At 35.1% G+C, this 132,078-nt stretch overlaps 1 protein-coding gene across 1 annotated transcript; it reads left to right on the top strand.

Annotated features, from left to right (window-relative positions):
• The first annotated feature begins 10,708 nt into the window (after nucleotides 1-10,708).
• Nucleotides 10,709-78,366, top strand: LOC136040024 (DNA topoisomerase 3-beta-1-like). The gene is made up of 15 exons (XM_065724092.1): nucleotides 10,709-10,834; nucleotides 18,253-18,395; nucleotides 26,618-26,815; nucleotides 29,146-29,313; nucleotides 32,607-32,735; nucleotides 36,497-36,615; nucleotides 39,205-39,405; nucleotides 44,843-45,047; nucleotides 47,938-48,120; nucleotides 49,715-49,924; nucleotides 56,459-56,676; nucleotides 63,880-64,101; nucleotides 67,527-67,682; nucleotides 75,441-75,546; nucleotides 78,065-78,366. Exons 1-15 carry the CDS (start codon nucleotides 10,744-10,746, stop codon nucleotides 78,284-78,286), a joined length of 2,571 nt encoding a protein of 856 aa, XP_065580164.1. The 5' UTR covers nucleotides 10,709-10,743; the 3' UTR covers nucleotides 78,287-78,366.
• The last annotated feature ends 53,712 nt before the right edge of the window (nucleotides 78,367-132,078 follow it).

Raw genomic sequence — 132,078 nt, 5'->3', positions numbered from 1 at the left:
CATGATGGGGAACTCATACTCCTAACAACAACTCACCGTGACACCAAGCTGCTCGACTCCAACGCAGCTCCATACGCTCCTCCTCCACCCCAGTCTATTCAAAGGTTTAATCTTTATCCCCTCCTATTGGGTTCCGGTTTTTCAATATTTTCTTATGACCTTTTCTCATCCTTTAGGCGTATGATCTTCTTTTTCTTTGGTCCCAGATAGATGCTAAAACGTTCAATCTTTGGCTATCCGTCATGCATGATCTACGAAATGTGATCTAGCTATCATAACCTTTCTTTCATTACTTTTTCAGAAAATGCGGAATGGCATTTTTTGTTGAGCTCACTGTTTGATACATGGTTAGTGAAACGAGTGCTTAACACTATCTTTTGACAATTTCTTTGGAAAATGTTTAGGAAATCTTCCTTGCCCTTTCAAAGCGCTCCTGTTTTAGAGCCAAACTTGACCACTGTAATGACCATGAAATGTCCCATTAATGCCCTTCGACATAAGAGGGCAGGGAAGTATGTAGGACATGTCTTTGGGAAATTAGAGTCATTCATAGCTTAGCAAACGCGATGCAATTAAACCATTTTGATACGATTTAGAGGTCCTGGTACAATGTGGTAGACAAGAAGATTCTACAGCAAAGTCCGTTTTTTCTCGTATATTCTGGTTTTATTCGGCTCTTTTTGACTCTTACATCTGGTCAAGATTTAAGTTTCCAAAATTTTCTTCCCTTCTTTTGATTTAGAAATGTCAGCAGAAGAGAAGAGTTTTTTGCTGAATATCAGCCCGACGCAAATATAAATCTCTCTAGATTTAAAACTGATTTTCACATGAGAAAATGCTTCTTTAAATTGATATCTCAGGGCGGAGAATATGATTTACACGTCTTACGGTCACTAAAAAAAATAAAAATAAATAACCAACCTGTCTCGCTTTTTTTTCACCTTTGCACATTTGGACTGCGAATATTTGAAAAGCTGTACCAAACATACCATGATTAGAATAAACGGTCCCATAAATTCTGATTTTATGGGTAAATATGGTTTCTTTTTCTTACTTTTCTCTTAAATCCCTTATATTTTGCAATGGGGTTACATGATTTAGGTAAAATTAAATCTTAATTTTTATATATATTAAATAAAAAACAAGTTTTTATAACTGAAAGTAAGGAGCGACATTAAAATTCAATACGAAAAGAAATTACTCCGTATATGAAAGGGGCTATCCCCTCCTCAACGCCCCACTCTTTACGCTAAAGTTTGATTTTTTCTCACAACTGTACACTATAAAATAATAAGAAAACTTTAGTGTAAAGAGCAGGGCGTTGAGGGGGGGCAGCTCTTTTCATATGCAGAATAATTTCTGTATGTTTTAAGTTTTATTGTCGCTCCTTGTTTTCAGTTTTAAAAAATTTGTTTTTTATTTAATTCCTGAACGTTTTTTAAATAATGCAGGTTTTGAATTTGGTTCAGTGAACATGAATAATTAAAACGAAATTTGCATATTGATTTTACTTTTTTTAAAACTAATAATAACCTTATAATAACCTAAGTTTGATTTTTGTTCCAGTTGTTTAAGAATGATTCCTGAATCGCAAAAGCTGTTTAGTTAGAATAATAACCTCTTTTAAAAGATAAAAAAGAAACTTCAGCGGAAGAGCGAGCTATTGAGGACAGGCATCCCTTCTCATATACGTAATATTTTCTGCTTGTTTTAAGTTTTAAGTTTCTTTTGCTTCTTACTTTCAGTTGAAAAAACTTTAATTGCTAATTGTTTTTTAAATAGCTTCGAGAAATCCAGCCCCCCCCCCCCCCCCAATGGAAAATTCCCTTCCCCCGCGAGAAATTTCTCCATAGAAAGATTCTCCCACGCAACTTAAATTAGCGATATTTGTGGAACTAATTTTGTATGGCATAGTAACAAAGAGGTCAAAACTATTTTTATGAAAATAAAAGTCGCAAATTGAGCAATTTTCAAATGACTGAAATGAATGATTGAAAAGATCTTTAAAGATATGCGTAATAATGTACGGTCGTTTAAGTTTTAATGTTATTCCTAACTTTCAGTTGCAAAAAATTGTATCTAATAACAACCACAAGCCGAAGAAATACAATAACTTCAGTTTATTATCGCATAAAAATCATAGTCATGAAGCTGCTTAAGGTAAAATTAAATGCTAAGATTGGCTGGAAAATAACACAAATATATTGGCCATTATTTAACAGAATTCAAACCTTAGCGTAAAGAGCAAGGGATAAAGGAGGGGGCGAATTTCCTTATATACGTAATATGAGGTGATTCAAACCTCGTCACTATCTCGCTCTTTACCCTAAAGTTTGAATTTTGTTCCAATTCTTTAATAATGACCCCTGAATCATGAAGGCCGTTTAATTTGAATAAATAGCTCTTTTGTAATTACTAAAAATACTTTAGAGTCAAGAGCGAGGCATTGACGAGGGGGCGAACCCACTCATATACGTAATAATCTCTGTTCGTTTTAAGTTTTAATTTCTGATTGTTTTTAAATAACGCTGGGAAATCCAGCCCCCCTTAATTGAAATTATCTTCCCCCATGGAACATTCCTCCATGGAAAGATTCTCCCACGTAACCATCTCCCCGACCCCCAACCAGAAAAAATCTCCCCTGAAAACGTCTGTATATTTTCCAATAACCATTACTAGGCTATATATAAACAATGGGCAAAGTTCATAACTTGCAGCCCTTCCTCCATAACATTTTCTATGAGCATTGGAAGATCACAATAATTAAAATCATGGTTACCATCCTTAGTTGTTTATTTTCCAAAGGAAACAGTTTTTGGTGAAATAAAAATGGAAAAGTTTACAATTATATAGTGTGTAAGAGTAACTAAATTGAGAGGGATTAAGGTGTTTATGTGATATTTATTACTCAACATGTGCATAGATAATTGTTTGAAAGTTTGAATTTTCAATAAGCTTTTAATGAAAAATTAATCTAAAACTAATAGAAAACCAATAGAATTAGCAAATTTCTCGGCATAAACTGGAGTACTGGGATACAGGTCAGGTAGAAGTGCGTGAAAGAAGAAACTTTTATTAAAAATCAATAAAAAAAAGTTTTTACATTTAAAGAAGAAAGAAGTGTGTTGCTATAGGCCTTTGTTTAGTTCAGGGGTCTTTGTATAGTTAAGGTAGAAGTAAATGAAAGAAGGGAGTTTTATTAAAAATTAATAAAAAGAAAAAAATTTCTACATTTAAAGCAGTTAAAAAAAACTGTTGTTATAGGCCTTTGTTTAGTTCAGAAAGGAGACAAATTAAACTTTGCTAGGCTGTTACATGTAGCAGAAATTACAAAAATACTCATGGTCACGATGAATAAATAGAAAAAGTAGCACAAAACCACAATAAAGGCATAAATTTGTGTCATAACCACTAAAGATAAATTGGTAAATATATATTGTGGTTACTTTTAGTACGAAGCTGACAAGAAGTCCTGTTCTATGTATTTTTGCTCTACTTGGATGAAAAGGTATGATGACATCCTGAAATAGGCTGAATATTTTTTTTTTTTGATGGCTGTAAATAGTCTTAGCCATTTTAAATCATAGGCAGTGCAATAGTACTGTCTAAGTAAAGCGCCATTTGGGCACAATTTATTATTATTTTTTTTTACCTGGGCACTTCGTATAGAAGGAGTTGTCGTAGAAACTTTGAAAGGGGCTCATTCGATTGGAAATTGAAAGGTTAAAGTTATTGGAAGGCAACTAACCTCCTCCCCACGCCCATCATTTTCCCAAACACATCCAATCAAAATTTGAGATTGCCATTTTGTTCAGTATAGTTGAAAGGTCAAGAAACTATGTCTTTGAGGATGACAGCCCCCACCCCCACAGCCCTGAGAGCAAGGGTTGTAAGCTATGCACTGAGGGCATATATGGTTTTTATATAAAGGTTGCTCGTATAAACTTCGAAGGGGGCTCATTGGATTGGAAATCAGAAGTTCCAGTGCCCTTATTAAGATTCAAAGTGATCAGAGGTCAGCCATCCCCCCCGAGCCGAATTTCCCCAATGCATCAGATAGAAATTTTGAGATAGTCATTTGCTCAAAAATAGTCCAAAGATCATACAGTAAGGCCTTTGGGGCTTTCAAAATCCCATAGAGTCTGAGGGTTAGGGTTGTAACTTATACCTCAGGGGTATAAAAGGTTTTTATTGAAGGGGTAATCGTTTGAACTTTAGAAGAGGCTCATTTGATTGGAAATGTATAGTTCCAACTTTCTTTTAAGAGTCAAACGTGATGGAGAGCAACTAGCCCCCCCCCCTCTAACATACTCTTTCCCGAAGCGCATTCAAATGAAATTCTGAGATAGCCATTTTAGTACCAATAGTTCAAAAATCATATAGCATTGAATAGGGTGGACACAACCCCTTGGAGCCCATGGACAAGGGCTGTAAGTTGTGCCCCGGGACATAGAAGATTTTCATGCAACGGATAGTCATATAAACTTTGCATCCGATGGTGTTCATTTGATTGGAATTCGGAAGTTTTACTACCTTTTTAAGATTCAAAAGTGAATGGAGGACAATCAGCCCCCTCCCCCCAGGCCTATTATTCTCCAAAACACTTCCGGTACAAATTTTAAGGAAGCTATTTTGTTCAGTATTTCTAAAAGGTCCAGTAAGAATGTCTTTGAGGATGTCAAATTTTCTACAGTCCTCGGGACTGTATGCTATTGAGAAAGGTATGCATGTTTGAGTAGGGAGTTCGGGTGAGCCTTTCAGGGAATGTTGAGGAAGTTAACAGGAAGGGGATGACAACCCCCCCCCCAAAAAAAAAAAAACTCAGTGCAAGGGTCGCAAACTATGCACCAAGGGCATATATGTTTTTTCATAGAAAGAGTGATCGTATAAACTTCGAAGGGGCGTCATTGGATTGGAAATTATGTAGCATATGTTATTGAGAAATAATAATAATAATAATTTATTTATAACTCACAAAATAAATTAAACTGTGGAGTAAACACACAAAAAAAGAAAAAAACAAGAAAAAAACATAAACAACATAAATAACATAACAGCATAACAACATACAACATAAGTAAATTACCTCAATTCAAAAAATGGCCAGAGTGGGTCAAAAACAGCAATCATTTGCCCAGTTTTAAGAGATATATCTTTAGATAAATGTTTCAGTCGCGAGGTTGCATCAACGATGTCAAATTTAAAAACGGCTGTATGATTCCGATACCACCGAGGCAGACGCAGCAAATACTTGCAATACTTAAAATATCCTGAGCCTTTTTCTTTGTATCCTTCTTGCGAAGGAGGAAAGCAAAACCAGAAAGATAAAAAATAGCAGGGGCACAAAAACTAGAATAAAGACGGCATAGTCCTTTTCGGTTATACCGACCACGATTTGGTAAAATTTTCGCGTAACCAACCCGCATACTTTTCAGCACCCTGGACGTAATAGTGGAGCAAGTAGACGAAAGTGACGTGGAAAAAGAGATACCCAACCATTTAATACTTGCTCCACATGGTATAGTTGAAGAACCCAAGCAAAGAGGTGATGCTGGTGGAGGACTCACAAAACACAAAAACTCACATTTGGAGGCATTAACTGAAAGGCCTACTGTGGATAGTGCGGCTGAAAGCCGGTAAAATTTGGTAATTAGACTATGTTTTGTCCGGCTAAGAAGCAGAACATCATCAGCACATGCAACGTGACTAATGCCTAAATTATCATTGTAAAAAATTGACGGTTGAAGACGTTGGAGACACGAAGCTAAAACACATTTAAATATTCTCAGGGATAACACGGCCCCTTGCCTAACGCCTTTTTTAACAGGAATATACTCCCCTACAGAATTATCCTAACTGCTAACTACTTCATCCTAACTGAAGAATTAGCATACCAATACTTAAGCACGGTAACAATAGAAAGGTTAACACCTGAGGCTGATAGAGAAAACAAAGCATTTGAATGAATTACATTGTCAAAAGCACTAGATATGTCAGCAGTCAAACTATGCAGGGGACTTTTTTGAGCAACAGCTTGTTTCATTAGCCGACCCACAATATGGTGAGCTTGAATGCATCCCATACCTTTTCTAAAACCAGGCTTGAAGGGCGTAAAATTGAAAAAAAAAAAAAAGAGAAAAGTATGCATATTTGTATTGCGAGAGAAACAATTTGGTTTTGTTGTTTTTTTTTCTATTACCCAGATTACAGCTTATTCCTAGAAAGTGGTAAGGGTCTAACCTTTGCCGTTTTTACGGAAAGTGTGGAACTTAGGCTGGATTGATGAATAGACTTCGCATTTTGGAAAGCTTCGTAGAGCTCTTGCCTCGGGTGAAAATGGATGGTTTTTGCTTGTCCTTGAGCCAGAGCCTACAGTGTGTGAAGTGACTTGGAGTTTTATAGCCTATGTCAGAGAGAATTAAGTGGGTATCTGGCCCCTTCCATTAGTACCCCCACGCTTCCACAGCTAAATTTTATTCGTCAGTACAGAAGTGCTCGAATCAACCTAAAACTTAGGGAACAAATATATTAGACAAAAGGCACAAAGGAACGGGCAGATTGTAACAAACGTATGGCACTTTTTAGGCCAGCAAGTGTTTTGGTCTTCCACATACCCTAGTACAAGTTTTTTTTTTTTTTTTTATCAGAAAAGTAGCCAAGTATCTGTTTGAACCAAGAGGGTTCAATGACTTTCAATCTCTATGACTAAAGGCGGAAAATGGACCCGTGGGCTCCTTTAAAACCAGGCCGTACAACAAAATTTTCAGTAGAGAGGCAGATAGATTTTATTCTTTTTTCTTTTACGGAAGTACCTTTGCGATAAAATATCCTGATCTGCCAGGATATTATGGGACAAGCACCTCAGACCCACGAAACAAATTTTCACAGCCGTATACTACTTCCAGGGCTTGCTTGCTCACATAGGTAGGTAGTCATATATATTTTCTTTTCGTTTTAAGCTAAATTATCTTGACCAACTTTTATTTGGCAAATATTTGTTTTTAATATTATTAATCCGAGCGGAAAACAATTTTTTGCCTTCTAGTACTGTCAATTGGGGGGTGGTGCTTTACCTAGATTATTCATCTCCCCGTCCCTGACATATTTTAAAAAATACTTTTTTTGGGAGGTGTTTTCATTGATAATTTTTTTTTTTTTTTTTTTTTTTTTTTTTTTTTTTTTTTTTTTTTTTTTTTTTTTGTACTTCCATAGAAACAAGAGCTAAGAGCTCATATGGCACTTGTGACGAGGCGAGAAGAGCTAAGAGCCAAGAGATCATATGGTATGAGCTCTAATAAAATTCTATGAATCAATAGATTGATTTAAAAAGGAAAATAAGAGGCTTATGCCGGTCAGGATTTAAAATAAGAGCTCTGAGTCACGATGTCCTTCTAAATATCAAAATTCATTAAGATCCGATCACCCACTGGTAAGTTATAAATACCTAATTATTTCTAATTTTTCCTCTCCCTTTAGCCCCCCAGATGGTCGAAGCTGGGAAAACGACTTTATCAAGTCAAATTGTGCAGCTCCCTGACACGCCTACCAATTTTCATCGTCCTAGCACGTCCAGAAGCACCAAACTCGCCAAATCACTGAACCCCTCCCCCCAACTCCCCCAAAGAGAGCGAATCCTGTACGATTCTGTCAATCACGTATCAAGGACATTTGTTTATTCTATCCACCAAGCTTCATCCCGATTCCTCCACTCCAAGTGTTTGATTTCCCCCTTCAATTCCCCCCAATGTCAAGAGATCTGGTCGGGATTTGAAATAAGAGCTTTGAGACATGAATTCCTTCTAAAAATCAAATTTCATTAAGATCCGATCATCAATTCGTAAGATAAAAATACCCCAATTTTCACGTTTTCCAAGAATTCCGGTTTCCCCCTCCAGCTCTCCCAATGTCACAGGATCTGGTCGGAATTTAAAATTAGAACTTTAAAGCACAAGATCCTTCTAAATATCAAATTTCATTAACATCTGGTCACCCTTTCGTAAGTTACAAATACCTCAATTTTCAAAATTACCCCCTCCCCCAATTCCACCAAAGAGAGCAGATCCGGTCCGATTATGTCAGTCACGTATCTTAGACAAGTTTCTATTCTTCCCATCCAGTTTCATCCTGATCTCACCGCTTTAAGTATTTTCTAAGGTTTCCGGTCCCCCCAACTGCCCCCTCCAATTACGCTTGATCCGGTTGAGGTTTAAAATAATAGATCTGAGTTACGAGGTCCTTCTAAATATGAAGTTTCATGAAGATCCGATCACTCCTTCGTAAATTAAAAATACGTCATTTTTTTCTTATTTTTTAGAATTAAACCCCCCCCCAATAGAGAGGATCCGTTCCAATTATGTAAATCACGTATGTAAGACTTTTGCTTATTTTTACCACCAAGTTTAATCCCGATTCCTCCAATCTAAGCGTTTTCCATGATTTTAGGTTCCCCCACCCCAAAATTCCCCCAATGTCACCAGATCCGGTCAGGATTTAAAATAAGAGCTTTGAGACACGATATCCTTCTAAATATCAAATTTCATTAAGATCCGATCACCCGTTCGTAAGTTAAAAATACCTCATTTTTTCTAATTTTTCAGAATTAACCCCTCCCCCAACTGCCCCAAAGAGAGCGGATCCGTTCCGGTTATGTCAATCATGTATCTAGGACTCGTGATTATTTTTCCCACCAAGTTTCATCCCGATCCCTCCACTCTAAGTATTTTCCAAGTTAGGTTTCCCCCTCCCAACTCCCCCCCCCAATGTCATCAAATCCGGTCGGGTTTAAAATAAGAACTCTGAGACACGATATCCATCTAAATATCAAATTTCATCGAGATCCAATCACCCGTTCGTAAGTTAAAAATACCTCATTTTTTCTAATTTTTCAGAAATACCCCCCCCCCCAACTACCCCAAAGAGAGTGAATCCGTTCCGTTTATGTCAATCATCTATCTAGGACTTGTGTTTATTTTCCCCACCAAGTTTCATCCCGATCCCTCCACTCTAAGTGTTTTCCAAGTTTCAGGTTTCCCCCTCCCAACTCCCCCCAAATGTCACCAGATCCGGTCGGGATTTAAAATGAGAGCTCTAAGACACGATATCCTTCTAAACGTAATATTTCATTGAGATCCGATCACCCGTTCGTAAATTAAAAATACCTCATTTTTTCTAATTTTTCAGAATTACCCCCCCCCCCCCCAACTCCCCCAAAGAGAGCGGATCCGTTCCGATTATGTCAATCATGTATCTGGGACTTGTGCTTATTTTTACCATTAAGTTTCATCCCGATCCCTCCACTCTAAGTGTTTTCCAAGATTTTAGGTCCCCCCTCCAAATCCCCCCAATGTCATCAGATCCGGTTGGGATTTAAAATAAGAGCTTTGAGACACAATATCATTCCAAACATCAAATTTCATTAAGATCCCATCACCCGCTCATAAGTTAAAAATACTTCATTTTTTCTTTTTTTTCCGAATTAACCGGCCCCCCACTCCCTCCCCCCCAGATGGTCAAATCGGGAAAACGACTATTTCTGATTTAATCTGGTCCGGTCCCTGATACGCTTGCCCAATTGCATCGTCCTAGCTTACCTGGAAGTGCCTAAAGTAGCAAATCCGGGACCGACCGACAGACAGACCGACAGACCGACAGAATTTGCGATTGCTATATGTCACTTGTTTAATACCATGTGCCATAAAAATGACAAACTAGTCCTCTAACCTAAATTTTGATAAATACATTTTGGCCCTTTCCTCTAAATTTTTGTGAGTTGAAGCCAGTATATAGTTTTGTTTTTGGTTCTCCAAAAGATCTGCTCGGCTCTTTCCAAGCCTGGAAGAAGAAAAAATTATGATCCGCTATATCCAAGTAGAATGGAGCCCTTGTTTTTCTCATCTTCTTTTTTATTGGGCGAGTCCTCCTAGTTAGATAATTTGTTTCAGAATCATTAGCCTCATTATTTTCCGACCATCACCCGTAACAGTTGACTTTGCCTAATGAGAAGAACCGTTGCTTGTTAGTGATTGATGTAATCCCAAAGAAAAAACTATATTTAAGTAGGGAAACTAGTACTTAGGCATAGTACTATACTTAGGCAAGGAAAACTAGTGGATCTTCTAAAAAGCTCGAAGTACTGAGGTAAGCCTCATTTTGGACTATAGCTTAATAGTAGAAGATTTTCTCATTAGACGAAACAGCTGTTTGGGATGGCAAATTAAAAATAGTATAGCTTCTTTACCTTTTATCATTGAATGATGTAACACGTCTCATCCTCTTAAAAGCCTTTTACACTGGAATTTGGGGGCTAATCCTCTTTTCGCAATTCTGGTCAAAGAAATTCATTAGTGTAGAGTAAATTTATTACCGAGCTAGTGTGTCTGAATCGTTCATTCTATTTCCTCTGCCTGAGGTACTTTACAATGATTATCAAATCTTAAAAAGAGTATCGCAACAAATATTTGTTTTGGTTGCCCATGGCACAATTCACCTCAAGTGTTGGGACGATTAGTCATTCGTAGTGACAATGGAATAAGGTAAGAGTGAAAAGAATTTTCCATAGAGGTAAAGGAATGAGATCCAAGTTGGAATAGTTATGTTTGCTTCTTTCTGTGTGCATCGTCTCAATTTTTACTTTCAATCTCTTTGAGCCAAAAAAAATCCTTTTATCGGCTATTTTTTAACTGTACGGAGCTTTGGCGTGTTGGCAGCTTTGTTAAGTACCGCCAAAAATTTAAACCAACCAACATGAGGGTTGTTTTTATGGTGGCAGAAAAACCGTCCTTGGCTCTTTCTCTTGCTCAAATATTGAGTCACAAGACTTGTACATCAAGAAAAGGTATGAAAATATTTCAAGAAAATTTTTAGATTTGATATAAAACAAAAGCCCTTGGGTAGAACCCCAGCTCTCTGACAGTAGCCAACCTGATCTTACATGGAATATTTGAATTAGAATGTATGTTTCGTAAACACGGATTGCTAGGAAAGTTATCTTGAACATAATATAGATAGTTTTACTAAGACAAGGTGGTAAATTTGCACTGGGTCATATAATTTAGCTAGGATGAAAGTGAAAATGTCATTTGAGACATTTTTTCTATGCTCTTTCATAATTCTATTTCTGAGGCTGATTGCATTTTAGTCCTTATAGAGGCCACAATGGTATTTATTTTTGTCAAACATCAAATTTGTTGGAAACTGTCTGAATTTGAGTTATTATAGAGTTTAGTGTTTAACCTCTAGCAACAGTCAAAGGTAGGCTATGTTTTTCCTTAAAAAAATGCATATGCTTTTGCTTCATACCTAATGTCAGATTACTTAGATATTTATTACTATTTTTTTGTGCTGAAATACCTAAAAACTTATAGCCTATTGACTTAGAACTGACAGGCCAAAAATCTTGATAGTCCCATTGCAATTTAAGTAGGCAAAGCTTATATAATAAGAAGAATATTAGGGTAAAATTCTAGTTAATTGACTTCTTGCTATCTCAGAAAGAGTTTAGGTTAGGAAAATGAAACTTTCAGGGATGGGTCTACAGGCTAAAGTATGTCCCAGGAAGGTATTTTAGAATACCCACCTCTACTCCTTCTCCCTCTAGAGGGCTGTCAAATTTGCCTACATGACAGGTCTATACCTATTGAAATTTTGACAAAACAACATTTTACCTTAATTTTCAGTTACTAGCCTAGTTGCTTTTTCTCTGCCTTTAGTTCTGAAAATGAAATTCCTGTTTTGAGCCATATCAATGTTTTTTTTTTGTCAAAATTTAGTAAATGTATTTGCATATCTTTAAAACCTTATAAAATGGAATTGAGCAAAGCTATGAAGCTGAAAACAATGTTGTTGTGCTTCAATTAAGCAGAAGGTCTATTTTGCAAGGTTTCACTTTTGTAACACGCATAGTTTTAAAGGTCAGGACCCTCTACAGGGAGAAGGAGTAGAGGTAGCTGCTTCAAAATACTTTCTGGGACATACTTTAGTCTGTAGATTCATCCCTGAAAGTTTCATTTTCATAACCTAAACCCTTTCTGAGATAGCAAGAAGTCAATTAACTAGAATCTTACCAAATATTAGTTGCCCAATTGTCTTCAAAGTCCTATGGACATGATCAGTTATAAATCTTTGAAAACCTTTTATTTAGGATTTTCAGCTAGGCTACCTCCAGTTCCAAAAATTGTAGGGAGGTATATGGACTAACAACAAGTCCTTTCACTTCTTTGACTTCTTCTCCAGAAAAACTAGCTACTGGAAGCACTATTCTCCTCCAGTCTGCAAACAATGGATATATACAATTATGAACAATAATACACTGTTATTGATTGTGGGAAGTGCAAGTACCTGAGCTAGCTGTCCCCAGCAGTTTAAGGCACTAGGCTGGCTGGTACCAATATGGCTCTTCCTACTCATTCCTGCTCTCTTCTGCACAATCAAAAACTATGGATAAATTGCGTCCCTTTAAAAATAGACTTCTTCAAGCATTAATCTTTATTAAACAATATTTCTCTTCTTTAAGGTATCAATTGCTGCCTTAAATATCTTACAATCAATTTCCCATGGCAGGTTAGAATCCAGGATAGCTGTATAAGTATTTGGAATCTTAGCCAAGAAGCAGAAACGCTTAAGAGCAACAGTCTCCTCACTCTGAGCCTGACACTCAAATAAAATATGCTGGATTGTTTCCTCTGCTGAAAAGCAGATTCAGCATAAAGGGGAATGATGTAGCTTCCAATTAAATAACAAGCTATTTAGAAGTAGGGCACCTGATTTCAGCTGGTAATATAGCACTGTATTTAATCTTGTATGAAATGGAGATAACATTAATTTACTGTGATTTACTTTGGATCTTTGCCTGATAATATCTTGTGAATTGAGGTCAGAGGAAGGACTAGGAAATAACATGGAAGCCTTTGCTGCTAGAGAATCAGCCATGTCATTATATTTTATGCCTTTATGACTAGGAACATGTTGAAAATAAACTTCATTTTCTTTGATCTTAAGATTAAGAAGCTGTCTTCTAATATTATATAAATCTTGTCATTAGCAATTCTATTAATATTTTGGATCAGTAGTAATGCTGATTTAGAGTTGGAGAGACAGAGTATATTTTCAGATTCCATGTTATAATTTATAAGTGCATCCAAGGCCAGGCAGATGGCACATAATTCAGCAGACAAGATAGAAGATCCCAGTGGGAGAGGAGAATAAATATTCAAATTCAGGGATGGGATACATGCTCCTGCTCCAGCTCTTTCCCTCTGGACAGATCCATCTGTATATATTTTTCTATAGTTGGGGTAAGCCTTTGAGATGTGTTCAGCCAAAATAGTCGGGATCTTGTAATTAGGAATCAAATCTTTACTAATAGAGATAAGTTCTACTTGACAGCTTGGAGGACTCAGTAAAGGGATATGCATAAAGCAAATGTTGATTCCAGTTTGGGACCTCCAGTTGAAACTGATTCCATGAAGAATGGGCATTGGGACAGGCTGACTTCTCAGCAAAGGTATGTGCATATACAGCATGCTTGGCTCCATAAGCCTGGATTTGCGAGAAATATTTTATCCTTAGACTAGATGCTCTTTTGCTTAGGGACACCAATCCTGACAGTATTCTTAACTTTGACAGAGGAGTATGCTTATGCACACCCAAAGCTATTCAAATAGCAGAATTTTGTAAAAATTCAAGGATTTTCAATGAGGATGGAGGACGAGCTGAAAAAATTTGAATCCCATATTCTATATTTGAACGAATATATAATTTGTAAAAATCCATAATAATTTTTGGGTGACATCCCCACTTACTTCCAGCAAGTCTTTTTAGAATACAAAGTCTCTGAATAATCAGAGATTTCAAAGAATTAATATGTTTATGCCACTGCATTTCAGAATCCATTAATAAACCAAGTAACTTCACTGAATTGCAATATGGGATCTCCCTTGAGAAAATTGTCAGTGGATTAGGAGAATCTAGAGTACCATTAGTAAATATAATGGCTTTAGTTTTACTGATTGAGATTGGGAAGCCAAATGCTAAAGAGAATCTCTGGACTAAACTTATATCCTGTTGAATAAGGCTTTGAAGAAGGCTAATATCCCTTCCCGACTTCCAAATGATAAAATCATCTGCATAAAGGCCAAATGATGCATGAGATACTTGACATTCAGAAACATACAAGTTGAATTAGTTGAATTAGCTACCTTGAAATAGCTTGTAGAAATTCAAAGACAGTTTGAATTACCCTTGTTCCATGACCATCTGGATAGATGATACATCTATCAACAAGTGAAATTACATCTCTCTTACACAAATCTGAAAAGGCCTATACCAGCTTTTGGCTTTTCATAAATCTGAATTTTTTATTTATTTAGGATCTCCAATTGCTTTCAAATTGCACATAGAAACCAAGTGACCTTAGAAACCTTCTGGGGAAGCCATCTGAAATTGCAATGGGGATGATCAAGATTTTTGGGTTGTCAGTTCCAAGTCAAGATCAGTTTTTGGGTATTTCAGCTAACAAAAATATTAGAAACCTCCAGGTAATCTGGCATTAGGCATGAAGTAAAAGCAAAAGTGTTTTCAACAAAAATCAAACCTTTGTCTATTGCAAGATATTAATAAGTTTGACATCACAAGTTTCAGCACTATTTATGGTCAATGGCATTCCAAAAATGGCTACTTAAATTGAAACAGTATGAAAATGGTTTATATGTGAGGGGCCTAAAAAATGAGGTTTCTATTGTTATAAATAAGTATCTTTGAAATATATTACTATTGAACAACTTATTTATAAACTAGTTATGTACTTTTAACCACTTTTCAATACCGTAATTAATATTGATAACTTCTTTGTTTGGTTACAAAAATAAAATACTTTTAGGGCCCCTTTGATGGCTCAAGATGCAATTAGCCCCAGAAGCAATTTTTGAATTGTGAAAGAGTATAAAAAAAGGCATCAAATGACTTTTTCATTTTCATCCTAGCTAAATTATATGACCCACTGCAAAGTATGAACAAGGCTAGTAGTGATTGGTTGACAAAAGTCTCGGAAAACTTCCTTTTTTCAATATTTAAGCTTAAGCAAAAGTTAAACTCATAAATTAGGTCTTGTCTATCTATATCAGTGCTTTTATGACAGTAAATATAAAATCTATTGTTGTTGGTCAAAAATTCTGAAAGTATCTTGGTGTTAGGCCTACTGTAAAAAATTGAACATTTTCCCTGGCATATATTTTTTCAGCATTTTAACCTTCCAAAAAATCCTGTAATCAGATTCAGATGAGCCTAGCTGACTGATTTTTTCTATATTCTAATGACAGGAAAAATTAAAAATCAGTAATTCTTTTTGGCAGAATAAATTATATGAACAGCAGGTACTTATGAAAAATGAATTTAAAAACTCATAAAAAAATAGTCTTCACATTAATCAGCTGCAACTAATAACCCAGCTCTTTAGCGCTGTGATCTTACTTCTATGATTTTACATCTTTCTGCAGAGGTTAATATTCTTTAGTTCATCACTGTTCAAGATCTTGTACCTTTTGGTTTACCTCTGCCCTTCCTCAAGGTCAAGATTCAAGACCATGTAACACGCAGGGTCTTTTGATTGATGCTGCTACTATATTGGGTTGGAGATACAATACTTTTATTTGGTCCTAAACATAAACTTTAATGTACCTTCACCTCCATAGCACCTAAAATTTTCAACTTTATCCCCAAGGACATTCCACACATATTATAGATATGTTGTTTCAGACTGGATGCCAATGGTGTTTTTTAGTCTACCTCATCCCCCCCCCAAATCATAATTTGAGATTTACTTGATGTCCTTCCACAACAACTCCTGAAAGTTTTAAATCAGCTCCCAAGCCATTCCTAAAACATTGCAGATAATTTGAAAACTGTGGTGCACATAACATATTTTGATTTACTTAGTTATGGCTGTTGTTTCTAGAGTAGCCTATGCTCTTGGGAAACTCTTGGAATCTTGGTCTTGCAAATGATCCCTAAGAGGTCCCAGTAGATCAGACAACCAAGATCAAACATATTTGCCTTTTCTACTAAAACCTGTCTATGAACAATTGGTAATTTAGGTAATTAAGAGCCATTATTCTTTGGGCTCTTTGGATGATTCAGAGCCCAGAGGCAACTCTGGCATTTCTGAGTAAAATTAGCCTACTATAAAAATTTTGGTCAAAGATCATGGGGCTATGGGACCACATAGCCAAAAAGGCTATGAGAAAGAGGGTGGCTGTCCTCAAATTACTTTTGCCCTAAAAAGGGCATTAACAGTTTAAATTTCCAATCGAAATGACCCCTTCCAAGTTTTAAAATAAGCCTTCCCTTGCAAGGACGATAGGGGAAAGTTTTTGGCCCTTTTTGCTCCCCATTTTTTTGTGGGGGGGGGAGGAGGATCTTGTCCTAGAACAGTTTTTACATTAGGTTCCTCTTGCCTCCAGAACTGACAGACTGAAGTTTCAAGTTGCTGTGGGAAAAACAGTTTGTTGGACCATTTCCAGGTCTCCTACCCCTTTTTAGACAACTTATCATCTACTTCAATCTTCTCAGATAACTTGACATCTATTTCCTGGATATCTAATGATATCCTGGAAATAACAGAAAAGAAAGATGTATTTTGTTCTTTACCATATGTTCCAGGACTGAGTGAAAAACTTAAAAGAATTTTACAAATTAATGGTTTAAAGGTAGCTTTAAGAGGTAGGAATACTTTGGCTAGTTTTTTTTTTTATTCCGGAAAGGGTCAAACTTCCATAGAGCAACAAAGTGGGGTATATAAAATCCCATGTACTTGTGGAAGCTCTTATGTGGGATGTACTAATCAGAATTTGAAAATAAGATTACTATAACATCATAATTCTATTTCATCATCCTTAAAGCAAAATCCCAAACCTGAAGATTTCAATCTTCAGGAGCCCAAACCAAATCATTTTATTTTTTTTGAGAATGTTTTTTTTTCATTTCTAGGGACCAAGGTTTAAAGCAAATTTTCAGGGAAACAATCGAAATTAAAAAAAATATTCAAGAATAATTCCATAAACAGAGATACAGGTGAATTTGGATTGAATTTGATTTATGATAATTTACTGAGAGTAAATCTCATTTCACCTAAGAGCTTTGACCTCTGTCCACCTGATATGTCAGATAAATCCAATGAACTGGAATCAAAATGGCCAAGGAGATTTGCTTCCACTGTTGCATTGAAAAAAAAGACCAATAAAATATATGTAATAAGTTTACTGGGTATAAATTTTGTTTGTTTTTATTAATGTCTTTTAGTTTTACTGCTGAGGATGGACACTGTATATGCGTCCAAAATATCCAGTTAAAATTTTTTATATTTGTTTCACTGTCAATTAAAAGGTTTCCTCCCTATTTTGAACTGTTATATTTCCTACCCCTTTCATTACCAAACTTGTGATCCTTTTTTACTCCGAGTAGGCTATAATCCCTGAAAGTTCTGAGTCAATGGGCGCCATAAAATCAATCTAAAAAATTGACAACATGTGTAATTTATAACCCTGCTCTAAGGACTATTGGGGTCAACATTCTTGGAGGTATGATTGTTGGAACTTTCTACTATTCTGAAAAAAACTGAACATTGTTTGTAATAGTATTTAGCAACTGAAACTAGTCCAGGAAGTTTTGTTTATTCTGATTGGCTTATGCCCACAAGTCTTGCAAGCAGTGACATGGGATCTCAGTGAAGAAAAAGCCATGGAGGAGGGAGAACTGCTTCAATGATCTTCTAACCCCGAAACATGTTTTGTCTCTGGTGTACAGTAAACTTATAGGGATGCATACAGGGCCAATAAAACCTAAAACGTAAGCAGTGTTTTGAAAAAGAAATGGGTATTGATTTTTGAAACCCAGAAAAGACCAAACATTGTTTTCTGTAATCTGCATGAAACTTTAAATTACAGAAGCATTTCACTCATGATTTCATATTTAGTAGGGGGGGGGGGCGCTTGAATCCAAAACTTTCCGAAAGGGGCCAAAACTGTAGACAAGTATTATTTTTGTCCCATTCTTAGTAACCATTCTTTTGTTTTGGTAAGTTTTTGTTGAAGCACCCTTTAGTCCCTCCCCACATGTCATTTGTTATTTCCTTTTTACTTTATTTTATTCAGTTAGAATTCTCACAGTTTATATGTTAGGATTTTAAAACTAAATCTTATTTTATGTATGTAAATTTCTGAAAAAATAACTCGTAATTATTCTTCTGTGTTCTTTTTTTAGGATCCAATGGAGCTTGTTCGGTTCATGAATGGGAAGGGAAATTCCGAGGACAGCATGTTCTGTTTAAAATGACTTCTGTATGTGGTCATGTTATGTCACTAGACTTCCCTGGAAAGTATAATAATTGGGATAAAGTAGATCCTGTAAGTTTTGCTTCAATTTTTTTTTCCTTATGCTTTTTCTTATTTAATTTTTCTAAAGAAAAAAAAAATCATAATCACACATGTATGGGTTAGGCCATATATGTATATATATATATATATATATATATATATATATATATATATATATATATATATATATATATATATATATATATATATATATATATATATATATATATATACTAGCTGTTGGGGTGGCGCTTCGCGCCACCCCAACACCTAGTTGGTGGGGGCGCTTCGCGCCCCCCCCAAGCCCCCCCGCGCGCGTAAGTCGTTACGCGCCATAATAGTTACGCGCCATTGTAGTTGTGTCCCTATGTCCCACCTGTGAATATAGATAGATATATATATATGGTTTTAACTACGTAAAACTTGCGAATATACAACATTCTTTGCTGTCCCATTGTCTTTGCATATAAATAGATTGTCAGGTTTACCGACTCTTGAACATGCAACATATAATGGTCCATGGGAAAACAATCTGTATTCAGATCTATACCTCATGATTCTAATGATTGCCCTTGAGCTTTGTTGATGGTGATTGCTAATCGACCATTCCCTGTCCCGGTGTCCCGGTCGTCATTTACATCCCCCTGTTTCCCCCGGTGTCCCCGTTGTAGTTGTGTCCCTGTGTCCCGGTCGTCATTTATATTCCCTGTGTCCCGGGTCCCGGTCGTCATTTGTATCCCGGTGTCCCGGTCTGTATATACATTCGTTTTTTAGTTTTGTTTTTCTCCTTTATTTTTTTCCTTTTTTTTTCTTTTTTAGCTTATTTAGATTTTTAGATTTTTTAGTTTTTTTATTAGTTTTTAGTTTTTTTTTCTTTTTAGTTTTTTTGTCCCGGTCGTCATTTATATCCCCCTGTTTCCCCCGGTGTCCCCGTTGTAGTTGTGTCCCTGTGTCCCGGTCGTCATTTATATTCCCTGTGTCCCGGTCGTCATTTTAATCGAACATTCCTTTTGTCCTGGTCGCTTTCTCTTTGAGTGTCGTCATTTATTTTTTTCTTTTTTAGCTCTTTTAGTTTTTACCTTTTTTAGTTTTTTTTTAGTTTTTAGTTTTTTTAGTTTTTTACCTTTTTTTAGTTTTTTTAGTTTTTTAGCTTTTTTATTTTTTTTATTAGTTTTTAGTTTTTTTGTAGTTTTTGCCTTTTTTTTAGTTTTTTTAGTTTTTTAGCTTTTTTATTAGTTTTTAGTTTTTTTTGCCTTTTTTTAGTTTTTTTAGTTTTTTAGCTTTTTTATTTTTTTTATTAGTTTTTAGTTTTTTTTGTAGTTTTTGCCTTTTTTTAGTTTTTTCAGTTTTGACGTCACCTGATCCAGTTTTTTCAGGTGACGTCACCTGATCCACGATCCACAGATCCACAGACAACTTATTTTTATATATATAGATAGTTTTTTTTTTTTTACTTATGTCCTGGTCGTCATTTATACTCCCTGTGTCCCGGTGCTTTGTTGATTGCTAATCGAACATTCCTTTTGTCCTGGTCGCTTTCTCTTTGAGTGTCGTCATTTATTAGTTTTTTCCTTTTTTTTTTAGTTTTTTATTGGTTTTTACCTTTATTTTAGCTTATTTTTCAGTTTTTTCCTTTTTTTTAGTTTTTTTTTTATTTTTTATTTTTTTTAGTTTTTTACCTTTTTTAGTTTTTTAGTTTTTTTAGTTTTTTAGCTTTTTTACTTTTTTTATTAGTTTTTAGTTTTTTTTTGTAGTTTTTGCCTTTTTTTAGTTTTTTCAGTTTTTTTTTAGTTTTTTATTGGTTTTTACCTTTATAGTTTTTTTAGTTTTTTAGCTTTTTTATTTTTTTTATTAGTTTTTAGTTTTTTTTGTAGTTTTTGCCTTTTTTTAGTTTTTTCAGTTTTGACGTCACCTGATCCAGTTTTTTCAGGTGACGTCACCTGATCCATCCATCCATCCATCCATCCATCCATCCACAGACAGACAACTTATTTTTATATATATAGATATATATATATATATATATAAACAAAATAATAAAGAAGCAGACATTTATTATTAATTTAAGAGTCGGAAATACACAATAGAATATCATGCCAAAATATAATCACATTTGAAAGCATAAATAAAATACCAAACATTTCTTTCTCTTATTGCTTTTCTTCTTTTCTTTTTTTTATGGCAATTGGTATTATCCAAGTGACATAGCAATCGCAAATTCTGTCAGTCTGTCAGTCCTGGTTTTGCTAGTTTAGGCACTTCCAGATAAGCTAGCACGATGAAATTTGGCAGGCGTATCAGGGACCAGACCAGATTAAATTAAAAATAGTCGTTTATCCGATTTGACCAACTGGGGGGGAGTGGGGGGGCAGTTAATTTGGAAAAACTAGAAACAATGAGGTATTTTTAACTTACGAACGGGTGATCGGATCTTAATGAAACCTAATATTTAGAAGGATATCGTGTCTCAGAGCTCTTATTTTAAATTCCGACCGGATCCGGTGACACTGGGGGGAGCTGGAGCGGAAAACCTAAAATCTTGGAAAACGCTTAGAGTGGAGCGATTGCGATGAAACTTGGTGGCAAAACTAAGCATAAGTCCTAGATACCTGATTGACATAACTGGAATGGATCCGCTCTCTTTGGGGGAGTTGGGGGAGGGTTAATTCTGAAAAATTAGAAAAAATGAGGTATTTGAAACTTATAAATGGGTAATCAGATCTTGATAAAATTTGATATTTAGAAGGATCTTGTGCTTCCGAGCTCTCATTTTAAATCTCAACCAGATCCGGTGACATTGTGGGAAGTTTGAGGGGAAACCGGAAATCTTGGAAAACGTGAAAATTGAGGTATCTTTATCTTACCAATGGGTGATTGGATCTTAATGAAACTTGACATATAGAAATATCTTATGTCTTAGATGCTCTATTTTCAATTCGATTCGGATCCGAGGACATAAGGGGCTGGAAGGGGGAAACTGGAAATCTTGGAAAACGCTTAGAGTGAAGAGATCGGAATGAAACTTGATGGGAAGAATAAGCACAAGTTATAGATAAGCGATTGACATACTTGGAAGGAATCCGCTCTCTTTGGGGGAGTTGGGGGGGTGTTAATTCGGAAAAATTAGAAAAATTGAGTTATTTTAACTTAAGAATGGGTGACCAGATCTTAATGAAATTTGGTATTTAGAAGGAACTCATATCTCAGAGCTCTTATTGCAAATCTCAACCAGATCTGGTGGTATTGGGGGGAGTTGGAGGGGTGTCATTCGTCATAGTGTCGTCATAGTGTCATGTGATAATCAATTCTGTTGACTCTTTCAAATTGTAAATCTGATCTTTTTAGAAAATAGGGGGAATCACCCCCTAAAAGTCATAGCATCTTAACAAAAATCACACCTTCAGATTCAGCGTATCAGAGGACCCCTACTGTTGAAGTTTCAAGTTCCTATCTAGAAAAATGTGGAATTTTATATTCTTTGTCAGAAGACATCACGGATGCGTGTTTATTTGTTTGTTTTTTGTTTCGTTTTTTTCCCAGTGTGGATCGTATCGACTCAGTGGTTCTAGAATTTTTGCGAGAGGGCTCTTTCTAATGGAAATTAAAAGTTCTAGTGCCCTTTTTAAATGGCTAAAAAAGTTGGAGGATACCTAGACCCCCTCCCACACACATTTTTCCCCAAAGTCACCGGATCAAAATTTTGAGATAGTCATTCTGTTCAACTTACTCGAAAACCTAATAACTATTTCTTTGTGGACGACTTCATCCCCCATAGTCCCCGGGGGAGGGACTGCAAGTTACAAACTTTTACCATTGTTTACATACAATAAGGGTTATTACTAAGTGTACGGACGTTTTCAGAGGAATTTTTCACGTTGGGGTGGGGTTGGGTTGGGGGGGGGGGGTTACGTGGGAGGATCTTTCCATTAAAATTTATCATGAGGGTAGCAGGATTTTCTAGCATTATTTAAAAAGAACAATGAGCAAATAAATAAATTTTTTTCAACTGGAATTAATGTGCAGCATTAAAACTTAAAACGAGCAGAAAATATTACGTATATAAGGGAGTTGTCTCCTCCACAATACATTGCTCTTTACGCTAAAGTATTTTCAGTAATTTCAACTATTTATTCTACGGCCTTTGTGAGTTACGTATATTTATTACTAACAAAAACATTCGTAAAAAATTAAATTTTAGTTTCATTTTTAAGTAACCAAATATTGGAGGGCAACTAGGCCTCCTCTCCCGTTCCTTTTTTTTATCAAAATCGTCCGATCAAAACTATGAGAAAGCAATTTAGCAAAACAAAATAATATGCAAATTTCATTTTAATTATTCATGTGATGTGAGCCAAAATCAAAACATGAATTAATTCAAAAACGTTCAGAAATTAAATAAAAAAAAAACATGTTTTTTTTTTAACTGCAAGTAAGGAGCGACATTAAAACTTAAAACGAACAGAAATTGTTCCGTATATGGAAGGGGTTGTTCCTTCCTCAACGCCTAGCTCTTTACGCTAAAGTTATTTATTGTTTTAATAATAAATTTTAATAATAACATTGATAGTGGAACTATTGTTAACTATAATGACTTTAAAACAGTAAATTCATTGTTTTGTTTTGATATTCCAAAATACGAACCTAGTACTTATGCATCTGGATCAACTGTTGATTTAGACTTTTAACTTTTATATTTAAATTTTGTTCTGATAATCCCTACAACATTTACTGCGTTATATTTTCAGAAAGAAAAGCAAAGATGGATATTTTTTCCAATAGTTAGTTATTTCCAATTCAGAAAATTTATCTAATAAAATCATCGCCTAATAATGGAGAAACTCTAAAGAGAAATTGAAATCGAAGATTTTATTCGAAATTGAGATTTTAGTAATTCTAGTAAGAATAATGAAGATTATTCTGATGCTTATCAACGATTTTTAGATTTAGGCTACAAACATCGGAACATTGATAGTGGAACTATTGTTAACTATAATGACTTTAAAACAGTAAATTCATTGTTTTGTTTTGATATTCCAAAATACGAACCTAGTACTAATAAGCCTGATAATCCCTACAACATTTACTGCGTTATATTTTCAGAAAGAAAAGCAAAGGTGGATATTTTTTCCAATAGTTAGTTATTTCTAATTCAGAAAATTTATCTAATAAAATCATCGCCTAATAAATGGAGAAACTCTAAAGAGAAATTGAAATCGACAATAAATACAATCGAGCCGTTGAAAAAGATGACTTTGATTTAGGAACTGAATACGAAATTAAAGCAAGTAAAAATTAAATTCGGAAATAAACTTGTTATTGCTATTAATTGAAAAGGTGAAGTGGTTGATGAAATTAAAAAAAAAAGATAAATGTATGATTCGAAAGGCTTTTGAAAAAAAAGGCAAAGATAATAATAATTATTTAGGTATTGATATCGAACTATCTATTAAATATTAGATCATATTAAATTATTACATTTTTTCAGTGGTATATTTAAAGTATTGAAAATAAGCGAAATATGCATCAAATTCTTATTTCACAAGGCCTGTTTTGATCTTAAAGCTCATAATAGGAAATTGTAAAAATGCTACTGGTTTTCATTTAATATAATGTAAAATTGATTGAAGGGGGGAGAGGATAAATTGATGGGTGATCTAGGTGGAGCTGAACATACGTTCTCTATACTACTGCTACGCCGCAATTTTTGTCAATAATTTTATGGCCCTCTTCTGAGCAAAATTGTTTTCTTGTGTCGGAAAAAGTCAGAAGACGCCACTATGTTACAATACAGTTTTTTTTTTGCTACTCGAATAAGGCTCTAGAAGTTTTAATTTCTGTTCATATGAGCTTTTTATAGTCTTTAAGGACTGCTGGTTAGACACAACCGTCTCTACAAATTTCCTTTTCACTTTTTAATAGCAAAAGTATTGATTAGTTGATTTTTATACGGAGGAATTTCTTGGTAAGAATAATGATTTTGTGGTTGAAAAGTTTGATTTACCTGTATCTGAAATGGTGTCTCCGAATGTTCGTTTGGTGACATTTAGTATTTATACTACCAACCGTTAAGTGCTTGCATATTTGAGCTCGGGTAAAATATGATAGCTAAATTCACTCAGGGTTGCTAATTACTGAAAATATAGGGGAGGGAGGGTTAAAGACGTTTTTATCGGTGTTTTTAACGAAGACAAAAAAATGTATTACTCAGAATTTAGGTGAGGTCGCACTTTTGTTGTTTTTCGATTTGTTCAATGAAAATACTTCAAAATTATTCTCAAAATATTGGGAGACAACAAAATCTACCCCCCCCCCGTTGAAAGCCTGAATTCGCCGCCTACTTCCATTTCTTCTATCCCCTCTTCACTGAAGTTTATTGACCACTTATGGATTGTGCCAGGGCCCAGGGGTTTTAGTCTTGTAGTGTAAGAATTAAACCAGATAATTGTTCTCTAGTTCTATTCTGGGATGAGGCTATTTGTTGTCGCAATCTCTTCGAATTCGAACGCTCTTTTATAAAATATGGATTTTTGTCCCTATACTAAGGAAAGGATGCTAACGTGGCCTTTTAAAGTCAAAGGTATGTCTGGTATGCAAGATACCAGGGGCATACATAATTTTCTATTTTCGACTGTGGCTCAGATACTAAGAGTCTTAAGTTGGCTTTCAATCATGCAGATTGAAAATTTTTGCATGACTGATATTCAAAAAGTCAGAACATGTCCTCTATTATGTCAGAACATCAATAGTATTTTGATGTTGGACTTATTGCAATTTTCAATCCATATTTGTAATCAACAAGCTCAGAAACCGTTAAATACCCAGTGCAATATCATTTTTCATATGTTTACTTACGATGTTTCTAATTATTATATTCATGTACTTATCGTAATGATCTTTTCAAAAAGGTGTCACCTGACGACTATTTTTTAAATAAGTACCTGGAAATTTTCATTGTGCTCGTCTTTATTTCTATATTACCCTCAAATTTGTAATCACAGGTTTGCTCCTTATAAACCAATTATGGTTGAATCTGACACTATCTGTGAAATTGGGTTTTTGGTGTTTTAATTTAAGACATATAAAATGCAATCTTAGAGACTTTTAATGATTAACGCTTAATGATTAAAATCTTTCTGAAGAATCCCTAAATAATCATTAGTAAAAGAGGAATACCATGTCTATATAGGCTATGCGTAGTCTATATTAATGTATATTGGAGTCTATATATGTATATTGGAGTCTATATATGTAACACTATGTCTATATATGTATATTGGGTGATTAGAACCCTCTGGTTATGCAGCTTAAAAGAACTTGCATTTTACTGATTTCTACAAAATATGAAATTTCCACCATTTGTAATCTACGCCCTTACCGTGTTTTAGTTTTTGATGTCTGAATTGCAATGTTGTAATCAAATCTGTAAATCAACAGTGAGAGAAATCCTTATAGACCATCCTTGTTTTGAATTTAAACACCTTTTGTGAAATATATATGTATGTATATATGTGAAATATATATATATATATATATATATATATATATATATATATATATATATATATATATATATATATATATATATATATATATATATATATATATATATATATATATATATATATATATATATATATATATATATATATATATATATATATATATATATATATATATATGATAGACACCTATCTATCAAAGAAGGAAGGGTCTCCCCCCCCAATGCAATAACTTGAAGGATTCTGATTTCGGACGCCTATGCTGCACAATTAGCCTCAAGTTTGAAATCAGCAAGCTCAGTAACCTTTGAGTATTACTATTAGTGAAAAATTGGAGGCGGGCGAGGGGCCCAATTGGTCCAGTTGGCAATTACAAGAGTATTATCGGCTGATCGCCTCTCCATACATTCGAAAATTGTATTCTTTAATGCAAATGCGAATAAACAAACACATTTTACGGAAGAACCTTTTTAAGGTCTTCGCGGGAATGAATACTTCCTGAAAATTTAAATTTTAAGAATACAGAGATTCTTAAAAACTTTGTATAAAAAATCCCACTAATGTCGGTCTTAGTGATTGTGATATCAGATTTATTTTCCTACTTGGTCGTTAACACATTGTTGTCTCAGAAAGCGCTGTTTTCAAAGGATGATATTGGATTCTTTGAATTCCCTATTTCTATACATTAAAGGCCGAAGCATTTTCTTGTTTTACAGAAATATTGGGTAGGCTTTTGATTTCTCTGTATTCTAGGTTGAACTATTTTCATGTCCTACGGAAAAAAAGGAGGCCACCCCGAAGCTTCGCATGCCAGCTCATCTATCACGTGAAGCAAGAGGTGCTACCTATGTTGTTCTTTGGTTAGATTGTGATAAAGAGGGTGAGAACATTTGTTTTGAAGTTCTAGATGAAGTTGAGTCGGTTCTTCAGCCACCTGCGAGAAATGAACAGGTTATAAACGTTATTTCTTAACTATTTTGTTGCTTATTTTAAAATCTTACGGTATAGGAAATAGTCAACATAATCAAGATTCTTTGTGATTCAGTTTTCTTTTCAGTAAAATTCTCCCTCAAATAAAACGAAAAACGATATGTTTGTATAAGTCATACAATGAGACAGACCAAAAGTTACTCAAATAGACGTTTTCGCTGTTTATTGTTCCTTGTTGGATTTGTTTTACTTTTTATTACAGTTTATGTTGATGTAAGAAAGGAAAAACCTGATTCAGCAAAATTGTTTAAATGAGAATCAAACAGTTCGTGGTGACGAACTGTAGTAAGGAGCGACCCGGCGCAATAGTAACCAAAACTCTAAAGAATTGAATTTTGATATCAATAGCTACATAAAAAGAATCGCATTTTAATGCTGATTTTAAATATATAAGTTTCATCAAGTTTAGTCCTACCCATCAAAAGTTACGAGCCTGAGAAAATTTGCCTTATTTATGAAAATAGGGGGAAACACCCCCTAAAAGTCGTAGGATCTTAACGAAAATGACACCATCAGATTCAGCGTATCAGAGAACCCTACTGTAGAAGTTTCAAGCTCCTATCTACAAAAATGTGGAATTTTGTATTTTTTGCCAGAAGACAAATCACGGGTGCGTGTTTATTTGTTTTTTTTTTGTTTTTTTTCCCAGGGGTCATCGTATCGACCAAGTGGTCCTATAATGTCGCAAGAGGGCTCATTCTAACGGAAATGAAAAGTTCTAGTGCCCTTTTTAAGTGACCAAAAAATTTGGAGGGCATCTAGGCCCCCTCCCACGCTCATTTTTTTCCCAAAGTCAACGACTACTAGTACTAACAACTCACCACAGCACCAAGCCGCCTGAGCCAAAACAGCTGCGCATGCTCCTCCTCTATTCCTGTCTATTCAAAGCCTCACTCTTTACCCCCCCCCCAAGAAGTTCCCATTTCCCATATCTTACCTTGCGACATCCTCCCACCCCAACCAAGGGCTACATGCTTTCCGTTTAACCCTTGACAGTTGGCCAAAAAGGACAATCTTTGGCAATCTGCTATCCTTCATCTGCTTCTTCTTCTTAACATTAATTCTCAAACCTATTCTAGAAACCTGAAGTCACAAACCCTCTTAAAGTTTGTTCAATTGCTCACACTTTTATCTAGGATGCTTAGATCATCAGCATAATATAGATCCAGGAAAATTTTACTTCCGCATTTGATTCCGTGTTCTCCTTTGAAAAAGGAGAATCTTTGAAAATTCTGAAAAAGTTATGCCCATCTGTCTTTAAAAAGAGAGAATCATCATACCTCAATAATTTTATCCATGCCTCAATTCATACCTCCTTAATTCATGTACAAGCCCTTTTTCTTCTCTGTTAAACATAAAGCGTTTTCACTAATTTTCCTAGCTTCGTTCATACTTTCTTACCTAAGACACCATCAGCAACTTAACAAATTGTTTTCTATAATTATTCTATCCATCTTCTACACTGTCTATCCACATTCTACATTTTTTCCTATAATTATTCCATCCATCTTCTATATTGTCAAATTTTAAACTCTCCCGTTTAGTATTCAAATGTTCCTGGAAATTGTAATATTCGTGTACTTTAATTAGGACGTGCCTTTACGCAACACGAAATTTTAAAGAGAAACTGAGAAAACACATTATCCAGAGATTAATAAAGGACAGGCCAGGTCATAATTTTGAAATTTAAAGGTTGAGTGAATTTTGGATCAAGATAACATAACTCGCCGTTTAATAAAATAGAAATACAAACGAATTTATAAAATAAAAGTTTAACAAACAACTTAATTCAGTCAATTAAGGCTCATTAGAGAGACATCTTTAACCTACATGAATTTTAATGTTCCGACGTTTCAATGGTATAGCGATTTGGATAGAGGAAAAAAAGAAGAAGAAAAAAAAAAGGTTGGATATAGGAATAATAGAATTATGATAGAAATCAATTGACTATATTTAATATTTGAATTTGAGGTTTGTTTTATACATTTCTTTTTAAGCTTCAAGTTAGGACATGAGGAATGTCCTAGATCATGGTTTCTCAACAAGGTTCCTAGAGCAATCCCTGAAATATATATCGGAATAATAAATACTGCATACGCTTGAAAAACGTCATAAAGTGTATGCCTGTGACATTTTCAAATGTGTTACCAGTTGAACTGCTCCAATATGGTTTGAATTCTAATTGTGGTGTTATCTGATTTTGTGATTTGAATTAGTATATGTGATTTTACCCTGGTCAGTCAACAATATGTTACCTTATATTTTTTATTTAATGAACTTTTCTATTGTAGACTGTTTTTCGTGCAAAATTCTCCGCAATTACTGAGGTAGATATTCGAAAAGCAATGGATAATCTGATTGAGCCCAACGAAAATGAAGCTAAGAGTGTTGATGCCCGACAGGAGCTTGATCTTAGGATAGGTTGCGCTTTTACAAGATTTCAAACAAGGTTCTTTCATGTAAGTATCTGACCTTCTAATTTTAATTTACAAAATGAAAAACAACGTTTTTAAATGGCAAAGCTATAACGGTTAATAAAAGCTGTTATATGCATACACACTAGCTATAGTGAATCTACATATTGTATTTATATACAATTATAGTGTATTTACACTAGCTATATAATGTATTTATGTATGGAGGGAATATAAATCCTTTTGTTTTATAACGATCTACAAAAGCCATGTTTTCAGGATTCAGGGTCTTTTTGTTTGGGAGGGGGGATAAGAGAGGGGTCTAAGTAGTTGAAAAATTGCTGAAAGAAAGAAATGCTTCATTATTGATCCCATCACAAACATGTACCTGAATGAAAATTTACCTTTCCATGGTTGCCCAAAATGAAATAATAATAGCCGAAACGTGATATAATATTCATAGGATAATCTAGGGTATGCGATATAGCGACTGATAAACATAAATGTAAAAAAGAAAGAATTTAACAATAAATAAAAAACAATATCTGATTTACTATAAATACAAGTTAGCTATAAACAAAATACGTTTTAAAAAATTCAACTATTTAAATTAATCTTTGCCAAAAAAACTACTAAATATTATTAATAGGGCTAATCAGAGAAGTACCATTAACCTATATTCGTCACAAATAAATAAAGTGAATAAGTATGGTTAATTTGCGTTTTTAAACAAGGCCATTGTAACAGTGCCAAAAAAATTAACTGGAAGTTTTGCTTGGGCGGTTCATGCAACAATAACAAATCGGCTTGCCAAAGACCAAAGGTTACTCAGATGTATTTATTTCATAGAAGCTACGGGAAGCCATGAAAAGGAATAAAAACCCTCTAGTACCATTATCTTGAAGACTAACAAACATAATTTTATGAAGATTTCTCTTAACAAAGCCAAATTTTTAAATCATACACCGCAATTTTCACCAGTTTCTTTAATGTGAAAATTCAAGTGCTTGAGAAATATTTGCTCCTACAAAGATCTCAAAACGGCATTTTTGCTTTTGCTCAAGATTGTGATGCTGTGAGAAGCAAGATGCACAATTTGCTTTGGAAACGACTAAATGGTAACTAGATTAAATGTCTATTAACTAACAATTGGAGCCAAAAGAAACCACAGAGGATCAGCGTTGCTCATTTAAAGAAGAAGCAAATCGCAAAAAGACTCATCGATGCGTTTACTCAAGGCGGCTAAAGTGATTTATGTATTTGTAGTGAGACACTGAAATTTAAACCCCTCCCAAGCTGAGGACATCGGTTTTATTGGTTTGTTTAGCCGTGAGATATCTTGTTTATCTGTTTTTTTTTAATGAATATATTTGTCCTTTTCTTGCTTTCATAAATAGTTCTAAAATAAAACTGCTGATGTCTAAATTGTCGATTAGCGATCGCTTACTGGCTTAAATAAACATAACTTGTTCCAACAACAGGTATTTGCCGTCACACCGTTACACCTGAAAATTGTTTTTCAGTGTTTACTCTCTTCTGAAAATTGTTTACCTGAATAATATTTTTTTATATTATTATTAATGCAGTGGACTTTCGTTTGAATTATGTATAATTAAAGAAAGTAGTTAAAGGAAAAACAAATCTGAAACGAAAGTAAAGGCCGACAATAAAGATTAAAACGAACATCAATTATCCTCTATATAAGGGGCCTGCCGCCTCCCTCAATCCCCCGGTCTTTATGCCAAAGTTTGATTGGTGCTTTACTGAAAGCATTATAGAGTTCAACAGATGTAATCAATCAGAAAGTCCAAGTGATAGATTTACTGACTCCCTTTAAAAATACTTGAACTTGCAATTTTATTACTTAAAAGAAATGTAAATGAATATGCACTTCCATTATGGAGGTATTTTTCATTTTTTTTTTCACATTGCTCCTGCACTATAGTATTTGCTCCAAGAGCATAAGAAAAACAGTCAAACCTCAGCATAAATATCAGGAATTTGAGAGCAATGGCGGCAGCCCTCATATTCAGAACGACTTCTCTTGAATTTCACTTGAAAAAAAAAATAATTCTCGTTGGTTTTAGATCATAGTTAGGGTTAACTTAAAAATAAGAGGGCCTACTCCACATTCAACAATAGCTAAATATATGTATGATAATGCTTCAAGAATCGGGATTCATTTTGGCGTAATTGCCTTTCAGAATAAAATTGTTCTAAATAATGGAGAAGCTCTTATCCTGATACGCAACTCTTTGGCCTAGCAATCCAGTAAAAATTCATTGAGCTACTTGACTAGAAAACGAAAGACCCTATTTGGGCCAAAATTGGTGTTTGCGTCACGAAATGGCAGAAATTAAAAAAAGAAGGCTGTGGTAGGATCTCTTGTTACTTCTGTTACTGTCTTTAAAACTTTTAATTTCTATTCAAATGAATCTTTATCCATCATTTGCCACTTCTTGTTTTTTTAAGAGAACTATTCAAATTGTTTTTGTTTTCTATTCAAATGAATCTTTATCCATTATTTGCCACTTCTTTTTTGTCAACATCACCCTTAAAAGAAGAAAAAAAAGAACAAATAAACACGCGTTCCCTCTGTTACGGTGTTGTCAGATGTGCTGAATTTGACTGTGTAGAATTTATCAAAATCGGTCCCGTTTTTGGGGTTGCCTCTTCCTTTTTTGGAAAATTATGTACATTTTTTATGCTAGGGACTTTTTATTTATAACTTTAAACCTAATCAATTGTGTGTTTTTGTAGTCACCTTATTGTATGTGTTCTTTTATTTTGTAGTTGATTTAGTTTTCCTTTTCTTTCTTTTTCTATGCTTCGTCGTTTTCATTTATATATGATGGGGAACAAAGGTTCATTCAACCATTCATTGTTAAGAGTTTTGATTGCTATTGGCACAGATCGCTTTTTGTACACAGAATGTTACGGAATGTAATCATCTTTCAGGTCTTTTTTTGGGCAGGGGGGAGGGGGAGGTTGTAAATTTTATAAACCAACGATCTTGTACTGTAGCGCTGTTTGAAGTCTTGCAGCCTAGATATGCTTGAAAAAAAAACGAGGGGTAAGAACAAGAGTGAGCTTACTCAATCTTGATGTATCTTTTAAGATTTCTAGTTTCAAGAGTGGTTTGAATAACCTTTTGCTACATTCTTCCTGAGAAACAGATTTTATGTAAGAAATGCCTGTAATTCACTCGTGATACCCCTTTTTCTATATATCTTTTGGTCTCTTCGTTTCTCATTCTCTTTTGATCTATTAAAAAAAGATCAAATGAAGACTTTCAGTTTTATAATACTAAGATACTAGATACTAAGTTTCAATTTCAGGATAAATATGGCAATTTAGACTCAACTCTGATCTCATATGGTCCCTGTCAAACGCCTACTCTTGGTTTCTGTGTTTCTAGACATGATGCTATTCAAAGTTTTAGTCCAGAACCTTTCTGGGTACTCCAGGTTTGTAATTTTAAGCTCAGATGTCCTAAGACTTATTCGAAGAATAATCATACCAAAATCATTTTTAAGCGTAATGTTACTTCAATCAAATAAAATAAGAAATTCATTCAACCAAAGTTATATGAGTGGGCCGAAATATGGTATTCTAAGAAAAACATGGGAGGGTGGGGGAGGTCTGAAATACGAAAATCAATTTTGATTCTTTTTCGAGCATTTTTTTATATCTATTTTGTATTTTCGGATGCTTTCTGAATCATCCCTGGGGGCAAGGCCGTATCCAGGGGGGGTTGTCTCCCCCCCCGAAATGTTTGTGTGATTCCAAAAACGTAACAGAAGTGGATATAAACAAATTTTGTGTGTTTTTATTTACTTTTTTTGTGTATACCCCCCTCGAAAAATTTTTCGATACGGCCCTGTCGGGGGGGGGGGGCTATTTTTATTTCTTAGAGACCCCACACTGAAGCAGGGGTGTACATAAGGGGGGAGAGGCACTAGTTCCCACTGGAAATCAAACATTGTAATGTTTTGGAATATGTTAAAAGAGTGTAATATTTCCTTAGTAAAAAGTTTCTTCAATCCCTCTCTTGCCGGAGTGTTTTTTGGCTACCTTTCTTGGGGTGCTTATGCACTAAAGCCTGAATTATGATAAAATTGTACTTGAAAACAAGGACTCCCGTATGAATTCTTTTTTAAGAAAAATGTTTGTTTTTGCTTTTCGAGAAAATATGCCGTATTTTTCCCAAGTGTTACAAATCTTGTACTTATTGTGTATGTTTGGTCTCATTTTAAATGGAGTCTTAAACCTGTCTATGCCCTCCCTTGTTGGTCCCTTCTGTCAGAAGATGATGCAGCTACATTGTTATAGGTGTTGATTTAGAGATCGATGGCCTGAATCTAATGAAACGTCATCATGCGCTTAATATATATATATATATATATATATATATATATATATATATATATATATATATATATATATATATATATATATATATATACATATAAATATATAATATATATATATATATATATATATATATATATAAATATATATTAAAGAATATATTTTTAATTGTGAACTCTAAAGTGATATCGTGCAAAGTTGGCGCTCCGCTGACAAGCAGAAGATTCAGGAATTCCTGGACAAACTCGCAGAGAAAGATGAACAATTCCGAATACACATCTAGGCTCCAAAGATAATGTCAATCAGTAGTTCACCCATGGGAATACAACTAGGAGGAGGGGACATCGAACAGGTGACTGACTTCAAGTGCTTGGGGAGTACAGTCACTTCCAGTGGTGACTCTGAAAAAGAATTGCGCACAAGGATAGCTTTGGTCAATGCATCATTTCAGAGACTTCTACCAGTCTAGAAATCCACCGTATACTCGCTGAAGTTGAAACTCAGGTTGTTCCAGGGCAATGTACTGTCTGTCCTGACTTACGTTATGAAATACCTTAAGCTAACTTCGGAACAGGAGAAACGCCTTACCGCCTTCGAGAATAATTGTCTTCGCCGAATCCTTAGAATCGGTAGGAGAGACCGTGTCAGCAATGACAAGATCCGTACCCGCACAGGCCAGCAAGATATTGCAACCCTTGTGCGACAACGTAGATGGCAATACCTTGGACATGTCCTCCGCATGCGAGATCACATACTTCCAAAACACGCTCCGTAGGACGTTTGAACCTGACAGAAAAGCCCTCCAGACGAGTCTCATTCCATAGTGGAAAGACATACGAAGCGGCTCGCATGAGGGAAGATTTGAGGCTACTCACCAGCGCCCTGTGTTCTTCCGGAGACACTGGAGGAACTAAGGTCTAAGGACACGTTTAGTTGCTATTATTATTGAATACATTTTCATCAACAGGTAGGCTTCATCGAATCAGGTGGAATAATAAGAGTTGATGTTATTTTTTAGTTTGAGTGAGTGAAAAAAAAGACGGAATGGTTTGCCACGAATCAGATTAGATATACTTCTGGGAATTGATTTGATGTAATACTAGGGAAAAACTATTCTAATGTAGTTCAAAGAAAAAAAGATTCGGTTCAAGGCTCAGTTGATAGTTCAAAAGGCAAGTTAAAATTCAGGCCCTAAAAGTATTCACTGCCTGACGTTCCTTGTGATTTCAGCATTTATGTTGATAGGAAGATTAGTCTGCGAACTAAAATTAGAATATCAGAAGCTACAGTAATGACAGTGGTCAATTATGGTTCTGGAACGTGTGCGCTCCGAAAGACGGAGGAGGATTTGCCAGATGATTTCTTGAGGAACTGTCAATAGATTATTTTGGTTACCTGTCTGATTAGCCGTATTTCAAACAGTAAGCTGTACGAAAAATGTGGTTATATCCAGCTATCTTGAGCTATAATAAGAGAAAAGTTGAAATGGCTAGGACACGTTCCATGGATGAAATGTGATAGATTACCAAAAATTATCCTTTTAGAACAATCTTCAAGGGATAAACGAAAAGAAGTTAGTCCCCGAGTGGGGTGAAAGTAGGTCCTAAAGAAGGATCTAAGAGAAATTGGAATTTATTGAAAGGGTTTAAAGACGGACGATTTGGATAGATTGGGGTGGGGCATGGGTGTGCGTAGCTGTGTTTGATTGGTGCTGCTGTGAGTTGCTAGTAGTAGTAATCTCAGTGTTATTAAACAAAACAACACCTCATTTATGCCTCTACTAACTACTTTAAATGTACTCAAGTTTTCAGGGGTATATCGCGGTTAGCTTCTAAGATAGACAGAATACAAGTGATACCATCAATTCCCCATGCTGAGGCTGAATAATGTACTTACTGCACTATAATAAACAACAGATCGTCGGAATTTTTGCAATCCCATTATGCTTTTTTTTTCTGTGTTAAATAAAAAAAACAAGAAAACTCAAAATCTATTTTTGTCTAACTATGGACCTTTAAGTTGCCAATATTTACTGGCAATTAAACAGTAACAGATATTAGTCATGTCGGCATCTTTACTCTTCATGAAGAACATTACCAAAAGTTAATTTTTCCCATGACGCCTTTTGTGAGTGCCAAAATGGCTCATGCGAGCTAACTCTGATTTTTTTTTGCCCTCAGGTATTCTGCGAGGGTTTTAATTTAGTATGTGCTATCGTTTGACAATGATACCTTTATGGGGCATATTCGTGGAACATCATTTGCGAATAATAGTGTTTTCTTGGAAGATGAAATATAGATGGCAGTAATATACTTTTATTTCGGTAATATGTTTTAGTTCGATATCTGTGCTGTACTTGCCCCAAAATGTATTCATAGCACTTTACAATCAGGCAAGTAAATGCAACATCGGATGTTTAATCTACTGTTTACTTGCTTTACTCCAAATTCCTAAATGTTGCCAAAAATTGGGGTCAAACTCTGAAAGTAACTTTTATTTTAGTTTAATACTATCTAGTTTGGATTTTTGTTTTATTTTTGTAACTTTAGTAGTTCAGATTCGAAACATTATTTATAGTCAATATCCTGAATGCAAGAATTATTCGGCACTTTCTTGGGTTTGGCGCTAAACATCTTTATTCCAACACACGAGTTCATCTCTCCGTTTCGAAAGCAAGTTCAATTTTTTTTTTCATGTTATACCCTATAATTTTAAAATTCAAATGATAATTTACTATCTCTTAAATATTTTAGTGGAGTCCTATGTAATAGTTTACTCCATATCGAGTTTTGCAACTTTATTTCTACTTGAACATGTAAGCCTCATATTTGTTAAAATTACTTTGGTTTGCTTTTAGCCAATCCTTGAAGTCAATGGATCCCGTCGACTAACTCTTGAATGGGAGCGTATTCGGTCTTTTGATCGGGAAGTTGCTTTAGTATTTCAGAACCTTATCCGAGACGAAAAAAGGGCAAGGTAAGTTTTATCGAACGATATGTATTTATTACTCTTTGGGAGTTTTAAGTTTCCAGTTAAAATATAAACTATATTTAACAAGACATTTTTAAATACTTTGAGAGATAAGATATTTATTTCCAAAAAAATACAGTAACAAGTCCCGATGGGCCATATATATATATATATATATATATATATATATATATATATATATATATATATATATTATATATATATATATATATAATATATATATATATATATATATATATATATATATATATATATAATATATAGAACGTATTCGGTCTTTTGATCGGGAAGTTGCTTTAGCATTTCAAAACCTAATCCGAGAAGAAAAAAGGGCAAGGTAAGTTTTATCGAAAGATATGTATTTATTACTCTTCGGGAGTTTTAAGTTTCCAGTAAAAATATAAACTGTATTTAATCAGACATTTTTAAATACTTTGAGAGATAAGATATTTATTTCCAAAAAAACACAGTAACAAGTATCAAAGGGCCATATATATATATATATATATATATATATATATATATATATATATATATATATATATATATATATATATATATATATATATATATATATATATATATATATATAACAGAAACTAAAAAAATTACTACCTCTTTTCTGTTTCTTTCAGTTTTCCTGAAAAAAAAAACTTTTCCAAAAAAGACAGAAACTGAAACGTGGCCGACCCCCAATGCTAATATAATCATATGAAGATCCTCACTTTTTGTGATTGAGGAGCTTTAGGACTCAAATTCGTGTTTTCTGACATTAAGAGATTTTTGACAATCAACAAAACTAGTTTTTTCGCTGGAAAATTTTGGAACTAGAAAAAAAGAAACTGAATTTGTAAATCCTCACTTATTTGGCAAGGACTTAGATTTTATCTGATGTTTGGGATTCGATATAAAAGGAGATGTTTACAAAAAAGCTAAAAAAGGTATAAAAATTTGATAGTTCTATGCTTTTTAATATTAATTTATTGTCGTTGCAGTTGTCAGCCATCTAATTTTGTTAAGGTGATGAAACTGATGTTTTAGTGAAAAATAAGTTCAAATAAGTTACCATTGTGGTTATATTATGAGAATGTATTTTGAATAAAAATGAAACATAAATATGCTCAGATCATGTAGATTACTCCTGTTTAACAGGTCGTTGTGAAAACCAGGAGGTATTTGAAAGCAGAGGTAAACTGCATCAATTTCATCAAGGCTTCTAGAAGATATTAAAGCAAACTACAAAGAAAAAGTTTTTTCGTACCTTAAATGCTTACTAATGTTCTGTGTTGTGCAAGATACTGTGTTCTGTGATAGTTTTATAAAATTTCTGCCATTATTAATTTCATTTATTTTATTTTTTATATTTTACACTTCAAAAGCCTAATTTTAGCCATATTTTAAGATCATCTTGTATTTATACTGATATAATTGTCGATGTTGGGACAAGCTAGGCTTAGCTGGTTATCGGAAATTTTACCTAGCTGGCTATCGTTTAACTTCAACTCCGAATGTTCAATTATTTCCAAACTTTATTAATATGTGTATTTCTGGTGACAATGCAATAATACAACCTAAAAATTTTCCCCTTTTGTATACCCCTTTGTATAAATAAAACCACATAAATGGAGAAAAGAAAGGACTATAAAATAAAGAGTCATACAAGACTTGATAGCCCAGTGGTATGGACTCTTGCCTGGGCCCTTCGTAACTTAGGAATTTCAGGTAAGACAATTTTTTTTATATAGATAAGCTTAAAAGGAAGATGGCTTCCAAGTCGGATGCAATAAGGGAAATGGAAAAAAATAAAAAATTATCAGCCTTGAAACAAAAAGGTTATCAGAAATAATTTATGTTTATTGTCTCTCATTTCAGGCTCTATTTTTCTTCATTTGTTTTCTTCGTTTGTGTTTATTTACAAGTTTGTTTTGGGTTTAGATATGGCTTACTTCCAAGCTGATTCGACCTGGAACTCAAAATGGAATTCAAAATCAAGCTAGTTCCAGTCAGAAACCCAGTGGTCCGTAGTAGTTAGAAGTTTGTAGTAGTTTATACGTAGTAGTTAGAAGTTTATTTGAAGTGTGTAAAAGTTTGCATAAGAAAAAATACAATATAATGATAATAAAATCAGAAGAGTAAAAAGTCAAAAATAATTAACATTTTTTTTTATTCTGTTTTTAAAATGGACTATAGAATATAATTTTTTTTTCTCGAAAAGCAATGAATATAAGGGAAAAGGAGGAAGGCCAAATGGATTAGGCTTTACATAACTTGATCTTGTAACTCGCTTTTTCAACTCACTTACTTTTTTCATTTATGCATTTATAGCTTAAATCAATTTGATATGTGTGTTATGTTAAGCCCATTCATTTTTGGGCCTCTCGTTTTCACTTATATTCATAAATATTCGAGATTTTTTTTTTTTGTTAATCCATTTCCGATACCTGGCGTACAAGGAATATTTGAATGATATTTTAAGCAAATAATCATTTTGTAGTAAATTCTAAAGGACAGTATATTTCTTCTTAAATAGTCTATGACTTATAGAAATTTTTTATTTTACATCTTATTTTATAGGGTTCTAAGTTGCTCTAAGAAAGAAAAAGTTAAGCAAAGGCCACAAGCATTAAACACAGTTGAACTGATGAGAGTGGCCAGTAGTGGCCTGGGAATGTCACCTCATCATGCTATGCAAATAGCCGAAAGGCTGTATACTCAAGGCTATATATCATATCCAAGAACTGAAACGACTTCTTATCCGGAAAATTTCGACTTAATGTAAGTAGGTTTTTTTTTTTTTTTTTATTCGAACTTCTAACATCAGAAAAAATTAATTCTTGTAAAATCTCACTTGTCACATCTCTTTCTTTTTCCGTGTATTAAAATATTTAGAGAATTCTTACACACTACAAATATTAAAATTAATTTATATTTGCACATTAGGGGGGGGGGGGTAAAGTATAGCGAGTCTGCACAATCTTAAGTACAATTATTCTGCATATTATATAGTAAGAATTGTTTTCTAACTTCACACTGTCTAAACACTTTACCCCACCCCCACCCCCTTAATTTGCAAATATATAGCCCAAATTCTACCTTTTCCATTTATTCTGTCACTTTTCTTCGTCTTGGCTATCGCTAAGCTGAAATAAACTAACGAAAAAAAGGTTCTTTAATTTATCGATAAATGAACAATTTGAGAGGTAGGGTGTATATCATGCAAGTGCCTAAAAAATTACTAGTCAACACGGTAACATCACTTCAGGAAACGGCTATTTAAAATTTGAGCCGAAAAGATCTAAATCCGAACTGAAAAAAAAAAATTAAAGGCGTTGGTAGAACTACAATTTCAGCTATGACTCACCATTATAGTACCAAGTACCAAGGACTATGAAAAGTTAATTTGATTGTTTGAATTTTCTAACTGGAAACCTACACAACCATGCATGTCTTAAAAACTTCGGGAAATTCGAAAATTTAATTTCTAGCTAAAATGAACTTCAAGTGCAATTCTACACTTTTCTGTAGCACCAGGTGCCAAGTTAAAAAAATGAAAGGAACATGGCCGAAAAATAAGCGAAAAATATGACACCAGACAACTTAAGAAAGCTTAAATCATGAGAGCCTAGGTACGGTGTAGCATTTTCAAGAATGGGAAGGGTAACTATTAAAGCCAGTAAAGTAATTTTGCTTTGGTCTTGCCTTTGTAAAAAACTCGTTTTCGAAAAAGATATTTATTATAGTCCATCCCCTGCGTACAATTACACCGATTCTTCAAGTCTTTCTTTTTTATTTGGAAGAGAAGGCTTATTGCCTTTATATATATATATATATATATATATATATATACATATATATATATATATATATATATATATATATATATATATATATATATATATATATATATATATATATATATATATATATATATATATATATATATATATATATATATATATATATATATATATATATATATATATATATATATATATATATATATATATAAAGGCAATAAGCCTTCTCTTCCAAATAAAAAAGAAAGACTTGAAGAATCGGTGTAATTGTACACCATTTTTTTCTACTACTAAAAACTCGCCGCAGCACCAAGCTGCCTGAGGCCAATGCAGGTACGCACACTCCTCCATCCCAATCTACTCAAAGCCCCCTCTTTACACCATCCCAGGGAGTTCCGATTTCCCTCAAATCTTTCTTTATGACATACTCCCACCCCAACCACGGACGACCTGTTTTTCGTTTAGCCTTATAAGGTTGGCCAAATTTAACAATCTTTGGCAACCTGCCATCCTTTATCCGCAGAACTTGCAATAGCCATCTCAACTTTTTCTCTCATGATAGCCCTAGAAAGTGGGATTGAACCAAACCTTCTGTACAATCTACTGTCTGAAGTACGGTCAGTCAGTCGGTTACCTAAAACAATCCGTAGGCAATTTCTCTGAAAAACATCTAGCAAATCTTCCTCCTTTTTTTGAATTGCTCATGCTTCAGAACCATGCTTGACCACTTCTTCCAAACTGACTTCTTGACCTTCTAAACGTTTTTCAACTGCGAAAAAGCCCCCTTGGCCTAGGCCGTTCTACTTTGAATATCTTCACTGCAATCAATATCTTTACTAATAATGACATCGCGTTAAGTGAAGCTGTCCACCTGATTGATCTTTTCGTTACCCAACATATCTTCATTTATTCCTAGCCTTAGCGACTTAATCTTCTTAACGTTAATTTTCGACCATATTCTAGCACCCTGAACTCGTAAAACTTCTAAAAGCTCATTGATTTTGCTCAAACTTTCATCCAGGATGCTTGAATTATCAGCAGTATCTCAGTCCAGAAAAGTTTTACTTCCGCATTTGAATCCATGTTCTTCCATTGCCTTTGCTGAGCTCCTTAAGACAGAGCCCGTCAATATAATTGGGGATAGAACACAACCCTGCTTAAATCCTGATTTGATACGAAACCAGCTACTAACCTCATTTCCTACCTTAGCCGCAGCAGTGTTTTCTCATACATAGCACTAATCACTTTAATGTATTTGTCTGGTATACCATACAAGCATAAGACCTTTGCTAAAGCTGAATCAAACGCTTGCTCATAATCTATAAAACTGAGAACTAAAGGTGTTTGATGCCTCAGGCTCTTCTCAATTATTTGTCTAAGAGGGAAAATTTGGTCGACACAGCCTCTACCCTTCCTAACATCACCCTGTTCGTCTCTTAAAACCTTCTCTACAGTTTCTCTAAGTCTCAAAAGCATCATAATATTAAGTAATTTGCGATCTACACAAACCAGACTAATGCCTCTATAGTTACCACGCTCACTCTTATCACTTTTCTTGTGCAGGGGTTTCATTAGGGTTTTCCTAAAATCCCCCATCCCCATTACACTTCGTGGCTGAAGGGCCATGAAATGGAAATCAGCGCCGTCATTAGAGCCTATATATATATATATATTAGATATATATATATATATATATATATATATATATATATATATATATATATATATATATATATATATATATATATATATATATATATATATATATATATATATATATATATATATATATGTATATATATATATATATATGTATACATGTATATGTATATGTATATATAATATATATATATATATATATATATATATATATATATATATATATATATATATATATATATATATATATATATATATATATATATATATATATATATATATATATATATATATATATACATGTGTGTGTGTGTGTGTGTGTGTGTTACCGTGAATGTCCGAAATACCTTTTTTTTCCTTGGATTTAGTCTACGTTGCCAGTCAACTTTCATGCAAGGCTTGACGGTTTGGTTTTAACCCATTTCTGAGATTTATAACCTAATTTAATCTAACCTAAATTTAGCCACCAAAGCGTGCACAAGACTGATAAAGCTACTCGCAAAGCCAATTGGATCCAATCAGAGAAAAAAGAAATTTCGAACATTCACCGATGAATGTCGACATTCACCGATGAATATCGACATTCACCGATGAATATCGACATTCACGGTAACATTATATATTCTTGTATTCTGCGGTAATATGAAATCTATTTCAGTTGTTGTTTTCTTTGCATTTACCTTGTAAAGTCTAAAACTTTGGCTCCGATTCCCTGAGCCTGGGATTTTCTTCCTTAAGATGCATATGAATACGATTTGTTTCAGTGGTAATGACTTGCATAGATATTGGAGTGTAGAATAACCACGACTTCACTCCTTAGTTGACTTATTGGAGGGAAATGGCGACAGGGTACCCAAATCTAGATTCGGTAAAGACAGTCTTTATGAAAATTATGCAGTCTTCGTTTTCTGCAACTCCTTATCTACAAACTTTGTGCAACTTTTTTTCTACATCTTAGGTTTTCACCATGGGATACTTATGCTTGGTGTGGAAAGGGAATGACAGTTGTTAACAAAAAAAAGAAAAGGTGAAAAAAAAATATGTTTCCTATTGCAGGGTAAGAATCTTTGCAAGATTCAAGAATCTTGGAGTCTTGTTTTTCGTGTATATCCTTCAGATTAGCTCAATAAAATCGCTTTTCAAATATATTGCCTTTCTGTTTTTAGCAAAAAAATGGTTTTAGAAAGTTATGGAGTTTAACTTTCCAGAGTCTGTCTTATCAATCGTAAAGTTCGAATATGCTTAAGACGTTAAGCCGAAAGCCGTTCATGTGTGTCATTTAAATGTCAGTAGTGAAGTTTACGCTCATGAAAAACATTATTAAATGTATTGGCAGTAATTTATTGAAAATTCAGCAATTCTGCTTAGGGAAGTGATTTTTTTTTATGATTTAATCTTTCTTGCAGAAATAATTAGACTCAAATATTGAAAAGTTTATTAGATATACCCTGTTTTTACACGGCATTAATAGGTTTCATTTGTCATTGCTTGCAATTTATCCGTCGACTGATGATGATAATGAGGACCGGCTCAAGACGGGTTTATAGCTTCGGCAAATTAAGAGCAATAGAGGGAACTCACTAGAGATATTATATGAAAAAAAATGGCACGCTAATTTTTACCAACTAGTTTCTGATTGAGTTTATTTTATATCTGTATCTTTCTTTTATTGACCATTATACCTTGTTCAGTTGTCTTGATTCTCCCGCATTACGAGTATTTGATATTGTTACTACAAAATACTTTAGAAAATTATTTACGTTCGGTATTTCCTAGCCGCAATCTGGACTCTAATGCTATTTTCTTCCTTTGAGTCACCTGCCATGCAGGTCTTCATCAAAGAAAGCTGATTTTATAGGTGTTACAAACGGACTGGAACTTGAGCAAATACGAACATTCACAGATGTTCACACACGAGTAATAATTATATATCACGCCAATTCAATTACCTTATTAAGCACATTTAGTTGCTTTGTCAATAAATTCATTCCATTGGTAAAACTCGGCTTTTATCTGCTAATTAGGCAATTTTTTCTGCATAGCATGTAACTGCCATGTAAATTTATTGTCAGTTTATTTCTAAACAGCCATGGAAGGGACAATCTTGTGAGAACGTAACGACTACTAAAACTGTTCTTTGATGCAATCCACGAATATTACCTGTTACAGTTTCTTTTTTTCTCTGTGTTAGTCTAAAGTTAAATTTAGTTTGTTTTCAGTAATATCTGCAATTTTTTGGACATGGTTTTTCTTTGAATTTCTGTTTGTTTAAGTTTCGTTTATCCATTAGTAATAATTTCTGTCCATTTTAAGTTTGATATTTTGTATGACTTTCTATCTACTCATTTTAAGTTTTAATACCGCTCTCTGTTTTATTTGAAAAACCTTTTTTTTGAAAATTTACTTTGAGTTTTAGAGAAGTCTTACAGTTAGTGGACAATAAAAGATAAATAATCATAGATAATTTTTTATATCATACTTGAATCTTTTTTTTTTGCAATGCTTATGCTTAACTATATCTGAATCAGAAAACCGCTAACTTTTTCTTAGTGCATTTTTTTTAAGCCATAAATTGTGCAAAAAAATTAATCTCGTCTACCGAAACCATCAGATGTTCGGTACTCAAGCTTCAAAAAGCCTGATTAAATCCTCATGATTAGCAGAAATACTATTACAATTTTTTTTCATAATTTAGCCAATTTCTTGGTGGTGAATTTTTGTGAAGATGTTTTTCTTTGACTATTTTTTATATGTAGTGGGACGCTGAAGAGACAACAAAGCTCAAACCATTGGGGTGCCGAAGTTACGGCTCTACTATCTGCTGGGATATGTCGACCTAGAAAAGGACAAGACGTCGGTGACCACCCTCCAATTACTCCAATGAAACCAGTTTCCATTGATGCGCTTGACTCGGATTCGTGGAAGATTTATGATTATATTGTCCGTCATTTTATTGGCTCTGTAAGTTTTTACGTTTTTAATTTTATTCTATCAAACATGCTAACGAAGTTGTTAAATTCGTACCAGACGAAGTAGTTTTAAATTCGTTATTATTAGAATTATTGACAATGCGAAAAGTTTTCTTGAGCTATAAGAAACAGTTGGGGATTATCTTAATATTGAGATGGTAGAACTGGTTATACAGGAGATCCAAAGGAATTTTTTGTTCTACGATATTTGAACATTATGGAAAATGCAAAGCGAAATTTTGGGTCTGAATAATATTCTAGGCTATGATTGCCCCCTGAAAAATTGAATGTGTGCCGAGATGCGAGAAACCTGTTTGCCAATGCAAACTAGTATTATGTTACGTATGAGATTTTCACGACGTCAAAAAGTGTCTTTTCATTACTTCGAAAAGTCATGAATTCATTATACTTGTCTTATCTCTGATCAGGAAGGGAAAGTTTGTTTTGTTTTCTTTTCCATTGTAAAAAAACTGACTTATTTAATATTTTCAAGAGTATAATATAAGAGCATAATATATAGAGTATCATATAAGAGTTTAATAATAGTTCCCCCGGACGATTCTCCTTAACATCTCCATGTGTAAAATTGAATCGGCAACAATAAAGTAAGACAAATAAAGATAATTCTATATATGAATTCTGGCAAATTCCCAGCTTCTAAAATTTCCACAATGTAATTATCGGGGCTATGGGCCTTGTTTCTGTATAAATGCTCATGATCCGAATTAAATTACTATCGACTTTTGATACGAGACTGCAGTAATTAAATTTAGGATAATCTTTTTTTTTTCAGTGCGCGCTGCCTCTCACTTTTACTTCAAATTTGTTGTTAATTCTGGTTAGACCCAGTGGCCTATAATATATCTCTCTGTCCCCTTATATGGTGGTCAAAAGCGCCAGCAAAAAGTTAGGTGGTTTTAAATAGGAGATGCATCTGAACACCTTCATCTTTTTTTATAGATAGATATTTATTGCAACAAAAGCCGCTTTGGGACATGAAAATAAATAACGTCGCAAAATAATAGCACATGATGATAACACACATAACAACACATGATACATAAGAATAACAATGAAAAACATAACAATTGCAAAACAAAAACAAACATAATAAAGGACATAATACCATAAAACTAACTCATAACATTACACAAAATGTCGCACACATTATGTATAGATAGATACTAAATGCTCGAAATCCACATGGGCCATGACTACAAAAAGGAAAAATAAAAAACTCCCCCTTACAAAAATTTCTCTCTGTGGGTCATACCCACTATGATGTATTTTGCAACCTTTTTTATAAAGTCTAAAGACTGTCATTGATAGTCTAAAGACTATCATTAGATAGTCATTAGACTATCTAGTCATAGTCATTAGACATCATTATATATTGAACAGTCAGTTTACTTTCATTCGCTCCAATTATCTTGATTATTAAGATTATATGTTTCTTGTTTTCTTTTATTTGTAGGTTTGCTGATAAAAAAAAAGCCACATCGTTAAATACATAGCATTTTTGACAACGAAGTTTAAAGGGTTTGAGAGAGAATGGAAGTGACACCACTTTTACGTTGATTAAGTAATGTGATGTTATTTTTATTGCTTTAGTGTTGATTTTGAGACAAATAAAAACAAAACTAGCTCAAAATATAACAGTTTTCAGCAAACTGTAAATGAGTCTATTGTCCATGAGATATTTAAAAAGCACTAGCCCTATTCTTCTTCGTGGTAATTTCAGTTCGTTTTAAGTTTGATCTGAGCATTCATTCTAATTTCTGTTCCTCTTAGGATTTCTAATTTGTATCTGTTGTATCGTCTTTGATGTGGTAATTTATTTTAACTTAATTTTTTATTTTTTCCATCCAATATGTTCATGCTGACTATCATCGGATTCAAACTCTCAGATAAACTTGGGATCAAACATACGATATGGTAAATTCTTTATGATTCAAAGTTTTTCACAACAACAGTAATTAGACTTGTTAAGAAATTAAATTAAACATTTTGATGTTCCTTAGTTTGTTGTAATGGCCGGAGAAAAACAAATAATTGTTCTTGATCTATTACTTGATCTTCTTCTAAACTACAAATGAAAGTCAACTCGAAAAATCATTTTTGGTTTTTAATCAAAACAATATTACTGTATCATTGTTTCATTCTTTTTTTGTAATAAGGCTCTAATTTATTGTATTTTCCTTTTCCCCCTAGCTATACAACAAAGAAACTACTATGATTCTGATCGAGCAGACCATACTAGATAAATTACTAACAGGCGTTGTAGGGATGCAGATTTATGTCACTTCAGGCCTTACTGAGCTGAAGTTCAACTGTGTTTTATTTATTAAATGCAGGATGTGCCATTTGTCGTCATTTTAGAATTGTTGAATGTTCTCCTATAGAACATGAACTATCTATGTCTATTAGACATAGATATGTAGTATTGAACTTCAAATAGCATTTTGTTTAAATAGTTTTAACCTTACATCAGAACTTCTTTTTTTTTCTTTTTTTTTGCTGTACCAAAATACAACCGAAAATCACCAACTTAAAAACAAATACGAGATTAAAAAGTCAACAAATTGTCGTATCTATAAACGAAAGTTTAGTAGAAGCGACTCTTCTGTAGAAGGTTTTTTTTTCCATAAATCAGTATTGTAATTGGTTTTCTAGAGTTACTTCTCTTGTCTTTTTGGGTCGTGATTGACTCTGCTGGAAACCTAAACGGCCAGCTTGATCAGCGAACTGGTTTGCGTGATTCGTGACCTTGTACATCAATCAGGGCACCCCTTTTGGTCAGAAATAAAGTTAGTGAATCAAAATTTGATGGTGAAACTTAGTATTGTCGTTTAGTCTACAGTTTATTGTTTTCTGTTTTGCAGCTCTCATATGACTGTAAACTGATGAGTACGAATATTGTTTTTGCAATTGGATCTGAGAGGTTTTCATGTTCGGGAAAAACTGTAGTAGATCCTGGCTATACAGCTGTTATGACTTGGCAATTACCCAAAGACGAAGAATCTGTTCCAATACTTGCTGTCGGAACAACTTGTGAGATTAAAGAGGTCTGTTTCCAATATACTCCTCTGTCTGATATGTATTAAAAGACATCCTTTTTTGTTGTTATTTTTTTTCTATGTGGAAATTTAACCACCTCACAGGGGCTGTAAATTCCAAAAAAGCCTAAAAAAAAAACTTAAAAAAGTCAACAGGAACGACTCCTTTAAAGCTTTAAAGTCTTTTAAAAAGGGCTTCTATGAATTACTATGCTTTTTTTTCAACTGGTTCTGTCGAGGAAGCAATAGCCTGATTGCTGTCCTCAGATAGCCGTGCAATTACCCATCCACGGAAAGAAGAAGAAAAGCCGAGTTTACATCTTCGCAGCTGCAAAGCTGAGGAGACTATTTTAGAGACTAAAATATCAATTTTCTCGAGGAATATATATGGTGTTGTTCCTAGCCTTTTATTCAACTTTTATGTCTTGGGTATTCATCCTTTACCAATCTACGAGCCCTTGTCGATTGACTAGACGGTTTTGTACTGAGAGAAATGTGTCAACCAATTGAAATTATATCGTTGAAAATATTGACAAGCTAAACGTTTTTTTTTTTTTTTTTTTTTTTTTAGTTGTTGTTTTTTTTTGTGTAGATTTATGAGGTGTGCTATAAATTAAGAAAAACATCTAAATGTCGGACATTTTAACCATTGGTTGGTCAAATGAAGGTGGTATTGCTATTCGTATTTTTTTTTTTTACAAAATATTTTTATTCAGAAGTTGAAATTTATTTAAAGGCCGGGGTTAGAAGGGGAACTTACTTTTTGTATTTATGGTTGTTTTCCATATGATATTATAAACGGATAGAAATTAAATAAAAGCACAAGTGGTCTCAAATAAAAGACTGTCGGTAAAATGTACTGGAGCTGTCTTATATAAAAGGGGTTGCCCCCCCCCCCTAAACGCGCACTCTTTACAATGAAGTATAGATTGTCATTTATAGAGAATATAATCAGTATCTATAAACGATAAAACGTGCGTAAAGCCTTCTGAACCTCTGTCGTAAGTAAAGGTAAAGGAAAATCCATGTCAGTAGAAATAAAAATCAGACAGAAAGGAAAGAATTTTGATAACCATAAATACAAGAAAAATTAGATTTCTAAGCTTGTTACAACTCGGCAGAATTTTTTAGTCTTAAATTCCTCTATAGTGGGTTATAAAGCTTCGAATCTGAATATATACAAAAAACAGTAGAAATACCTCTTTATAAAGGTGCAATCCATACCGATGAAAATTACACTATGAATTTAATTCTGGCTGAGAACCATAGAGTCAAAGTTTCAAGCTATATGTCATTGAGTACGAAAATTCCCATTTTTCTCCGGCCGGCTAGTTTCTAAAAAACTAGCTGAATTTCCTGTGCCAGAACCAGTAAGGTATTTATTGACGGTAAGATTCTTTTTCGTTGAAGGGACGGATATTCGGCATTTTAAATTGACGAAACGAAAAATCCATTGAAGCTGGTACCCGGGCCTGTAATTCTCTGAGGCATATTTATAATTTGTGGTATGATGATAATGTTATAGTCAATGATACTGTAATGTCTGTGTGACGTATGAATTTCACTATAGTCACTCTTTTTTAATTATACAAGCTCCTTTTAGTTGAAACTCTTGGAACGCCAAACTTGTGCTCCAGACTATCTAACTGAATCTGAGGTTATAACTTTGATGGAGCATCATGGTATTGGAACAGATGCCTCTATACCCGTCCATATAAACAATTTGGAGCAGCGAAACTATGCTACTGTTGGAAGTGGGAGAAGAATGATTCCAACACCACTTGGAATCGCTCTGGTACACGGCTATCAAAAGGTATAAGTTGGTAATTCCTCGTTTGTACTATTAGTGCTTGTGCATTTATTTCAAATGGGACGGCTCATTTTTGTAAGGGCCACAACGTAGAAATAAAGAAGAAGAAGAAAAATAATTGAAAGATATATATATATATATATATATATATATATATATATATATATATATATATATATGTGTGTGTGTGTATAAATAAGTACATATATACCTGACGTTTGGGGATCCCTAATACCTTATTCATAACCGATTTTCACAAGCTAAAAAGAAAAGAAGAAAAGAGGAATTAGCGTTTCAGACTAAGTAAAATTTAAATCGAAACATGAATCAAATAAAACATCACTTACTGTTTAAGTTCAGAAGCGGCAGGCATTTTTGCAGAATAATCGAAAACCTCCAGTTTTGTTTTCAATGATTGGAATCGAACACTGTTTTTTGATCAAGTAAAGTTAGTTCTCGTAAATTACCAATGGCAGTAACAAATTCAATATTTTGATTTGCTTAAATGGAAAGTTACCATATCTATAAAAAAAAATCGGGAATAAAATTTCTAGTTATCAATTCATTAATATGGGTCTACGTAGTTTTTGGTAGTACCTGGTGCCAAATTAAAAAAAAGAGCGTGGCTGAAATATTAGCCAAAAATAAGCTAAATACATATGGTACCAAGTAGCTTAAGAAGGTGTAGCTTTTGATTGAGGGTTTAGTTGTCTATTGGAATCAATACATACTTAATGTGTTTTTACAGACGAAAGGCTTTGCCAAATTTAAAAGTCCATTTTGCTCATTTATTTTTTTGGTCCGACTTGGCAATATTGATGAAAAAATGATACTGCCTTAAAAACTTTATAATTTTAAAGCAATCAAAACAAAAAAGTCCTAGAAAATTGCAGTTTTCAGGTATGAATAATATTTACAGGCAAAAAGAGTTTGGATTTTGATGTGGGCTGGTCTCCCAGGCAAATGTAAGTTAGCTGAGAAACTCTTCATCGGCTCCATTAAGGCCTGCATCTTCATTCCAAAAAGCGAAAGCTTTTCGTGTTAAATATGCGCTTGATTTTGGATGGACACAAGTGTTTTTGTTAACATTTCTAAATAAGAACATTTTATCTAAGCTAATATTTATTGGGGCTTTACTGAATACGAATTATATTACAAACATATTTTTTTTGTACTTATTATACCATTGAAAATAAAAGTAAAAATTACAGTAAAATAAAATCTTAAACTGGTGAGCCGTCATTAATTAATATCATTATATATCAAATATTTATTTTTTTGTTTTCTTTTTGTTTTTTCCAAGAACGTTCAAGACATATAGTTTTCAGTAAAGCGCAAATGATGCAGTAGGCTTTAGTCGTTTACAGAAGGGGGCAGTATCCAAACTCTTGTTTATAGTGATTTTGGTTTGTTTTAAGTTTGATTTGCATATTCAGTTTAAGTTCTACTCGTTTTAATATTTATTTATTCATTTATATTAGTACCTGTTGTATGTTTATTTTCTATGATTGTTTATTTAATTTTTGTTCGTTTTGGTTCCGTTTATATTTTAATAGTAATTTTCGGTCGTTTCGAGTTTGAATTATTAAACTGCTGACCTTAAGTTTAACATGGCTTTTACTTTCCTTTGAAAAACTTGTTTTTCGCAATTTTTTTTTATTAATTTCTGTTTGTTTTTTATTGCCAAAGTATCAAGTTTTTCAACATTCCCCATTTCAAGATCATTGTTTTTAACATAAAGTTTCATCAAAATATCAAAACATCAAAGTGGTGTTTTTTTTTAAACTTTTCCTGGCTATTCCTTGAGAGTAGTCACAGATAGGTGTACTTGCAGTTGCGAGCAGTCGCAATCATAGTTGCAAGGTGCCACAGTTGGATGTAGTCACAGTTAAAGTCACAACCAGTCTCACATGGAGCTGCAATAGTAAAAGTAGTGGCCCTGATGGTGTCACCCTTACCTTCTTTTGTTAAAACACTTACCTCTTCCTAAAATATTGCATATAGGCCCCTTTTGATCATTTCGATACATATAGTTTCTTTTGGTTTAGCTTAGCCTTTTTGGACACATCCAAGATTAAACATTTCTAATGGCAAATTCTGCATATAAAAAATGGACAAATTGCATAATTTACATTCCTTGCCCCGGGGGATGCAGGGACATGGCATCCCCTGGGGCTCAGCTATTAGACATTGTGACTATTTTGAATCAAATGGCTTTTTAAGATCTTCATCAGTGTTAAGGAGATAATCTAGATGGGCAAGAGGGGGAGGGAAGACTGCCCTTCGTTCTTTTTTCATCATGGCTTTAAAGTTTCAACTTAACACCCATAGCCGTTCCTTAGATATTGCTTTTGTGTCCTTTGGAAACACTCCTGCATATAGTTTGCTTCAAATTTATTAGACGTCTCCCTCAGCATTTCCTGAAATTTCAAATTTTCTTAGCCTTTTTGGAGATTCAGGGCCAAACATGCCACTTTTCCCCAATAGCCAATCTTTTATATAAACAATGGGCAGCTTATATAACTTACAGCACTTGCCCACGGGGCTGTGGGTTTAACTTATTCTCGAATGTACAGTTATTCGACTGTATCGACTAGTTTGAACAAGATGGCTATTCCAAAATTTTGATCAGATCAGATATCAGAGTGAGGGTAGCTTAAAAGGAGAATGGGAGGGGACTGATTGTCCTCCGATCACTTTTGACTTTTAAGGGAACCAGACCTGACAATTTCTAATCAAATGAGGCTCTTCCAAAGTTTATGCGACTACTCTTTCCATAAGAACCACATTTGGTTCAAAATTATGCTCCCGGCCTCTGGGTGGTTTTTTCAACCCTGGAGGCATTTTATATGATCTTTAGACTATTTTGACCAAGACGGCTATTTCAAAATTTTGATCGGATGCATTTGGGACGGGGACAGGGGGCCTGTCGCCCTCAAATCACTTTTCACTCTTAAAAGGGAACTTTTGACTCTTAAAAGCAATCAAATGCCCGTAGGACATAACTTAGAACCCTTGCTTCCAAGATCTGGGGGTCTGTGTCAACCATGGAGGCATCGTTACATGATATATGGACTATATTGAACAAAATGGCTATCTTAAAATTTTGATTGGAAGGATTGATTTTCGATTTCCAATCAAATGAGCCTTCTCCAAAGTTTATACGACCGCCCCTGCCATAAAAACCGCATGCGGCCCGGGGCATAACTTATACCCTTCCCCCGAGCTCTGGGGGGTTATTTTAGCCCTGGTGGCATTGTTATATAATCTTTATAATATTTTGAACAGAATGACTATCTAAAAATTTTATCGGATGCGTCTGGGGTAAAGAGGGTGTGGGGATGGCTAATTGCCCTCTGATCACTTTTGACTCTTAAAAAGGGAACTAGAACTTATCAAATGAGCCTTTTCAAAGGGTTAGGCGACCACCCCTTCCATAAAAACATTATTTGTCCCAGGGTTATTTCTTACAACCCATGCCCCGGGATCTTCAGGGTTGTATCAAATGAGCCTCCTCCAAAGTTTAAGCAATCATCCCTTCTATAAAAAACCTTAAATGTCCCAGGGGCATAACTTATAACCCTTTCTCCGGGATCTCAGGGGTATGTAAACCCGGAGGCATTGTTATATCATCATTGTACATCTTGAAAAAATGGCTATCTCAAAATTTTGATTGGATGCATTTGGGGAAAAGACGGTGTATGGGAGGGGGCTAGTTGCCCTCCGATCATTTTCGAATCTTAAAAAGGGCACTAGAACTTCAGAATTCCAATCGAATGAGCCCCCTCCGAAGTTTGTATGACCACCCCTTGTATATAAAGTGCCTCTGGGGAAAATAATAAAACATTGAAGCCTTATGGCCTTTCCAGGCGTTGCCTCTGAAATATTTATCTGTGAAGGTATGAATTCGTTGAACCAACCAGAAAGCCATTCGTGAAATCAGGATACATTGCTGTTTATTGGGGTTTTCCTTGAAAAGAAAGCAGCTTTAGCTGAAGAAGCTGCTAGGAAGGGTGATTCCAAGACTGTCTACCGATTGACAAATGAGATGGTAGGAAAACAAAGCCGAATCACCCTTGTCAAGGACGAAAATGGATCAATTATATCTGATCCAGAAAAAATTGACGAGAGATGGGCTTCCCATTTCGAAAAACTTCTGAACAGACCGGGAATTTGCGACCAAGCTAACGTACCTGATATCCCTTTTATGTATCTAGACATCAATACAGATCCTCCGAGTGCTGAGGAGATCATGCATGCAGCAAAGAAGTTAAAAAATGGACGAGCCCCGGGTATTGATGGCATTTCAGCAGAAATGCTGAAGTACTCAATTAGTACCTGCATATCCATTTGGCTTTCTCTCTTCACCAAAATATGGACCTTAGTGAAGGTCCCAAGAGATTGGGGCAGAGGCATTATAGTCAAACTCTTCAAAAAGGGAGACTTGATGAACTGCCATAACTGGAGAGGCATCAATCTTCTCCCTGTCTCATCCAAACTATTAGCCTTCATCATTTTGCAGCGTCTGCGGAAAGTACTAGACGCAACTCTACGAGAAGAGCAGCATGGTTTCAGAACTGGGAGATCCTGTTCTGATCTAATATTTGTACTGAGAATGCTTGTCGAAGAATGAAAAGAATGGAACAAGAAGCTCTACCTCCTATTCATTGAATTTGAAAAGGCATTTGACTCAGTTGACAGAGATTGCTTGTGGAGAGTTTTGAAATACTACGGAATTCCCGAGAAAATAGTAGATATGATTATAGCGCTTTATGAAGAATCGGAATGTTGCGTAAAGACCGAAAACGGTACAACCAGATTTTACAACCAGATTTACGGTACAACGGTACAAGATCATGTCTGGTGTTCGTCAAGGATGTGTACTTTCCCCCATGCTCTTTATAATTATAATGGATTATGCCCTGAGATTCGCATCGGGCTACGGGGTAAAAGTAAGCAACAAACAACTGTTTGATCTGGACTTCGCGGACGACGTTGTCCTTCTCGAAGAGTCTAAAGAACGGTTGCAGCAGCTGCTTGACACTATTACAGAGAATGCAGGGAATGTCGGGCTAAAGATAAACATTGACAAATCGAAGAGCATGGCCATCACAACCTCGCCACTTGTTCTCCATTGCAAAAACAAAGATCTAGAACAAGTCCAGGAGTTCAAGTACCTGGGTAGCTGGATTGATTGTGATGGAGAGATCTCGACCGAGATTAAACGTAGAATTGGACAAGCTACAGGTGTCTTCAATAGATTGAAGCCTATTTGGAGAAGTAATAAATATTCAATGCGACTGAAGCTTCGACTCTTCAATAGCAATGTACTCTCAATTCTCCTTTACGCAAGTGAATGTTGGAAAATAAACACCCAGCTTGAAAAAAGGATCCTTGCATTTGAAAATATGTGCCTCAGAAGAATGTTGAATACAAGTTGGCAACAAAAAATTACAAATGCAGAAATACGCAGAAAAACAGGTCAACCCCCAGTCATTGAGTTGCTGAAAAGAAGGCGGTGGACATACCTGGGACACGTTCTTCGTATGGAAGAGAGCCGCCTTCCTCGAACAACCTATGAATGGAAGCCAGACGGTAGAAGAAAGAGAGGCCGCCCCAAAAATACATTGAGACGAACACATGACCGAGATCTGAGGACGGCCGGCACCTCACTAATACCTGAATGGGAAGACGTCATCGCTGCAGCACCAATGAGAGACGAATGGAGAGGCTTTGTCGACGCCCTATGCGCCACCGATGGCTCTGGAGGAACTAAGGTCTAAGGTAAGATTGATATAGGCTTGTTCCATTTGCCGCTATTATTGACAACAATTTCGATGTTTTTTTTTGTTTCTGTTTCAGTAGAAAGCTTCGCATCTGTGTAGAAAAGGTTTTGTTCTATAAAATTTGAACTATTTTGGCCAAATACGATTAAGTTTTTATTAGAATAACAAAATTATTTTACGTTTATTTTTATTTTTCTTGTCTTTCTTTCGTAGAATTAGCCACCTGGTCGGCACAATAATTGAATATAAAAAAATATAGTTATTCACATTAGAACTTGTTGATGAACAAATTGCTGTGGTATATCAAATCTAAATTTGAAGTATGTTAACCGAGTGGTTTATCTAGATTGTCAAAGCAGAATTACAACAAACGAAAGCGCACATACACATATTTTACGCCATTTTTGAAACAGCTTTTTTCATTAGTTCATTGATTGACGACGGTTTTCAGATACAAAGTTCCTGGCGTCGGCCTTGTGTTGGCTAGTATTGAACCCTGGGCCACATGCCTCCAGGTGAAAATCAATCGACTGATCCTTCAAAGTAGTTATCCTCACAACTTTGATGGCTACCGTAGCACGCTATGAAAAGTTACAGATTTTTAGTACATAGCGTATGTTTTGTTTTCATATTGATGTATAAATCGTGGATAAAAAATAATGAGTGACAAAGTATCATAGTATTTCATGCTGTGAAGCCAGCTGGTTGAATAAACAACTAATGCTTTCAATTTCTTTTGTTGTATTTGCAGATTGATCCAGATCTTGTTTTACCAACAATGCGTTCTGCAGTTGAAGAGCAGCTGACGTTGATTGCAAAGGGTAAAGCGCAGTTTGAAGATGTCCTGCATCATACTTTGGAAATATTTCGATTGAAGTTTCTCTATTTTGTTAAGAATATATCTAGCATGGATCAGCTGTTTGAAGATACCTTTACCTCATTATCGGAAGCGGGAAAGAACTTTTCAAGGTACATAACTATGCTTTGTGTAAATGCTGCAATATTGAAAACTCTTTCTTGTAAAGTTTAGTAAAAAATCTCTTAAAAAAGAGGATAGAATTAGTGTTGTAACTGGTAAAATTGGGTATTTTAGCGTAATTTTACGGACCCCCGTAAAATTAGTGTTTTGCCTATTTTACCTATTTTACCGGTATCTTACATATTTTACGACACCTTGCGATTTTCAGACCATAAAAGTGCGAAGAGGCTGGCAGAAAAAGGATTGAATATGATTTTGTTTTGTGTATAGCTGTTTCCCCACGTTTAGAAGGCGGTCTGTTTGACTCAGGTGTCTTGTCTTCAGAACAATAAAATGTGTTATAGCACAACTTCAACTTTTTCTTTATTCAACTTAAAAAATAAAAAAACAATATTATGCCCCAACAGAGAGCAGAGCTCGTAAGGCTGTGACAGTGTAAAAACATAGAAAAAACATCAACATCTCATCATAATAACGATTCCAAAATTTAACACGGCAAAAGACAAACAAAATAGAAAAAAAACTCATAAAAGATAAGTAACAAGGATAAGTAAATAAATAAATGTCGGACAGGAGGGGCGTGGGAGGCCATCCCAAACACAGGGACACAAAAATTAAACACACAAAGAAGAAGATCAAATAATTTAATTTTCCATCATCAATGGTGAAAATCTAAATTTTTGCAAACAATCTTTAATATTTGCTTTTTTAAATTTAGCTGAGGTTTTTGGGATCGATGAAACAGAATTTTGTCATTCAGCTTATAACTGTTTGCAATGAAGGGCATTTGGTACCTAATCGAAAACCTTGACCTTTTAGAACTTACAAAAATAATTCGGTACATCCCAGACCTCCGACAATCCGAACGAGGAAGTAAAATTAACAGAGATTTATCATAGAAATAATTTTTAGAATTTTGGATTTGAAAATGCCATATGGAATTATTTAAAGCTCGCATATCATTTAAATCTAACAAATTTAAGAAAAGGAATAACGTTTTAGTTTCCGAAACATTTTCAAGTTTTGAAGGTCGATGTAAAAAATGTCCAAGTATTCTTATTGCCCTATTTTGTAGTACCTGTAAGGGTTTTATATGCTTCCAAAATGTATTAAGATATACAACTGACTAGTAATTCAAATAAGAAGCAATTAGACAGTGGTAAATTATTTTTAAAATGGTAAAAGGAAAAATATTCTTCACACGATACATCGACCCAATATTTTGAGCAAGTTTTAATCTTAAATACTCAATATGATTATGAAATGACAAAAGGGGACCAAGAAAACTCCTAAATAACGATATGGTTGGACCCTACAAATTTTTTGATCACCAACCTGAAGCTCCTGACAAGAAATCTCTCGAGTGGCACGTTTTGAACGACCAAAAACCATAAAATTAGTTTTTGTATAATTCGGTACCAGATTATTGGAGACAAACCATCGATTAACTGAGGTAACACTTATAGTCAGATTTTCGATCGATGTCGATGAATCCCTAGCTTTAACTGTTATAGCTTTATCATCTGCAAATAGAATTGCATGGCTAATATTCTCGTGCAAACCTCGTGGAAGATCATTAATATAAATCAAAAATAAAAGTGGACCTAATACTGAGCCTTGGGGGACACCAATATCAATAAGACTTTTTAAATTAGTCATTTTTCCACCGGCATCTACTGTGATTTTGCGTCCTACAGGTATAATTTAATAATTTGTAATCCTTTACCTCTTATGCCGGAATTTATCATGTTGTCAAGAAGAATTTCATGATTTAAAGTGTCAAATGCTTTTTTTATATCATAGAAAACAGTAGCCACTGGAAATCATCATCTAAATAATCATTTATTTCTAATAAAAGAGCTGCAACTGCGTGTTCTGTCGTACGGTTTGCCCTAAATCCAAGTTGATATTTGGTAAAGAAATTTATTTTATCCAAATAGCTGAAAATCTTTTTTTTAAATTTTTTCAGACACTTTAGATAATGGCGATGAAATTGCAATTGGAGGATAACTTACATCAGATTTATCACCTTGTTTATACAATGGAATTACTCGGGCAATATTCCATCTACTAGGAAATATACCTGAATCGATACTCAAATTGAAAATGTGGATAAATGGTCAAAAATAACTCCGGCAATACTCTTTAACAAATTTGTTGATAGTTCATCATGTCCCACTGAATTACCGTTTTTTATATTTTGATAATCTTTTGGAATTCTGCAAAACTAACAGGGGCCAGAAATATGCTCGTACATTCATTGGGGGAGGGGGCAAATATTCTTTATGCGACTTGCAAGGGGACAAATCTATTCCTTCTGAAACAATTGATTGACCAACACCAGAAAAATAATCATTGAACATATTAGCAACATCTTGCGGTCCTCTAACTTCTACACCATTTATATTAAATAATACCTCAGGGTGTGATAACTTTTTATTTTTTCCAATTTATACTTAATTAAATTCCAAGTTTGACGAGGAGAATCAGAATTTTTAAATGAATATTCATAATACACTCTTTCATTTTCTCTAAGAATCCTTACTAACAGATTCTTATAGTTTTTAAAACGTATTATATTTATTTCAATGTGATACTTCATTTTAATCTTATTTAAGCAATTTTTTTCATTAATAGACCCCAAAAGCGATGCATTTACCCATGGTTTTCTTGGTGTTTGTCTATTTCCTTTCAGATTTCTATACGGGCAAAATTTATCAAAATCTTTATTTAATATATTATAAAAGTTATCTGAGGATTGATTTGGATCTATTTCATCAATTACTGAACTCCACACAGGTAATTATAATTTTAAAATGGTGAAATATTAGCTGAAATAAAATTACATTAGTTCTGTGAACTGTTAAAGACAGAAAGGGCTACAAGCAGGATTGACACATGACAAACAAGAAAAAAAAATCAAATAGCCGAAAAAAATGACAGTAATGTCAGCCAGTGGACACAAGACTTCCGCCTAACCGTCTTCAGTACTAAAAAAAAAAAAAAAAAAAAAAAAAAAAAACAGAAGGAAAACCTATTTTAGAGACCCATAAGAGTTCAATATATTAATATTTGTTCATTTATTTTTTCCCAAAGGCACTTCATGTAGAAGGGTGGTCGGATGAGCTTTGGAGGGGGTCAATCGATTGGAAATCGAAAGTTCCAGTGCCCTTTTCTAAGAATTAGCCTGCTTTTCAGCCAATTGCTACCGAATGAGTTGTTACTGACTACAGTGTCTAACAGAAATTATTATTCTAGTTTAACGGCCCTTGTGTTTCAGTAGTTGCTTGGAAAAAATTACCTATTTTAAAGACCCATAAGGGTTCAATGTATTAATATTTGTTTCAGTGGTTTTTGAAACGGCCCTTGTGTTTCAGTAGTTGTTTTGAAAGAATCTTCTTATAAATACAGAATTATCTCTTAGGGAGAGACGATGGGAGGATGGAGGTAGAAATTGATGTATATTCCTCAAAACCGTATCCAGGACTTTCTTTGGGGGAGGGGGCTTCGGAACAAACCCGATCACCTGAATCAGAATCTAATTCTGAAGGAGATGAGCTAGATTTGTAAGAAATCCTGTTGAAGACAGTTTTAATGACTGTGAAAGTGACTTGGTTTCAATGTAGACAAAAAATGACTAATATGATTTTACTCCCAAATAATGGTAAATTTGATTTACCGTATTTATTTTCTATTTTAATTTTTTATAAAACGGATGACCTAATTCAGGCACTGTTCAATTGCTGAGGTATTACCCTAGGCACAGGTTTACCAAAGGAATAAACTAGGCAGTTAATTAAATTGATAGAACTCTAGATGAAGGGACGTTACCTTTTTCAAGCCCAGAAAAATCAGAATCATTAAAAAAATTTTCATTAAAAGCTGCAAGTGATGCTTAAAAAGAAATGCTCAACTGGTCTTGTAGCTACAAGGCAACTCTAAAACACCAAATTTACCTTATTTTACCAATTTTACTTACTGAGTTTTGATTTTACGGTAATTTTGCAACACTAGATGGAAGTAATGAAAATAACGTTGACCCTTGGTGAACAGCAATCGAAACTGACTTTAATCATAAAATGATTATCGCGAAAAGACAACAATCAAGAACATAGGAAAATTGACTTAATTTTATTTTCGTTACCAAAAGGGGATCTAAGATCGGATAATCCCATTTAACAAAATATTCAATCCTGGAAGAAGATTATGTGCAGATGAGCAAGTTGCCTGTTAGATCATCTTTTCTAATGCTTTTTGAAATAAAGAAGTCCAATAAATAGAAAAAGAAAAAAAGTTGGGAAAAAAGAGACAGTTTAAGCAGCAGAAATAACTCAGGAAAAAGACATCGTAATTCCCAAAACGAAAGGACATATCTTCCATTTATAATAATTGTATTAATAATTTGGCTTCGTGTTGGGACATAAGACGCACAGTTATCATAGGTAGTGTTTTATCTTGAGGCTCTTAAAAATTTTGTCTCAATCAACACACATCGTTCCTGCCTTACTGGAAATAGATATACATTTGTAAATAGAACTAGAGGATAAATATTTGTCAAATACTGGTTAAATATTTGTCCATTTTCAATTTATTATCAAGTAAAGTATCAGATACTAGCCAAGAATCCTGTTAGACGAATTGGTATCAATTTACGGAAATTAGGAGGGGCTGTATTCCTCAAAAATCTTGGAACGGCAATTGTGTTGTGTTTGTTTAATTTTATTTAAAATTTCGTTTACTTTATCTTATTTATTATGAAAATTCCAAAAAAAGCCGTTTTTTTGATGAAAATACCAAAGAAAAGGTATTTCGCAAAATCAAAGAAGGAAGGGGCAAAAAATCTGGGGTACAGACATACAAAAATGTTAAATTTGTCATCTTTTTATGAAACCTCTCAACTATATAATCTTCATCATGTCAAGTAGTTGCTTGCCTTCAAACTTTAGGAATAACGAAAAAAACATTCCCTCTTGTGAGCATCCGAAAACCTACTGAATCTGATTATATGAATACCATAGGGAAATACTTGCTTCAGCTACGATTAACAAAATCACTTGATTGTTTTCATATCATTGATTGGCTAAGTGTTGCGGAGTCGTAACAATTAGATAAGTAAGATATTAAACTTGCTTCTATTTAAGTACTTCAGTATGTATGATTAAGTGCATCATTAATAAAAAAGAATATCCATGGCAGACTATGTCATGCTTACCGAGTGGAAAATTGGAACAAACACTTATAAATAGCACTATTAAAGCAGTAAGAATAACTAAAAAAGTTGATAAAGGGTAATTAAGAAGAAAAACAATTAAATTTGGAGTCAGACTAAACTAAAGAAAAAATGTTAATTGATAAACTATTGTTTCAAACCAGTTTTAAGCTCAGGTTTAATGGTTATAAGTCAAAGTTGAAGTTGACAAAGTGGAAACAAAGGAGAACCAATTTTTCAAAGTAGCGATTGGTACTAGATGGATATAAGACACCTTAGACAGGAATAAAGCTTTTTCTCGTGTGATTTTCAGCTGAATTACTTTAATGCGTTTTTTTCCCTTGGAATGGAAAAAAGTATTTGCGTTGGGATGTACTCCAGAATAGAATCTAGCGAGTCTCTCATTTATTCGAAGATTTACTTCGCGTAACTAAGCTTCGTATTTTGTATACACTTTTTTTTGCCTTCTATTTTTTCTTAAATTACCATATTTGTATTGGTGTTCTGTTTCTTTTGTGGGAAAACGAATTTATTTTGACGGAATGTTCTTTGTTTCCTCTACTGAAGCAAGAAGTTTAGTAATGCAACTACTAAAGTAAACGTAAAAGAATTTGTGTATGTGTGAAGTGTTGAAGTAGATTATTGTGGCGTTTTTACATATTTTCATAACATCGTGAACAATTCTACGCGATAAAAAATATTATTTGTTATTGCCAGTAGATTACCGATAAAAAGGGCAATACGCTGCCAAATTTCGGCAATATATTGCTTAGATATCGCTCCTGCAAAATTAAGTATGTTTGTTTAACTTTGCGCATTTTTGAGGCCGATGTATGTGCGAAGTCTATGGATCTCCTAAGGTCGTGAAAGAGCGTTGTCGTAAAATTAGCACAGTAAGACTACAGTTTCCCTTCTTCATTTACTTGAATAAACTGAATCAACTCAAAGAGAACTCAAAAAGAATCCATGTGCATTTAAAAATGAATTTTCTTTATGTTCTCTACAAACAATATGTTTTGTGCAAAACTTAAAACTTTAAAGTATTGCGGAAAGGAAGTAATTCAGTTTTGTCACCTTCTGGGATAATCCTTATATACAACTTTTTTTTCTTTTTTATTCTTTTTTCTTTAATAGAAAATCCAAGATGATATGTCAAAAAGTTTGTACATTTAAGATATTTGTTTAGGACTTGATGATGATGAAACTAATATTTACTGAGTGACTTTCTATGTCAGTTGAAACAGCTTGCTCATCTAAAATAGACGTTCTTGTGTTACAAAAATTAAGTATTCAGCATGTGTTTTTGAAGTTTGTACTTGACACACAGAAAATGGCCAATATTATATTTTCAAAGTAATGCTTGCTAAATAGTATCTAAAAAATGAGTTTTAAAGAAAATGTCAAGTGATAAATATTTCCCACGTAACAGTAGAAAACTGGAATTTTCATTTCTATTCGGCTGAATAGTAATGCTCCCACCTTGAACAGGGAGGATACTCACACTTTTTTATGGGTAGCAATTATATGTCTCCCTAGTCCCTTCTTCTTTTAAAAATAAAAAAGAAGACATCTAATAATTTGGCAGATATTATCTATCAATATTGCTGCACATCAGCTGTTGCCTATTTTTGCACAAGTAACTGACGGTCTAGCTCTTTGTGGCGAGGTCCAATAGCCTGTGTGCCATCTTATAAGCAGCAGTCAGGGAACTAAATAGAAAAAAAAAAAACAAAAAAAAAACGAGTGTTTTATCTGAACATTAAGATAAACTGCATTATAAATGTTAAACTGAATTGGTTATTTCTATAGTCGTTTAATAAGAAAATTCTCATGACCATTTGCTTATTACTTTTCAGAAATTTGCCACACTTCCTGAAGTTGACATATTTCCAAAAATAAATTGTAGATGTCAGATAATAACGAAGTATTCATTTAGCCTGTAAGTATGAGAAATGCTTACACACAGAATAAATTTTCTTTACAGATGTGGGAAGTGTCGACGATTTATGAAGCTTGTTGGTGGTAAAGTAGCCCGTTTGCATTGTAGCCACTGTGATGACACCTACTCACTGCCGCAAAATGGTTCGTTCAAGCTCTATAGTGAGCTCAAGTGTCCACTCGATGACTTCGAACTTCTAACGTTTACTAGTCACAAAGGGAAAAGCTTTTTGGTCTGCCCATACTGCTTTAATTATCCACCTTTCAAGTGAGTAGTCAATGATGTATTAGAAAAATCATATACCATTCGTCAAATATGTGCTTTTTGTGTTTTAATAACAATGATAATAATGATGATTTATCTCGCATTTACTACAATTTTGGGCTTCCATGTTTCAACCTTCGCCCTGTAATAAATAAGCTAAGAAATTCTCATATATAAACCGTGACGGAAATCAGAAGCTATTGGGATAATATATTTTACATACTGTTTTGTTTTTGGACGCTCATATTGTAATTTTTTTGTTGCTACTAGTGACTTAACAACGATCAGGTACCAACATTATTGGAAATTAACCACCAAGTGCGAGATACCCATGATTGATCATTATGGACCATTTCTTGATTCATCACTGATAACATGTCTATATTCATGAAGTTAAAGGCTGGCAAATTGTGGTGCCAATTTACGAAAATGTAGAGGGGACTCTTTTGTGAAGGTACGAAAAACATTTCTTAAATTTAAGGGGAGATCTTTTTTTAATGAAAATACAAAATATGTATTTTCCAAACCTAGCTGGACAATAACATCCTCCCCCTCCAAAGCATAAACACACACGAAATTAGTGCCCTAGAGGGACTTGGACTGCAGCTTTGGGCCTACAGATTATACTGCTTATGCTATCTCTTAAAGATCATAACCAAAGAGATGCAACATGTATGTACTTCTGGAGTTGGGAGGGTGAGGGGGGACACGAGTTCTGCTGTAGGCACTGCAATTGTACAAGCCAAAGAATTCTTGTGATAAATGTGTACTTACAATGCTTTGGTTTATTTAATACATGATTTATGCATTGTATGTGTACTTACCGATCATCCGACGACTCAAAACCGTTCCCAAAATAGCCCTGAACAGTTAAGAGTTTAAAGAAGTTTAACAATTCTATACTTGTGTATTGAGGTTGGGAGGGGGGTACTGCGATTAGCGCCCATAGTCAGTACGAATTAGTAATTTTTTTAGCTTTTCATTAATAGTCAGTTAAAGGAATTCAAAAGCACCGATAATCTTATAGCAACAATTCGAATGTGAAGAAGGTAAAAATGCCTTTAGTAGTTGCGAAACATGCAGTATTGCTTTACACAATAAAATTTAACTAGCCTAGATATATCTAGTATTTTATTAGGAAACGGTTAGATAGCGTTAGATTTGCGGAATTTGAGTTCCCAATCAAACAGTTCGTGGTTACAAACTATAAGTAAGAAGGAAATCGCGATAATAGTACTCAAGACTCTAAAAAAAGGAGTTTTTATGACACTGTACGCATCAAAAGAGCTGGTCTTTCATAGTGATTCTAAATATGTAAAATTCATCAAATTAAAGCCCACCCACCAAAAGCTACGAGCTTGTGAAAATTTGCCTGATTTTCGATAAGTGGCAAAACACCTCCAAAAGGCGATTGATGTTGATGAAAGTTACACTTTCAAATTCGTCATATTAAATAACCCCATTGCGGAGGTTTCAAGCTGTCTAGAAAAATACAAAATTTTGCATTTTTTAGGACAAGAATGATCATAGAGCCGAGTTTGTTTTTTTGTTTTGTTATGTTTTGATTTTTGTTTTTTTTTTCACTCAGACGTGATCGTATTGAACAAGCGGTCCTAGAAAATCTGGAGAAGGCATATTCGAAAAGAAATTGAAAGTTCTAATGCTCTTTTTAAGTGACAAAAAAGATCGTTCCACCTCTAAGTGGCGTTCTCTGCCATGTAGTGGCACAAAATAACAATTTTGTCCCAAAGAGAGAGAAAAGACTATCGATTGAAAATTCTGAGAAAGACACTTGCTTTAAAATTATCAAAAATCCATTTATTGAACTTCCTGGTTGCATAGGTGTTAATAGCGTGTGGTGGTGCATTCGCTTTTAAAAGGTCACGTAGTCCATAAAAGATAAATGGTTAACATAAACATTTATTTTAAAGCTTAATTTAACTTGGTTGATTTATTTGAGACTTGACGGTGATTATGTACGGTGATGTGTGATTGCGCATCAGGTATTATGGAGGAGCACCGATTGATCTTTGTCTAGGTGAGGGGTGCTTGAAGCCTAAAATACGGCATTTTTATGTCCTGTTTTTCTTATTAGCTTTCAGATGTATTTGTTAGGGTCTTTTTAATTTTTTTAAAATTAATTTATAATCTTAATTCATTGTTGGTGATATTTTCGAAGTTATCCTGCAATAGGGGTGATGCCTTGTTGCCCAGGGCAACATAACATACATATATATATTTATAATATATATATTATAATATATTATAATATAATTTCATAATATATTAATATATTATTAAAAAAATTACATTATATTATAATATTATAATATATATATAATATTATATATTATATATATGTATATATATACATACATATATATATATATATATATATATATATATATATATATATATATATATATATATATATATATATATATATATATATATATATATATATATATATATATTATATAATGAAGACAGATCATAAGTTAAATCCGTTTCACCTGATGTTCATTAGATTTGTCTAATGCTCCTCTCATAGGAAGTTTAAAAACATGGCTCTAAAAAGCTTTTTTAAACTTAATTACCCCCCTATGAAACGAATAAAGTATGAAGCGTACAGTATGAGTGCTTAGGCGGCAAAATCTCCCTTCTTATTGCTGAGACGAAAGTTCATTCTGAACTGTTATTCCTATTCTGAAAAGCAAATACATTAAACGAGCTCTTTTTTTCGCAACATTATTCTGCTGAAGTTAAACTTTTAATTGAGAGTCGAGTTTAAGGAAGTGCTTGCTCTCCTCACAGTTAGGGTAGCCTTGGTGTAGTATTAAAAACAATCTCACCCCTATCCCATAGTTGTTGTGTTGTAGTTCGCAATTATTTTTACCAAATTCTGCACAGGATCCTGGTTTCAGCGAAAAATTTTCTTTCCTAAAATATGACTTGATCTTTCGGAAGGAGAGCTACGCATTCATTATAGAGAACTAAGAAATTAGTTTTCTTATTTCTGTCTTTTCTTTTGTTTTTATTTATATTTTTAGACTGTGTACTTGCGTCCTTTACGCGTAGAATCTTCCAAAGTGATCTGAGCTCAACATTAGTGTTTCGAACTTACCAGAGTTTGATTTTTTGTTTAATGTGAATTTTTAATGTAAATATTTGATTATCTAAATCCCTACCCAAATATACGACCTTAATCATGTATTTATGTATGATTACGGAGAATATGACAAAACATTTTGAAGTATCTAATTAAATTACTGAAAAATGCTTATTAAAAGTAAAAATAAATCAAACTTTATTGGAGGTGGAGGAGAGGGGTTAAGCTTCGAAAGTGTATCTTTATGTTCAATTCTGTTATATTTGTCAGAGATGTTACAAGTTCCTAAAGTGTTTCCCTTAAAAATAGTACCTTTTAGGGACATGACGAAAGGCGTTGGTTGTAATGCTTGCACTCATCCCAGCTGTCCTCAAAGTTTGAATAATAATGGAATATGTGGTTGTACCGACTGCGATTCTGGTGTATTAGTTCTTGATCCTAGCTCTGGGCCAAAATGGAAACTTAGCTGCAACAAGTAAGTTCTTATTCGTGAATCATGTAGTAGCTTTACATGTGGTAGATATATGTAGATATGTGGTAGATGTGGTATAAATGGAAACTTAGCTGCAACAAGTAAGTTCTTATTCGTGAATCATGTAGTAGCTTTACATGTGGTAGATATAAACAAATACAACGTAGAGACAATAGGGAAAATTTCAAGACAGTGGAAATTATTTCTGTAGATATTTCGGCCCTATGTCCAAGGGCCGTCTTCAGCACAATACAAGAATAAGAGAGAAACTATATATATATATATATATATAAAAGAACTTACATCAAATTGTGAGGATTAAAACTGAATGATTAAAAACACTTTTTAAAACATTTTTAAAAAAATAGCCCTAGCATCCTTACTTCAACGAAGTTCAACCAGGACTGGCGAAAAAAATGAAATGAGAATATAAGCTCATTCAAACTGAAGAGAATAAAATGATTAGATGCAATTTCTTAAAGCTAATCTTGCTTGTTTAGCAGCCTGTCTCAAAGGCCTTTTCGTAGTTGGTTCAGTACTATTATAAATCAGTTTAGTAAAATATTTTGTTAGATCATTTTTCATTAAATTTGAGTATAAGGAATTTAGTGAGTATTCCCCCAAGTCCCTGTTCAAAGAAATATTATTATTTATTTTGAGATTAATTTCGATTGATTCTCGAACCACCTGTTTTATTCTCAAATCATTACTAATGAGTGAAGAGTTTTCAAAAAGTATCATGTGGGACGGATTATTAAATATATGCCAACCTAAAGCAGAATCAAAGGAGTTGTTGGAACTATTTGAAATTAAAGCCTTGTCTATGTCATTTTTATGATGTTGTAACCGTTTGTCTAGATTCTGATGGGTCCTGCCGACATAGTATTTTCCGCAATCACATGGAATTTGATAGACCCCTCTTTGGCGAGTAACTGGCGTCTTATCTTTACCCGAATTTAAGAAATTGATGATTTTAAAATTATTAGTAAAAACAACGTACAGATTATTTTTTGTGCAAATATTTTTTAATTTTGTTGTGATCTTTGGGATATACGGAAGATAGACAATATTTGAGGGCTTATCAGTAGCCTCACATTGTGAAGTACCTTCTTCGATTTTACAAGAATGTCTTTTTATTCTACGGTTAATTATTTTATTGACAAAAGGAATGGGGTATCCATTACCAAAAAGAATATCTCTGATAAAGTTTATTTCTGCATTTATATATGAATTGGAGCAAATATTCAGGGCACGATCAATGAGGGAAGTTACAACTGCTCTTTTAACTTGTGGGGGGTGATTTGAATTAAAGTGAAGATATCTATTGTTTTGTGTTGGCTTTCGATATATAGTAAAATCCAGTTCATCAGCATTGCGAATAATTAATACATCTAAAAACGGAAGTTTATTTTCAATTTCAACTTCTAGGGTGAACTGCAAATTTCGGTCATAAGTGTTAAGATGATCTAAGAAGCCCCGAAGCTCAGCTTCCCCATAATTCCAAAGTGAAATTACGTCATCCATGTAACGACCCCAATAGACGTGTTTTAAAAAATAAGAATTCAATGCCCAATTCTCAAGATTCTCGACGTAAATACTTGCTAGTAGCCCGGATAAAGGTGCTCCCATGGCTAACCCATTTTTTTTGCTGATAAAAAGAATCGCGAAATTGAAAATACATAGAAAACTTATTACAAATTTTAACAAGAGTCATTAAAACTTCACAATCAATTCCTGTCGCTGAAGTCTCGATCAGGTGGTAATTTTCTTCTATTTTGTTTTTTAATAATTCCTCTGAAATAGTTACATCTATATTTGTATACATTGAAACAATGTCGAAACTACTAACTATTGTGTTTTCTGAAATACTTGTGTTGCTAAGTTTTTTAACCAAATCTGCCGAGTTACGAATATATGAATTTTGAGAATACAATAAAGGTTTGAAAGCTGTACAAAGCCATTTTCCAATATTGACAGCGGGGGCTTTAGTACAAGCTACGATAGGTCTTAAGGGAATACCCTGTTTATGTATTTTTGGTAAACCGTAGAGTTTAGGACAGAAACTACCACGGGGAAAAAATTTATTGTATAGTTGTGGGGTGATTTTACCATTTTGTTTTAGCTGCTTTAATTCATTTATAATATTATTAGTGAACTGATCAGTAGGATCATGAGTTATTGTTTGATATGTAATTGTGTCATTTAAATGCGAAAGAATTGTGTTGTCATAGTCTGTCGTATTCATGACAACAAGTGAATTGCTTTTGTCTGCTTTAGTTATTGTAATAGAAGGATCTTTTCGGAGATTAGATAGTATTTTTATGTCGTGCAAATTTTCCGGTGTGGAATTGGTAGGAGGCTTAAACTTTTTTTGGCTGTTATAGAGGATATTTATAAGACCAGATCTAACTTCATCCGGGTTAGAGACAGAAGGATAGTGTTTATGCAAAGCGGACTCTAGAGAGGAAACTATATCTGCCACAGGAACCTGTTTCGGTAGAAAAGAAAATTTTGGACCTTTTTCTAGTGTTTCCATTTCCTGGGGTTCCAATGTTTTAGAAGAGAGGTTAACGATAGCAGGTCCAGGAGTGAATCTTGGAGAATAAATACGGTTTCTCATCGAAGATTCATTTCGTAAGCCTTCCAATTTTTTATAGAGGCGTTCCTTGGACAAGCGAAAATCGTGGCTAAACAAATTTTTTTCTAATCTAACAACTTGAGCAAAATCAACAGTGGACAGGTTTTCCAGCAAAAAAGTTTCCAACGATTTTCTCTCTGAAGAAATAATATGTCGTTTCTGTTTTTTGTCCTTAATAATATGGACTAGGGTTTTTAACTGTAGTGTATGGGCAAATTGCGCTTCTTTCCGGGTATTTAAATGTAATTTATCAAACAGTTCGTGGTAACGAACTGTAGTAAGGAGCGACCCGGCTCAATAGTAACCAAAACTCTAAAAAATGGAATTTTGATACCAATACCTACATCAAAAGAATCGCATTTTAATGCTGATTTTAAATATATAAGTTTCATCAAGTTTAGTCTTACCCATCAAAAGTTACGAGCCTGAGAAAATTTGCGTTATTTTAGAAAATAGAGGGAAACGCCCCCTAGAAGTCACAGAATCTTAACGAAAATCACACCATCAGATTCAGCGTATCAGAGAACCCTACTGTAGAAGTTTCATGCTCCTATCTACAAAAATGTGGAATTTTGTATTTTTTTCCAGAAGGCAGATCACGGATGCGTGTTTATTTGTTTTTTTTTTTTTCCCAGGGGTGATCGTATCGACCCAGTTGTCCTAGAATGTTGCAAGAGGGCTCATTCTAATGGAAATAAAAAGTTCTAGTGCCCTTTTTAAGTGACCAAAAAAATTGGAGGGCACCTAGGCCCCCTCCCACGCTAATTATTTTCCCAAAGTCAACGGATCAAAATTCTGAGATAGTCATTTTATTCAGCGTAGTCGAAAAACCTTATAACTATGTCTTTGGGGACGACTTACTCCCCCACAGTCCCCATGGGAGGGGCAACAAGTTACAAACTTTGACCAATGCTTACATATAGTAATGGTTATTGGGAAGTGTATAGGCGTTTTCAGGAGGATTTTTTTGCTTGGAGGAGGGGTTGAGAAGAGGGGGATATGCTGGGGGAACTTTCCATCGATAATTTGTCATGGGGGAAGAAAATCTCCATGAAGGGAGCGCAGGATTTACTAGCATTATTTAAAAACACAATGAAAAAATAAATATGAAAAAGGTCTTTCAGCTGGAAGTAAGGAACAGCATTAAAACTTAAAACAAACAGAAATTATTACCAATTTGAGGGGCTAACCTCTTCCTAATACCTCGCTCTTTACGTTAAAGTATTTTTAGTAATTTCAACTATTTATTCTACGGCTTTTGTGATTCTGGGGTCATTCTTAATGAATTGGGACAAAATTTAAGCCTTAGTGTAAAGAGCGAGGATCTGACAAGGGGACGAACCCCCTCATATATGTAATAAAAATATGAGAATACAAAAGTTCTTTACGTAAGCTAATTTATAAGTTACGTAAATCTTTTACTAATAAAAATATTCGTAAAAAATTTAAAGTTCTAGTTGCCTTTTTATTTAACCAAAAAATCGGAGGGCAACTAGGCTTCCTCCCCCGCTCTTTTTTTCTCAAAATCATTTGATCAAAATTATGAGAAAGCCATTTAGCCAAAAAAAAAAAAAAAAAAAAAAAATGCAAATTTCGTTTTAATTATTCCTCTGCGGAGAGCCAAAATCAAAACATGCATTGGTTCAAAAACGTTCAGAAATTAAATAAAAAAAACAAGTTTTTTAACTGAAAGTAAGGAGCGACATTAAAACTTAAAACGAACAGAAATTACTTCGTATCTGAAAGAGGCTGCTTCCTCATCAACGCCCCGCTCTTTACGCTAAAGTTTTGTACTGTTTTAAAAAGAAGAATTGAGAGACAGAGTCAAACTTTAGCGTAAAGAGTGGGGATGCAGCCTCTTTCATATACGAAGTAATTTCTGTTCGTTTTAAGTTTTAATGTCGCTCCTTACTTTCAGTTAAAAAACTTGTTTTTTTATTTAATATCTTAAAGATTTGGGAATAAGGTTTTCATTTCTACAGGATTCTAAAAAATTTTGTTGATTGATAATATTAGCATGTTTTTTACCTAGACTAATAAAATAAAAGATATCATAGGTCAACTGCTCCCCATAAGCTAGACGAAAATAGCGACGAAGACCACACTGCCTTTCCATAACAAACAAATACAACGTAGAGACAATAGGGAAAATTTCAAGACAGTGGAAATTATTTCTGTAGATATTTCGGCCCTATGTCCAAGGGCCGTCTTCAGCACAATACAAGAATAAGAGAGAAACTATATATATATATATATATATATATATATATATATATATATATATATATATATATATATATATATATATATATATATATATATATATATATATATATATATATATATATATATATATATATATATATAAAAGAACTTACATCAAATTGTGAGGATTAAAACCGAATGATTAAAAACACTTTTTAAAACATTTTTTAAAAAAATTGCGGGGGGCAGCCCCCGCTGCCAATATTGGAAAATGGCTTTGTACAGCTTTCAAACCTTTATTGTATTCTCAAAATTCATATATTCGTAACTCGGCAGATTTGGTTAAAAAACTTAGCAACACAAGTATTTCAGAAAACACAATAGTTAGTAGTTTCGACATTGTTTCAATGTATACAAATATAGATGTAACTATTTCAGAGGAATTATTAAAAAACAAAATAGAAGAAAATTACCACCTGATCGAGACTTCAGCGACAGGAATTGATTGTGAAGTGCTAATGACTCTTGTTAAAATTTGTAATAAGTTTTCTATGTATTTTCAATTTCGCGATTCTTTTTATCAGCAAAAAAAATGGGTTACCCATGGGAGCACCTTTACCCGGGCTACTAGCAAATATTTACGTCGAGAATCTTGAGAATTGGGCATTGAATTCTTATTTTTTAAAACACGTCTATTGGGGTCGTTACATGGATGACGTAATTTCACTTTGGAATTATGGGGAAGCTGAGCTTCGGGGCTTCTTAGATCATCTTAACACTTATGACCGAAATTTGCAGTTCACCCTAGAAGTTGAAATTGAAAATAAACTTCCGTTTTTAGATGTATTAATTATTCGCAATGCTGATGAACTGGATTTTACTATATATCGAAACCCAACACAAAACAATAGATATCTTCACTTTAATTCAAATCACCCCCCACAAGTTAAAAGAGCAGTTGTAACTTCTCTCATTGATCGTGCCCTGAATATTTGCTCCAATTCATATATAAATGCAGAAATAAACTTTATCAGAGATATTTGGTAATGGATACCCCATTCCTTTTGTCAATAAAATAATTAACCGTAGAATAAAAAGACATTCTTGTAAAATCGAAGAAGGTACTTCACAATGTGAGGCTACTGATAAGCCCTCAAATATTGTCTATCTTCCGTATATCCCAAAGATCACAACAAAATTAAAAAGTATTTGCACAAAAAATAATCTGTACGTAGTTTTTACTAATAATTTTAAAATCATCAATTTCTTAAATTCGGGTAAAGATAAGACCCCAGTTACTCGCCAAAGAGGGGTCTATCAAATTCCATGTGATTGCGGAAAATACTATGTCGGCAGGACCCATCAGAATCTAGACAAACGGTTACAACAGCATAAAAATAACATAGACAAGGCCTTAATTTCAAATAGTTCCAACAACTCCTTTGATTCTGCTTTAGGTTGGCATATATTTAATAATTCGTCCCACATGATACTTTTTTAAAACTCTTCACTCATTAGTAATGATTTGGGAATAAAACAGGCGGTTCGAGAATCAATCGAAATTAATCTCAAAATAAATAATAATATTTCTTTGAACAGGGACTTGGGGGAATACTCACTAAATTCCTTATACTCAAATTTAATTAAAAATGATCTAACAAAATATTTTACTAAACCGATTTATAATAGTACTGAACCAACTACGGAAAGGCCTTTGAGACAGGCTGCTAAACAAGCAAGATTAGCTTTAAGAAATTGCATCTAATCATTTTATTCTCTTCAGTTTGAATGAGCTTATATTCTCATTTCATTTTTTTCGCCAGTCCTGGTTGAACTTCGTTGAAATAAGGATGCTAGGGCTATTTTAAAAAAAATGTTTTAAAAAGTGTTTTTAATCATTCAGTTTTAATCCTCACAATTTGATGTAAGTTCTTTTATATATATGTATATATATATATATATATATATATATATATATATATATATATATATATATATATATATATATATATATATATATATATATATATATATATATATATATATATATATATAGTTTCTCTCTTATTCTTGTATTGTGCACAAGACAGCCCTTGGACATAGGGCCGAAATATCTACAGAAATAATTTCCACTGTCTTAAAATTTTCCCTATTGTCTCTACGTTGTATTTGTTTGTTATGGAAAGGCAGTGTGGTCTTCGTCGCTATTTTCGTGGTAGATATATGTAGATATGTAGATATGTGGTAGATGTGGTATAAATGGAAACTTAGCTGCAACAAGTAAGTTCTTATTCGTGAATCATGTAGTAGCTTTACATGTGGTAGCTTTACTCCTTGTGGGAATTTAAAATTTCACTTTTCAAAACTATTAACTTATAAATGTACGAAGACTGTTTGATGAACTGCTCTGAACTTTGGTTGTATTACCAAAGTACTCTTGTTGACATAATTAATTGTCATACAGTGATGATACAAGAATGTCAACTGTGTTAAGAATAAATCTTGGCAATACGTCTGACTTTTGTTGGAGGTATAACTAAAAAAATTTATCCATTGTTGGAGGTACAAATTGAGAATTTATATACATAAAAAATCATAATTTTTACGATTTTTCATGAACTTACTGCTCAAGCTATCGTTAGTTCATTCTTTTACCTTGGAATTTTTTTTTGGAACCTGTTGGTGCTATTATGGAATGTTGTTCTTTGCAATACTTTTTTATTAATGGAATACTTTTCAGACAAATTTGTTTTGTGAGACTCACAATTTGAACTTTGAATCAAGATTTTTTTCTTTATTCTTAGATTAAATTTCTACGGCAATCATTCTTAGATTAAATTTCAACGGCAATCTACGTTCTTCCAAATATAATCTTTTGATTGTGTATAGGCTGAAACGATTTTCTGTTTTTCCTTTAGGTGTGACCTGGTTCTCAACCTGTTCAATGAAGCTTTTAAAGTCTTGGTTTTAGATGACAATTGTGAAGAATGCGATTCTCAACTTGTTTCAGTGGAGTACAAATCTGTAAGCAACACATTGTTTTACATCACATAATTCTGTTTCCTCTTAAAGAATACGTTATGTATCATAAAAATGATTTTCAATTAATATATTTAGCTACAGATCAAGGTCAATAATAACTATAATCCTTTATTTATTGCAATAATGGTGGAATTCCAAGTTGAAAGGATCTTATTTTCCTTTTAAAATGGCTGAACCTTTTCTTAATACAAAATCTGGCGAAAAGCGAGAATGTGGTAATAATTTCTGTTTGTTTTAAGATTTGATGTTGCTCCTTACTTTCAGCTGAAAAAACTTGTTTTTTATATTTAATTTCTGATGGTTTTTAAATAATACCGGGAAATCCGGCTCTTTCTCCATGAAAAATTCTGGTACTTATGTATTATACGCCACTTACTCAAGTTTACGATTTGTAAAACTCGAGAACAAACCGGTTTCTTCGTTACTTTAGAAACAAATTCGGGCTATATATTTGCACATTAGGGTGCGGGTGAAGTATAGCAGGTCTGCATGCAAAATGTGTTAGGCACAATTATTTTGCATACTATGATGTAAGAATTGTTTTCTGACTTCAAACTTTCCAAATGCTTTACCTCCCTCCCCCCCCTTATGTGCAAATATATAACCCAAACTATATATTTCCCATCTATTCTGTCACTTGTCTTTGTCTTGTCTCACGCTAAGCTGAAAGAAACGAACGAAGAAACCGGTTTGATCTTCAGTTTTACACAACGTAAACTTGAGTGAGTGGTGTATAATACAGAAGTACCAAAATGTCTTCACTCTACGGAAAAAAAAACTGAAATAAAATTCAAAAATTTGGAAAGTCTTATTTTTCACGAAAGGGGGGGGTATTTTCCGCAGAAGGTAAACGCCTAGAACCATATATATATATATATATATATATATATATATATATATATATATATATATATATATATATATATATATATATATATATATATATATATATATATATATATATATATATATATATATCTGTGTGTGTGTGTTTGTGTGTCTCTGTGTTTGACTTACTAACAACAATTTTGAATCCACAAGCATAAAAACCAGATCTTCTAAAATGTGTAAACTTTAAACTAGGTGAATTAGAACAGTGAAAATTAGGATGACGAATTTTATTTCATTAAAATTTGTTGAATATGAAAAAGCAGGAAATGATACATAGTGAAAACAAGGGTGTGAGCAAGTTTGCCTAACTCTTATGTAGACCACAATGAATGGAAGTCGTGAGATTGGACTCGAGCAAAAAAACTTAATAATTCTTAATTCTTTTTAACCACGTTTTACAAATGGACTAAAAAGGGAAAATAAATTTTTCGGTTCTAAAAAATACTTTTGATATGCATACTTAAAACATAATTTAAACGTGGTGCGCACTTTCAGTCAACTATCTATTGATACCTAACTATTTATAGTTCCTTTTTTAAGTAAAATGCGCGCCACTTTTAAATTATGTTTGGAATATGTACCAAAAGTATTTTTAGAACTGAGAAATTTATTTTCCCCTTTTTAGTCCATTTGTGAAACGTGGTTTTTAAAAAAAGAATTTTTATGAAGTATTTTTTTTAATTCTTTTGTGTCTTAAAATGTGCCTACTTAGTTCTTCAGTACATGCTATATTTTGCATGCGTTGAATATCCGGACACACTGCTCCTACGTGAAAATAGTGTAAAGGCAAGAATGCTTCTCCAACGAATGCTTCAGATTGTCTATTAGAAACGCCCATTTCTGCAGTGGCGAAGGTATGCTTGGGCTAAAATTTTCAGAAATCCTTACATTTTTAGACTAAACTGTAGGATAAAAATTAAGTACTTTGAGATCCAAATATATCAGAATATTAAAATGTTAGGTAAAGCGAAGCTGTATACAAATTTTGAGCCAAATAGGATGAGAGGAAGGGGTTGAAATAAGCATTTCAAATTTTCAAGCCAGAATCAGCAAGTTAATTAAAACGGGTAAAAATTCAAAGAATATAGACTGAAAAAAGAGTGGAAATGCTATCTTATTATAAGAAGCCTCCAAAGACTGTAGTCGTGGGTCGATATTTATGAGGGCCTAATTCCTGAACATTGTTGGCGAGGACTGAAGGCCCGAATGGGCTTAGAATGGCAACAAATCTACATTAGTTTAGATATTACTCTTTTTGTTAAGTATTTAGGATTGACCGTGAATTACGTTCATAAATATCAGCTATTTTTTTGTTATTATTGGCCTTATCCTGTTGTTTCATTTTAAACTCCTGGATTTTTCTTATTTATCATAACCAGCAAAGTTGGTCTTAAAAATTTTAATTTCCCATGAGGGCCTTTTATGTTTTTTTTTTAGTTTTACTATTTGTTTTTAATCCCTACTTCGTTTTCTTTTATCAACTCCTGAACCTTCCTTATCAGAGCAACAATTGTCCCTTCCCTTTCATTACTTTGTTACCTCTTGTCTCTATTTAGCTTATATGCAAGTTCAAAAACAGGCCAGTAGACTATTTTCATTGTTATTTTAGGATAAGACAAAGTTGGCAAACGCTGAAGTTAAATCAAAAGGTTGCATATTTTGTTCTGAACACCTCCAAAACCTTGTTGAAAGAGGCTACCAAACGAATCGTGGACGTGGCAGAGGACGAGGCCGTGGATCATATAGAGGTAGGGGCCGTGGAAGAGGTCGGGGTAGAGGAAAACCGAAGCCGAAAGATAAAATGGCCGCCTTAGCAGCATATTTTGTCTGAGATTAATGTTGATTTGCACATGTGCCAGCTAATATAAAATTTTTGTTACATTGAAAAGAAACTGATTTTTATTTGGATCATATTTGCCATTTTTAAGTGTTGATTATAAGTTACTTTAGAGAAACGTGGAAAGAGTATCTAAAAGCAAGAGCCAAGAGCTCATTTGGCACTTGTGACGATGTTGGAACCTAAAATTAGACTTGGTACTAGAGTTATCGATTTCGTCGTCCTAGCACGTCAAGAAGCACCGAACTCGTCAAAGCACTAGAAATCCCTCCAGCTCCCCAAAGAGATTGGATCCGGTCCGCTTATGTCAATCACGTATCTATAACTTGTACTTATTCTCAAACTCTCCAAAGCACTAGAAATCGTCCAACTCCCCCAAAGAGGGCGAATCCGGTCCGATTATATCAATCATGTATCTAGAACTTCTGCTTATTCTTCCCATCAAGTTTCATCCCGATCTTTCCACTCTAAGAGTTTTCCAAGATTTCCGATTTCCAGATTTCCGTTTCCCCCTCCACCCCCCTATGTACCGGATCCGATCCAAATTGGAAATGGAGCATCTGAGACACGAGGTCCTTCTACATATCAAATTTTCTTTAAGATCCGATCACCCGTTCGTAAGTTAAAAATGCCTCATTTTTTCTAATTTTCCGAATTAACCCCCCCCCCTTCCAACTCCCCCAAAGAGAGCAGATCCGGTCCGGTTATGTCAATCAATGTATCTAGGACTTGTGCTTGTTCTTCCCACCAAGTTTCAACCCGATGTGTCCACTCTAATCCCCCCCTCACCGATCCACCAATCCCCCCACCGACCCCCCCCCCCCCGTCTCACCGGACCTGGTTGGGATTTAAAATAAGAGCTCTGAGACGTGAAGTCCTTCTAAATAACAAATTTCATTAAGGTCTGATTACCCGTTCTTGAGTTAAAAATATCTCAATTTAAAAAAAATTCCAGATTAACCCACCAGCTCCCCCAAAGAGAGGGGGTCCTGTCCGGTTATGTCAATAATGTATCTTGGACTTGTGCTTATTTTTCCCTCCAAGTTTCATCCCGGTCTCTTCACTCCAAGCGTTTTCCAAGATTTCCCATTTCCCCTCCAACTCCCTCCAATGTCACCGGATAAGGTCGGAATTTAAAATGAAAGCTCTGAGACACGAGGTCCTTCTAAATATCAAATTTCATTAAGATTCGATCACCTATCTGTAAGTTAAAAATACATCGTTTTTTCTAATTTTTCCTCTCCCTCCAGCCCCCCAGATGGTCGAATCGGAAAAAAGAATGTTACCAAATTAATTTGTGCTGGTTCCTGACACGCCTACCCATTTTTATTGTCTTAGCACGTCCAGAAGCACCGAGCTCGCCAAAGCACTCGAAATCCCCCCACCATCTCCCTAAAAGATAGCGGATCTGGTCCGGTTATGTCAATCACATTTCTAGGACTTGTGCTTATTTTTCTTATCAAGTTTCATCCTGATATCTCCACTCTAAGTGTTGTCCAAGATTTCCAGTTTCCCCCTCCAACTCCCCCCGATGTCACCGGATCCGGTCGGGATTTAAAATAAAAGCTCTGAGACATGAGGTTTTTCTAAATATCAAATTTCATTAAGATCTAGTCACCCGTTCATAAATTAAAAACATCTCATTTTTTATAATTTTTCCGGTTTAATCCTCTCTCCCCCCCCCCCAACTCCCCAAAAAAGAGCGGATCCGGTCCAGTTATGTCAATCACGTATCTAGGACTTGTGATTATTCTTCCCACCAAGTATCATCCTGATCCTGAAGCACTGAACTCGCCAAAGCACTGGAAATCCTCCCACCATCTCCTTAAAAGACAGCAGACCCGGTACGGTTATGTCAGTCACATATCTAGGACTTGTGCTTATTTTTCTCATCAAGTTTCATCCTGATATCTCCACTCTAAGTGTTGTCCAATATTTCCAGTTCCCCCCTCCAACTCCCCCGATGTCACCGGATCCGGTCGGGATTCAAAATAAGAGCTCTGAGACATGAGTTTTTTCTAAATATCAAGTTTCATTAAGATCTAATCACCCGTTCATAAATTAAAAATACCTCATTTTTTCTAACTTTTCCAATTTAATCCTCACCCCCCCAACTCCCCAAAAAAGAGCGGATCCGGTCCAATTATGTCAATCACGTATCTAGGACTTGTGGTTGTTCTTCCCACCAAGTATCATCCTGATATCTTCACTCTAAGCGTTTTCCAGGATTTCCGGTTTCCTCCTCCAACTCCCTCCAATGTAACCGGATCCGGTCAGAATTTTAAAAAAAGAGGTCTGAGACTAAAGTTCTTTCTAAATATCAAATTTCGTTAAGATCCAATCACCTGTTCGTAAGTTAAAAATACCTCATTTTTTCTAATTTTTCCGAATTACCGAATTGTGTCCCCCCAACTCCCCCAAAGAGAGCGGATCTGGTCCGATTATGTCAATAATATATTTAGGACTTGTGCTTATTCTTCCCACCAAGTTTCATGCCGATCTCTCCACTCTATGCGTTTTCCAAGATTTCCAGTTTCCCCTCCAACTCCCCCCAATGTCACCGGGTCCGGTCGGGATTTAAAATAAGAGCTTTCAGACATTAGGTTTTTCTAAATATCAAATTTCATTAAGATTTAATCACCCGTTCGTTAGTTAAAAATACCTTATTTTTTCAAAATTTTCGGAACTAACCCTCCCAACTCCCCCAAAAAGAGCGGATCCAGTCCGGTTATGTCAATCACGTATCTAGGACTTGTGCTTATTCTTCCCTCCAAGTATCATCCCGATCTCTCCACTCTAAGTGTTTTCCGGTTTCCTCTTCCAAATCCCTCCAACGTCACCAGATCCGATCAGGATTTAAAATAAGAGTTTTGAAACACTAGGTCCTTCTAAATATCAAATTTTGTTAAGGTCCTATCACCTGTCGCAAGTTAAAAATAACTCATTTTTTCAAATTTTTCCGAATTACCGTATTATTTCCCCCCTCCCCTCAACTCCCCCAAAGAGAGCGGATCTGGTTCGGTTATGTCAATCACGTTTCTAGGACTTGTGCTTATTCTTCCCACCAAGTTTCATCCTGATCTCTCCATTTTAAGTGTTTTCCAAGGTTTCCAGTTTCCCCTTCCAACTCTCCCAATATCACCAGATCCGGTTGGGATTTAAAATAAGATCTTTGAGTTACAAGGTTCTTCTAAATATCAAATTTCATTAAGGTTCGATCACCCGTTCGTAAGTTAAAAATACCTCATTTTTCTAATTTTTCCGAATTACCCCCCCCCCCCTCCCCCAACTCCCCCAGAGAGAGTGGATCCGTTCCAGTTATGTCAATCACGTATCTGGGACTTGTGCGTATTCTTCCCACCAAGTTTCATCCTGATCTCTCCACTCTAAGCGTTTTCCAAGATTTCCAGTTTTCCTCTCCAACTCCCCCCAGATCCGGTCAGGATTTAAACTGAGTGCTCTAAGACACGAGATTCTTCGAAATACCAAATTTCAGTGAGATCCAATTGCCTGTTCGCAAGCTAAAAATACCTCATTTTTTCATTGCTATATGCCACTTGGTGAATACCAAGTGCCATAAAAAGCAAAAAAGAAACAAAAACCACTAGAGAAAGAAAACCGTTTTGGCTGGTGGATTACTTTCTTCAATGTAGTCAACTGAAGTGTAGCCTTGACCCGCGTAATTTGAGTCGTAATTGAGTCAAATAACTCGGGGAAATAACACTGATTGTTTTCCCCTTAGTCCCCCGTTTAGGGTGTTTTCAAACAGTTCGTGGTAACGAACTGTAGTAAGGAGCGACCCGGCTCAATAGAAAACGAAACTTAAAAAACGGAATTTTGATACTAATAGATGCATGAAAAGAATCAAATTTTTATGCTGATTTTAAATATATAAGTTTCATCAAATTTAGTCTTACTCATCAAAAGTTACGGGCCTGAGAAAATGTGGCCTTATTTCGGAAAATAAGGAGAAACACCCCCTAAAAGTCATAGAATCTTAACGAAAATCACACCATCGCATTCAGCATATCAGAGAACCCTACTGTAGAAGTTTCAAGTTCCTATCTACAAAAATGTGGAGCTTCGTATTTTTTTGCCAGACGACTGATCACGAGTGTGTGTTTGTTTGTTTGTTTTCTTTTTTTCCCAGGGGTGATCGTATCGACTAAGTGGTCCTTAGAATGTCGGTAGAGGGCTCATTATAACGGGAATTAAAAGTACTAGTGCCCTTTTAAAGTAACCACAAAATTGGAGGGCATCTAGGCCCCCTCACACGCTCATTTTCTTCCCAAAGTCAATGGATCAAAATTTTGATATAGTCATTTTGTTCAGCATAGTCGAAAAAACATAATAACTGTCTTTGGGGCTGACTTACTCCCTCAGACACCGGGGGAGGGGCTGCAAGCTACAAATTTTGACCAGTGTTTACATACGGTAATGGTTATTGGGAAATGTAGAGACGTTTTCAGGGGGATTTTTTGGTTGAGGGGAGGGGGCGACGTGGGAAACTGTTTCATAGGGTATTAAAGCCCCTTCATACACGGAGTAATTTCTGTTCGTTTTATTTTCTAATGTCGCTCCTTACTTTAAGTTAAAAATTTTTTTATTTTTTTTTATTTAATTAACATGCGAAGACCTACCCTTATTAGGTGGTGTTTTTCTGTTGAAAATATTTCAAGTGCTGGTATTAAGATCTAATACTTAAAGTTGGCTTACTGCTTGCTTGTGCAACAACCATATTTTTTTTTTTTTTATTGTTATTCGGAACTTCAAATCCTAGTACCATAAGAGAGTGCCCGAAAAGTTTTTTGGCCTGGGGATAATAATTACAATTTTTACTGTAAAAAAAATGTAACACTTGTTTATGAATGGCGCCTTTTATGATATACTAATAGATTTCCATTGAAAATACTTACAAATGCAAAATTAAAAAACTCAGGTAAACAAATAAACATGTACCAGTAGATAACCAATTAGATAATTTGGTTCAACTGAGTATTTATTAAAAGAGGATGTTGATATGACCCATTTTAATAGTGACCCATTTTCAGATCTTGGCATTGGAATAGCCGAGAAAACATGTATAGAAAAAAACAACCCGACAGTTCAGCGAAAATATTTTGTATAAAACTAAACGTCTCTTAAATATTCATTATGTTGAAAACATACTTGGTCACAAAATTGTAAGTTCCAAAAAGCTCTGTGTGATTCTGTTTCGTAGCAACTGACTGCAGGAGAAACCTTTATGAATATTTATGATGATCTTCATTTTCACAAAAATTATTTATTAGCAATAAATAAACATGTTAATAATCACATTTAAAATCGTTTTCTATGAAAATTAGGAAGCTGCACGTTGTACTTGTGGCTAGTATTTGTTTTGTGATTGATACTGCTGCTGCGGCTGGTATTGCTGCTGAGTTTGATGCTGTTCTTGTGGCTGATAGGACTGATAATTCTGCTGAGTTTGATACTGTTCTTGTGGCTGATAATGCTGCTCAGTTTGATACTGTTCTTGTGGCGCATATTGCTGTTGTGCCACATATTGTTGTGGTGGTTCATACTGCTGTTGTGGTTGATACGGCTGTTGCGGTTGATACTGCTGTTGCTGTTGATATTGCATTTGAGGTTGATAGGGCTGATTCGGCCGATAACGCTGCTGATATTGAGGGGGAGGATATGGCTGCATAGAATAAGATTGAGGTCGATATTGAGGGGAATTAGACTGCTGATATTGGTACGGTGGTTGAGGGTACTGGACAGGCGGATAATACTGTGGAGAATAGTCATAACTGGGCTTTGGGTATTCCATCGGTGGTGCCTTAGGAATGAAGTAGTATAATGGCTGAGAAGTAACTGGAGATGCTGATGTCACGCTGCTCTTCTTCCTATAAGCAACAATTAATTTTGGCCCAAAAAATCGCTTGGCTCTTTTATTTTCTGGTATTAATGGGTCGTGTAATTTCATATCTATGAATAAAGGAATCACAGATGAAGAGTTATCTTTCCGGGGTTTATTCGCAACTTCGGAATCTGAGCAAATGGACTCTAGAACCTAAAAAAGAAAATAAATGCAGATGAAAAGCGTTAGATTCCTTATAATGTTTCTTTTTAGCTTTTTTTTCAGTAAACAAAACATTAACTACGTTGACACAGCCTTAAAAGCCTATATGCTACTTGATGAACGTGTACCCATACCCTGACCCCGTTTCATGTTTATTCAAAAGGAGAATGAGGTAGCATGCATATTTACACATCTAACTTCTTTTCAATCTAAGCTTTTTGCTCCAAAATCAGTGCACGATAGATATTTAGCCGGATTTCTATGTTGTGAATTCCATAAAAAGATCGTATCATGCTTATGATTTTGACATTAGTATTTTAAAGCTCATGAAAGAATAGCCAGCTTTAAATAATAACTAAATATGCAGGCTATAACAAAAATAAAGTCTTGTTGAAATATATATCATGTATTAAGCCAAAAATTAACACAAGCATGGAGTTTTCATTTTTATGCATGGGGACTAAAATTAATTCACGGAATGTTAATTCCTAATAAAATATGTGTATGTGCATCTGTGTATTGTGTTATATGAAGGTCTAGTCGTGTATTAGCATATAGCCATGGTTCTGGGGAGCTTGTGGTTAAGTAAAACCCTATGTAACATCTGAATTTTTTGTGGCAGGTGAAGTGTGAAAACGCCTGGTGTGCTGTAAGTAAGTATGCAATTAAATTAGCTTGTATTAATTTTGACTAATTACTTGTCAATGACTTGGCCATGTCGCACATACACACACAAATGCTACTGTCAAATCATGACGTATGGTTGGAACTCTCATGGAAAATTATTGTTCTGTAATGTTTTGCGACCGATCATGTCTACACTAAGATTGCAAGTTGTTAAGGAAAAAAAAAAGCTCTTTTAGATTCGTTTTTCAGATGTGTTGAACGGATTAGGATTCCGTTTAATTCACATAATTTTCTCTTTTCCTCGTGAGTTGATGCTACTATTTTTCCTTTATCATTGCTACATATCTGTCCGAAGAATAAAAAAAGATGAAGTAAAGGAAGGCTAATTTTTTTGTGAGTGAATCAGTTTCAGGTTGTGGGTATAAATGCCTCCCGGTCTGTAAAGTTACATTTATCTTAATCGACGAGTTTGGGGTTAAAGCTTCCGATTTTAGTTGTCTTAAAGCCCTTTCGGGTCATGGTTAACAAAACAGAAAAAACACAAATAAAATAAACAGATAAAACATGGCAAAATAAAATGTTCAAACAAAGGAAGTGTTGTGTATGCTTTGCCTGCACGTCAACCAACCTTTTCTATGATTATGTATCCCAATAATTATATCCCTTAATATAATTTCCATTCATTCCTTCTTCACAAACCAGCCTGGAAAACTTTCATCCCTCATCTCTTTTACCTCCTTAAGTAAGTTTGAAGAAAATACAATAGGTTATTATTACCTTCTCCGTAAATTGAGCAAAAATAAAGACCTGCCCTCGACAGCACTCTTCTTAAGTATTTTAATCTCTATTAAAAGAAATGTTAAACTTCCTTTTACTGATATTAAGCACTAAATTCAATCCTACTGACCCGTGTCTGAAAATAGTTCCCTCTGTGCCAGAAATTCTTAATCTTAGCATGCAAACAGAATGAGAAACAGAGAGGGGGGGACACAGATGCATATCATGCTGCCATTTCGAGATCTCATGCCTGTATACAGTTTCCTTGGTTTGAACCTCTTGATATACTATCTTGGTGGCCATCAGTCTGTTTATTTGCACTAGTTTTATAGATATATGGATAGAGAAGCATTGATTTTAAGTTTCAATTTCCTTCTCTTCATTTTAATTAGGGAAGCTGCTCTTTTGTTGTTGTTAACCCACAGCTAAAATTAACCCTCTCTTAATCAATGGTGAAATCTAGCAGTCTTTACAGTTCTTTTTGACTTTTTAAGATTGATTCCGTATCATCTGCTTAAAAAAAGTCCAACAATGGTTTACTGATAATTCTCCAATAAATGTTGCCGACTCTTAAAATACTTAATTTTAAAAAAAAGTTTTTCTTGTGGAAGTAAAGAGTGAAGTTGAGACTTAAAATCAGCAATCACTGCTTCGCAGATTATGCAAGAAATATCTACAAAACTAGCTCAAAAATATTCTAACTCGTGACATTTCCCTGTATTTTTAGGGTCCTAAAAATTAGCGCTTTACGGAAAACATAAAACTACCACAAAAATAGGCTGTTGTCTTGGAAGCAGAAAAGCCCTTAACCATTCTGAAGAAAACAAAAGACTAATTTAAAAGCCCCTTAATAATCTTTTCTACTGGTCGCGACATTGATAACTTTTAGTTTATATTGTAAAGTTTAGTTTGACCAAAAAATAAACTTTGACAGTCAAAACGAACAGAAATTAATTAAAAAACTTTCCAAAAAAGAAGTTTTTCAAAGAAAAGTAAAGATCCATATTAAACTTAAAACTTACAGAAACAAATTTCTAGAGTAAATATAACTCAAAACGACCAGAAATTACTGTTGAAGAGTAAATGAAACCCAAAACGAACAGACATAGTACCTGTTATCGAACACAGATCGCTGGTACTAATATAAATGTATGAATAAATATTAATGAGTAAAAATTGCATTGAATATTCAAGCCAAACTTAAAACGAACAAATTCACTACAAACAGAAGTTTGGTTACTTCCCCTTCCCCTTCCCATAACCGTAAAAGTCTAGAGTATTTTGCGTCACACGCGTTTCAAACACATACAGTGTATTTTATTGTGTTCGGCATCCCTCTCAAAAGTTGTGGAGGATAATTCGACCTTTAGACTATTTTGTGCAAAAGGGCTCAAAATATTAATAGAGGGCTTTTAGAGGGTGGACAACAAAAAAGGCATGAGAGGAGGCTGGCAGCCCTCCGACCAGTTCTCAACATCACCCGCAACATGTTCGGAAAGTTTCAACTTAACACCCTCAGCCGTTCTTTAAATATTGCAGATCCTTCTTTTCGATAAACTCGATGCATGTAGTCCATCTTGATTTAGTTTAAAATACGCCTCATAGTTCTCCAATGTTTTACCTCAATACCCTTAGGCAATGCTATAGTTTTGCTTACTGAAGAGCAGCCAACATAGGTTTCACTTCCCTTAAACTTTCCCACGAGATAAGTACAATTTTATCACATAGGCAAAGAGTCCAAGGGTTACATCATCCCCGGTATCTTTGAGAAGTTCCAACCAAAAAATTTAAGTATTTTCGTGAAAATTGATATTAATAAACGAACTTTCTTTTCATTTGGTTGTACTATTCTTCAAAATGGGCTTTTGGGCTCTCACTTACTAAGGGAAGGGCTAAGTAAACAAGGAGGGGATTGTGTAACCTTTGACCCGGGTTTTTAGGTTTTTAACTATGGAGGATGCAACAGTACTCCTGTTATGCTTCCCAACGGTTCAACTCTCGAAATAGCGTTAAAAAGTGTCTTTTTTACGCCACATAGCACTTACCATGGAGCTATCACGACCATTTTTTAATAAGCACTTGAAATGATAAATAGCTTTTAAATAAAATATTTATAATCTCTTTATGATTTTGTGACGGCCTTCTTACCCTGATAGAAAAAACAGAAGAAAACTAAGACTTGTCATTGCTTCCCCGAGATATTCCCAGGGGGGCATCAGGCAGTTGCCCCAGGTGCCGGGGCTTGGGGGACACCGCAGCTGGGGAATCGCCCAATTTGATCTAATTTTTCAATTTGATTCTTGTTTTATGCTTATATTTCAGTCGCCAGGGAGTGCTGTAATTAATTTTGCCCTGGGAACCACCAACCCTAGGAACGGCTCTCCTGCTGCCCATTCAAAAAGCAGTTTTCCTTGTTTTCAAACAGTTCGTAATAACGGACTGTAAGTAAGAAGCGATGCGGCTGAATAGTAATCAAAACTCTAAAAAACGGAATTTTTATATTAATAGATATATCAATAGAATTGGCTCGTTATGTTGATTTCGAACATATAAGATTCAGTAAGTTTAGCCTTGCGCAACAAAAGCTACGAGCCGGAGATTATTTGCCTGATTTTCGAAAAAGGAGGGAAATATCCCCTAAAATAAAAGGAATCTTAATGAAAATCAAACTACCAAATTCGGTGTATCCAAGAACCCTGATGTAGAAGTTTCAAGCTTCCATTTGCAAAAATGTGGAATTTTGTGTTTTTGTTTGCCTGGAGAAAGATCACAGATGCGTGTTTCTTTGTTTGTTTTTTCCCCCAGCACTGATCGCATCAAATCAATAGTCCTAGAATATCAGGGCTCTTTTCAACGGAAATTAAATGTTCTAGTGCCCTTTTTCAGAGACCAAAAAGGTTGGAGGGCAACTTGCCCCCTTCCCACCCAAATTTTTCCAAAAAGTCATCCAATCAAAATTCTGAGATAGCCATTTTGTTCAGCATAGTTGAAAAGCCCAGTAACTATGTCTTTAGGATAACATAACCCCTCAGCCCCTGGGGAAAGGTTTGTAAGTCAGAAAAATTTCCCACTGTTTACGTATAGTATTTCTTATTAGAAAGTATACAGACATTTACCTGGGAAGGGAAGAATTTTTTACTGGGAGATTTTCTACGGGGATCATTTTCCGTGGGGAGGAAAGTCCCCGGGGGTGAACATTCCAAGGAGAATTTTACAGTAGGGGAATCGACCAAAATTCCTATTCAAAGTTCTTTTTATTTGTCTTACTGTCTGTTTGCCGACTCAGCTTTGTACGTGGCGGTATTAAGGGAAATTGTCCGGGGAAATATTTACCGGGTTAGAATTGTCTAGAGTATCTTACCGTAGGCTCGGGGATTTTCCACGCAAGAAATCCTCCATGGGGGAGTTTTCCATAGGATAAATTCTCCAAAGGGAATTTTCTGCGGGAGTGCCTTTCTGCTAGGAAAGAGGGGTATTTGTGAGAAGAATTTTCCACGGAGGGGGCATTTCCGGCATGATTTTAAAAATAATCAGAAATTAAAGTCTTTTTTCAAATAAAAGTGGGCTAAGGAAAAATTTTCATCCGGAATCATTCGCAAGAAATTTTTCAGGGGTAATTTTCAACTACGATAGAGACGTCTAGGGGAGGGGGGATTTTCATCGTGGGGGGTATTTTATTTGGGAAAAACTTTACATGGAGAGATTTTTCGTGAGGGGAAGGAATTTTGATGGAGAGAGAGGCCAAATTTCCTGACATTGTATGAGGAGATAGCCCCCTCATACACATGATAAATAATTTTCACTTCATGCGGTAAGATTTTCCCATTGGGAGGGTAGTTTCTGGAGGTAAACTTTCCAGAGAAAATTTTACACGGGGGTAAACTTTACCAAAATTAATATGCTAATTCCGTTTTAATTTTTCATGTACGGTGAGCCAAATTCAAACCTGTATTCGTTGAAAAACGTCCAGAAAGTCCTTTTAATTGAAAGTAAGAAGCGACATTAAATCTTAAAACGAACAGAAATTATTCCGTATATGAAAGTGGTTCTCCTCTCCTTAACGCCCGCTCTTTACGCTAAAGTTTTTTATTACTTTAAAAACTAGAGTTGTGATAAAGAGGCGAGGCAATCTTTAGCGTAAAGAGTGGAACATTGAGGAGGGGGCAGCCCCTTTCATATACGGAAGTAATTTCTGTTCGTTTTAAATTTTAAAGTCGCTCCTTACTTTCAGTTAAAAAAAAACTTGTTTTTTATTTAATTTAAGAGGCTAAAAATCTCCAGCTTAGGGTATTTTACTACGAAAAAATCAATCGACTATCGTGGTGTTTGTATTGCCAGGCATTCTGGCCCGCTGTGGGCAAAATTTGATGTATTTTGACAGAAATTGACACTTTGCTATGGTGTGGTCTGTTTTTCTTTCATTTTAAAGGGAAATAGATAATATTATTTCCTTTCAAACAAGTCTTCTACCAATTTTCTACGGTCACTGGTTTCATATTATCACTGGTGAGGGGGACGGGAAAAAAAGGAGACACGTCAGTGCTGCCCATGCAAAAAAGTAATATTCTTTTTTGTTCAGGGTGCAAGTCTACAGGAAAGGGTTTCCGACTATGGTGATTCCAATGGTGTAATTTTCACTTCGACCCATTTTCGACATTTTTGAGGGGTCTCAAAATTATCATTCCTGAATTACTGAAAGATGGAGACAAAAATGTGTGCCCGTGACACTTCTGTCATATACCTGCTGTTCCCCGTCCCTTGTATTCCCAGGTTTTAACAAGAGGTAGGTAAGATGTACCTTTTTTTTTAAATTGAAAACTTTGAATGATTTTTAATCGGTGATTTGAGGCAGAAAGTGGTCCTGTGTCCGCTCCAAATTTGTCTTTCCTTTCCCTGACAATTTTGTTTTAGCAGAAACGTAAACGTGTTGCGTAGTGGACGTGTTGCGCCGTATTTGGGTTGGAATCATGCAATGATTGGCGGTCTCTATTGGCTGAAACGGAAACTGGATCCTAAACGACCCCTTTTCGCCCCGTGATGCTGACATTTCATTGGAACGGTAGGTATACTGCCCCTTATTTGAAAATATATCATGCAAAGGCTTTTATTCTAGATGATTCAAGAAACAAAGAGCGACAGTGTCCCCTTCAACACCTCTTAATCCTCCCACATCCAACTCTTAAGCGGGAAGACTGCCGTGTTGCACCTTGCTTGAATCGAAGACGTGCAGTGAATTTAAATCTCAATGATTCAAATTCGATCAAAAGGATCGGATTTTTATGCTGATTTTAAATACATAAGTTTCATCAAATTTAGTCTTTGTCATCAAAAGTTACGAGCCTGAGAAAATTTGCCTTATTTTGGAAAATAGAGGGAAACACCCCCTAGAAGTCATAGAATCTTAACGAAACCCACACCGTCACATTCAGCGTATCAGAGAACCCTAATGTAAAAGTTTCAAGCTCCTATCGACAAAAATGTGGAACTTCGTATTTTTGCCAGAAGATCGATCACGGGTGTGTGTTTGTTTTTTCATATTTTTTTTTTCCAGGGGTCATCTTATCGACCGATTGGTCCTAGAATGTCGCAAGAGAGCTCATTATAACGGAAATTAAAAGTTCTAGTGCCCTTTTTAAGTGGCCAAAAAAATTGGAGGGCACCTAGGCCCCCTCTCACGCTCATTTGTTCCCAAAGTCAACGGATCAAAATTTTGAGATAGCCATTTTGTTCAGCATAGTCGAAAACTGCAATAACTATGTCTTTGGGATGGCTTACTCCCCCACAGTCCCCGGGGGAGGGGCTGCAAGTTGCAAACTTTGACCAGTGTTTACATACAGTAATGGTTATTGGGAAGTGTACAGACGTTTTTCAGGGGGATTATTTTAGTTGGGGGGTTGAGGGGAGGAGGCTATGTGGGGGGATCTTTCCTTGGAGGCATATGTCATGGGGGAAGAGAAATTCAATGAAGGGGGTGCAGGATTTTCTAGCATTATTATAAAAAAAAAGAAAAAGTAAATATGAAAAAGTTTTTTCAACTGAAAGTAAGGAGCAGCATTAAAACTTAAAACGAACAGAGACTATTACGCATATGAGGGGTTTATCTCCTCCTAAATACCTCGCTCTTTACGCTAAAGTATTTTTGGTAATTTCAACTATTTATTTTACGGCCTTTCTGATTCAGGGGTCATTCTTAAAGAGTGGGACAAAATTTAAGCTTTAGTGTAAAGAGTGAGGCATTAACGAGGGGACGAACCCCCTCATATATATAATAAAAATATAAGAATATATTTACGTAGTAAGAAATAAAATAAGAAATAGGAAAATTTATAAGAAAATTTTACATAATGTAATAAGAAAAATTTCGTTACGTAAGTTAATTCTTAAGTAGCGTATATTTTTTACTAATAAACGTTCGTTAAAAATTAAATGTTCTAGTTGCTTTTTCAAGTAACCAGAAAATTGGAGGGCAACTATGCCTCCTCCCCCACTCCTTTTTTCTCAAAATCGTCTGATCAAAACTAAGAGAAAGCCATTTAGCCAAAAAAAAGAATTATTGTGCAAATTTCATTTTAATAACTTATGTGCGGAGAGCCAAAATCAAACATGCATTAATTCAAAAACATTCAGAAATTTAATAAAAAAAATAGTTTTTTTTTAACTGAAAGTAAGTAGCGACATTAAAACTTAAAAAGAACAAAAAATACTCCGTGTATGAAAGGAGCTGTTCCCTTCTCAACACCCCGCTCTTTACGCTAAAGTTTTTTACTGTTTAATAAAGTAGAATTGAGAGAAAGAGTCAACCTTTAGCGTAAAGAGCGGGGCGTTGAGAAGGGAGCAGCCCCTTTCATACACGGAGTAATTTCTGTTCGTTTTAAGTTTTAATGTCGCTCCTCACTTTCAGTTACAAAAAAACATTTTTTTTTATTTAATATAAAAAGGGCCACTGGTTCCACGAGGACACCTCTTCCTCTCCCGTAAGAATTTTTTATCCTTATCATTGGAGGCACAATGTGGGCCCTTGGACCCTTCAAGACCAATTTCCATTGCCATTTTTTCAGCACAGATATAGGGAAGTGCCACAAGTGACACAGGTTTGAAATAGGGTTAACAAAAGGTTGAAGCTCAAATACGCCCACAATTAGTCATAAGATTAAATAATATATCAATGTTTGCTGGTTTGTGAACAAAATGAGCTGAAAATTAAGAAAATTGTTGGAAACTGTAGACCTACAAGTCCTCAGTCAAAACCAATGTTAGGCAAGATTACTTCATCATGAGAACATAAACACCGAAACGGGAAGTTATTGATGAGTTTTAACATCCGAATTTGGGTCGGTTATTTTCGTGTGAGTCTGTCTGCATCTCTGATCCAAGGCCTATTCAGGGGGGTGGGGGTTTAAACCCCTCCCCCCAAAAAAATGTTTTTCCGATTCGTAAAAAAACGTAACAAAAATGAATATAAACAAATTATTGATGCTTTTTTAAAAGTTTTTTTGTAACCACCTCCCTCCGAAAAAAAATCCTGGATACGGCCCTGCTCTGATCCTTTTGGTTCTTAGACGAAAATGTTAGTAAAATAAACGAGCTTTTAGAGGTTTTGTGGGTGCGGGGTGCAAGAATAGGTTTGAAAATTAGTTTATTGCTGCTCAAAACGTGATAAAATTATATAACTATGTAGTACAAAATTGGTTGTTGCTCAAAATACGATAAAAGTATGCAAATGTGCTGTTCAAAATACGTTGTTGCTCGAAAGTCGATCCTTTAAACGAGCAGTACCTATATATATATATATATATATATATATATATATATATATATATATATTTTTTTCTTTAAGATGTCATATGAAATTCGAATTGAACTTTATTTACATTAGCCAACTTAGGTGACAAAGATTATTCCCTAGTTGCTATTGCGAAACTATCCAGCATATTAGCTTTTTTCTTGTGCAATGTGTGACTTCAATCAAGATCCATCAAATTCAAACCTTAGTTAATGTTGTAATTTTGTTCATTTCAAGAAATTTTCTAGGTTGTTTCGATTGACATACACCTACAATAAATTTTGGCCGAGTGACGTATTTAGTAAAAGTCTAGATGAGAGGTTTTTCACCACCTCGGAAGAATGAAACTTTCAGGAATGAACTGTGGGTCTAAATTACGCCCCGGGAAGGTGTCTGAACTGTATCTGTCTGAACTTAGTAAAAAAAATAATATATTTTCACTTAATTTTGGTTTGATTGCTTTTTCTTACTTCAAGTTTTTAAAGCACAATTTTAATGAATTGAGTAGGATTTTAAGGCTCATTATGTTTTTTTTCATATTTGAGAAACATTTAAGGTTTTTTTTAAATCCTTATAAATCAGGATTTAACCAGGGGTGTAGCTCCATCATTTTTATTTGGGGGGGGGGAGCAAGAGTCCATATCCAGATAGTCAAGGGGCATGGTCTATATAATAATTTTCATACTTATAAGTTATATAATCAACACAAGAGAATTTTTACACTCTCGATCATTTGGATCGCATAGATCAGGTAGGATAATTACTGGTTTGTTTGTTTTGACTAGTGATAGAATTTTGTGTCTCACATTGGATGTTCATCTCAAGATTTTGGATTTGCCGATGACCTCATCTGAAAGTAAACCACAAAAATAATTTTATCGACCCAGAAAACGGTGCATGTACCCAAAAAGTAGAGAGAATGTGGGTTCCGCAAAGTGGTGTAATAAACGGCACCGGGGTGCATCCCGCCATCATTTACAATCACACTTAATAGAGTACATGTGGTGGGCGGCAGTTACGGCAGAAGGAAGACCTCTTTTTAACGCGATTCATTTTTGCGTCCTGGTCACACAATTCTAGTTTGTAATTTCACAATTTTTCTAATAAAGTATTATGTTTTCATCACATTTAGTTTTATTTCACAACCATTAACCAAACTTCACTTTTCGAGTGTTTATTATATACCCGATAAGTACAAAAAAATTTCTCCAAACTATTGGGAGGGGGACAGCTCCCCCTCGAAAAGAGGCCCCTGGATTTAAGAAAGGTGTGACGCTCGAAACACTTTTCTTTGGTCATGTGTGTATTGTGGGTCCATTTATGAAAGTTTTGTTTCATCTAGGGGAGCATGGAGGGGGGGAGGAATCGTCATTTTTCGATTCTTTCAATGAAAACACAAAAAAGAAGTATTTTTCATTGAAAATCTACTGGGGGTATTTTTTAAAATCTCTTAGGGAGGTGCAAAAAGTCCCAGGTTTAGACATCCCTTTTAGTTGACACCACTGCATAAAAGGTCAGGCCTACGCTTTGGAGGAGGAAGAGATGGAGGTGGATACTTTAAAGACATTTTAGGGGCATATTTTTGACTTTGGAAATTCAACGCAGATCAGTATGGGATTTCGGTAATTTTTTTCAGGGGACTAATGGTAATAGTTAAAACAAAGCATTTTCTGTCCTAGTATTCCTGCATTTTTTTTTAATGACTTCCATGGAAAATCCTTTGGAGGAATTGGTCGCTCTTTTGCATCATTAATCCCCTCGGAATAACTCCCAAAATTCTGTCAATAAATACTCTATAAAGCACTCACCAAAAGTAGAAAAACAAGAAATCTTAAGTGTCTCATTTTGCTCGTTTGGAAAGCTAAACATGAACTAATGTCAAATGAATAATTTTCCATCATTATTCCGTTGCTACCTGTAGCGACTTGGGGCCCTGTCAATGTAACCAAAAAATTAAGTTCTTTGAAAAATGGCAACTTTAATTAGTTTAGAACATATCAACAACTACAAGCATTATAACTAGCTGTGACCTGATACAGAAGGTAAATTTTGATATTATCAAAACTTGAATTTAAAATTATTATCAGTCTAATCGTGACTTGTCAGTTAGTGTATTATGAAATAATCTAATTTATACTCAGTATAATCAAACTCAGTAATTTTTGGTTACTGCATTATCAGCGTGTACAAACAGCTCCTCCCATTTAATCTGCCATCAGCGATGCATTGCATATTACCCTGGAACAAGTTAGTGTTTCGTGTTCAAGAGAAATCCGACGTGTCTACCCGTGAAAAAGACTAATGTCTCTAAAAGGCTAATGTAGAAACATAAGTTTCTACTTTTAAATGTTTTCTGAAGAATTTGCATCCCGGTCCGGCTTTGTCTAATGGTTGAGATAGGGGATGATTGTACTACCTAAATGATTCTAGGCGTTTACCCTCACCCCAATGATTACCTCCCCCCAGAAAAGGCTTTCCCCGGAAAATATCCCCTGCGGAAAATAACCCCCCTCCTCAGAAAATACCCCCTCCCGTGGAAAATAAGGTTTCCAAGTTCGATATTTTTATTTGAGTTTTTTTTTAGTTTCATTGAAAACTGCTAAGGAACGGGAATTTACACACCAAAATTATCATAAAAACAAATCCATTTTTTGTTGAAAATTCTTCCATATGAACTTCTGCAATTTTGGCAGTCGCGGGCGCCAAATTAAAAAAAAAATTGAAGAAGAAAAAATGAAGGCGAGCTATCATCAGATTTATGCTAAAACATATGGCACCAAGATGTTTAAGAAGGTTCAGCTATCCTTTGGACGGATAGTTGGCTTTGTGAACCAACCAATTCTTATCATTTAAGTTTTTTCGGACGAAACCGTTGTCAAATTCTATGACTCTGTTTTTCTTTTCTTCCAAGTGTAAAACTACCACAAATCATCATTAATAAATAAATGAAGCCCAAAACTAACAGAAATTACAATAGATAACCTAGTCAAAACGAAACGAGCAAAAATTAAAAGGAATATGGCTGACAACACCCATGTCTCAAGAGAAAAAAAAAACAAGTTTTTGTAACGGAAAGTAAGGAGCGACATTAAAACTTAAAACGAAGAGAAATTACTCCGTATATGAAAGGGGCTTTTCCTCCTCAACGCCCCGCTCTTTATGCTAAAGTTTGACCCTTTCTCTTAGCTCTACTTTTTAAAACAGTAAGATACTTCAGCGTAAAGAGCTGGGCGTCGAGGGGGAAAAGTCCCTTTCATATACGGAGTAATTTCTGTTCGTTTTAAGTTTTAATGTCGCTCCTTACTTTCCGTTACAAAAACTCGTTTTTTTTTGTTTTATTTCTGGACGTTTTTGAATTAATGCATGTTTTGGTCTTGGCTCTCCGCACATAAATAATTAAAACAAAATTTGCATATTAATTAATTGCAATTAATCGGAAGATTTTGAGAAAAAAGAAGCGAAGGAGGAGGCCTAGTTGCCCTCCAAGTTTTTGATTATTTGAATAAGCAACTAGAACTTTTAATTTTTTACAAACGTTTTCACTGGTAAAATATATATGTAACTTACGTAACGAACTTCTATATTCGTATGTTTTGATTGCGTATATGAGGGGGTTCAACCCTCGTCGATACCTCGCTCCTTACACTAAAGCTTAGATTGTGTCCCAATTCCTTAAGAATGACCTCTGAATCATAAAGGCCGTAGAATAAATAGTTGAAATTACTAAAAATACTTTAGCGTAAAGAGTGAGGTATAAGGAGGAGGTAAACCCCTCATATGCGTAATAATTTTTGTTCGTTTTAAGTTTTAATGCTGCTCCTTAATTTCAGTAGGAAAAACTTTTCATATTTATTTTTTCTTTGTTTTTTTTTCAAATAAAGCTAGAAAATCCTGCACCCCCTTCATTGAAATTCTCTTTCCCCATGAAAAGCCTCTCCATGGAAATATCCTCCCACGTAGCTCCCCCCAACTCTCCCCCTAAACCCAAAAAAATCTCCCTGAAAACGTCTGTACACTTCCCAGTAACCATTACTATATGTAAACACAGGTCAAAGTTTTCAACTTGCAGCCCCTTCCACGTGGACTGCGGGGGAGTAAGTCGTCCCAAAAGACATAGTTATTAGGTCTTTTGACTATGGTGAATAAAATGGCTATCTCAGAATTTTGATTTGGTGACTTTGGGGAAAAAATTAGCGTGGGAGGGGGCCTAAATGACCTCCAATTTTTTTGGTTACTTAAAAATAGCACTAGAACTTTTAATTTCCGTTAGAATGAACCCTCTCGCAAGATTCTAGGACCACTCAGTCGATATGATCACCCCTGGGGAAAAAAATAATAAACACGCATCCGTGATTTGTCTTCTGGCAAAAAATGCGAAACTCCCCACATTTTTGTAGATAGGAGCTTGAAACCTCTGCAATTAGGTTCTCTGATACGCTGAATTTGATGGTGTGATTTTCGTCAAGATTGTATGAATTTTAGGGGGTGTTTTTCCCTATTTTCTTAAATAACAGTGTATTGTTATTTTTATATACATATTCTGATATTTCTTCCTTATAGTCTTAATACTTCTTTATTTATTAAAGTCAAAAAAGTGATGACCCTTAAAATGTATTTTATTTTCAGTAAAATGCAAATTATATTCTGGTCTTGAGGAGATGTGGGACTGTGGGGGTTGTCAGCCCTACTCATGTTTATTTTTGCTTGTTTTGAGTTTGAATCGGTTATTTATTGTAATTCTGTTCGTCTTGGTTTGTTCTTCGTTTATTTATGGTAGTTTTACGATTGGAAAATTATTTGGATTTATTTCTTCTCACTTTTGGCTTAACAAAGGAGAAATTAATTCCTAAAAGACGTTGTTCGTCAACTATCTAGATAGCTTCAACCCTTGGTAGGGTTGCTAGTAGCTTAAAATCGTGGATGCGTTGAAGTGTACCAGACCACTTTTTCGTCTTCAGGAGGTCTGATTCTAAGAATAGAGAGGCTTTTACTGGATAATCATGTCTATAGGGGGTTTTATCGTCAACAAAATGGCGTACAGTGCTAATGAGATTGTCCCTTACGTTGTTGATGCACTAATAGGAAATTGCGTGCTCCAGGATACTGTCCTGAGGAGCCCCAGGCTTCACGTAAACTCACTGTAAGTAGACACTACTCACAGAGTATGATTTCTTAGAAAACTCCCAAGGACCTCAAGTAGAATACAAAAAGGCTTGCACTTAGATTTTTTTTCAACACGCCATCGTTGTCAAACTCTGTCAAAAACTTTTGTGATACCAAAAGATAGCAACCTAATATCCTGCCCTTGAGTCAGAAGGTTCTTTTATATTCGTGATTTTGGGTATCGGGCAATCAAGTGTCAAGCATTTCCATACTGCTTATCGCTAGTAAGGTTAGTATTTACTTATAACGTAATTGTATCGTTAAAAAAGATGCAATTTAATTTTGAAAACATGAAGTGAAATTTATTTTTAACATATCCTGCTGCTTAACTGATTACACAACTTAAACCATGTATAAACGTCATGTGTGACCAAAAAAGCATATTAAGATGGTGCGGTAGTTTAAGGGATCACCCTACCTCGTCCATCATAAGACTTTTTTCTGTTTGTGTGACCAAACTGTACAGGATTGGTTAGGCGGTCTTTGAGCTTAGATTACATAAAAAAACTAGTTTTTTTAACTGAAAGTAAGGAGCGACATTAAAACTTAAATCGAACAGAAATTACTCCGTATATGAAATGGGTTGTCCCCTCCGCAATCCCCCGCTCTTTACGCTAAAGCTTTTAATTGTATTAAAAAGCAGAATTGTGGCAAAGAGTCAAACTTTAGCGTAAAGAGCGAGGGATTGCGGAGGGGACAACCCATTTCATATACGGAGTAATTTCTTTTCGTTTTAAGTTTTAATGTCGCTCCTTACTTTCAGTTAAAAAAACTAGTTTTTTTTATGTAATTTCTGAACGTTTTTGAATTAATGCATGTTTGATTTTGGCTCTCCACTCATAAATTATTAAAATGAAATTTGCATATTAATTCCTTTTTTGGCTAAATGGCTTTCTCTTAGTTTTGATCAGACGATTTTGAGAAATAAGGGATGGGAAAGGAGGCCTAGTTGCCATGCAATTTTTCGGTTACATAAAAAGGCAACTATAAATTTTTATTTTTAACGAATTTTTCTATTAGTAAAAAATATACGTAACTTAAGAATTATCTTACGTAACAAACTTTTATATTCTTTAATTTTTATTATGTATATGAGAGGGTTTGTACCCTCGTTAATACCTCGTTCTTTACACTAAATCGCAAGTTGTGTCCCAATTCTTTAAGAATGACCCCTGAATCAGAAAGGCCGTAGAATGAATAGTTGAAATTACTAAAAATACTATAGCATAAAGAGCGAGGTATTTATCTCCTCCTAAATACCTCGCTCTTTATGCTAAAGTATTTGTAGAACCCCTCACATGCGTAATAATATCTGTTCGTCTTAAGTTTCAATGCTACTCTTTACTTTCAATTGAAAAAAATTTTCCATGTTTATTTTTTCATTGTTTTTTTATAGTAATTTTAGAAAATCCTGCGCCCTTTTCATTGAATTTCTGTTCCCCCATGACACATTTCTCCACGAAAAGATCCTCCCACATAGCCCCCTCCCCTCAACCCCACCCCCAAAACCAAAAAAAAATCCCCTGAAACCGACTGTACACTTCCCAATAACCATTATTATATGTAAACACTGGTCGAAGTTTGTAAGTTGCAGCCCCACCCCCAGGGACTTTGGGGGAGTAAGTCATTCCCAAAGACATAGTTATTATGGTTTTTGACTATGCGGAACAAAATGGCTCCAATTTTTTTGGTCACTTAAAAAGGGCACTAGAAAGTTTCATTTCCGTTAGGATCAGCCCTCTTGCGACATTCTAGGACCACTTGGTCGATACGATGACCCCTGGGGAAAAGAAAAAAAAAAAAAAACAAATAAACACGCACCCGTGATTTGTCTTCTGGCAAAAACTACGAAATTCCACATTTTTGTAGATAGGAGCTTGAAAATTTTACTACAGGGTTCTCTGACACACCGAATGCCATGGTGTGATTTTCGTTAAGATTCTGTGACATTTAGGGGATGTTTACCCCTATTTTTCTAAAATAAGGCAAAGTTTCTCAGGCTCGTAACTTTTGATGACAAAGACTAAATTTGATGAAACTTACATATTTAAAATCAGCATGAAAATCTGATTCTTTTGATGTATATTTTAGCATCAAAATTCCGTTTTTTAGAGTTTCGTTTACTGTTGAGCCGGGTCGCTCCTTACTACAGTTCGTTACCACGAACTGTTTGAAAAGAAGATAGTTCGGTATTTCGGGGCTTCTGACATTATTACTCCTTTGCGGAAGTTAGGCTAAAAATTGGAAAAGGATTATATTTTTTCTCTGGGCCCCTTCCACCTCTTAGTTCGTTTATTTTCCCGTTAGTTTTCACCTGTTTTCGCTTTATAGTTGTGTTATCTCTTAGCAGTTTTTTCGTTAGTTGAGTTATGGTTGTGGTATATATGTTTTATCACTCGTATAGTTGTGTTATTTTCAAATTATACTCCATAATAGAGAGGCTCCGAACACCCAGCATTGTATATTAAGCTCTGAATTTGACGTTTTTTTCTAACGTGACCAGATTCGTCTTGCGCCCTGCGCCCTTTTCATTGAATTTTTCTTCCCCCATGACATATTTCTCCAAGGAAAGATCCTCCCACATAACCTCTCCCCTCAACCCTACCCCCAAAACCAAAACAACCCCCCTGAAAACGTCTGTACACTTCCCAATAACCATTATTATATGTAAACACTGGTCGAAGTTTGTAACTTGCAGCCCCCCCCCCAGGGTCTATGGGGGAGTAAGTCATCGCCAAAGACATAGTTATTATGGTTTTCGATTATGCTGAACAAAATGGATATCTCAAAATTTTGATCTGTTGACTTTGGGAAAAAAATGAGCGTGGGAGGGGGCCTAGATGCCCTCCAATTTTTTTGGTCACTTAAAAAGAGCACTAGAACTTTTCATTTCCGTTAGAATGAGCCCTCTTGCGACATTCTAGGACCACTTGGTCGATACGATGACCCCTGGGGAAAAAAAAAAAACAAAAAACAAATAAACACGCACCCGTGATTTGTCTTCTGGCAAAAAATACAGAATTCCACATTTTTGTAGATAGGAGCTTGAAACTTCTACAGTAGGGTTGTCTGATACGCTGAATCTGATGATGTCATTTTCGTTAAGATCCTACGACTTTTAGGGGGTGTTTCCCCCTATTTTCCTAAATAAGGCAAATTTTCTCAGGCTCGTAACTTTTGATGGGTAAGACTAAACTTGATGAAACTTATATATTTAAAATCAGCATTAAAATGCGATTCTTTTGATGTAGCTATTGATATCCAAATTCCATTTTTTAGAGTTTTGGTTGCTATTGAGCCGGATCGCTCCTTACTACAAGAAAAAATATTGAAATTCTCCCGTTTCATGCTGGAGTTAGAAAGTTTGAATTTTGTTTTTCGATTAAATGGAGCAGATTGTTCTTTTAAGTTCAGGAAAGGGCAGTCTCCAAAAAAAAATGTAAACAAGCACTAGGAAAATGTTAAGGTTACCTCAAAGGAATTATTGTTTGAGCAATTTGGATGACTTAAGAGCTCCATGTGGTGGCACCCGCTTTGACTAACAAAATTGCTGGAAAAAAGGACGTAAAATTTTCCTGTCTTTCCATCAAATTTCAAAATTAACTTACAAATTATCGGCAGTTCTTGATGATGGTTTGTTCCGTGGGTGAGTTTCATAATGTCGGTTAGTTGTCACTGAAGGTCACAAAATGACTTTTAAGGTACCGAATCATCTTAAAATCTTTCAGTGATTATATGTTTGCCAACTTGGAAGGAATCAAATTGGTGTAGCTTAGCCCTTTATCGGAGGAGAAGCTGTTTTCCCCAAAATTTTCTAGATATTTTAAATAGCTTCACTTTTTTTTTAATAGGGTATGTCGAATACATACCTTACTCGTTCCCCTAGTAAATTTTTGTAGAATCCCCTCCGAAATGTTTATCCGACTCGTGAAAACGTAACAAAAATGAATATAAACCAATTTTCTATACGTATATAGAAATATAAATATAACCAATATATAACCAATTAAAACCAATTTAAACCAATATATAACCAATATAAACCAATTTATTCTATATTTTTTTTTGTAAACGCCCCATCCCCCAATAAAATCCCCCCCCGAAAAAAAAATCATGGATACGTCCCTGGGTCTAATTAACATGAAACTTTTTTTTATTTAGAAATCCACTATTGCAATTACTTCTGGCAACTTATCACAGGGCCAAGCCGTCTAAGGCCATAACAGCTAATCACGCTCTTCCTCCATCCTTCTTGGTTCAGAGCTTTACTCATTGTCCCTCTCATGAAGTATATTTAAATAACTTCTTATGTTCTCTTCCCATCCCATTCGAAAACGTCTAGATTTATATTTGGCTCTGGTGACTCTGAAAATTCATGATTTTTGGCAGCCTACGTTTGTAAAAAGAAATCTAAAAACAAAACCTTTATTTTATGATATCCCTAGAAAGTGGGATTGGGCTATATTTTTCTTGTAGCTTATTTTTTAACGTACGGTTTTTCAAAAAAGCACCAAAACCTGTCCTTTGGGAAATATGGTAATTTTCCTCAACCAACACTTTCTTAGCACAATCTTAGTTCTATGAGTAATCTTTCTTTTCCTCCAAATTTTTTCAGCGACGGAAAAAATTGCTACTCGGCTATTCTACTTTTGGCATTTTTGCATCCCTCCTCGGCTATTCTACTTTTTGCAAAATTTTGCATCGGCCATTCTTGCAACACTCAAAGGCGTTCTACAGATATTGCTGATAGACCCTTTCGACAACCTGTATCGTGTCGACAGCCTGCATATATTGTATTTTGATTCTAGATCCCGGGTAGTAGCAGCAGCAATAGCAGTAGAAACTAGCGGTATTAGTAATATACACATGGTGGCTTTTGGTTAGTTCAAAATCCTCCTTGGCATACCCTTAAGTTTCAACTTAACTCTCTAAGTCGTTCGTAGGATATTGCTGATTTGCCATTTTGACAGCATGCATCCACATAGGTTTTTTTTATTTAGTTCAACCTTCCCCCTTAAAATTCCCTGGAATTTTACTACTATTAGCTTTCATAGTAGTCGCAGTAGAAGTAATGGTTGTAGTAGTGATAGTAGTCAGTAGTATTAGTAGTAGTGTGTACATATTTCATTTCGGTCAATTGAACATCTCCCTCTCACATGTGGGTGTCCCCCTCTCCAATTTCCTCTAAAATGCAAAATTGAGCAGCCACAGAAACAGTATGACGAATAAAAGCAATGAAGAAACGAAGAAACTTTGGAATATTTCCCAGTATTCCAATATTTAAGCAGAATAATAGTATTTATTTTTACCTTTTTATTTTACTTTAATTCTTCTTCCGTGTTTCTGGGGGTTGGGTTATCATAGCAGGGTAAGATAAAGTTTAACATTGAGGCTTTGGGGGGATATCAATTCCGAAGGCAAACCTATCAGACTGATGTCTTTGATCACAACAGATATATTGAAATTTAATTCAATACCATTTCAAAGGTACAAATCCTTTGAGTTATTTTCGTATATTCATCTCCTTGGCTCAAGGACTCACAGCTGTAAGATTTAAATTGATAGGGAAAATAGCTTTATGTCTCATTTCTGAGCCCTGACCCCTCCCCATTCCCGCAGCAAAATGTTAATAACCAGTCCCTTCGTATACGGAATAATTTCTGCTCGTTTTACATTTTATTTTACTCTTATTTTCGTAACAAAGGCGTCGACCAGAAATCTTTCCATAAATCAAGAGGGATTAAACATCAATTTATTTGTCCCCCCCTTCCCTATACCTAATTCTATATTTATCAGAAGGCTCAGTGCAAGTTAGGATGTTTTGGCGTTAAAATTCACTCTTTGAGACATCTGCCATTCCCCACCTATAAAATGATCCACCAGCCCTTAAAATTCACTCTTTGAGGTCCATCCCACCCATAAAATGATCTACCCGCCCTCCTTCATAATGGCTGATGTGCACTTAGCATTATTGCCAATAACTTTATGAAATGTGATGCAAATTAGTTTCGTTAAATGAAACTTCAAAATAAATGTCGCAAACATTCGTATGCACTAAGAAGGGAGGTATCACTCTCCAGTACCCTTATTAAGGTTTATTCTAAATCAAGAGAGATGAGTTATTAGGCTTTACCCTTTCCCCTCCTCTCCACTCCCCGTTCTATATTTTCATCTGAAGGCTCACGGAGGCTTATATAATTTGGGCATTTAAAATGCACTCTCTTAGGTATCTAGCATCCCCTTCTCACCTACACAATTACCCATCGCCCCTCCTGTGTAATAGCTGATGTACAATTATAAACTTTTCGTCATTCTTTTTATTGGTCTTGATTTTCCTTTTGCTGTTTGATTTTGCACTGGGGAAGAATTTTCCAGGGTCGAATTGTCGGGTGGGGTTCTCCGAATGGATCTAAGCGGGGGATAATTTTCCGTGAGGGGAATAAGCCGAACCCCTCCCTCTCATCTTGCATTGGAAGTTCCAACTTAATGTACTGAGCCATTCCTAATATACGCCTTTTACATAACCTGTATGCACTGAGTTTGTTTCGATTCTCCTTAGCACTCCCATCAACATTCTTGAAAGCTTTACGTTAATGCTCGTAGCCTTTTTGGAGACAGAGGATCAAATATGCCCCCTTTTCCAAATAACAAATGTTTAATTTAAACAATGGATGAATTGCATAACTTGCAGCCCTCGTACCAAGGGCTGTGGTTTGTCATATAATCCCCAGAGGCATAGCTATGGTACCTTTCAACTATGCTGAAAAAATTACTATCTCAAAATTTTGGTCTAATTTGATTGAAAAAAAGGGTGTGTGAGGGAGGCTGCTTGCCCTCCGATAACTTTTGGCTCTTAAGAAGGAACTATAACTTTCAATTTTCGATCGAATGAACCCACTCTAAAATTTCTATTACACCATTTTATACGAAGTCCCTATTGAAAAAATAAGAAATAACAGTACATAGAGGCCACTTCGCTTAGGCAGCGCTATTGCGCGACGTCATTAGGGATCGCTCAAAATCAATTAACCAGGCCTTATTGCTCAATTTTTCGCTTATTCGCTTATAATAAATGATAGATGGCGCAAAAATGACACAACAGATGTCCTTAAAGTTCAGAGTTTTTGCCTCTCGTCTTGTCAAATTGAGCTAAGAAATTAAAAGTGCTTGTTTTTTAAGCTTATAAAATCGTCTTTGAGAAAGTATTCAATTATCGTCTTTGATAAAGTATTCAATTGTTTCCAATAAATTTAGTAGGCATTTGTTATTTTAGTTGCAGCTCAACCCTTTCGAATGTCTGAGTAATAAAGAAAGAGGCCTTAAAATAAATTTGTATTTACCCATATTTCACAAAGAGTCTTTTTAAATTTACAAATATTAACTGCTAGCATATTTTCATTTAATTTTAAGTGGAACTAACCAAATCAATAAGTCCAACTATAATATTGCAATAACAAATTACTCTCAGTTTTCTGCAAGCAAATAGTGTAAATACTTTTTAGGATATTTTTAAAATTGTGGATTACCCTTTTGTCGTTAAACATTTTTATAATTTTTTTAAGTGCTTATTATATTCAACAGTGTATATTTTCCCTTGCTTAATATAAAATATATGGGCAGACCTTTGATAACTCACCCAATGAGAGCATAATTACAATGTAACTCCCCAAATTGAACCCTTTTACGCTATTACACAGGCTAAGAAAGTATACAGTCATTTTTTGCCTGAGTGACAGAGTTTATCTTTATCCACTTATACAAATAATTCTTTTTGTAAATACACTAGATAAAATTTTTCATCCCCATTTCTCCCTGGATAGGTGTTCAATCTATACTAATGGACAAAATTCGGAAGACTCAGAAATTTCACTTTTAACTAAACGTTTGAGCCGGAATTTAAATGACTTGTCGCTTAATCATTTATACAACCATCACGCAGAACTTTTATTTATTTTGTCAAAAACTTGGGCCGATTTCTTTATAGCGTAATCTTAAAAAGAGTAAACGTAAAAAAAGAAAAAAATTGTAAGTCGTTACCAATATATCACAGATACGCTGCCTCGATAACCTGGGAGCACATAATGTGTTTCTTGATTTGCCTTGCTACTACACTATGAAAAAATCTTTTAAGTGGGCTATAAACATTTTGTTTTGCCTTGGTCAACCCATCACCCATCACCAACTTAGATATAGCCTTAGCCCCCCTCCTACCAACACCCCTAAGAATTTTAAATCAACCCCCTCCCATTCCATGCCATCACCGGGATATTTCTTTAGGTTATTTCGACAAAATAGGTACGCATAGTGTCTTCAACTTACCTCGTAGCTTCATCTTGCATAGATTTAAATTCAGCAAGGATTCATAGTACAAAATTTTGAAAGGGATTAGAGGCAAATTTATGTTTAGCCCAAAATCCTTTTTTACCTTCCTCCTCGTAAAAATTACCTCGAACTGCCTCCCCTACCCAACACTCCCCGAAAGATATAGCTCAATATCTCAAGCTGTTACAGAGACATTGTAATGCCTCTGGGGTTAGTTCAGACGCGGGGTTACTTCGAACAGTGCCATAGCTCTAAGGGTGACATCTTTAAAAATGTTACAATATGAAAAGCTTGGTCATTTATCACCGTTTCTTCGAACGTAATATGGTAATTCCTGTTTAGTTATTTAGAAAAACAACGAAAATTTCTAATTTTTCAGGGTATTTTTTCCGCCTTGTTTCATTCTGAGTACTAATTCTTCAGTACTTTATTGGTCAAAGTTGTGAAAGTTGGTTAAACGTTTTTTAAGAATAGTTGGTTTACTCGACAAAGTGCCAAGAGTTGTTCTGAACATTTGTGGGCTGTACCTTAAGTAACCCCTATAAATAAACAGAAGTTAAGATACGAATGCTAGTATAGAAGCCCTCTGGGCTAGCTTCTGTTGGAAAGCCTTAACTAATATATGGATCTAAGAACTACTCTTCGCACCACAACCCAGTCAGTAGTCACCACACAAGGGACAAAGGTCAAAAGCCCCCGGTATCAACTCCAATTTACTACTAAAAAGTTGTAAGAAGAGTTTTATACCGTACTTTGTTTCTATTTTTAACGTTTAGCTTTATTTTAAAGTATTTACCTTTTTCATTTTAAATTGTTTTGCTTCCCATCGATATTCTTTTAGGCAATCATGGCAGTCACCTAGACATTCAAGTGATAAAACTTTGAAAGAAAACAGTATCATGTCTTTTATTTTTCGACTAAATTCTTCGCAGAAACTACCGCCTGTAGAAGTATGTGATTTTGGACCATTCAAGACAAAACTATAGAAAAAATTAAAAGGATGACAGATGTTCAGGGAAAAGGATTTCCATGCATAATTTAGCATTGCGGTCATTTCTTCCTTTTGTAAAAAAGTTCAGCCTTTCCAATATAGTCTCAGTTTTATAGTCAATAGGAATTTCCCGTTTCTATGTTTGAAGACAAAATATTTCTTCTATTCAGAAATCAATGACAAGTAGCTGCTTGGCAACGGTGCAGTTCCAGCTATCAACAGTCAGAGTAACGCCCCAGAAAATTCCTCCTCAGAGACTGTTTTAACATTTTCAGAAGAGGTTATACCCCTTCTAAGCGCTGGTCCAGTTGAAACTCCAGGACGAAAAAAACTGTTCGAGGTAAATAACAAGAATCCTGATTTACACTCTTGAAAAGATAAAAATCCAGAACGCGATCGCATAGAAAAGCGCCAAAACAAAGAAAGGAGACAGCCAGAAGAATTCACCAATATCAAGACCTCAGACCAGTCTAGCCAAGAGATCCCAATCACCAAGGTCACAAATAGATTCAGATTCAAACGTTCTGATAGGCTCAAAAGTAGTATGTGCGCATTATCAAATAATAAGTCATCACTTCACTGTCGAGAAGTCGAGTATTTAAACCTTTGAAAGCAAAATCTGGAAGTACATGATTTTGTTCTCGCCAAATATTGCCTGGGCAAAGGACAAAGAAAGTAAATTTATTAGCATGTGTCGTAATCCTCAAAGAAGATAAAAGAGTATCCTTTATGAAGAGACAGGCAGTAGTGTCATTTCGTCAAAATCCTGGGGGGGATAATTTGGAGCCGATTTTTTTCCAATTCAATTGAAAATGACTTAAGAGAGAGAACAGTTTGAATATATCTTTTTCATCAAGTTTTTATTTGACAAGACATACTAGCAAAAGATAAGTGGTTCGTTTGCACTATTGGAAGTTGATAGCGGAGCTGGCAACAGCAGCAATGATACAAAGACAAGAGTACCAAACATAGCAGTAGAAATTACAAGGGGATGTCGACTAAGCCATGAATGGGATCATATGTATGCAAGATATGTGACATCATTGAACAAATTAAAATTGCATATACATAGACATCAAGCCGCTTTAAATTCAATAGTGACATATATTCAGGACAACAACTTGAATCAATATGTGAAAAAAGAATGATACGTCATTGAAATCATGAAACAAAAGTGTTTCTAAATCGAAACTTTTTTTCTGGTTAGATGTTTTTAGTAGGTTACCACTCTTCTCTCTAGGGTTAGTACCCAAGTAGAAAGAATCTTTGGATTTGTTAGTTAGTCTGTGGTCAGCTGTGGGAGCGTTGGGATTAAAAATGGATGGATTTATGAAATATAAAATCATGCGGAATGTTGTGACTATGGAAAAATGTCTGAATCTAAATGATCATTTTCAAAAGCTATTTGAGCAAAAGAAAATATTCTCTCAAAGAATGCTTGATGATACTATGAAAGATGAATCTCTAACTTTGAATTATTATATGATGCTTATGGGTTATGGTCCAAGTGCATTTACTCAATTTATTGACACTAATCAAAACAAAAAATATTGTTGTGGATTTGCTTATGAGCACTACCCTAGAAATTCAATGACGATTTAAGACTCTATCCAAATGATTTTCTCATGTGAACAACAAATCTACAAAGTCATATAAGGAATTGAGGGGTTCAGCTAATGGATATGAATATCAGACAGACGCTGACACTGCAAATGCACCTAGAGAGGCGATAACTAGTGAATTACATTTCAGTTGGGAAAATAAATCATAAGATATTTAATTTACCCCGATAGCTACCACCGAATATTAAGGTGGACATAAAATTAACGCTTGCTCCATCCAGTTTTTCATTTCGCGAAAGGTACTTGCTACAACACCCGATGTAACAGTCTCTCTCATCTTGGCAATATTTCATGTACGAAAGCAACAGGTTATGAGATCTGTTACTTTGTCAGTGGAAAAACTGAGAAGTAGTGGAAATAATGTCAAACTACTTGTTCCACATACAATCATTGATCAGCGACATATTGCCATGGGTTCATGTACCTTCACCCACTCTTCATTTATCAATGGTGAAATTCCTTCCAAACTCGCACTGGCATTTTTAAAAAGTGTTTGTGCTATAGGATCGTGGACAAGTTCCCCACACAAATTTGAATACTTGGACTTTGCTCTCTCGTGAGTAAAGAAAATGGAATCCCACTCTACAATTTATCCTTTGATAAATCCTATAGGATACTGTATGAGTTGACAATGTAAGATCCACAACTATTTGAAAATAATTGAGATTTCAAATTTGATTATGAACTTCCACGTTATGTTCTCCACTTGTTTTTTTTTACTATGAGACTCCTCGTATTTTTTCCATTATTCAGTGTTCTTAGTTGACTTCACAGTGTATCTTAGGTGAAGTATATGCTTACCGTATTGGGTGTCTGACGTAGCCCATAAAATATAAGCAAAAACGTAAAAACTACAAAAAACAACAAAACAACAGCTTTACGATTTTTTATGTTGGAAACTTGATTTGATTGTTTCAAAAAGTAATTCGATACCTGTATCCTTGATACTAACGCAGACAACGTTGATATTTATGCTAACAAAATGGGAACGAACAAATATTTGAGCCGAAAGGAAACCTTATATCCCTTGCACTATTTTGAAAATCTGTGAACAAATAGCGTTTTACGATTTACTACATCACTACTTCAGTTCTACCCTCTGTTAGTACAATGTATTGCTGCTCCTCTTGGGAACACGGAGCGCGGGGCTTGACTCATGGGTCCCACGAAGGTGGGCAACAGGCCCTGTCCCTGTTAAAAAGCAACTAAAATGTCGATTTGGTGCCGTATGTACCACTAATGGCCGTTGAGGATTTTTATCCTTATGCATCCTACTTCGATTCTCTACTCCAAAGTTCCCTAGAGGGCTCATGAGCATGAGCACCTTAGAACTTTTTTGTCTCCCTGCTCCTCTTACCTTACGTCCTCTTTTCCTCCCACCAACTCTACTGAAATATTTCAGCCGAATCCCTTAAGGTTTTCCTCAGATATAACAGATAACATATGTTGAAAACTTACGCGCACATAACGTCTTTTGACGAGCTCATATGTGTGAGGTGTTTCAGGAGTCTACCCTTGTAAAACTCCAGGAAATCTTGGCTTAGAGGGATAATCCACAAGAGTTCCAAGCTAATCAGAACGCTAGACGTGTCTCCGTTCTCTACTAAAACCTATTTGTCAATATTGGGTAATTTACATGATTCACGGTTATAGCCCCTGCCCCTATTTGGGAAATTTCGACCCTAGAGGTATACTTATGAGACTTTTTGAATATTCCGAACAAAAATTTGATTCAAGATTCTGTTCATTACGACAAGGCTGACGCAGTGCCCAGGTATATGAAAGGACATGCGAAGGGAGTTGGTTCTCCAATGAACGTTAGTCCTTCGAAACAAGGGCAATACAACTTTTAACTTCCAATCGAATGTTTCTCGAATGAAAACCTCTTCAGTAAGGATTGGTCGCGGAGTAATTTTCATTACTCTTTTCAGGCCCTTTGATAGGTCCCGTTTTGGGAAAAATCAATATTTTTGGTTCTACTTTTCCTTCTGCATTACCTGTTGACTTAAATATACGAGTTCAGAGCTGATTGTGAAAAGTTCTTGGGCTACGTTTTTTCTTATGGGGAGGAGCCTGCCCCAGAACAGGTTTTTGTACATTAAGTTCCTTTTGGCCTAAGAGCTTACGGCAGTAAGTTTCAGACTGACCAGGAAAGAAAAGTATTATGGCTATATGGCTACCTATCCCTCCTCCCCATTTGATCTTTCGCTCCCCCTAGCGCGACCTGTGTAACCTAAGTTCAAACATTTGGCAATATGCCTTAATTACGGCTCTTTCCCAGGGTCACAGGGTCTTGCCATCCCCAGAGGAATTTTTATAACCTTTAGAATATACTGAACAAAATGGCTATTTCAGAATTTGATTTCAAACCTTTGGGGTTACGGAGGGGCTGCATAGGCAACAAAAACATTGGAGGGGAAGTGATTGCCTTACAATCACTTTTATCTCTTAAAAAGGGCACTACAGCTTTTGGTTTTAAATTGAATAGGCCCTTCCAAAGTTTCTACTACCATCCGCTCTTTACGAAATCGTAAGTAAAAAAATAAATTGAAGGAATACGACTCTTTACTATAGCCAACGCTGGAGCGTTTCCTTTGAAATTGTATCCATGAAGACTCCGTTTCCTATGAGCTATTTTTGTTATTTTTGACCAAGAGCCCCGGAGCAGCACTCATCATGTAGCCTTCTTGGATGTTTCGACTCAAATGGTTATCTTTAAATTTTGATCTGATGCCATTTGGGACAGCGAGGGCTTCCCCGGGAACATGGGGCGTTGAAAAGAGGACAGGCTACTCTCCAATCTGTTTCAGTCCCTTATAAGGTTTGCGATTGAATTAGCCCTCCTCCAAGTTTGATGAGTATTCGTTCTGTACGATGAGGCCTGAATGACAGAAATACATATCTTTACTAAGTCAACGTCAATGCGTTACGTATAATGTAATAAGTTATTATGACAATTTTTCATAGCGTTAATTCTATATTATGATTCTACATGAAAAAAGAATGTCATAATTGTTGTCTCATACTGATATTGAAAAACTATCATACTTGTAACTGCGCAATAGAGAGTACGAAGGCATTGAGTGACATGTTTTTATGGCCTTTGGTATCAACCAAGTGACATATAGCAATCGCAAATTCTGTCGGTCTGTCGGTCCCGGTTTTGCTACTTTAAGCACTTCCAGGTAAGCTAGGACGATAAAATTTGGCAGGCGTATCAGTGACCGGACCAGATTAAATTAGAAATAGTCGTTTTCCCGATTTGACCATTTGGGGGGAGTGGGGGCCCGTTAATATGGAAAAATAGAAAAATAGAAGTATGTTTAGCTTACGAACGGTTGATCAAATCTCAATGAAATTTGATGTTTGGAAGGATATCGTGTCTCAGAGCTGTTAATGTTAATTCTGAAAAATTAGAAAAAATGAGGTATTTTTAACTTACGAACGGGTAATCGGATCTCAATGAAATTTGATATTTAGAAGGATATATAAATTCGTGTCTCAGAGCTCTTATTTTAAATCCTGACCGCATCTGGTGACATCAGAGGGGGGGGGGGAGTTGGGAGGGGGAAATCTAAAACTTGGAAAACACTTAGAGTGGAGGGATCGGGATGAAACTTGGTGGAAAAATAAGCAGAAGTCTTAGATACGTGATTTACATAATTGGAACGGATCCACTCTATTGGGGGGGGGGGGGGCTAATTCTGAAAAATTAGAAAAAATGACGTATTTTTAACTTACGAACGGGTGATCGGATCTGAATGAAATTTGATATTTAGAAGGATATAATGTCTCTGAGCTCTTATTTTAAATCCCGAACAGATCTGGTGACACTGGGGGGGAGTTGGGAGGGGGAAACCTAAAACTTGGGAAACACTTGGAGTGGAGGGATCGGGATGAAACTTGGTGGGAAAATAAGCACAAGTCCTAGATACATGATTGACATAATCGGAACGGATCCGCTCTCTTTGGGGTAGTTGGGGGGGATTAATTCTGAAAAATTTGAAAAAAATGAGGTATTTTTAACTTACGAACGGCACAAACCAGTACGGTTTCGTCAATCACGTATCAAGGACATTTGCTTATTCTATCCACCAAGCTTCATCCCGATTCCTCCACTCCAGGTGTTTTCCAAGATTTCCCCCACCAACTCCCCCCAATGTCAAAAGATCTGGTCGGGATTTGAAATAAGAGCTCTGAGACATGAATTCCTTCTAAATATCAAATTTCATTAAGATTCGATCACCTATTCGTAAAATGAAAATACCCCAGTTTTCACGTTTTCCAAGAATTCCGGTTTCCCCCTCCAACTCCCCCCAATGTCACAGGATCTGCTCGGAATTAAAAATTAGAGGTTTAAAGCGCAAGACCCTTCTAAATATCAAATTTCATTAAGATCTGGTCACCCTTTCGTAAGTTACAAATACCTCAATTTTCAAAATTACCCCCCCCCCCCCAACTCCACCAAAGAGAGCAGGTCCGGTCCGATTATGTCAGTCACGTGTCTTAGACAGGTTTTTATTCTTCCCATCCAGTTTCATCCTGATCTCACCGCTTTAAGTATTTTCTAAGATTTCCGGTTCCCTCTCAACCCCCCCCCCCCCAATTACGCTGGATCCGGTTGAGATTTAAAATAAGAAATCTGAGTCGCGAGGTCCTTCTAAATATGAAGTTTCATGAAGATCCGATCACTCCTTCGTAATTTAAAAATACGTCACTTTTTCTAATTTTTCAGAATTAACCCCCCCCCCCAATAGAGCGGATCCGTTCCAATTATGTAATTCACGTATCTAAGACTTCTGCTTATTTTTACCACCAATTTTCATCCTGACCCCTCCAATCTAAGCGTTTTCCATGATTTTAGGTTCCCCCACCCCGAACTCCCCCCAATGTCACCAGATCCGGTCGGGACTTAAAATAAGAGCTTTGGGACACGATATCCTTCTAAATATCAAATTTCATCGAGATCCGATCACCCGTTCGTAAGTTAAAAATGCCTCATTTTTTCCAGTTTTTCAGAATTAAGAGCTAAGAGCTTATATGGCACTTGTGACGAGTCAAGAAGAGCTAAGAGCCAAGAGATCATATGGTATGAGCTCTAACAAAATTCTATGAAGCAATAGATTGATTTAAAAGGAAAATAAGAGGCTTAATGCCGGTCAGGATTTAAAATAATAGCTCTGAGTCACGATGTCCTTCTTAATGTCAAAATTCATTAAGATACGATCACCCACTCATAAGTTATAAATACCTAATTTTTTCTAATTTTTGCTCTCCCTTTAGCCCCCCAGATGGTTGAATACGGGAAAACCACTTTATCAAGTCAATTTGTGTAGGTCCCTGACACGCCTACCGATTTTCATCGTCCTAGCACATCCAGAAGCACCTTACTCGCCAAATCACTGATACCCTGCCCCCAACTCCCCCAAAGAGAGCGAATCCAATACGGTTCCGTTAATCACGTATCAAGGACATTTGCTTATTCTATCCACCAAGCTTCATCCCGATTCCTCCACTCCAAGTGTTTCCCAAGAATTCCCCCTCCAACTCCCCCCAATGTCAAAGATCTGGTCAGGATTTGAAATAAGAGCTCAGAGACATGAATTCCTTCTAAATATTAAATTTCGTTAAGATCCGATCACCTATTCGTAAGATAAAATACCCCAATTTTCCCGTTTTCCAAGAATTCCGGTTTCTCCCTGCGACTCCCCCCGATGTCACGGGATCTGGTCAGAATTAAAAACTAGAGCTTTAAAGCACAAGATCCTTCTAAATATCAAATTTCATTAAGATCTGGTCACCCTTTCGTAAGTTACAAATACCTCAATTTTCAAAATTACCCCCCCCCCCAACTCACCAAAGAGAGCAGATCCGGTCCGATTATATCAGTCACGTGTCTTAGACAGGTTTTTATTCTTTCCCATCCATTTTCATCCTGATCTCACCGCTTTAAGTATTTTCTAAGATTTCCGGCTGCCCTCAACTGCCCCCCCCCCAATTACGCTGGATCCGGCTGATATTCAAAATAAGAGAACTGAGTTACGAGGTCCTTCTAAATATGAAGTTTCATGAAGATCCGATCACTCCTTCGTAAGTTAAAAATACGTCATTTTTCTAATTTTTCAGAATTAACCCCTCCCCCCAATAGAGCGGATCCATTCCAATTATGTAAATCACGTATCTAAGACTTCTGCTTATTTTCCCCACCAAGTTTCATCCCGATCCCTCCACTCTAAGTGTTTTCCAAGTTTTAGGTTTCCCCCTCCCAGGTCTCCTCCCCCCAATGTCACCAAATTCGGTCGGGATTTAAAATAAGAGCTCTGAGACACGATATCCTTCTAACTGTCAAATTTCATTGAGATCCGATCACCCGTTTATAAGTGAAAAATACCTCATTTTTTCAAATTTTTCAGAATTCCCCCCCCTCCAATTACCCCAAAGAGAGTGGAACTGTTCTGGTTATGTCAATCATGTATCTCGGACTTGTGCTTATTTTCCCCACCAAGTTTCATCCCGATCCCTCCACTCTAAGCGTTTTCCAAGTTTTAGGTTTCCCTCTCCCAACTCCTCCCCCCCAATGTCACCAGATCCGGTCGGGATTTAAAGTAAGATCTTTGAGAAACGATATCCTTCTAAATATAAAAATTTCATTGAGATCCAATCACCGGTTCGTAAGTTAAAAATACTGCATTTTTTCTAATTTTTCAGAATTAACCCCCCCCCTAACTATCCCAAAGAAAGCGGATCTGTTCTGGTTATGTCAATCATGTATCTAGGACTTACGCTTATTTTCCCACTAAGTTTCGTCCCGATCCCTCCACTCTAAGTGTTTTCCCCATCCCCCCCCAATGTCACCAGATCCGGTTGGGATTTAAAATAACAGCTCTGAGATACGATATCCTTCCAAACATCAAACTTCATTAAGATCTGATCAACCGTTCGTAAGTTAAAAATACTTCAATTTTTCTATTTTTTCTATGAAAAAATAGGAATAACGAAAAATAGGAAACATTAATAGAAATTAAGAATCTTAATTTCTTTAACTTGTGCCTCGTCACAAGTGTCAAATGAGCTCTTAGCTCTTGTTGTTGTTAGCTGACTCTTTCCCGCTCAAACAGTTGTAAAGATTTATATAACCTGATCGAGTCCTCTTTTCCTGATCATTGTGCTTAGATTTAAAAATAACAACCTTTATTAAATCTCAAACATAGTCAAGTTCGTTAGCCTCCCTCCTTTTCGTTAACAAAAATCCCACTTTGACATTTTATCACTTTATGTCAATTAACGCATTACGCGCCAATATCATTGGAGAACAAAACATTGGAACACATTTAAATTAAATGTAAAACTACTGTAGGCTTCTTTCTATTTTTTTTTTACGTTTTTAAAAACAAAAGCACAAGAACTTAATAAAAAAAATAGAAAAATTTGTATCTGTGATTTTCGTAATTATTGCTGGAGGCAGCAATTGCAGTTTAACTCATCAACAATTATATTTATCGATTTACTCGCACCTTTTTGATCTCTTATTTTCTCATCCAGATTTTTGCCTTGATATAATCCGCAAAATATAAATATGCTTGAGAATTTAGCAACCCGGGTAAGATTCCCTCTATCTCAGATTTTTTCCCTAATAAAATCGGTAACTATTCATCTATCACCAGCCATTTGTCTTAGCTTCTCTTTGCTATTCAGCTTTGATGTTTAAATTTCTCAGCCCAATTTGAAAAGTTCATCGCTGTCACCAGACTTTCGACGGCTTTAAATAATGGGATTTCAATTATTTAGATATGAAAGAGCTAAATTCTTGGACTTGCATAATGGTAAAATAGTGGCTTGAACACTGGTAAATACTAATCTCCGGCAATGTCAGCTGCTTTGAAGTCGGTTTCTTTACTTTACTCTTGACCGAAGTTCAAGATGTATTATAACTGACAGGCTTTATTAGAACGCCCATACTAATATCCTTGCACAGGGAAGAGTAAGGCTTGCAGCAGTCCAAGCTGATAAGAATCTTGGAACCAATGGTGCGGAAAGGAATTAATGTGTGTCTGCATAACGAGACAACAACCTAAATAGGATGTAACATCATTGATGTAACTCATAGTTGATTCTTTTTCTTTGTCTTTATTTCTTTTTCTAGTCTATATGACTCTTTTTTATTTTATTTTCCTTCTTCTTTTACGTGAAGCGAATCCTGTGTGGATTGTGGGTTTATTAACGATCTTGCTAGGAATGCTAAATGAGAGGGTTATTTGCAACCCGTGTCTCCAAGGATCAGAACTTGCGTTTTAAAGGCTGTTTCGATAAAGAAAAATATCTCTAAAATGGGGCGAATATAGGGTTTCTCTTGAAATTTGTCCTCTCCTCTTAGTAGAAGTCAAAAAGGCCTTCTAGTCTAATGCTTCTACTACTGCTAAAGACACAAGACAGCATTAAGACACCTGAGGCCAATACAGATGTGCACGTGGCTTCTCCTCCCCAATCTATTCAGAGCTTCAAGCTTCACCTCCTCCAAGAGAATTTGATGGCCTGATTTTCCCTTTGCCCTGGATGGATGGCCAGAAAGAAGAACCTTTGTATATTCTGCCTTTCTTCATTTGTAAGACCTGTTCTAGTCGTACAAACCTTTCTTGCATTGTAATGCTGTTCGGAGAGGAATTGAACCCCATTTTTCGTGCTGCTTATTATTTGATACATCATCTTAACAACTCCATCGTAAAGTGCCATGTCACCGTCTGGAGTGGGGAAACTGGAATGCATAATAATGCTACCATTATTATATCCATGGTCAAACTCCTTAACTCGAGATTTGAAATCTCTTTTCTTGTATATTCTCCCTCCCAGTCCCCCTAGTAAGCGAAATAAAAACGCGTTAACTGCCAAAGGAAAACAAATGTCATTTATTTAATTTCACTTTCATGAAATCAATTGTATTTTATGCACGCACATTTTCGATAAACACTCCATGGATTATTTAGTTACGTGATAATCCATATCAAGGAAAACTTGTAAGTTGGAAGTAAAATGCCTAGTTACCCTCCAATCTTTTTGGTCACTTAAAAAGGACACTAGAACTTCTGATTTCCGTTCAAATGTACCGTCTCCCGATCTTCTAGGACCATTATTTTCATACGATCACCCCTGGGAAAAATAAAAATAAAAAAAAAACAAATAAATACGCATCCGTGATCTTTCTTATGGCAAAAAAATACAATATTCTAAATTTCCGTATGTAAGAGCTTGAAACTTCCACAGTAGGATTTGCTGATATATTGAATCTGATTGCGCAATTTTCATTACGCCATTAGGCGTAACAAAAATTTATTTTCAGGTGTTTCCCCCATTTTTCAAAAACCAGACAATTTTTTCTCAGGCTTATAACTTTTGATGTTTAACACTAAACTCGATGAATCTTATATATTTGGAATTAGCATAATAAGCTGATTCTTTTGATGTATCTATTGATATTAAAATCCCATTTTTTTGAGTTTCGGTTACTATTGAGCCGATTTGCCCCTTACTTACAGTCTGTTATCACGAAATGCTGATCTCTAGTTTTTAAAATTCTAAAAATATTGGAAAATATCACGAGTCAGTCCTGTGGTGGCGCAGTGGGTTTGACCTTAGCTTGGTAATACGGGACCCAGAGATCGAATCATGCTTCAGTAAAGCACTGCAGGGCCGACGCAGGAACCTGAGTAGTCAAGAAGCGTCGTTAATCTGATACAATATCACGAGTCAATTATTTAAGTTGGTTTTGTAGATATACCTTCAGCATTTACAAGGCAATAACATATATACCGTTTTAAGTTCCAACTTTCGCTCTTACTTCCGAAAGAAAAAACTTTGTTTTAGTTTTAGATAATTCATAGAAGTCCTGTGAGGCTTTTGTTTTTTCATGTCAAGCTTTAAACTTTATGTATCTAACATCGTGTTAACTGTTTCGAAACTTTTCTACACAACCTCAAATGTGATTATATTATGTATGATAAATTTTACTAAGCGTTGGATTTGAATGAATCATTCTAGGGATCATTAGTGAGAAGCTTTCGAAAGATTCTATCGGTACCTATAACTGGTACTGATTCTTTGCCAAGTTTTGAAAATGAGACATCATTGTAGTGTTAACAATCTGTCCGCACCTGTGGTCAGTGGTTAAATTGTCCCCCTCTGTGACACCGCGGGTGGATCGTAAGTGAATAATTGTTGAAGCCGACAAAAGAGGCACTAAGTAGAATTAGAAAATATGCGTATACTGATTTTGTCGGAAGCTTACTGAAAATTAGCCCTGAATAAGAAAAGAAAAAAACAGGAAGATTGGTTCGAAGAGAACTACACTAAATAAATCCTAATACATCGATTCATAGGGGATTATTATATATAGTCAGAAATAATTTCTTTTGGTTGTCGGTGGGGAGTCTGAAGCATTGAATACATTAAATACCACCAATCGCAGCATTGTAAAATCGACACTAAGTTTCACGGGAGAGTCATTCTTTGTTCGCTCATGTTCCGAACATGCGCGGATAAGATTAAAATTTTTTAAACAGAAAAATTGTAACTGTTTAGCAACGTTAAAACTTAAAACAAAGAGCAATTGTTTTAAGCGTGATGGGAGTACCATTACTTATATGATGTAAATCCTTCCATTACTTTCCATTTGTGAGAATTAAGTCCTTTGTATCAATAAATCCTTTCGTCTGATTTCGTTGTGGAGTGAGGCAGGGAGGGATTCTGTTGCCTAATATTTTCTAAATCTGTTATTCCTGTTGTTTAGATTAAATTAAATCAATTTAATTCATTGAACCAAAGGATGTTCCTCATTTGGCTAGTGTGGTGATCTTCTACTTCTTCTTAAAAATAAGTTAGATCTTTTGGCCAACGTTTCAAAAGTTTATCGTCTTTTTTACTAGACTTGGTTTTTCTCTTTATCTTGATCTATATAAAATTCTAAAATTTAATACAGTCTTTATCTCAGGCCCCTCTGGTGTATTGCAATTTCTTTGTACCCTCTGTTCCTTCTTTTTGATGGTTAAGCATTATTATTACAAATAAAATTCGCGACTTATGACAGACCATTATTCATAATTTTAAAACAAAATTTCAATTGGTTATTCTAAAATTGTTTCTAATAGCGGAGGATATATTAGACATACCCTGAGTAAGTTGTATCCTATTTTCTGTGATTATTCTGTTCTCTGCATGTCTGATGTTTTTACCATTTTAAGAAAGAACTGCGTTAAGGAAATCCGATTATCTTATTTCAGCTATTATAGATTTTTTACCTATATTCCTCCTTGGGATTCTAATAGTTGAATATTTCACAAATTTATGTCCCGAGTGTAACAGAAAAGCTTACCATTCTACATTTTAGTATTCTCCCGATTTTCGCCAACTCTCAGTTTAATTCCTTTGTTTGACTAATTTAAGAGTATCTTAGTTTCGTTTTGTTTTTTCCCTTTCTTAATTACTCTAAGTTTCGTCATTTTGGGAGTCACTCTTTCATTGAAAAAATGAACTTGATACCATTTTTAGTGGTATCCTTAATAGGAGGGTGAACCTGCCACGCTTAGAAAACCTTCCTTGTGGTACTAAAGTTAAACTTTTATATAAAAGTGTTTTAAAAAGATTATCACCACTGAATAGGTGCATTACTGACGTCATTTCACAGAAATGTAGAGGAGGGCAGATTTTTTTTTTCAAAATTAGGGTGGATGAATTTTTTTTTCAAAATTTTAGTTTAAAAATAAATTAGAATACCAATAAAAGGCAATTTTTCAATGAATTACCCCCGCCACCGAAATGGAGTTTTTCAATATATAGAAAGAGGACCAAGAGAGACCCCCCCCCAAATTGACGCTCTGAGTGTATTCTGTTCAGAACGTTCCTGAGTGGTTTGAATTTTTTATTTTTTTTTTATTAGATGTCAATTGTAAATTTTCAATACTTCATCGGAAAAACATCCCACCACTTCCAAGGATATGAATGTAATGTTTATTTCAAAGTCAAAATATTTGTCCAATAAGTATGGAAATATCAGCATCCACCTTTGATTCTTTGTTGATATACTGTTTTTATTTTTATTTTCATTATTGTTATCGCTATGTTATTTCCATCTTCTTTAAAAACAGTAAAAATGTTGATAGAAGAGTATTTAAAGAAACAGAAAAAGTAAATGCTCACGAGCACACAAACAAAAGTTCAATGTTACTAACCGAAAAATACATCATTGCCAATAATGTAAACTTTACATATAAATCTTCATGAGTAGCAAAATAAAAAGACTTTATGTACCATCCAAACAAAAGTGTACTTCTTAAACAATTTCATCCAAATGTAGGGAGATTAGAGGATGAACGAACCTTAGTGACTTGAAGAGCCTTTCAGAACAGTTAAAAATCGTTGGCCCAAAAATGCATCTTTCGAGGCTTGCCAGGCAAATGGATCCACTCCCCTGTCCCCATTTCTATAAAGCAGTGGTTAACTGTCAGCATTGTCATGTAAATGATAGAAAAGAAATATTCATTTTTCGTGGACTATAAATGTTCTAAGACGTACATACCCCCGTCGTACTATGGACCCATAAAACTATGAGGCTAAATAAATATTTTCCAGGAAATCTTACAAGAACCATTTAGCATCCCCCATTTTTTGCCGAAGATAGAAATATTCCGTTTAAATGATGCTTACATAATCAAAAAGTGTGAATTTTGTTTTTCCGACTAACCGGAGCAGAATTTTCTTGGTGAAGTTCAAGAAAGAGAGGTCCTTAAAAACGTTCTAGCAACCTGCTTGGCATAAAAGTTTTAACGGAATTATCGTTTGAGTAATTTGGCCGCTTTGGTAGTTCCCTGCGATGTCCACTTGAATGACATTCTCGCTGGCAAAAGGGAAATAAAATTTCAATGTCAAAACACGAATTCTCGACAGCTTTCGATGATAGCTAATCCCCCGGGGGAACTTACTAATGGACCCTTTGCCCTTGAGACGGTCAGTCGACGCCGAGGCTTTCAAAATCATTTTTAATATATCGTATCACCTTAACACTAGATGCCTAATCAGTAAATAAACAAATTAAAGGGATTCTTTTGATGGATACAATCTTGCCAAACTTCTTTTTCATCTCGGCTTCTATTGACAAAGAAATTCCCTTAGTTAGAGGTTCAATACCATGAACAGTTTGATACAACCTCGTTGGAATTCAAATCATTTGATAGATTCCGAATTATTTTTTTCGCTCCTGCGCTCTGTAAAAACCGTTAAATTTAATCACTAAGAGTGACAAATTAAATAAACGCACTTGAATACCCAATAAAACAAGCATTATTGTGGTTTCTGCTAGACTGAATTTTGTTTGATTTGAGTCTCCATTAGCTCACAATTTTTGATTATTCAAGACAAATTTTTGACTTATCGCTTGGATGGTCACATTCAGATTTTCATACTAGGATGGTTTCATCTAAGGTATCCTTAGGGGGTAGAATTCAAATCCAAGAGGGTACGCGTGCTTACTTCGTTAAAGCATGATGTAGTCTTTGTATTTTCAAATGTACTTAACTTTATAAGCAGATGCTTTTAATGTCGACTTTAGTAAATCAAGCTTGAAATAACTCTTCAAAATGTCCTTACATGAAATTGATGCTGCTAGAATAGATAAGGGAAAATATGATTTCCACTTGAAATAGAAAAGTATGCTCATTTCAGTTAAGCCCCATCAATATATTCTATAAATAGTAGCTGTATAGGTCTAACATTAAATTTAAGAAGCTGAAGGAGTGATGGTGTCAGATGCTAATAACTTTAATGATGATGTAATGCAGATGAATTTAACAACAAACAGACCATGGTGGAGCGAGTAAAACATGTTACGGCTACATGCCGACAGTCAGGGGTGCCAATCCACGGAAATGTAGGGAGAAAGAACTTTTATTTTCAATAGAGATACAAGAAAAATCTCAAAATTTAGTGGAGGGGTGTAATTTTTCCCAATTAGATTACTTAAAAATGGTATTTTTCAAAATTTGCGAGCAGCATTCAAATCTAGGAAGAGCTGAACAAACCCTGACCCCCCCCCCCATTCATTGGCATTCTTGACACTCACATAAACATATATATATATATATATATATATATATATATATATATATATATATATATATACATTTATTTGTTATATTTTCTTTTTAATGCGGAAGGGTTAGAGGAAGGGCATTAAAGTTGATAGCTTCATATTCGTCGAATAGTTATTTATTTTAAAAGTAAACGGTAAACGACCAAGTCTTTATAGTGTTAGGTGTGTGGTCTCCAGGGGTCTCCTCTTGGGATCATTATTGTTCGTTGTTGACATTAATCAATAAAAAAAAAAAAACTTTGTCCACATACCATGTTTTTCAAAGAAAAGTAAGCTTCACTAGGCCAAAAATGAGTAGAAATAAAGTCAAATAACCTTCCAAGCGTAAGATTACCACAAATCACCATCAATAAACAAATTATACTCAAAACGAATAGAAACTACAATAAATAGCCGAGTCAAGCTCGAAACGAGCAAAAATTAACATTAGTAGGGCTGAAAATGCTTTCTCAAGACCAGAAAATAGGCTAATTTGCACCTTACAGAAAACAAAATACATTTAAAATGTTTTCACTTTTTTTACTTTAATATATAAGAAATTATTAAAACTTTAAGGATTAAATATCATTATGTGTATTTAAACTGACAATGTAGGGTATTTTTTTTTCGTAAAGAGCAAATAATGTTCTGGCCTTGAGAAGGCATGGCAGTTGTCAACCCTACTCAGGTTAATTTTTGCCCCTTTCGAGTTTGACTCGGTTATTCATTTATTTATAAATTATGACTGAGCGATTTTTCCTTAGCAAAAACTGGACCAATGTTATTTATCGTCAAAGGGTCAGGTGCACTCCGCTGCCATACAGCCTAATCACAGAAAAGGGACTTTATAATAATACAGGAATTCCGTGGCCACGTTAAATCCGTAAGATTTCTCCCAAGAATGGCAGCTGAAAGTTTGGTATCACCTCTCTCTTTCATTACTTTTCGCTCATCAGTTGTGTTCTATTCAGTGCTTCCAATATCCTCGAATTTTCAGGGACATCACCGAAAATCTTACAAAAACGAAGTGGCAAAAACGCTTGAGCTTAGGAGCGACAAAACTTTAAATCCGGCTCTTGGGCTGGGAGGATTTTGACGTCCCCAAAGGCATAATTATAGGATATTTCAACAGTGCTGAAGAAAGTAGACTTCACAAAATTTTGATTGGATGTTGGTTTTGGAAAATGATGGTCGTGAGAGGGGGGGCTGGTTGTCCTCAATTCACTTTTGACTCTTAAATAGGGCCCTATAATTTCCCATTTCCAACCAAATGAGCCCTATCCAAAGTTTATACAACCATAAATTCCATAATTAACCATAAAACCATAAATAAAAACCATAATTCCATAAAACCTTATACGTATCCGGGGCATAACTTACAACCCTTATCTCCAGGTTCTGAGGGGCTATTTCAACTACAAAGGCCTTTTTATATGATCTTTATACTTTTTTGAGCAAAATAGCTATCTCAACATTTCTACTGGATGCATTTGGGAAGAAGAACACGTGGGGTGGGGACTAGTTGCCCTTCTATCACTTTTGACTCTTAAAAAAAAAAAACACTAGGACTTCTGATTTACCATATCCGAAGGTTATACGATCACCCTTTCCATAAAATCCTTAAATATTAACAATGGGTAACTAATATAGCTTATAGCCCTTGCCCTCAGGGCTGAGGGGAGGCAGGTTTCATCCCCAAAGATATAATTATTCGACCTTTTATATATGCTTAGAAAAACAGATATCTCAAAATTTGGATTGGATGTGTCTAGGGAAATGATGGACAAGGGAGGAGGGGATTGGTGACCTTCAACTCACTTTTGACTCTTAAAAAGAGCCATATAACTTCCAATTTCAAATCAATGGGCCCTATCCAAAGTTTATACAATCAATCATTCTATAAAAATCTTATATGCCTACGGGGTATAACTTACAACCCTTGCCCCCAGGCTCTGAGGGGCTATTCCAACCCCGAAGGTCTTTTTAAATGATCTTTAGAATATTATTTGGACAAAATGGCTGTCTCAAAATTTCTACCGGATGTATTTGTGGAAAGGAAGACGTGGGGTGGGGATAGTTGTCCTCCTATAAATTTTCACTCTTAAAAAGTACACTAGGACTTCTGGTTTCCAACTAAATGAGCCACATACGAAATTTATTCGACCACCCTTTTCATAAAAACCTTATACTATAACAATGGACAACTAATAAGCTTATAACCCTTGCCTTGAGGGCCGTGGAGAGGCGGGTCTCATCCCCAAAGAAACAACTACTCGACCTTTCAACTATGCTTAACAAAATGACTATCTAAAATTTTGATTGGATGTGTTTGGGGAAATGATGGGTGAGAGTGGGGGCTGGATTCCCTCCAATCACTTTCGACTATTAAAAATGCGCTAGAACTTTCTATTTTCAATCCAATGAGCCCCTTCCGAAGTTCATGCGACCACCCTTTCGCACCCTCACGCTGCCTATGATGGTTTTGTGGCGCTTTCTAGTGCATGTAATGAGATCAATGGTAATATTGTAGCATCTAAACTTAGTAAAGCACTAGTATAGTAGTATTTTTTGCGGATGATGCCTCTTTTACTGCAACTGGTACATGTAAAAAAGAATTATTGGGTACATTGTATTTCGACATGGCAAATATTGAAAAGTGGTTGTGTGTCAACAATTTGAACTAAATTGTAAAAGTCGATCTTTATGATATATGCTCGGTCTACAAACTATTATCGTTGGTTAAGGGAATTAAATGTTGGCAATGAAGTTGTAATCCGTAGGAATTCTGTGAAATATCTAAAGGTTATTTTAGATGAAATTTGTGTTTTTCTGGACAGATTGAGCGCATTCGTTAAAAGTTGGCACAAAATACTGGTGTTCTACGAAAAATGAAACGCTTTTTTCCGCCGCGTGTTTTATGGCTTTTCTTTAATCATTAGTCCGTCCGTCAGAAATCAAAATCACGAATAACCTCAGCGGATTTTGGTATTTCTACACGTAATGTCCTTCCCACTGTGTAAAGTATGATATTGAATGTGCTGATTCCTGTACAAATGGTCTTCTTGATATTCTTTTGTCAAGTGCTTCTTTTCTTTTATAAACAAAGCTCCTTAACTCGGTCACAAAGGGAATTCAAGGGTTAAACCCGTTACCATCGGAATATTCATTCATCCTCCTCTGAAACCTAATATTTCCATGTAAATGTCGATAAAAACCAAGTTCATTGCAACAATTGCCTGCCTCGTCCTAAAAATTCCCTAAAGGCACATGTGTTTCCATACAATTTTGCTGCCGCTGCAACTAATAAGCTCAATGAATAGTTTTTCGATAAATTTAGATAGTCTATCTCAGTGTTCTCAATCGGTAGTAACTGGGCCCTCTTTGGATTAAAATTGTAGTTCGGCCCCACAAAATAGCAGAAACGCCACTTTACTGCGGCACAATCATTTTGACTTCTTAAAAAAGGCACTAAAACCTTCGTTTCCGCCCAAATGAGTTGTCTCCTGATTTTCTATGACTATTGCTTCGGTACAATAATCCGGAAAAAAACAACAAAAAAACAACAACAAAAAAACAACAACAACGAACAAACAAATAAAATCGCACCCGTCATTTTTCTTCTTTAAAGAAGAAAAAAAATCTACAGTTTTGTAGATATGAGTTTGAAACCTCTACATTAGGATTATGTGATTCACAGAGTTGATAGTGTAATTTTCATCAAGATCACTTGCCCTTTTTGGAGTGTTTTCCTTTATTACGATAATTCTGCTAATTTTCTCAGACTTGTAGGTGTTGCTGGGTAATTTTAAACATGATAAACTTTATACATTTGAAATCACCACAAAAATTCATTTAATTTTGAAGGTTATGGGTATCAAAACTCCTTAGTTTAGTTACAATTCCTTACTTACAGTCCGTTACCCACGAACTGTTTGATAGCAATCTCTGTTAGTTTTCAATTTGAATTATAATATGACTTTTTTTCAGGCCATTTAAAGTTTTTGTATGGCTCTTTACTTTTATTAAAAATAAAAACAAGTTTTTCAATTAAAAGTAAATAGCAAAGTTGGAACTTAAAACGAACAGAAATTATTCTGTATATGAGGGGGTTGCCCCATCCTCAATATTCCCGCTAACACATTTTAGAAATTAAAAAAAAGCTTCTTATTCTAATTAAACAGCCCTTTTTTTCAGGATCCGTTCTTAAAGAATTTGACAAAAAGTCAAACTTTAGTGTAAAGAGCATGGTAATTAGGAGGGGGAAATTCCATGGAAAATTACCATGGAAAATTCCATAAAAAATTCCATGGAAAATTCTTCCATGGAAAATTACCTCTTCCCACAGAATTAAAAAATTCCTCCAACGTAAAATATTCCCACCCCCTTGAAACTCCCCCGGAGAATTCCATCCTCGCTCAAAATCCCCCAGGAAAATGTCTTGCGAACGATTCTGCCTGAAAAATTGTCCTTAGCATACCTTCATTAGAAAGAGACTTTATTTCTGATCGTTTTTCAAATCTTGTGGGCAATCCCCCTCAATGGAAATTTTTTCCAGAACTCCCACCACCCCAGTGGAAAGCTGCTCCCGTGGGAAAATTTCCCCATTGAGAATTTCTCTCGCGGAAAATTCCCCCTACAGGAAACCCCTCCAGACAATCCAACCCCGTTGCAAATTTCCACCAGAACATCTCCACATGCTAATTTAGTCGGCAAAGACAAAGCTAGACAAATAAAAAGAATTTCGTAAAGGATTTCTGGCAAATTCTCCCACTTTAAAATTTCCCCTAGGAAGTTCATCCCCGGGAACTTCCCTTCCCATGGAAATTTTTACCGTAGTTAATGTTTCCAAGAAAAAAATGTTCCCCTGAAAATTTCAAAATTTTTATCAGACGGCTTTGGGGGTGGGGAGGGGGTTAGCTACCCTCCAATCTGTTTTATTACTTAATGATGGCACTAGAACTTTCAATTTACGATCAAACGAGCCCTCTCTCAATCTTCTAGGATCACTAGTTCTATACGATCACCCCTAAAAAAAAACAAATAATAACGACGAAAAACTACAATTATAAACTTTCTTCTGGCAAAAAAAAAAAATAGAATTTCATATTCTTGCAGATAGGAACCTGAAGCCTCTACAGTAGGGCTCTCTGATAAGCTGAATCTGATGGCGTGATTTTTATTAAGACAGCTTGACATTTTGGGGGTTTTCCTCCCCTTGCCCAAAAATTGGGAAAAAAATTCTCTGAACCGTAACTTATGATCGGTAGCATTAAACTTAATGAACTTTACACATCTTAAATCAGCATAAAATTCAATTCTTGATGCATGTATTGTTATCAAAACTCTGTTTTGGCTACTGTTGACCCGTGTCACTCCTAACTTACAGTTCGTTACCACGAACGGTTTGATTCAAGCAACAACCCAGCCAGGAAGACTGGTTGTTTTCAAGTTAATATTGGCCCTTAGAAAGGGTATTCAAGCTTCCAGTTCCCAATCATATGAGCCCCCTCTTAAGTTTTTGCAGCTATCCTTCCATGAGAAGTTGGTAGCAGAACCTTTTTTGGCAATTTTTAGCCCTTTGCCGTGCCCACTTTTTGGGAGGCTATACATTGGAATTATTTTCGTAAATTAGGATCCTCTTGGCCCAAAAACTTACAGCTGTAAGTTTCATGTTGATCGGGGACATAAAATTCTTTCTTAAAGGCCTCTACCACCTCCCCTACATCGCACAGGAAACCTTTTGATGTTTTTGTCCAAGAGAACAATCTTTTAAAGTTTGAGGCCAGTTGAAACCCAATATCAAACATATCCTCCTTTCCGTTCTAAGACCTATGTATAAGCCATTGGCAACCTGCATTTTATACAGCCTGAAGCCATGGAAACCATGATTTTCCCAGAGTCTCATTTATTGGAACTTTGAATATTTTGAACTAAACAGCTAATTCAAAATTTTGATTAGATGTTACGGGGGTTACAGGGTGACCAAGTAGTGAAAAGGGGCAAAGAAGGGAGGGCAGATGCCCACTAACCACTTTTGAATCTTAAAACGTCGCTAGAAAAATCTGTTTCCAATTGAACGAGCCCCCTCGAAGTTCTTACGGCCACCTCTTCCATATGAAGTGGCGGTGACAAATAACCCAATAACAATAAATTGAGGGTTTATGGCTCTTTAGGCAGCATAAGTGTGGCGCCTCTGTTATATAGGTCCTATATTAAATCTGGCTTTCTTATAACTACAGCGTTTAGGATTATTGTCGTAAGGAGTTTATTCCTGTTATCATAATTAATATCAGAGATTATATTGCTTGAATTATTGTTGCTACTATTCCCCACCATCATGTTGTTTTTATCAATTTTTCCGTGTTTTATATGGCCAACAAGAAAAAGATGTCCTCAAGGGTGCTAATTAGGGTGGGGATGGTGAATGTGGAGCAGCCCATTTGATTATTTCCTCCCCCATGTTTCAAAAAGTACCGTTTCTGTTTTTTACAGGAAAGTACCTATTTTTAGCATTTTCATTGAACACAAAAAATCCCAGAAACATCTATATCGTTACCCCCCTCCCACAGATTAAAAAAAAAAAATATTTTATCTCCTCCTTTGTTTTCATGAATTGGTGCTCCTGGACACACATACTTCTTTATTTCACTCTGCAGTTTTCAAAGCATGAAAAATCTTTTAAGCGTATTTTCAAGTCTTTTCTTTCTTATATGGTGTTCTGGATGAAGTTTTTCTGCACCCCTTATTTCTGAATAGCATTTCGTATTAATAATTCTCCCCTTTTCCGAGGTCCATCATTACAATTTTTTTTTTTTTTTTTATAACAAATCATGCTGTCTACATCATTTCTGCTATGGATTCTCCATGATATTCTTCATGCTTTTTAATTAGTTATATTAGCTTCTATCTTTAATTTAGTGCACCGACTCGTGTTTATTTTTACACAAATTTGTCCTTTGCCAAGATCCTTTCTTTTAATTGCTAATTACCCAAGATGAAATTTATTTTTCCGTTTCTTGAAGCATAGAGAAATGTAGAACTAATAAACACAGATGAAAACATCCTTAAATTTGTTAGCTGGGAAATCCATCTAGTAATAAAGCAATCTCCGAAGGGGTCTAAGTTGAAGAAGTTCTCGAAAGCCTGGCAACTCCTTCAAATTAGGATTATGAAATTTTCTAGCCTTTGATGATTTTCAACTTGGATATTGCCATTTCCTATTAAAGCTATTCGAAAAGGCTAGTTGATAAATATGAAAACTCCATCTTTAATAAAGTTTGTAGGCTTATTATTCGAATCTCGATTTTATAGGCTTTCTGTATTTTTTTTTAAAGAAACATGCATGCCCGGAGAGGTGTAGCACAAATGAGAGACAGTAACAACGGCAATCAAAAGGGTCAAATTAACCTTGACTGGGATGCCCACTTAATTGGATAATCTGTTTTGGCTTTTTTCTACAATTGGCCATGACTTTGACTTTTCTCACAACTATTCCCTTTTTTTCTGTGATAAGGTGTTTTTATGGCACTTGGTATTAACCAAGTGACATATAGCAATCGCAAATTCTGTCGATCTGTCGGTCCCGGTTTTGCTACTTTAGGCACTTCCAGGTAAGCTAAGACGATGAAATTTAGCAGGTGTATCAGGGACCGGACCAGATTAAATTAGAAATAGTTGTTTTCTCAATTTGACCATCTGGGGGGGGAGTGAGGGGCCCGTTAATTCTGAAAAAATAGAAAAATTGAAGTATTTTTAACTTACGAACGGTTGATCAGATCTTAATGAAATTTGATGTTTGGAAGGATATCGTGTCTCAGAGCTGTTATTTTAAATCCCGACCGGATCTGGCGATATTGAGGGGGGAGTTGGGAGGTGGAAACCTTAAAATCTTGGAAAACACTTAGAGTGGAGGGATCGGGATGAAACTTGGTGGGAAAAATAAGAAGAAGTCCTAGATACATGATTGACATAACTGGAACGGATCCGCTCTCTTTGGATTTTTTTTTTTTTGGGGGGGGGGGGGGGTAATTCTGAAAAAATAAAAAAATGAGGTATTTTTAACTTACGAACGGGCGATCGGATCTCAATGAAACTTGATATTTAGAAGGATATCGTGTCTTAGAGCTCTTATCTTAAATCCCGACCAGATCTGGTGACATTGGGGGGAGTTTGGGATGGGGGTACCTAAAATGATGGAAACCGCTTAGATTGGAGGGATCGGGATGAAACTTGGTGGGTTAAAAAATAAGCAGAAGTCTTAGATACGTTGATTTACATAATTGGAACGGATCCGCTCTATTGGGGGGGGGGGTTAATTCTGAAAA

This window comes from Artemia franciscana, chromosome 2 (assembly GCF_032884065.1).
Source record: "Artemia franciscana chromosome 2, ASM3288406v1, whole genome shotgun sequence".
Lineage (NCBI taxonomy): Eukaryota > Metazoa > Arthropoda > Branchiopoda > Anostraca > Artemiidae > Artemia > Artemia franciscana.
This window is presented reverse-complemented; position numbering and strand designations above follow the sequence as displayed.

Coding starts and splice junctions, on each gene's coding strand:
- LOC136040024 (XM_065724092.1), top strand. CDS start 10,744: ATGAGGGTTGTTTTTATGGTGGCAGAAAAACCGTCCTTGGCTCTTTCT. Junction 18,396..26,617: donor ATTGGGATAAAGTAGATCCT/GTAAGTTTTGCT, acceptor TCTGTATTCTAG/GTTGAACTATTTTCATGTCC. Junction 39,406..44,842: donor CCGGAAAATTTCGACTTAAT/GTAAGTAGGTTT, acceptor TTTTATATGTAG/TGGGACGCTGAAGAGACAAC.